This window comes from Zootoca vivipara, chromosome 11 (assembly GCF_963506605.1).
Source record: "Zootoca vivipara chromosome 11, rZooViv1.1, whole genome shotgun sequence".
In the NCBI taxonomy this organism is placed as follows: domain Eukaryota; kingdom Metazoa; phylum Chordata; class Lepidosauria; order Squamata; family Lacertidae; genus Zootoca; species Zootoca vivipara.
Genome location: NC_083286.1, coordinates 20,561,335 through 20,705,513, shown reverse-complemented (window position 1 = coordinate 20,705,513; position 144,179 = coordinate 20,561,335). Strand labels below are relative to the sequence as shown.

At 41.3% G+C, this 144,179-nt stretch overlaps 1 protein-coding gene across 1 annotated transcript; it reads left to right on the top strand.

Moving 5' to 3' along the window:
* Nucleotides 1-40,416: 40,416 nt before the first annotated feature.
* On the top strand, nucleotides 40,417-131,308 carry KCNN2 (potassium calcium-activated channel subfamily N member 2). The gene is made up of 9 exons (XM_035100160.2): nucleotides 40,417-40,438; nucleotides 42,042-43,258; nucleotides 44,944-45,039; nucleotides 64,979-65,397; nucleotides 106,701-106,842; nucleotides 120,926-121,036; nucleotides 122,132-122,259; nucleotides 129,400-129,469; nucleotides 130,451-131,308. The coding sequence occupies exons 1-9, from the start codon at nucleotides 40,417-40,419 to the stop codon at nucleotides 130,736-130,738; spliced, it is 2,493 nt and encodes an 830-aa protein (XP_034956051.2). The 3' UTR covers nucleotides 130,739-131,308.
* The last annotated feature ends 12,871 nt before the right edge of the window (nucleotides 131,309-144,179 follow it).

Below are 144,179 nucleotides of genomic sequence, written 5' to 3'. Positions count from 1 at the left end.
GTCATACATAACCCAGAAAAATAACAGGAAGCTCAGCATTTGAGGACAGAGAGTGCATCACATCAAATCCAGGGCTTCATTTTGGGGGGAAAAAGGCAAGATCTCTGAATCAGTACCAACCGATATTCTCATACATTTTTTTATTAAAGTCCCTTCAGATCAGCCAAAGCAGGGGGGGGGTCATCTGGGTGTTTATTGTTACATGTTGCTTTGGGAGTCTTGCAAACCATGGAATTCACCCAGAACACTCCAAATGTGTTTACCGAATGTGTAGCGCTTACATTGTTCTCTGATATCTGAAAATGCTGTCATGGTGTGTCTGCGATAACTACACACTCTGTACAACAGGAAGCAGTTGGAATAGCTGAAGGGGTACATTTCAAAAAGCAGACATGGTGTTGCATCACCATCGCCTGACAGAGTGCAATCAATGACACAGAAATAAGACCCACCTGCAGTGTTTATCGTGCTATGGAGCTGTGCTTTGCTGGCATCCTTGATCTAATCAACCTACGGCTCAGTGATAGGTTAGTTGTGCTGCATCTTATGTTGGAACAGAGCCATGGATTTCTGCGGCTGCAACCATAGCCACGCACACTAATCCTCTGTGAATCTACTTGGAAGCTTCTACATTTAATGCTATATAGGTAATTCAGAAGACTAGCAATCTTTCTCTTGTTAGATACTGTAGATCCACTACTTTTACATGGAAAAGACTTATTAGCTATGGGTGGTATTCGACTCAGTTTTCCTCAGAGTAGATCTACTGAAATGAATGGACATGACTAAGTTAGGCCCATTAATTTCAATGGTCTACTCTTTGAATAAAACCTGGTATTTATTTATTCTGGTTAATAAGCTATTGGGAAAAACCTGTTAGACTACCACCCCAATGAGTTCATTTTTCAGAAATGTAAATACCATGTTTCCTTAAAAATGAAAGAACATCAAATTACTAATTCTGTACCACTGATTTTATATTCCTGCACTCTTCAGAATACTTGTGCTATAAGGCACCACTTGTTTCACTGCAATTTTCCTGGCATGGCTTTAAGAATTGTGTAAGCAACACCTAGGACTCATTCATATATTACATGCATGCAGGCTTCTGCAGGTATTGGATATCCTCTAACCCACAAACAGATATGCAATCCCTGCATTCATTTTGGAATTCCAGAAATCAGACATGTGTCCTCCTGGATGACATTTAGGAGCTATCATTTCAGATGTTACATTGTTCCTGTATTTGAGAAACATGGCAGTAAGTATTGTGACTTGATAAACACTTGTGGTGCAGCTTTTATATGTGAATCGGTTACTTAAAAGTCACTGAAATATGTTAGTCTTTGCTAAATAACTGCCAGCATTTGCTGGATCAAACTGCCCTAAACTTGTAGTTCATCTAATTAAGTCTAAGATGCAGGTATCCAAACCGAAGTGCAAAATGACAGAAAATGTTTAAGAAAAAGCCTTCATTGTAGATGGAATGAAACGGGATAGGGCAAGGAAAGCAATACTAAGTGGCACTCTTCCTGAAAAGATTAAAGCACGCAGTCTGGCATAATTTTGCTGCCATGTATAGATGTTGATGGTTTAAAGGCTGACGTTGTCTCCTGCTGCCTGCTGCTTTGAAGAGACATATATGTATTTGTGCTTACCGCTGAAAAGGAAAACAAGAGACCAAAGGTTTTTTAATGGGCACTCAAGGCTGTCAGTCAGGGAAGCACAACCTTTCCCCTCCTCTTCACCAAGGCTTAGACACCCTTGTCTTGTGTCGGATTTACCTCTCTTAGAAGCCTGGAAGTTCTCTTCTTAGAACCAAAAGCTGAGTGGCTCTAGAATAGACAACTTGATGTCTCTCTGGAGAGTTTATTAGGATCCCCTTTTGAGCTTTCCTATTCTAGCTTTCCTGTTTTCTTCTCTCCTGTAACTGATTTCATTTCTTTCAACTTGAACACGTCATAAAGCCTCAATTGGAAACCGGCAGTTATTCTCAGTTTCCTAAGAAGAACATGTGAAGAAAACTAGGGGGAAAAATGGGAAAAGAATCGTGGGAGAAGACCAGTTCATTTTGGTTGAGCCAAAATGAAGTGTAAGATCTACCAGCTCAGGATACTGAGAAGACACTAAATCAGAAGGGAGAGACACAACAGGTAAGCCCTGAAAGGCTTTTATCTAAAAAACAAAATGTGGATAGTGCCAAATGAAATTTCTTAATCAGCTGAAACCCCTTTGTAAACGGTGCAAAACACACAACTGTACAATTTTCTTCCAATTAGCTTTCATGGGAAGTGGGGTCTGATTTTGTTTTGGTTTTTTTACAAATATTATCTTTGGAAAGTATTTCTAATTCATCATAAATGTCCCCTTTAATATTGTCTGGGGGTGGGAGGTAACCTGCCTTTCAGCTTAAGCCTTGGGTTGTTATTGATATAAAGGACCACTCCTGTAATTCTGTATTTTCCATTCTTGTGCATTTATTGAATTGATTGGAGTTATTTGTTACTTATCTGGTTAAATAAGGAAAGTGGGACTCATCCATCTGGATTAAAGGGAGAAAACTTTTGAACCTTCACACCAATAATTCATTTCCCAGAGTTTCAAGAAACCAATAATACATTTGTATTCTAGATTGTTATCACTTGTAAGGAACCATAATATCTCTTATAGCGGAATCTACCCTACATACACAGCTCCATTCAAATCCAGGAGGTACAGGCAAAAGAAAACAGTCTGTACACTACATAATTTTATGGATGAAGTCTTTATTAAATTCTGGTGCTTTGTTTTATTACCAAGGAAAAGAACGTAAAGCTTCCAAAGTTAGGAACCAATATGCCATAAAAGCAGAATAAAGCAGTGAAACCAGCAATGAATCCTATTGTATGTTTATTACTTCAGACTCAAAACACATGATCCAGCTCATTACAAAATTCAAGGCAGGGACACATTCATTCATTCATTTATTTTAGTATTGCAGAGCTAGAAAAGCCTTTATTGTTGATCTCAGGTCCTTCCTGATTGATAGCATTGGGGTCTTTCAGTATCCCCCCACTTTAATTCAGGTATGGATGATCTGTCTTCCAGATTCTGTGCAACTCTCTGCATAAAAGCAATAATGATTTTTCATTTAGAGACTGCATACTTAGGAACCCTTTTCTAGTTCCCACTCTGTCCCTCTAAATATGGTAATCAAAGGCTGGGGGGAGACGTACTATCAAAAGCTTCCACGCTATTTTACATTCATTAATATGCTAGAATTGAACTGTAGCCAAGAAGCATTCCTGCTGCAGCAAATGTTGCACCACACATAAATCTAAACCAATCTCACTCATGTTACCATGCTACCAAGGCCCCAAATCACACAAATAGCTTTATTCCTTATGGGTATAAGGTGATCAAACACCAAAATGATAAATCAATGTACAAATGACATTTTGATATGGGAACTACAATATTAGCCCTGTGAAAAAGTATTTCATTTCCCCATCTGCCTAGAAAATGTTCCTTGCACTGCCATAATCTACATTCTATACATCCTTTGTGGGGGTTTGTCAATTAGTGTTCCGAAGGGTTCAGAAAGTAGGGTGATGTTCATGGTTGGTTGTGCTCACTGAGTGGTCTATTCTGGATATGTCTTATTTACTTAAAGAATATTATGTCCCACTTTTCACTACATCTGGCTCTCAAAGCTGCTTACATAAAAATAAAACCATACAATATAAAAAATTAAAACACTGGCATAGCATTCTGATGTCAATTATACTTCACATCTACATGAAACTCAATGTAAAATGGCAACCCAATATACTGGTCCGTTTTTTTGAAGCTGTGGTCAAATACATGAAGTCTAATAGGATGATTCAAGACGAGATAGATATCATGGTGGCAGAGAATCAGACTGCGCTGTAGGTGAGGTTGTCTGTTATCAGTGGAGTTTGCATAACTCTGGACCTGGCATTGCTACTTGAGAAGCAGATGGTACTTGCGGTCAGGAGTGTCTTGTAGCAGTTAATTTTTATATGCTGGCTGCCATCATCCATGCCTTTGAGAACTTTTTGATTGGCTACTGAAACACACTCCATGTCAGGTTGTCTTTGAAGGTTGTCTTTGAAGGTCTTTGAAGGTTTAGAGCAGAAATGGGGAAGCTGTGGTCCTCCAGACATTGCTGGATTAAAACTCCCATCATTCCTGACCATTGGTCATGCCTACTACCTGTAGAGTTGACAGGAGTTGAAGTCCAAGAACATCCAGAGATGTTCCTGGGTTCCCAATTCCTTACTGGGATGGAAACATAGACCATGGCTGGGGGAAGTAGGATTAAACCTCTCTGTCCCATGACTGTGGTTCCAATGGAAACCAACCCCTGCCTTTAGTATTAAATAAACAAAACCCACCGAATGTGTCACATTTAGCACTGCATGTAGATGGGTCTGAAGTACCTTCCTGCACTTGCAAACTTTCTGTGGTCTGTGGAAATTGCTGCTTTGCTTTGCTTTGTTTTGAAAGTATTTCTTCAAGAATCTGCCATGGAGAAAATAAACTGGTGGTGACCCACTTTCTACCATTTGGGAATGGCCAATTTAGCAATGACATGGTTCCACAGCACAAGCTACAAAGATTGCCAGTGGCTCAAAACCCTGAACTTTTCACCTTTTCCTATTTACTGTGCTGATTTGGTAGACTCAGGGCAGACCAAAAAAAAGTACTTCGTCTGATGGTTAAGCTACAGGATTTGCTCCCATACGAGGTAGTGATGGCCATCAACTTGGATAGCCTTAAAAGAGGATTAGACAAATTCATGGAGGGTGAGGGTATCAGTGGTTTCCAGCCATGATAGCTAGGTTCTATTTCCACTGCCAAGGGGGGCAGCTGCGCTCCCAATAAGTAAAAATCAATACGAATCAATACAAATATGAGATTCTGACCCCCTCTAACAAAAGCCTGCCTCCCTAACAAAAATCCTGGTTACGCCCATGCCCTATCAGTAGAAAGGTAGCTATTTAAATGTTTTGTTTGTAAATAGAACATGATTTATTTATATTTTTTAAACTTTATACGAAATGCAATTACATAAAATGATAGGAACATAATGAAATATTGTTGAAGCGGAAACAACATAGAATCATAGAGCTGGAAGGGGCTCCAAAGGTAATCTTTCTAGTGCAACCCCCTGTAAGGCAGGAAACTCAGCTTAAACATCCATGGCAGATGGCCCTCCAACCTCTGCTTAGAAACCTCCAAAGAAGGAGAGTCCAGAACCTCCTGAAGGAGATCCATCTTCCATGTATTACAAAAAGTAAACAACACTTATTTGAGGGGAAACATACAGATACAGCCCAAAGGGCCAAGCGATTTGCCAAGAGGACAGCCAGCCAATCAGGATTTCCCCCCTTCACTTCTCACTTCCTGCTGCGGCCCCCTAGCCTCTTGCTGTGCCCTCTCCCTTTATGCATTTTTCACCTGTGGCCGCCTTAGAATATCCTGGGGTCCCCCAGGGGGCCATATGCCCCCAATTGGGAAACACTGATTTGAAGTCCAATATGTGCAACGGTGCTACCCCTTTATCATCACCCTTCCAGCTTTAAGCTCTGGTTTGAGGGTGCCTGTTCATTCACTTTCCTGAGTAGAGCCCCCAGACCTCTTTCCCAATGTCCTGTCTTGGCAGCACTTCTGGAAAGTAACTAGTTTTGTGGAGCATGCAGTATTAATACACTTAAGTTTACCGATCAGAGCTACAGAAGGTAGGAAGTTGCTTTCAATTTTGTTTGACAATCAGCGCTTTTGTCTGAAGACCATTCACAGATAGTCGTTTATATTGTTTTGATCATAAACCCGGTTCCAATATTGCAATAGCGCTAAAGATTTTCAGGAATGACTATATAGAAAATGAGCCATTGAACACTGCAAAGCACTGTGGCGCCCAATTTATGATTTGCACAGCCGTTCTTTCTACTTCTGATAATGTAACTTTGATAATGGATAAACTGTGTAGTGAGGAGGAGAACTATATTTTTATTCTGTTAGTTGGTATGCCAGACCTAACTTACTGTGTCCTCTAGACCAACTTTATGTGCTGATTCATATGCTAAATTTGGATATAAAGCATAAGCTGCATTGCATCCTGAGCTTGGGAGTATATTGAACATTGGCTTTTTGATTTCCCCATCTATAAAATTGGGACAATTATTATTGTGTTATTTGAAGGCACTGCCACGTCCTTTGCAGTTATGGCTGACAATAATATATGAAAGCTCTCTATTGTTACAGGACATTGCTAAAAATGAAAAGGATATTGGCAAACCCATTTTTTTTTCTGAGGCGCAAATCATAATTACACATGGGCTTTAGAAGCTGTACAAAACCATCCTTTCACTTCAGAAATATATGCAGGTCTACTGATCTTTTCCAAAAAGTTCTTTATGGATGATGTACTCTGATGTATTTTCTATAAGGACTGCATGTATTCATCAAAGAGGTAATAAGAACACAGGCTTTCCCAAGCTCTTAATGAATATCACTTTATTCATCGCAAATTAGATTATTAGAGGGGCAGGATGTTTTTGCCATCGGAACAGAGACTTTAAAAGTGTGGCATTCCATTATGTGAACTTGGTGGTGTAATATAATTTCTCTGATCTTCTACCAATTTATTGATCAATTGAATATCAACTAAATATTGGGTGGAATTATACATTGCACAATGACAAATGTTCTGTCAGCTTGCCAGATGGAACAATCTCCCTTCTCTTCTCCACACATGCTCTTCTGGGGTTCACTAGACTCCCACAGAACCAAAGTGGGATGTGTGGAAGAGGGGAGGAGAGGCTGAAAGTCCCATTGTACAAGCAGAAAACCTTGCACAGGGCTTCTCCGGATGGTGCTTGTTAGGTGAATCCTGTCCTTTATTTCTGGCTCTTCACTAGTTGAGAGCTATAGATTAGTCTGCATCCAGTATGTAACCAATGAGCAACAGATCCACATAATGTGCATGAATATTGTAAGCATGAATAATATGCAGACTCTTGTGTTGGGGGGGGGGTGTTTGGGGGGTTTTTGTTGTGGGGAGTGTTGCTGCTTCTTTTTTGTAACTTTATTTTATATCTTGTGATTTATGTGGAAATTGTTCAGTTTGGTTGTGTATTTTTTAATGTTTAGGACCGATTTTGCTAAGTTGCAGTTATGTTTTTTTTTTTGTGTTGTAAGCTCTCTGATCATGGTTACCAACTGTGGAAAGGTGGCATACAAATAAAATTATACATGTATGAATGAATGAAGGTGCATCATATAATGATTGCTCTCCCCATCAACCGGAGGGCACCCTTTCTGGTATCCCAGTAGAAACACACCTCACCCTAATTTTGCAAGACAATGACACTCATACAACCTTGCAAGTGGCAAGGTTTTTAATCTCTGTTCTCTCCCAAAAGCGACAAAATGGATTATTGTATGACTATGAAGGTTTATAATATTTTATTTTACTGTAAATTTATGTTTATTTTAAAACCATTTGCGACGACTGTGGTATGTGATATGATATTCTGTTGATGTATCTATTTTGTAAAAGTTGTCATTTATGTGTTTTATTTGTATGGGCCTATGGCCGTAAATAAATAACTGATCTGAACCAGAGGGCATCTATAGCACGCAGCACCCCTGATCCTCCGAGACTCCCGGCAGGATGCTCTTGGTCCACCTCCCCATGTCACAACCCTTTGAGGTTCCTGCCAAACCTCATTTTAAAATGAACCAATAGTGACGGGCAGAGGCGGAGGCAGGAGAGCAGACAAGGAAGTAGTCTTCACTCTGGTCTGCTCTTGGTGTATGTAAGGGGGCAGAGCCTACCTGGGAGTTCACAGTTGGCTCCAGAGCTTGGTGGCAAGACCACGACTTTGTGATCTTGAGTGGTGGTTTTAGGCCTTGGGCAGAATCCTTTAGTCTATCTTCCCTAAATGGAGGGGGTGCATGAAGCGGTGACACATGCCCCCCCCATGACAGCGATCCCTGGGTCCCCCGTTAAAGGGGTTGTGTTGAGGGAAGTCAACTCCCCTGTGTTGCGGTGAAATGGGGGCTGGATTTCTGCTTAAACATATATCTTTCAGAGCCAGCCCACTCCCCAGATAGTTCTGTTAACCTGATGTGCCTCAGATTCCCGGCTGGGGACTAGGAGGGATAAATGCCCAATGCCTAAGCCAAGGTCTTCCTACATCTGAAAGTTTAAATAAAGTTGTGGCCAATTTTAATCCCATAACACGTTGTCAAGAGTCATTCTTTTTGTCCAGGTGGCTTCTGGGGTTAGGGGGTCTCCACCTGGGCATGCAAAAATGTGCATATTGTGTTATAAGTCATTTGACCTTAATAAGCATATTACTAATACTAAAAGGCCATTTCATTCAGCTCATTGCATAAATGTGGCCTTCGTCACAACCAGTTCACGCTGTTAGCTTGTGGACAGCATCCTTTTAGCATAGTGTTAGCCAAGTTCTCATTCACTGCCATTTGTAAATTGAGTGAAGCAGGTCAGATATATAGTTTCTCAATCATGAGGCATGATACAGCCTTGTGTAGCCTTCCATTTCTGAAAATCTCTTGATGGGGAGTGCCGTACTGGAAAATGTGCTGCTAATCATGGAAAATCACAACTCAGTCAGAGTTGTTACTTCTTCTGTATTCATGTACTACTGGGGAGCTCTGGGTGCGGAGAGATTTTAAAACCTCTAATCAGCTTCTTGATTTGAGGATATCATCTCTAGCCAGCATTACGGGAACTGCACAAAGACCCATCTTTCTGGCAGACTTCTTTCCTTCTCCACCTGATTCCTGTCATTTACTCCTAATAGTCATGTTTCAATAGCATTGCTGATCATAATAGCAACCTTAGTTCTTCAAGTGCTGTTCCTTATATAGCTAAAAATATAGCTTAAAGGGGATCTGTGGACAAGAGGGAGGGAACATCAGGCTTGGGAAACCCCAAAGATTCCAGAAATGTGCATATATATATATATATATATATATATATATATATATATATATATCTTAAGGGTAGAAAAATCCAAACAATGACTCAATAAAGACTGACATGCTCCCTAGGCATTGTATGCTGGTCAATTGGTATTTGGGGTGTGTGTGGAAAGGGGACAAGAAACTGGAGGAGGGGAGGTAGAATGGAATGGAAAGGCTAGAATCCTGAACAGGGATCACTTTAGACTGCAACTTTAGACTTTGTTGTGGGGGCCTAGATGTTATTGTATATATATTGTAAATATATAGTATATACTCCGAGAACACAGATTAATTAAGATTACTATAACTACTACCAGTGATTTTTTTCTTTAAACAAAAGTTTAGGGGTACTCTCATTTTCCTACTCATATTGAAAGACTGCCCCTCAATGAGGCCAAGCTTAGATTCACAAAATGTTTACGGGTATGTGTACCCCTGCCTCCCCCCAGAAAAAAAGCACTGAGTACTACTACTCATAATAATAATAATAATAATAATAATAATAATAATAATAATAATGTACATTACTTGCCTTCACCAGCAGGTCCTAAGGGGGGTTACACAAATTTACAATCCAGAATTAAAAAACAGTTAAGAAAGATTACAGCCACAGGAATAAGGGATCTGTGTCTGGTTATTTTTCATTATGCAGTATTGCCATAGAGACATTGCCATAGTGACAAAGATGAACAAAAGACTGGAGAACATGTAAGATTTCATTTGATCAAGCCATAATTGCCTTTTCTTTTCTTAAATAAACAAGATATTTGAAGCCTGGCTGAGCAGTAATAGTGTCGGCAAAGGAAATCCTTAAGATTTTTCAGAACCAATTTTCTCCCATTTCTGATATGAATCTGTAGAAAGTAGCAGAAATTCCATGGTGTTATTTCGGAAAGCCTATAGAGCAGTACACAGTAAGCCCACAACTTATGTTCATTTAACTTGTGTGCATTCAGCTTTATGGGACGCGGGTGGTGCTGTGGGTTAAGCCACAGAGCCTAGGGCTTGCCGATCAGAAGGTCGGTGGTTTGAATCCCTGCGACGGGGTGAGCTCCCGTTGCTCGGTCCCTGCTCCTGCCAACCTGGCAGTTCGAAAGCACAAAGTGCAAGTAGATAAATAGGTAAGGTAAACGGTGTTTCCGTGCACTGCTCTGGTTCGCCAGAAGCGGCTTAGTCATGCTGGCCACATGACCCGGAAGCTGTACGCCGGCTCCCTTGGCCAGTAAAGTGAGATGAGTGCCGCAACCCCAGAGTCGTCCGCGACTGGACCTAATGGTCAGGGGCCCCTTTACCTTTATTCAGCTTTATGTGCAAGGCAAAATAGAGCGGGAGGAGGGCAGGGTTCCAGGAAAAATGACTTTGGCAATCACACACATAATTGAACCCAATGTGTTTTGCCTGTACATGATTTTGGCTTTATGCGTGATCCCTGAAACATTGCACCCATGTAAATTGCTGACATTGTATATTCTAGAGTCCAACAGACTTCCAGCTGTTAACTAGGATGAATATTTTTTGGGGTCAAATTTCAGTTTTGCAACAGTAATAGCCTCAAAGCAGCTTTTAAGGGGAAAGGGCCTTCTCGGTGGTGGTGTCTTCCTGATGGAATTCTCTCTCCAGGGAAGCTGACCTGATAACTGTCTTTGCTATCTTTCTGGCACCAGACAAAGACCTTTTTTTATTTATTTCCCCAGACCGTAGGGTACAATCCCAAAGGAAAGAATAGATCTCCTGCTCTGCCTGCAGAGAGGGGTATCTATGGATGGAGAAGGAACTCTTCTTTCACAAACCTCCTCTTACAGACATGGAAACCTCTGCTCACTTTGCTGCTCTAGTGTTAAGAGTTTTGAGAGCGTTGATGGCAAAAGCAGGTTATTCCAGGGAGAATGCTTTTGATCTGCTGGATCCCAAACCCTCACTTTCTCCCGAGGTGCCCACTGGATGGGCGAGGCATCCCCCCCCCCAGCCACTCCCTCACCTGCTCTGGCTGCTGTGAGACCAGAAGGGCATGGGATCTGACAGTTTTTCTGCTATGGATTCTCTTCCCCTCTTTCCTAGGGTGCAATGTCAATCTTTAATCTGTGGTGAGTTTATGGCTGCTATTTTTTTATATAAAAAGGGGGATATTAACAGCCTTACCTGGAGATGCCAGGGATTGAACTTGCTACTAAGCTATGGTCCTTCCCTCTGAGCTGCAAAGCATCATCAGCATCACCAGCAACTCTTCAATCTCTTTGGTGAAAATAGACTAGAAAAGGATAACTGCTTCCCCCAACTTTTCTGCAGGCAGGAACAAGGAAATATACGGAAATACCTCTCAAAAGTCGCTCCTGATAATCAGCAACCTCACTGATTTTACATGTTCTCGAGTGTTTGCTATCAATATAATGAAAACACATCACTTTATGCTCCACATTTGTATAGTGGGAAGGTAAACTGCATTTTTGTGTGCTGCTCTGGTTCGCCAGAAGCGGCTTTGTCATGCTGGAAGCTGTATGCCAGCTCCCTCGGCCAGTAACGCGATATGAGTGCCGCAACCCCAGAGTCGGTCACAACTGGACCTAATGGTCAGGGATCCCTTTACCTTTACCTATGTACCTACCACGTAAGGTATGGAGCGGAGCAAAGTGAAAACCGCAGTGTGGCAAAAATCCCTCTCAGTTACTCTCGCTAGCCTGAAATGTATTGGATGCTAATCGCTGATAGCGATCTGAAATTACCAGGATAACATTTGGAAATTGTGCTAACTGCTGTTTTAAATTATCAGTCACCTGATCTTCGCTAGCTTGCTGTTTGCCACATAACTGATGCAGAAGCCAACTTAGTAAACATATGAAGCGGTTTGTTTGTTTATAAAGTGCCTCATATCACTCCAGGTGCTGTTTGGATTGAAACAAGGACAAATCCCTGCCGAAATGTCTGACAGCAACACTCCCCAACCTACTGCCTTCCTGATGTTTTGGACCAAATTTCCTAGAGACCATACTGGCTGATGGGAGCTGAAAGGTATCAGGGTGGCTTACAGTCAAACAAACAAGACACAAAAGGGATAGGAAATTGGAGTGTGAGTCCCCAGGGCAACACCTAGTTGATTACTTTATAGGTTCTTCCCAAATAAGAAATACCATTGGCTACAGGGAGGGAGAGGAATAATTAAATTTAAAAATGTCATTAAATGGGTTTGGGAACACTTATTAATTGACATATGTAAAAGTCAGGTTGAGTATTATTTTTAAAACATATTTTTTTTATTAAAGATTTCTTGATTTACAAAAGTATGCGCAATGTCTCCTTTTTCAGGTTACATTTTCTACAGGTCAGCTTCATTTGTTGAGACATTAGTGTTACCTTAGGAAGAAAAGGGGGAAAGACGTGGAGGTGGGCATGGTGAGTGGGGTTGGGGTTGGGTGGCAATGCTCCTACAGTCATACCTTGGGTTACAGACGCTTCAGGTTGCGTCTTTTCGGGTTGCACATCGCGTGAACCCAGAAGTACCCGAACGGGTTACTTCCGGGTTTCGGCGCTCATGCATGCACAGAAACACTAAATTGCGCTTTGCGCATGTGCAGAAATGCCGAATCGCAACCACGCGTGTGCAGACGCGGTGCTGCGGGTTGCGAACGCTGTGGGGTGCAAATGTGCCTCCCGCATGGATCATGTTCACAACCCGAGCGTCCACTGTATTCTACTTAATGTATGTGGAACTGACACAGGGACAAATAGAAGACACCTTCACCCCGATATGGCTCCCCTTGATTGCATACACAGCCCAACAAGACAACGACAAGAATCCACCAACAGCATAGGAAGCAATATGGTTAACCTGATTCAAAAACACCCACCCACCCCACTCACACATGAAAACAAAGTTCACCAAAGTCAGGTAGATTTTGAGGAGGCTATGAGGCCGAGAGCAACCCATGTTGCAATGTTGTTGGAGACGAGCCAGTGTGGCTTCTGGTCAATGTCTATTGACTATGTACTGCATGGTTGCCGCTCTGCCGCTAGATTGAGAGGCAGCAATGCTTCTGAATACCAGTTGCTGGAAACTGCCAAGAGGGGACAGGATGTGCTCTTGTGCTCAGGTCCTCATTCCAGGTTTCCCACAAGCATCTGGTTGGCCACTGTAAGAACAGGATGGTGGACTAGATGGTCCATTGGCCTGATCCAGCAGGCTCTCCATAACGCTCTTATGACGATTGTAAAGGGAGAGTGGGGTGTAAGAAAACTAACTAAACCTACCATTGCCCGCCTCACACAGGAATGGAAGTGGTAAAAACAAGCTGACATGAAAACATGCATTTTTTCCCCCTCTTTGTGACTGATAGGCCATTGTTGTTCTGCCTCATTCATTCTCTTTCAGGACAGTTATGCAGCCAGGGGTTGCCCCCCTTTTGGGCCAGTGGGCATATTTTGCATTTTGAGGAAGTGATGTGGGAGAAAGTCACAGAACGGTTGCTGTAGTAGAGGCATGACATAATAACACAAAATGGCTGCCACATCTAGAAAAGCAGAAAAAGAGACAGGGCTACAAAATGGTGTAGGAATGTCTCTTCATCAGTTGAAAAGAGGCACTTACATCAGCCGCCACTGTGCTTGCTCTTGGACAAAAAAAGGTCTTTTAAGAATATATTTGTGGATGGACTTAGCGTTGCCCAATGTAATCATTAATAGTGCTTTTCTAAAGGCACAGAGGGAGACAACTCTGCCATGAAAACTAGCTACATTTTGTTCTCCTAGCTCTGCCAAGCTCTAATTATTTTAAAATGCATTTTACTAGTAGTTTCAGTTCATAACCATAATGGGATAAAGAAAACAAGTTTCAGTAATGCACTATTTGTTATTTCCAATGCCATCAGAACTGTGGGGGTGGTTGTCACTATAATACAGGTAGCTGGCTTCCCCCATCCTATTGGGCCATTGTTATTACAGTTGTGCAAACACTGCTTCAGCTACTTCTCTACCTTATTCCTCACTGTTCAGTTCTCTGCCCTGCCCTGCCAGCTCTGCCTCCCACAACTTAAATGCAACGGAGACCAATCCAAAATCATATTACCCTTTTTAGGGATGATGGGTGCATTTGATGCTAGGCACCATTCCATCTGATGTGTTGGCGCAGTGTATCACAGAATCAGTCTGCACTTGAGCCTAAAACAAGAGGCTTCTCCCAAAGCATACACACATCGAACAATTAGGTGCTGCCTATTTCTCCTCGCCTCCCACTCTGGTTGGTCCATCTTTTCTTCCCTCTCCTAAGTCTGGATTCCTTCTCTCTGAGCTTACCTTCCCTGAACCTTGAACCAGTCTTCAACTACGGTAGATACTCTGTGAAGCTTTATTCCCAGCCCTATTGACAATTGCTTCCCTCGCCTTAAGTTGCCCTGTCAACTGCTTTGTTCCTGGTTTATTTGATTTTCTGAGTCACCGCACCAGCTTTGCCAAATACTGTAGTGTCAAGAGGCAATTCGAGACAGATTGACAAAAGGTCCTATAACAAGAAATACTTTTTAATTTGAGTGTACTCTTAAATGATACAGCGATAAATGTCTCTTCTGGGGATCTCTGGTTCTTTTCTCAAAATAGTAGAGAGGTTGCTTACTTGCTTATTCTTATGAAAATCATTAGCAATATTTGAATGGCAGTCTTATATAGGGCTATATAGTGGATCATTCTAATATTTCTTTAAGCATTTGATTCCAAATGTTAAAAATCACTTTACAATTGGGTTTTTGAATCTTACAGGTTTTATATTTCTCAAAAAGCCTAATTCCAGAAATCATTTGAGTGTACACCAAACCTTTCTTTTACCAGCAGTGGTGCCTCGCTAGACGAATTTAATTCATCTAGCGAATCTCATAGGAATGCATTGAATTTTATATTTTATATTTTTGCCCATAGGAACAGATTGAATTTCAATGCATTCCTATGGGAAACCGCGATTCGCTAGATGAATTTTTCATAAAACGAATTCGTCTAGCAAGGCAACCTCCGCTCGAAAAATCCTTTCGTTAAGCGAAAAATTCGTATTACAGGGCGTTTGTCTAGCGAGGCACCACTGTATATGTCTTTACTATCACACCTCCTCCACAGCAGATTAGAAAGCAACTGGCCGCTGTCTTACAACCAATAGCTATTAAGAACCAGCAACTCTACTGTTAATAGTTCCCTTGTGGTGACATTTGTTTCCTACATTTCTAAGGCTTATTCCTTGTCGTTTCCCAATTCTCAGAGAAGTAGATTTAACACATTCTACACTGAGGGGGAACTCTTTGTCTGCTGAGAAACTCCTGCACATCTGCCATAGAACCTATAGGCACTGTAATGCTGTTTTGGGATACACACATGCAGTTTAGGCGGTGACCAATGTGGTATCCTCTAAATGTTATGGACTACAATTCTCATCAGCCCCAGCGAGCATATCCAGTTTCAACAATTATGGGAGCTGTAGTCCACAACTTCTGGTGGTATCACACTGGCTATCCCTGAGTGAAGAGACTGAGCTGTGGATCAGTCCTTGGTTTGAATCTAACCTCTGCCATAAACTCACTAGCTGGCCTTAGGCAAATCTTTCTCTTTTAGTCTCAGTCCCTCCATCTGCAATATGGGGAAATAATAATATCGAATTACTTTACAGAGGTGTTGTAAGGATTACAACTAGATAAAACATGTTATGAACACTTGTGTTATGCAAATTTTAAGTCTTGTTTACTGCTGTTCTTAATTTATTGGTGACAAATGATCTTATGCAAACCATTTAATTAGCACTTCCCATTTCCAAAAATTAAAATTATGTATCAGCCCTACAGGAGGAAACAAAGATTGAGGGCATATTCTAAGTGAAAAATTCACACTGATTATTAATGTCCCTATTGTACAATGGCATAACCATATTTTAAGAGTACAGAGGTACCTCTACTTACAAATAACTTTACTTACGAATGTTTCTACTTACGTATGGAGCTCCGTCCGTCATCTTGGATGCAGTTTAGATAGGATTTTTTCTACTTACGATTTTTTTCTACTTACGAATTTTTAGATAGGGTTGCTTCTACTTACGAATTTTCTCTCCCAATGCATTCCTATGGGATTCGACTTACAATTTTTTTTTTACTTACGAATGTGCGTTCGGAACGCATTAAATTCATAAGTAGAGGTACCACTGTAGTTTGTGAACAGAATGTGTAAATATATAAACATAATTGTAATTATCTGGCCTTTGTCAGCAATAATCACTGCCCTATATCTCGTGGATATATTCTGCAATGTACAATGGTTTTTGGAAGCACATCTACATGTAGTTGGAAAAATAAAATAATCACTGAACAGGGTCATCTTCCATCATGATCTCATATTGTTCCATCCTGTCTCACATACAGCCAGCTAATTTCTTTTTCCAGCTGTGCAAAAGAATTTAGTTATCTTTCTCCATCATTATAAGCCAGCTGCTCTTTCTCCTAGAGATGGTCTCTGATGTAACATTTGCAAAGCCCATATTTTATCATGGCTGTCATGGAACAAAGCCAGAGCAGAGTGGTCATCCTTGCAATTTCCTCACACCTCCAGATAAATACTAGCTTAAATAATGGGGTCCACAGCAAATGTTCCTGAACTTCCACATTAGTCGCAATTAGGGTGTGATGTTAGATGATGGGGATCTCAAGACTCTTTTCAGAGTTGACTTCTTTCACCTTATTTGCCCTCCCCAAACGTTCTTTCTCCCTAAAATCTAGTTTCCGATGTGCGTTAAGATATTATTTTTATATGGAGAAGTATTCAAACAACCAAATCCTTACCTGCAGTGGAGACACCTGAGTGACTTTAGGATCTCCAATCACCATGTCACTTCATAGTGGATTTTTTTTTGTAGCATACTCTAGAGAATGCACTTTGGTATGGCTTTATCACCATGGACTATAATACAGGATGCAGCATGAGTTGCCTTGAATGGCATATGGGTACCACAGGTTGTTTGACGGGAAACGAGGATGCTAAGAGTGTGCGTCAGACTGAGAAGAAAGTCAAATTCTGACGGGAAACACAATGCCTCAGAGATATTTTGGGCTTCTCAGAAGTGAAGAGGGATATCTGTGAGCTGGAATGAGTCAAAGCAGGGATCCCTGAATCACTTGTAGATTATTAATATAGACAGTAGAGGTTCTCTCTCTGATCCGACATTTTGCGGAGAAATGAATCCTCAGCACACACAAAAGTGTTAAAGCTTTACTTGCAGAAGCATTATGAAAACAACAAATGATACATTGTCTCAGGTATACATTACTATTCTTACATATACTGATCCCAGTTATAAGGCTCAAGAACATATCTTTGCCAAAAAAACCAATCGAAAGAACTCAAACTCCCTCCTTTTCCAGCTGGCTGCATTTTGGTCAAAGCCCAGGGAGAGCTGTGTGTCCTTGCAAAAAACAAGTCGTGGCTCTGGGTGGCGTGGGCTACTTCATTAACATAAGTAAACGCTCTGAAATTCTGAAATCCCAGAAAACCTGTGACTCAGTCATAAAACTCACCCCACCTTTCCAATGGAAAAACACCAGCTTTCTTTCTTTCTTTTAAAGAAAGCTTTCTTTCTTTCTTTCTTTCTTTCTTTTAAATAAACTTTATTTATTTTTTGCAAAAAATGCCATACACAAACCAAAAAGATATAGTAAATAATAATCAAAAATTATCGCAACCTAACCAAAAAATACAATAAATACTAAATAATATTTGCTTAATCGAAAATTCACATCTCATCAGCCACCCCACCACCCTCCCTCCACCCACCCTATTGTGTTTTCCAGCCAGTCTTATATTGCACCTTTTTACTCTTCCTTTACTCATATGTATACCTATAGCCTCACTGTCCCTTTTAATATTCATTGGTTTGGGCCGTCATAGATCTATTGAGAGATCGTGAAAACACCGGCTTTCCGCCATTTGTTCAAACATTCTTCGCAGTATCTTGAATATAAAGCGATTACAATTATACACCATTTTAGGTAGCATTAAATAATTTCAGCATCACTTTGTGGCACAGCAGCAGTCCACCCTTCCATAAATAAAAGAAAAGAAAAATGCTGAAGACCAGTGTCTTTTGGAAGCAAGCACCATGTTTGTATGCTCACTAAAATGCCATAGTGCAGGCACTTCCAACTGGTAGATCACTGGATGTCTGTGGTAGATCACTGGTAGATAGATCACTGCCCCCCCCCAAGAAGCTCAACGAGTTTTGCTCTCCTAAAAAAAGCTCAACAACTTTGACCTGAACCCCCCACAAGGGGGTAGATCACTGCCAGTTTTTAACTCTGTGAGTAGATCGCAGTCTCTTGGGAGTTGGCCACCCCTGCCAGAGTGGGACAACAGAGGGAGGGAGAGCAAAGACTAGACAGAGAGGGGAGAAGGCATGGAGAAAAAGCTCCATTGTGACATGTAATCAGAGAAACACGACTGTTCTTTATCATGCCAACCCTGTATGGGAGATGACTGGTGCTAACATCCTTCATTTAAAAAGTGTTCCATTAGTGACTCAGACGATGTGCAAAGAATCTTATTTTGATGCTTGTTATATGGCTTTGTCAGGAAGGAGTTAGTAATTAGCTGTAAATCACAGAATACCACATAGAATGGCTTGTTTTTCGCTAATTGTAGTGGCAATTTGAAATACTATTTTTATTTATTAAACCTTTTCTGCATGTAGCACCCAAGGCTAATCATAAAAAACCCACAGCAAAACAGTTGAAACGATAACAGCGATAAAACCAGTCAAGGATAAATAAGATAATTAAAATACCAAGCAGCGGCCCATTAGAAATATGTTGAGCAACAGAAGGTTTAAAATCAGCTCCACAGGCCAAAGGTCTGTCTAAATTCTTTAAAAGGCTCTTGATAGTGGCAGAATACTGCTGAAAATGAATATGATCTTCTGGAAGGTTCCCCCGTAAATGGAAGGAGCCTTTCTTTTCACATTCTGTGAACCAGAATGTTTGTACAGTATGTGGATTTGACAATTTCAGAAAGCAAGTCTGAGCGTATTACAGCGATCCTGGTTGGACTGCACTGGCTACCGATTAGTTTCCGGGCCCAATTCAAAGTGCTGGTTCTAACCCACAAAGCCTTAAATGGCTCAGGACCACAATACCTCAAGGACTGCCTCTTCCCATATGAACCTACCCGGATCCTGAGATCATCTTCTGAGGCCCTCCTTTGTGTGCCTTGAGAGGTCAGGAGGGTGGCAACACGAGAACGGGCCTTCTCTGCAGTGGCTCCCCATCTGTGGAACGCTCTCCCCCGGGAAGTTCACCTGGCGCCTTCACTATATACCTTTAGGCGCCTGGGGAAAACGTTCCTTTTTAACCAGGCCTTGGGTTGATATTATTGACATCCAACACCCTTTGAGAAAGTGGTTAATAATAATAATAATAATAATAATAATAATAATGTACATAACAATTAATATCGCAGGGTTTTAGGGGATCATATGACTTAAAGGAGATTTAAAGGAATCCAAGAGCCCACTTCTATTCCATGTGCTGCAAACCAGAGCAGCACATGGAAACACCGTTTACCTTCCCACTGTAGCGGTTCCTATTTATCTACTTGCATTTTGACGTGCTTTCGAACTGCTAGGTTGGCAGGAGCATTTTAATACTTGCCTTGATCATTGTATAATGTTTGCACACAATTCATATATTCAATTGACTGAAGTGATAATTTGAGGAAATTTATAGATGGAGGCATAAACAGCCCATCTCAAAGAATCAGCGCCTCCTTCATGTCAATGAAAGCAAGCACGGCTTCCTTCCCAGAGCAGGTATTTCTGAGGTGTAAAACAAGTGCTGGGAGGTGGGAAACCAAAATGGGGTTGTTTTTTTTAAAAGAGGGTCAGTTGTGGGGGAGTGAAAAATGTCCCTATATTCATCAGGGAAATGTTGGAGGGAATGGGGTGCTGCTGTTCGAAACAAGGCGTCATGTGAAGTTTTTTTTAGAGAGAATTACTTCTGTAGTCTGGCACAAGGCAGTAAGCACACTCTGTCCAGAATACGTTATGAAGGACTAGTAGCTGTTTGAGGCAACACACATGGAGTTTGATTTGCCTCTGATATAAATCTTCACAAGCCTACTGATTTCAAAACTCTTTAATCAACTTAGGTGAGAGAATTTGGATCATAATGGAGGCTTTATGAGGTTGGGTTTTTTTGTTTTGTTTTTTGTTAAGAACAATTTGAAATCTGCTTTGATTTCCTTTGATGTATAATTGACTAAGACGATTTTTGGTAGGAGGCAAAGCAAAATGAAGTTTCTGAAAACAGTTAGTAAGCACCTCAGTTCAATGCATGGGATTTGTTTAAGAGGCTAAGCCATGTCTCTTTCCCCCCATTGTATGCCTTCCTTATCCTTCGGCGGAGTTTGGGGGAGCCTTTTCCTCTTTCCGGCATAGCTGCGAAAGACTGTTTAAAATATCCACATTTCCCTGAAGTATTTAGTTGTGTCTCTTCAAAGCAATATCTTAGAATGCTCGGTACTCTGATTTGGGCTGCCTTCACTTCCAACGCCCCTCTTCAGGATCAAGAAAACAAAGAAGTAGATTATTTCCTTTGTGTGCGATAAATAGTTCACTTAAAAATGGAACTGTCTTCATGCTTGAAATGGAATAAGTGTCAGGAATGTTTGTCCTTAAAAGTAAAGAAAAAATGCTGCGGCAACCAATCAGAAACATTAGCATGAAGGGTGGGCTATAGATTTAAATATTGTTATTGTCAATCATTATCATCATTGGATAGGTTGTTGCTCCATGTAGGCTTGTTTTCTAAATAAATATGTACTGTATAAGATTTACATACATCTCTAGCATTATCTTGAATGTACTGTCGTTCCTCATAGGTTGTGACATATTTCTATTTTTCTTCACAAATTCTTACTCTTTGCAGCCTAAATAAATAAATAAATAAATAAATAAATAAATGTCCAGTATTTTTTGCATTCATGCATATGCTTCTATAATCATTATGATCTGGACACTCATAGAAACTGGAGTGTCCAGTCAGTAGGTAAATTCAGTTTTAGACACTTGCTGCACTGCCGTACAATTTAGTTAAACATACTTATTTTTAAAAGGTTTTACTGATTTCATCTGTGTTTTGCTAATACTTTATGTATATGTTTTTATGTTTAGCTTTGTTTTTTTTCTCACTTGTTACATACAACTGCTTAGAGAGTTTTGGGTAAATAGTGTATAAATCTTTCTAAATTTTATTTAAAAAACCCTGTTTGCATTTCACTGGAGAACCAGGTTCCAATATTTTCTATATTTAAGGCCTTTCCAAAACTCTAACCAATGCTTGAATTTTTAGAGTATCTCTTTGAGTAAAATAACATCCTTTTTAAAAATGACAGATAGATGTTCATTTAAATGACGTATCAAATATTATCTAAAACAAAACTAGTTTTAAGGCTTTGAACTGAAAAGTTATAAATTGGGGGGGAATCATATTGTGGTACTGTTCAGTAGTATACATAATAAGGAATTATATTTGAGTAAGTAGCTCTTATTCAAATCTATCCATCCATCCATGCATCTAGCCATCCATCTATTGATCTAACTAAGGCCTTAATCTTACAAATATTTTTAACTGTTGGTGGTCTTTGATGAGACTTGCACCCAAGTAAAAGCAAGAACACAGCAAACACAAAGCCCTTATGCGTAGGAGGATTACATTTCTACAACCCACCATCACTGACATTGCCCCTCTTTTGTACTAGAAATCTTGTGTGCAAAATGAAAAGTTTTGCTTCAGCAATAATCACATCAGAAAAATAAGTATGATAGATATAATACTGTACATAATTCAGACATTATTAGTTTTATATTAGCATGCTATTAAATGTGCACAGAAATCACTTAAACAATTTTAACAAACATTGGAAAATGCAAACGTTTTATAATCCATGTGCTGCAAGACTCAATAATATGCATGATGGAAAGCCTTCATTTTTCTACACACCAATATGTCTAACCAATTTATGTTATTCCTATTATACATAATATGATTTAGGTAAGACCACATCTTGCTCTCTGGTAACATGGAAGCAGATTTTTTTCATTGGTAGCACCAGTACTCCCGAATGTGCTCCCCGATGAAATATGGGAGGCCCTATTGGTTTTTGGCATTCTGCTGGCTCTTGAAGATACACCTGTTTCAAAAAGTATTCTCATCTCCTGTCTTGAACTTGTTGTCTTAATCGCTTAGAAGCCATTTGGGCAAATAATTGCTAATAATAAACATTCTCCTCTCCCCCTTTCATCCAGAAGTGAAGACAAGGGGATTGGACTAGAAGACCCTCGGGGTTCCTTCCAACTGTACAATTCTGTGATTCATTGCTTTGCACAATGCTGTACTCAAAAACAATTAACTGTCTAGCCTAGACCCAGTTAAGTTAAAGGATGTGACGCTATCCCCTTGAATGACTCAAATGTCTATTTCTTCTGAAATTGGTTGTGCGCTAGACTATCAATAATTTTATAAATGGAATGAGCCAGAATAACCTTGAAATAAAATATATTTTGGGTCGGCACCCATTGTTTCTTTATGTGTGCCAATAAGGCATGCCTAGTCCTTCTACAAGCACAGCTGCAAATCCTGAATATCATATACCCTCTGTGAAAGACTAGTATTAAAGACTTTAAAGCCCAAGACAGTATAAAGCATTACTTCCAACCAAAGCTTGAAAAGTTCGTTTAAAAAAGGAACTAGTTCTAGTTCATGTTCAACATATCTCAAAGGTAAAGACTTGTTCATGCTGATCCATTTGCAAAATTAACTTGTTTGGTTCATGATCAGTTAACAGTTCAATTCAATATCATTCAAATGATCCTCAGTGTTTTCCCCTAGCATTTAGAATGTTACAACCTGCCATGCTGAAGTATAAGATTTACTTAAGACTAAGGAAACATCAAAACGTGCACAGTGGCATGTGAATTAATTTATTTTCACCAACCCTTGTGATCTTTAAGCTTAAAGGCCCAAAGAGTTTAAATAGTAAAACAAACATACAAACAAGGCAAACATTTAAGAGAATGCACCTGAGTATGAACTATAAATTTTTGAAGTTCTACCCCAAAATGAACTTAATTCATGATCAGTTCTCTTGACAATTACAGGAACTACTTTCAAATGTAATTAAAAGATTTTTGAACTAATTCAGTGAACTCTATTGAACTAAACAAGTTCTTTCTAAGGAGTGTTCCCAATGCTACTTCAACGTATTTATATAGAGCCCACAGTGTGCTTGAGCTGGGGCTAACCCATTAAAATCAGTTGGACATATTTTCTGCTGGTCTTTTATGTCATTCCAGGCCAACTTTCCCAGCGTAACAGTAGTTCAGATAAAGATGAATGGTGTAGTCCAGCCCAAACTGTCATTTCTAGCTCAGGGTTTACGGATCATCAACCATGCTACAGTGCAAATGATAGTATCTCTGTGCAAATGGAACAGCAGCTGAATTTCAGGCCCAGTCACCAATCTGTCATGACTTTCCAGACCCTCATGAAATTTAATTGGCCACCTATGACTGACAAGCAGCCCCGAACTTTCCAAATCCATTTCTAAATGAATTTGTGAATCAATAGACAATTCTTACCCTGGAAAAGTGGTCTGGTACTTTGGGAGCTCGTGTTAGGTTTCAACTTCCATCGGTAGGAATTGGATTAATTTCCAACAAGGCAAGAAAGTCTGGCGAGGGACTCATTGCGGTTCTGTTCACCATGGCATGAATGTCAAGAGTGCTCAAGGGCAATGGCTTCAAGTCTCAATTATGTTAGGAAAAATAAAGGCACTGACCAAAGTCAGGAGAGTGGCATATCAAAAATACCTTTAAACCCAGCAGTCCCACAGAGCCTTTCTTGCAAATAAGCCTCAAAAGTTAGAATATGACAAAAATGTAGTCTGCTCCCACATGCTTAGACTAAGTCACTTATAAATGCACAATATGTAGAGCACACTTGCAAATTAAGTTCACAAAAATCACTACCCTACAGAAATGTTCAGTCATATGGAAATTTAAAAACAACAACAAAACCCTAATGTCAGAAACACAGGTTAAATTGACCAACTATTCAGGGATTACTATAAAAAAAAGACCTATGGAAGAAAATATTTGAATTCTTTCTATTTAAAAACTTGGTGTATTTTCAAAAGAATGCATAGAAACATGAAATCTAGCTGACTGACGAAGGCAAGTTACAAATTCTTTTTGCTGAAACTGGAACATATCAGCATCAAAACTGTCCAGGTTTTGTAGGTGAGCTTTCGTCGTTTAATCACCCCATTTTCAATTCGAGCATTGGATTGTTAGGACTTGTTTCACTGCTAGAGCTCAGCCCATGAAAGTGTGCAGAAATAGATACTGTTCTTTACTTAAAATTAAAAAAAATCTTAAAAACAGTATCTTAAAAAAGGATACTGTTAAAAAAAACCATGGAGTAATCACAAGTAGTCCTCCATAGTTCTCAGATACAGCCTATACAAAAGTAGTTCCCTCTTAAGGCTTATTCTGCAACTTCTGCAAATGTAGGAATCTAATTAAAATCCACATCACAACTTTTCTTATGTTGCAGCCTCAGGGCAAAGAAAAGGTAAATGAAGTCAGGCTGTATTTACTGGGAATAGACTGGCTATTGATGTCTTAATTCTTATTTCTTAGGAGTTAAATTCTCCTAGTTTACAGGGTCTTGTCTAGGCTCCAAACCAATAGGTGCAAATGGAAGAGCTCTTTGCAAAAGTTTGTGGTAATTGATGTTAGTCTGGTCAGTTCTGAATGTAACATGTTCAATGGACTTTTTAAAGGGCAGGATTTCTACTGCTGGGGGAAAATGAAGGAATTTGGGATCAGCTGGGGACAGTTTCTAGTGACCAATGTCAACCAGAGAAGCCAATTTCATCAGTTTTTAGGAGTTGTCATTATTTTGATAGTTTAATACACAGAGCTGCCTATAGGTGATTAAATGAAACTGAAATTATTCAGGCACAGAAGCATCTAAATAGTTAATGGGCAAGTCTACATGTGGAACTCTTAGTAATGGGAAAAAAATATTTATTATAAAATCAGGTGTAATTACTTAAATAATTGGATGGCATGCAATTCAGAGTAGACCGATAGAAATTAATGGACCTAACTTGCCATATTCATTTCAGTGGGTCTACTCTGAGCAGACCTTAGTTGATTAAAACCCATTGAATTTATTTCCTGCCATTGCTGCCTGTGGAATTGCGAACTTTTACAATTGATTTTATAGTAGGTTAAAAATTAAAACAAATCTTGATACATTATACAAGTATAAGCTTCAAGGCAAATACAACCAGCCAACTACGATAAGCAACAAAACTGTGGTCTGCCAAAACCCTGAGTGAACAACCAGGTCTTCAGTTGGCATCAAAAGGTTAAAAGAGTGAGTACTGATCATATCTTTAAAAAGGAAGGACTTCCAAAGCCAGGGTGCCACCACCTGGAAGCTCCCCTATGTTGTCAAACAGTGGACCTCAGCTAAGAGGAACGGTTCAGAGAGCCTCCCTTGAAGATTTTAACAAGTGGACAGGTCTGTAGAGGAGCAAGCATTCTCTGAGGTCTCCAGCCCCCAAGTTGTAAAAAGCTAAATAGGTAAAGGACCCCTGGGTGGTTAAGTCCAGTCAAAGGTGACTATGGGGTTGCGGCGCTCATTTCGCTTTCAGGCTGAGGGAGCTGGCGTTTGTCCACAGACAGCTTTCCAGGTCATGTGGCCAGCATGACTAACCCACTTCTGGAGCAGCGCAACACCGTAAAGGAAACCAGAGCACACGGAAACACTGTTTCCCTTCCTACCTATTTATCTACTTGCACTTTTGGCGTGCGTTCAAACTGCTAGGTTGGCAGGAGCTGGGACACAGCAACAGGAACTCACCCTGTCGCGGGGATTCAAGCTGCCAACCTTCCGATCGGCGAGTCCAAGAGTCTCAGTGGTTTAGACCACAGCGCCACCTGTGACCCTTAGGCTTGGTAAATATTAATAATAATAATAATAATAATAATAATAATAATAATAATAATAATATTTTATTTATACCCCGCCCTCCCCAGTGAGAGCCAGGCTCAGGGCAGCTGACATCAATAAATAAACGTAAAAGAAAGAAAAACAATTGATTAAAATGCAGATTAAAATTATCCCTAGGACTGAGAAAGTTTGAGAAACCCCAAACTGTGTGTTCAGAAATGATGAAGCTTAACATCTGTTTTAAATGGAAATATTTGGGATTCTGCATTCCCCTTGGCCTCTGTTTCCTAAACCTTTTGCGAACCTTGACTTTGTAAGCTTCATCTGCACCATTGCTCCTCTAAATGCAGATGCCAGCCACTGAAAATGTGTGGCTTTTGGTTTTCAAAGCACGATACCATTGAGCTATGACTGAGAATGGCTAGTACTTCTTTAAGAAGGATGCAGCATTCTGCGAAGGACAGAGTAAAGTTCAATAATGTTTTTTTAAGAGAGCCAGTCGATGAATTTAATATTTAGAAAAAGACAGTGACATGCAATTGATGCTTCTGTGTGAAGGGGAATGGGATGTAGGTGGTAATTTTCAGTCTTCCTTGCAATATAAAAACCTAAAGTAAGCTTCAGTAAGTCATCCTGAGTCAACGGTGTTGTGCTTTACGTGAAATAGTACACTTGGATAAAATAACTACCCCCCCCCTTTTCCTCCCAGATATGATGCAAAGACATTACTAACACTAAAACACTCTACTTTTTGTTTCTGACTAAGCTGTACAGTAAAATAGTACCATAAAGCTGGGAGGTTTATGAACAATGACCTGCACATCTTAGGAAAATAATTGGGAAATGTTGAGGTTCAGCTTCTGCTGTGCCCCCTTTAACTGCTTAATTTCTAATGTAGTTTTTTTAAAAGCAACTTCCTGTCCCTCAAAAAAAAAATCCCTGATTTTGCAACTCATCACTTCCCCAGCCAACAATTGGTGATTTGCTTGAGGATAGCAACATGGTTTGAAGCTGGTTTTCGATCCACAGCTTGCATCAATTGTGGTTGGTTCTTTTACATCAGAACGAATACCCTGGCTTAATTCAAGTCAACTTCTAGAAAAGAAACAAACAAATGGCTTTGGGATGGTAGTAGTGCCCAAGTTCTGGAACATCTCCTTCCTTCTGAAGGCGTGTGTTGGGAGTTCAAAAGAAACTTGCTTGTTAAAAAAAAGAAAAGAAACTTGCTAGTTTTGGTCTAACTCTTGGTGGCTATGGTTTGAGTGTTTTTGAGCCTTATTTTGTTTTATAGCGCTGGTTTTGTGGTTTTATTATCAATATTGCTGATATTTTTTAACCTTTGGCTGTTATTCTACTGTTATCTTAATTGTGTTCTGTGATTTGTAATGAGATTGTTTTATTTATTTTCATGTCAACAACTTTGAGGTCATTTGTGGCCAAAAAAACCCCAAACAAACTATGGTTTATTTAATAAAATAGAAGTGGGCTCTTGGATTCTTCAATGAACCAAAGCTAAAGCCAATTATAACTTAGGGTTATGTCTCAGCACAGCCTAAATAGGGAAGCGTTTCACTATGCCCTTTTGACAGTGCTCCATCCTGTGAAGATGCTCGTTAAACTCCACCCATGAATTCCATGTCTCACCCTCACCTCTACCTATTCTTGCTGTTGGGTTTACTTCCCCTGGGTTGTTTCTGACCATCTCTTTTAACCCCCTTTGAATTAGTTAAAAGTTTTAAAACTTGCTCAGAATGCAAGGAAAGATGGACGTCTCTTTTCTCTTCAACTTTGTGTTTTATTTTTCCAACAAATGTCATCCATCTTCTCCTCCCACCCCAAAACAGACCTCTATTAACTCTTCCTCTCAAGCTGTATTTGTTAATGTTTTCCTTTTGATGAGTGTCCGCACTAGTAGCAATTATGTATTATTTCTTTTTTTTATAATATTTTATTAGAGTTTTCACAAAAATAACAACAATATATAAAGAAAAAAGACACAAAAAAGAAAAAGAAAAAAGAGCAAATAACAATACAACAACAATTCTCATATCACTTCACATGGTATAATGGGACCTCCTCGGGTTTCCCTCCCTGTGGTTCTTTAACACATTTATAGTTAGCAAATTCTAAATCATTTTAATCACCTTACATAACCTTATTTTCTTCCTTTCATATCACATATTCCTAAATTCCACAGTTTATTTACAACTTAATTTCTGATCTAATATGTTACTTTAGCATTTTAAAAAATATATATATACAGTTTTACATGGAAAGATTTTAAACTGTAATTATTTCTAAAGAAAGTGCATACATTAAGTTTAGCGACTTTGGGGGAAAAATCAGTTCATCTTGTACCATGTTTCCAAACCAAAGATCTTTAAAAATGATTGGGGATTAAATGCAGGCGTCCTTCTGTGGATCTCCACTGATGAGGGGAAAGACTCTACCACCGCTGAAAGCATATAGAGGTTCCCACAGGCATAAGCCAGGATAAGGCCCTGAAACAGGGCAGAATGGAGGTGGTTTGGAGACAGAGCTGGATAGGACATGCCTCTATTGACTCCTAAGTGAATCCAGCAGCCCAAGAGGGGCCTGATGTAGGTCTTTCTGATGCTAGCCTGTAGTCGGCGCACAAAAATAAGATGAAAATACCTCCCTGTCCCCACCTTCAGCCCTGACCAGTGCAAACGGCAGGGCGTTGGAGGTAGTAGTTGCTCCACAGCTGCCTAAGTGTCTATATTTGCTTTGAGAAATATGGCTGATATTAGGGAACAAATGGACAGGTCCACCTCTTGTTTCTCACTTGCCGATAAATATATTAGTAGCATGCAGTAGTTATAATAACAGTGATGCCTAAGATCAGTGTTTCTCAACCTTTTTTGGGCCACGGCACACTTGTTCCGTGAAAAAAATCACGAGGCACACCACCATTAAAAAAGTTTAAAAAATTAACTCTGTGCCGCCCTATATTATAATTATGACTGTAAGAAACACTTGCCAAATATTGCTTTCCGGCGGGTCAGCGCTGCCGAGTTCTTAAAAGATCCTTGTTTCTGATCCACCCCACCCGACCCCGCCGTCCCGTATCTTACCCTGTGCGTGTTCTCGGACTTGTGAGAGGACGATTTGGTCTTCATGCCTCCGTGAATTAGCAACAAACTACCTTTTGAATGATGGAGATTGAATATTTTTAAAGTAGCTACTTGAAGTCTGCTCGATTTTCCAAAAAAGAGACACATGTGCGGCACTATTAGCTGCTGGGGGCTGCCATCTTGGCTAAAGGATTCTGGGATGATCCTGTCACGTGAGGCATGGGGAAAATGGAAATAATGAAAGCTGATTGGTCTGTGGAAACTAGAAGGGGCGAAGAAATAGGACGCCCAGGGAGGTGGAGTTTGCAGCTGCAAAATCGCCCTTCTCGTCGCCGCACGTCGCGGCACACTAGTGTGCCGCGGAACAGCGGTTGAGAAACGCTGCCTAAGATAACCAAATCAGTTTCAGACAAGTACCAAGGATCCCAGGGGTCAGCTAACTTTTTCAGCAGGGGGCTGGTCCACTGTCCCTCAGACCTTGTGTGGGGCCGGTCTATATTTTTGGGGGGGAAATGAACGAATTCCTATGCCCCACAAATAACCCAGAGATGCATTTTAAATAAAAGGACACATTCTACTCATGTAAAAAAACACCAGGCAGGCCCCACAAATAACCCAGAGATGCATTTTAAATTAAAGGGCGCATTCTACTCATGTAAAAACATGCTGATTCCCAGACCGTCTGTGGGCCGGATTTAGAAGGTGATTGGTTCGGATCCGGCCCCTGGGCCTTTGTTTGCCTACCCATATCCTTCAGGATCCATGCCAAGGCTGCCTCGTTGTGGGCAGCTCAGAACTTTGTTGCTACAGTAAAAATCACCTAGTAGCATTAACTAACTATATAGGTTTTTTTGGTGGGCATGTGCTTTGAATCTGCATTGGATATGATTTAAAAGTATTCATTTAGTGTCCTTCTCTGCATACCCTTGCCTTCAGAAGTTAAGCAACTCAAGAGAGAACATTTATTGTGGTGCCCACCTCCCCAGCCCTGGAATTTCCTCCCAAGGCACACTGCCATCTTTTAAATATGTGAATTGTTTCCTATTGGCTGGAGCTTCTTAAAGAATAAGTATCAATTGTTCAAAAAATGGTTCTTATCACTCGCTGTACTGCTGATTATTTGCTATTATTTAATCAGATTTTGGTTCGGTTGGTTGTGAATTATTTATTGTTGTTGTTTTATATTGTTTTAATTAGTGCTGAAATCTGCCTGGAAGGCTATCTAGGGGAACTGTAGGAAAAATGTTTTAAATTAGTTTTATACAAATCAATAATTTATGTTATATGGCACCTAATGGTCTGAAAAGTTGAGTTTTCAGATTAATAAAGGAGGTGTTTATATTGGCTAATTATAAATCAATAAAAAAGCTAGCCTTTGTAAAGACAGCTTCATATTCGGACAAACTCAACACACTGAAGCGAAGCAACAGGAGTGGTTGTGTCCTGATGCAGTTAACATGGGAAACAAATTTAAACAAGAACAAATTTAAACAAGGCGTATTTGAATACAGTATATATATTACTGCTCCTAATCTAAACTTCTCCACAAATGCATAAATAAAAATGGGAATATTTAGCCTTGTTTATATTACTAAAGAAGGGACCCAGGTGGCGCTGTGGGTTAAATCACAGAGTCTAGGGCTTGCTGATCAGAAGGTCGGCGGTTCGAATCCCTGCAACGGGGTGAGCTCCCGTTGCTTGGTCCCAGCTCCTGCCAACCTAGCAGTTCGAAAGCACGTCAAAATGCAAGTAGATAAATAGGGACCGCTCCGGCGGGAAGGTAAACGGCGTTTCCGTGTGCTGCTCTGGTTCTCCAGAAGCAGCTTTGTCATGCTGGCCACATGACCCGGAAGCTGTCTGCGGACAAACGCTGGCTCCCTCGGCCTATAGAGCGAGATGAGCGCCGCAACCCCAGAGTCGGACACGACTGGACCTGATGGTCAGGGGCCCCTTTACCTTTACCTTTATATTACTAAAGATTGTTTACTGAACTGAATCCCATAAGCATGCTTTCTTCTATATCAAAATAAAATCCATCTGAGCATTTAAAAACTAGTGAAAGGAACTGCATTCACATGTAAATATTTATTCATAGATGCATAAAATGCATAAAAAAATAAGGATGTGCAATATTATATCATGAACAATTTCAGCATCCAATGACATAACACCTGCATGTCCTTAGTATTGCTCTGTACTGATAGCTTAGCACTTCAATAAATTACTGTCATGTTCTCATTATACTGAGAAACTTGTCTCTTCATATGGTGTTTCCCTTTCCACTGGAATTTATGGTAGCATTAATTAAATAGTGAGTTATAGAGATGAAGTATATTATGTGGTGGGCTTTTTGAATAAGTGCATTGGCATCCAGGGCTTGTGGTTAAAAAGCATTCATGTGCTCTACATTTCAATAAATAAATCTCAACATATAAAATTAATAAAGAGGGTGGGATTAAATCACTACCTTTAACAACACAAGCAACTGGGGTTAAGGAAGAACACCACTGTTTTTTCCTTTGGATTATATGAATTCCTTTCCTTTGTATAAAAGGTATTTTTCCTTAGAAGCTTTAAAAACCATTTTCGGGTAGGCAAGACAGGCACTTTTTTCTTCCTATGGATAAATTTAGCTGAACCTTTTAAACATGGGCTATAGAAGATGTTCCATTAAGCCTACAGTGAACCTTTATAGTTATATTTCAAGCACTAAAATCTAACCTTTTTAAATTCGGAAGTTGGTATGGTGCCACCTATTATTCAGAAACTATTTTCTTCTTGAACCATGGAACTGAGAACTTGCCAGAGCTAAAGTGACTCCATTGAATTAGTAATGAGCCCAAGCAAATGCTGGAAAATACTTCAAAACTGGCAATCATGTAACAGCTGAATCTCTTGAAGTTGACAAGCCTGATACTTATACAGAACACTGCAGGCTTTGTTCTTCCAAATAATTTCATGGAGAACTGACAACCAAGAGACAGGGCGAGATGGAATATATCAATTCATTATTTAATGGCAACACTGCCTTGTGATGAAGTTGCCTTTTGGTATATAAATAGAGTAGAACAACTTGAATACTCTGTTCCATGTGTTATGCAATCCGAAATCTCAGATATTATGCAGAAAGGATTTGAAGCAATCTTCACATCCAAAACAAAAAGCTGGTGGTTTCATACATTGCATTTAAAGGGGGAAATATGTCTAAAAGTTTGTTTAAAAAACAACAACAAACCAACCAGCAGTTGTGATAGAAATGGCTGAACCCTGATTCCCACCCTGCTAAAATTTGTCGATCTAGGAATGTTTAGGATAATGTAGACCAACTATTTTTTTATTAAGTTAACATACATAGGCAAACTGAAAATAGGCATGCATTCAAGCAAGTTCACTATCTTGCCTAATAACCCATCACTTAGCTCCATATGCCTATTTCTAAATGAGGGCTGAACGTATATTTAAATATTTGATCTTTAACACAGTATAAGAATTTTTTTTTAATAAACAATTACAAGGACAAAGCACCAATACTGTTTGAATACCACTTTCTCAATAATTCTACTTTGCACTGTGAGGACAGTATATTTCATGGATATTTCATGCAGCAGTCCCCGTCCCCAAAGATTTTCCTTTTTTTAACCATACAGGGAGAGAGTGTATGCCTAGTTCCCACATCACTACTATGAAAGAAAGGAGAAAGTCTGAATCAAAAGCAGGAAAAAGAGAGAAAGAGACAAGACTGAAATAAAAAGTAAATAGACTGGCTGATGCTGAGTAGACAGATTGTAATTAATCAGCTTAATTCTGCAGATTTCAATGGGTTTAGCCTCAGTATGGGGTTTTTCCTCATCAAATGCAGCCACACAACTTATTTCTCCTTGAATAAAAACATGCCAAACCACATACATATAGCAGTGTTGTATCACTGAAAATTTCAGGTTCAATGGGTTTTGCAGAGGCTTGTACCTGCCAAGGCAGATGCATATCACCTGATATACAACCACAGATTTAGTGCAGCAGTTGAAGACTAAAACTGTAATCACATGTACACTAGCCAAACTTTCAAGCCCCTTTAAGAGCTTAAACATGGTAAGTCCACTGAGTCTTGAGCTGCACTACTGATGTCACTAGAACTTGTGTCCAGTCTTTTTATACAGAGTGACTTGTTGCGCGAAGGAAAATCAGTGCAGGGATTCCTGCTAGCGCAGAAGGCCTCCCCCCCCTCTCCACATGCCCTTCCCAAATCTGCTCTGGAGGGTCGGGAGAAACCCCCAGAACATTGCATGGAGAGGGGAGGGGGGGGAGATTGCTCTGTTGGGCAAGCAGAAACACTGGCACTGATGGAACTATGTCCTTAGCAGCAGCGTGCTGAACACGACCCATGATAATAAGCAGTGGTGAAGTGGAGGGCGAAGACTGGAGAGTTCAGCTCCAGGCCTTTTTGCCAGAGTGCCTGTGCTACTGAGAGACTCTCCGTGGCCTCACAAATGAATGAGGTGATCGTGAAGCTTTCGGGTTTTACAGATGTTTCCGACAGTTTGGCGTGGAGGAAGTCAATGGATGAGAAAAAACAATCAAGCAGAGGCTGGATATTACTTTCCTTTCATGGGGCTCCCGCTCATTGCCAGCAGTTTACATGGTAACGTTTCATTGCAAGAGGGTTTTTGTGTTTCTGATCGAACAATTTCATTTGGCTGAATAACTTTTCTTGAAGCTCAGGGTGTTTTAAGTTGAATACATTCTATTAAAAAAAAACTTTCCTAAGGACTGCCAGCTAATTCTAATAAATTGGGTATTATGCTGCTCTTTGGAGTAGGCATGGGCAACCTCGGCCCTCCAGATGTTTTGGGACTACAATTCCCATCATCCCTGACCACTGGTCCTGTTAGCTAGGGGTCGTGGGAGTTGTAGTCCCAAAACATCTGGAGGGCTGAGGTTGCCTATGCCTGGTTTGGAGGGTGCATGTATACAGGGTGATTCCTTTAAAAGAGGCCCCGTGGATACAGAGTACACATGTCCCAAGGGTCCTCTTTTAAAAGACTCACCCTGTACATGTATATAGGGATCCACGCAGTTGTATGCATTTTTACTCTCCTTAGAAGTGACTATGAGCGCCCTCATTATTACTTCAAAATTTTCCACTACACACAAAGAAGTCGAGAAGGCTGTTTCCCCCTGTTTTTCAGTGCCAGTCCAACTTCAGGTAGAATAGGAAGATGCCCCATAAGCAAGGTATAAGAGCGTCATTGACAGTCTCCACATATTTGAGAGATCAAGCTTTGTACTAATGGGGCTCGACACCAAGTGTGCTGACCACTAGGGAATGCTTGCTTTTATTCCAGGTCCTAAATTATACTTAAATTTGTTACACAATGGCTAATATATTTCGCTGTGATTCTTTGAAAACCAAATGGCTCTAGAAATGCGAGCATGCAGTACAGTAATCTCAGTTGGTATAGTTTCAAAGGCAGCCTCTTATTTCTTATTTACTGCATTACCTTTTGAGGACCTTTTGTAATTTAATCCTTTCAGCCAGGAATGGAAATATGCCAGTGACCTCGTTGCTGCAGCTTCTAAAATATGATGATGGCATCTGTGAATTTATATACATTTTTTCTCAATTCTGTTGAGGGCTTGCTCTGGGAACTTGAAATATTTTCCCAGCCCAACTCAACAACATCTACCTATATTATTACTAATATGGTATCACTTGCAGTCCCGTTTCTTTGCTCCAAAAAGCAGGAGATGATATGTTAATATTAACCGTACAATGCCACATTAATTTCCTTTTGCTCTAGACACCTCGACCTGAAAAAGAAGACCATGCAGGACTGCTTCCAGATGACTAGTTGGTCCAGTATATTTTATTTTTTTGGTACACTTATGTCTGGGATGTGGGAGAAATTTGGTTCGGTTTGCATGCAAACCTACCCAATTCACACGATGTCCCAAGGAATACATGAACTGAAATACAACTTCCCTTTGAATCTTGCATTTCTTAAAATTTTGCAATGTACTTCTTCAACAACAAGAACCCACAAAAAATGTTTACTAGGAGAGAGAAAAAAACACAAGTATTCATAAAAATAGCATCCAAAGATGCATTATGGTAGTGAAGACTGCTTGCAAAAAAAATGCATATATTGGCATAAATTTGCACGAAACTGCATGTGAATTTTCAAGCAAATCCTTTTTTTGAAAAAAATATTGCAAACTGATGCAAAGATAGAGCACACTGAATTTCAGAAGGGAAAAATGAAAAATAGAAAGAAATAGCCTACCCCTACTTATTTCCACCTTTCTTCCATCACAAAACTCAAGGCAGCATATATTGGATTCCCATATGGTCTCCCAAACCTTTTCAGCTTCAGCAAGGGGGTGTCATCCTATTAGACACAATCTAGTTTTGTGCACAATCCTGAATATGCTGAGTGTGTATACCTTAGACTTTTAGAAATATCTCAGGAAGACTAGACACCTTCTGAGTTTGTGCATGGGGGTGCCCTTGCTCCCTTTGCATAGGGTAGAGAGAGAAAAACACACCTCCGCTTGGCCGTGTAACTGCAAAACCGAAAATATACTGACTAGCTGAAAATTACAGTCTATTAAAGCCAAGGCCTCTATTTAATCAATTGCTCTTTGTCCGAAATAAAGTTATAGATTTTCATTCCCAGGCACACTGTTGAAAGGTGTTGTACAAGTTTCCTCTTATGATAAGGGCTGAAACGTTAGAAAGCAGCTGATCACATTGGAAGATATGTTCAGTCACAGTTCATAAGTTGATCTCACCCATGTCATTCAAGGAGGCAGCTTTGTTTTATGCATGCGGCTGCCATTGGATATTTACTGTACTGGGAATGTATACTAGACAGATATGAACTAAAAAGTAAAGTTGTCTTATGTTTGCTACTGTGGCAAATAATAGTATTATTAGTGGTATTATTTGCAGAGGATGCACTGACTGGTATGCTAGACTTTCATTTGGGCCGTGGTTTTTACCTTCAAAATGATTTTTTCTTAGTTTGTCGAGAGTCCACAGTCGGTTATTAGTTTAGAAATATTAGGGAGACTTTTTTATTTTTTTTAAAAAAAGCAGGAATTTTGGAGCAGCTAGTTGCTCTGTGTGTATATATATTAGGAGACATATATTCCAAGCCTGTAAACAGCAAGTTCCAGGCTACACTGTTGGATGATTGTCTCTTATGGAGCCAAAATAGACACTGCATGCATTTAACATTCTCCCTGCTTTAAAAAGAATGAAAAAGGAGACTCGGGGACTGCAGTTGGGAGAAGAACATTGGCAAGTATCAGCCATTTCATCTTCAGAGAAACTTTGCAATTATGCTTTGCGATTCTGCATCTTATGCTACAGATATGTTGTAGCCCCTACCTATGCTTTTAATATCTTTCAACTTAAATAATAAAAAAAGAATCACCATTCTCTTAAAATGAATAAAAAAGTACCCTAGAACAATGGTTCCCAATTGGTGGTCTACAAACTCTAGTGGGTCTGTACAACCATCCACATAACTATAACTACTATAGAGACATCAAAATCTTCAAAAGCAGTGGGTCCAAGGCTTGGCTTTTGAAAAACAGAGCATCCACAGTACTTAGCTAATTAGGAACCACTCCCCTTCAAGATGATGACTGGATACTATTCTTATTAATTACCCACTTTTCTCCTTTGGATGGTAGACCAGTGCACTATAGCACAAATTACCGGTAATTTGGAATTTCTCTTCCGTTTTAATAGTAGATTATCACATGGAGTGTATGTGTGTCTTTGTGCATGCATGTGTAAGATGGAAGGTGCTGTTTGAGAATGCATAGCTCACAATATACTATTTGCATGGCTCTCTGGAGCTGAACCAAGAACTATAGAATTGAAACCACTTAAATAATTTGATTGGAGATGTCTATTAATGCTGTTGGGATTGGAATGATTTCTTGTGTTAGATGTTGTTATGATGCATTCACTGTCCGTTGGCTTATAGAACAATCCTATGTATGCCTACTCAGAAGTGAGCTCCATGGAGTTCTATGGGACTTCATGCAGTAATAAGATATTCCAGAAGCTAGAAACAAAATAATTTATTCAAGTTTGAATGCATTCAATGCTAGTACAGCACACATGGGATGTAGCTGCGGGTGCATTTGAGACTTGCTTGGGAAATGCATCAAGTTTTATATGTACAACAGAATGCAATTCAATTTGTTTGTCTTTCAAAGCTAAAACAATTAATAAGGAATAGCATAGATGCAAGTATAGGATCACTGCATCTGCTAAAAAAAAAATCCAATCGGTACACTCAGTTACACATCCAAGTTGGAATAAAACATCCAACATCTAAAAATGATTAAAATGTAAAACAGGGAACTTAGCACAATATCAAATATAAAATAGAAGCATATAGTAGAACATAACAAAAATCAAGAGTGTATTGATCCTTTCATGAGTTGTGTCCTATAGCATTGATCCTGTTGTCAATGTTACAAATTGCTCTTTCAATGTATTGTGCATTTCTGGTTTCCAAGCATAGTCTCAGCTTGGACTTTGCGAACTACTATGAGATACAGATCACTTCAGAATGCAGTCAAAACAAGGGCATTTTAATTATTTCGTTTTGATGGGTATAGGATTATTATTATTTATTAAAAAGTGCTATTTTAAAGTAAAGTAAATGAAATCCCTTCCACTAAGTGTACAAGGTGATTGACCTAATCAAATAAACCTAAATTATTATAATTGTCTACACATAACATTTAACAGCATATGAACATTTACTTGGAAATATGTCTCACAGAGTTCAGTGGAATCACCTATAAGAAAGTGTGCTTTTGAGTGTAACCTTAGTAGATTGTTAACATAAGAGAGAAAGATATTTTCAAACACAAAATAAGCATACTTCAGATTATTAACCTAGCAGACTGTGATTTCTTCTGTAAATCACTACAATATCCTAGATTATAAAAATCCGTTTAAATGTTCTAAGGATAAGTATAATAACCCTGATTTTCATGCTATTACAATAATCTTGTAACATGTTGCAACATGTTATTTATAATCTACAGTAACACTGCTTTCAGCAGTACAAAATCTGGATGAGAAAAATAGCATGGCTCAATCTCAACAAAGCCTAAATACTGATCAGGATACAACTGACCATGTCATTAATTCTCAGAGAAGAATTCAGTTTACCAAAACATGGCCAGCACATATATTTATTTTTCTGGATTGATTGGGATTTGCAGATGCATCCATCTAAGTAAGGTGTTCCTGTACATTTTAATTTTTATAAATATTCAAAGCAAGGCTCTATAATTAAAATATGATTGCTGGTTTAATAATGGTACTCAGAACAGCATAGCTGTTGTACATGAATCAATTTTTGGTTTATTTACTGTAAATAAAAAGAAACAAAAGAGAATTTGTTGGGCACACCCATTGTATTCTATTTGGGATGTGTTAAAATTAATTATTTACTTGAAGGCACTGGAAAAAAGACAAAATGGTAGCAGGTGATCAACTTTAGGGTTGCTGAAGAATAGAATTTCAGGAAACTGGATCCAAGTCAGAATTTCAATTACTTAATGACAGTGATCCTGTTTCACTGTTTGGCTTTTGCTGACCCCTAAGGAGTGTCCCTGCCACATGAATCTTCTTAAACGTTTGGTAAAAGTCACAAGGTAGGTTTTTTAAAAAAGAAACTACAAAACTGCTATTGACGGATGGTTTTTCTGTCTCTTGAGTTTTAGTTCCCAATAAAACATTAATAGTTTTAAAACACACACACACAAAGGCCAGAATGTTTAATCTTTCTAAAGATATGTTTCTGGAAAAATGAATGAAATGGGAAGAAAGCTTGAACACTTTCTCCACACGACAACCTCTCCAAATATTTTCATCTTTACTACTTTTTAAATAATTGATAAATGGATCCCTGGACCCTATTCTTGTAGCTTTTTCACTTCATCTTAATCAGCATATCATGTGAGAAGCACCGAAAAGCAGAGACAAACAGTAATGTTAACAAGTATTCACTCATGAAAGAAACCTGTACTTATTAAGAACCTTGAATTTATATTGAAACTTGGTCTCCCATGTTTAGTTCGCATTAAATTCTGAGGACTAGATGTTGGCAGCTTGGGTTGTCCAACTTGGGTTGTTGCTTGGAACCATATGGACTCAGGTTCAGAGAAATGCAGGAACATTTTGTGAATTGGTCTTAACTCCCTTCCCTGTAAGTCTTACCCGCACATCCCCTTATTATCATTGGAGTGCCCTCCTATTGTACCACAAATGCTTCTGCAATCTCGTTTTATCCAGGCGAAGGGGTAATGCAATACCATCAATTGCAGGCTACATAAGCTTTTAACCAAGCACTGCAGATGATCACGGAAACACTGAACGGTATATACACCACGGTTGTCTCTAATCATTACAGCACTGGTGTACACAATGGAATGGAGTCGAAAATATCCAGCAATTTAAAAGTGAATGCCTTTCTTTTAGCTTGCTGGACAAAAGAGCTACTGGTGAACAGTAGTGAACTGTACGCCTTATCCGCACAAATATCTTCAGATTCAGTAGAGGATGTTTAATTTATTTATTTCAGTTTTCTAATCCAATTCAGGGCCAAAGGCTGACAACAACAAAATTATTTAAAGAAGATTGCCACAAGCTATGCAAATATAAAATGCAAAACATCTGGATCGTTCAAAATTAGTCCCTTTTTGTTGCCTAACTGTGGTCACAACACGCCTCTCTCTGCACAAAGAGGTTTTGCACTGCAGGGTTTACAGCGCAGTTTTTCAGCTCGCTTTCAATCCTGGGCTAGAAAAAGGTCTTGAGAGAAGGAAGTTGGAAGCATCTGCAACTGGACTGTGCTTCTTTAAAATAAAGGAAGGCTTGGTATGAGCGGTAGATTTGTATGCATACAGTATATTTCTACGGTATATTCTCTCTGTGTGCGTGTCTAGTTCTATATGGGTTTGTTTTAGGAATTGCCTAACGCCTGTGGGGCTTTCAGAAGCAGAAAAGACGGAGCGGAGAAAGGCGCTAAGCAAACAGCCTGGCTGGATTATTGCTGTGTGTTTTTCTGTCTTGCAGAAAATCCCGCTGCTGGAGGCTCGAGAAAGGAAAGCCCGCACGGAGAGGGATTTGCCCGGGCTGGACAGCTCCCAGCGGCTCCGAGTTGCACCTCTCTCTTTCCTTCGCTGGGGCGGACCCTCCCACCCCTCCCCCAGCACAGCCGAAGACAGCAACGGGAGGCAGCAGCAGGACGCCGCTCGGCATGTTTCGGAAGAAGCGTAAATGTGCGCCAGCAAGCGAGGCGCTCGCGAGGTCGGGGGAAACCCCCGCCCAAAGCCAAGCAGACGGCTCCCCTCCCCTCCCTCCCTCCGCCTGCGCCTGTCAGGGCTTCCCCGCGCCAATGCCCATCCCCGCTGGAAGCGGCTGCGGCTCAGCCAACTCCCCAGCACCACCACCACCAAGCGACAGCTGCTGGGAAAGGTCGCCGGCCGCCGCCCTCTTGCCCTCTGGCGCGAACGGCTCCTCGGAGGAGGAATGGGGTACGGGGGAGGCGCCCCGAAAGGGTTAAAAGAATCCCTCCCTCGCTTCCTTCTCCTTCAATGGGAAAGCGTTTCCCTGCCTCCTCTCGCGAATGAGCGCGAGCACCGCCTTTCACACTGGCATTCCGGGATTTCCCTTTGTTCAGAGCCGGGAATCCTCGTCGGAAGCTTCCTCCGCAGTCTCCCCCCTCCCTCCATCCCTCTCCCCGCAAGCTTCAAAGCTCTTACTCCGGACTCGTTCTATGCTTTTCAATGGGGCTACTCCGGAGCAAGGGCTTTGAGCACTGGATTTTCCTGTTGTTGTGTTACTCTAATTTCTATGGGACTCGGAGCAAATGCCTTGAGGACGGGAATCTTCTCGTTGTTGTTATTGCGGATGCAATTATGGTTATTATTTTTATTACTACTACCATTGTTGCATTTTAGTGTTTTCTGCTTTCAAATTACATACATCGTAAGTGCTTCGAGGATTGCCACCCACCCGCCCATCCCAATGCACGCATCTTTCTCCCCGCTAGAGGTAACCCCCAGTTACATCACCCGGGAGACCTGTTTGCGCTCCATGCCCAAGGCTTATATCCCCCCCCCCCAAGAAACCCCCATGAGATCCGAATTAAATCTATCTTGTCTCTGGATGATACAGCGGGCAGAAGGCCCCGTCGGGAGCAATCTTAGAAACGTTAGGGAATCCGTAGTCAAATGGAAATCCTCGCCCAGTGCCTTACACGCACGTCACATCCACACGAGCGGAACCACCCCGGGGGACTCCTGTGCTGCACGTCCAGACACAATAAGGCTACCAATAGCCTTATTTTATTTTATTCGGAGCTGGGGGTGTTAACGGATGGGCTGCGAGACCACAGCCACGTTTTTTTTTTCGGGGCGGGGGGCGGTAGAGCGGGTTTCGTTTATAGGGGAAAGCCCTGGTTTCCAGCGCCCTGGAGCAATCCAGATTAAGGGGAGTTTGGAGGAGGGGGTGGGATGGGATGGGGGAGAAATAACCCTTACCTGCCTGAGCAACTCTTGCAGCAGCAGCAGCGGGTGGTGCTGGTGACAGCCCCCCTCCTTCTCCCGCCGGGGTTGCCACTGCAGTGAGTGTCTGGCGATGGCAGGTGGTGGAGGAATCCCCCCGGGCAGGCGGGCGGAGAAGAAGAGGAGGAGGAGGAGGGAAGAGAAGCGCGCGCTCCCGCGGCTGGCACAGCCACCAGCAGCAGAGGCGGCGGCACGCGCAGCTCCTGGGAATCTCTCTTTCTCGCCTCCCCCCCCCCCGCTCGCGCGCTTTTCTTCTCCTCCTCACGCTGCAACTTGCTTTCTCTCTCTCGCCCCCCAACCCTCCCGCCTTTTCCAGGTGACGTGATGCCCGTTGTTTTGGTGCGCCCGACCAATCGGACTCGGCGCCTGGATTCTACGGGAGCCGCGATGGGCCCGTCGTGGCGGCAACAGGACTCCCCTCTGCCGACCATAACGCATTGCGCAGGGTGCACCACCGCCTGGTCCTCCTGCAGCTTTAACAGCTCTGACATGGAAACACCATTGCAGTTCCAGCCGGGCTTCTGCTCAGAGCAGCAGCAGCAGCAGCGCCCACACCCGCATTGCCAGCAACAGCAGCAGCAGCGCCACGCTCACGACAAACAGCAGCAGCAGCAGAGCAGCCCATGCCTCCAGTGCAACAACTGCTGCGCTGCTCACTACGGCGCTGCGTCGGGCGCGGGAGATAACCTACCGCTGCTGCTCCGCACTTCGTCGCCCCTTTCGGCGGCGGGCGCCTTCCGGGCGCGCTCGTCGACGCCGCTCTCGTGCTCCGCAGCCTCGTCGCGCCCGGGCAGCCAGCTCAACGTGAGCGAGCTGACCCCTTCCAGCCATGCCAGTGCGCCCAGGCAGCCCCACCACTACGCCCAGCCCCACCACCACCACCACTCCCACTACTACCAGCCGTGCCATAGCGAGCAGCCGGCGGGAAGCCCCAGCAGCAGCAGCGTCGGCAGCGCAGGCAGCCACAGCCACCCTAACAGCCACCCAGCAGCGTCCCAGCAGCAGCGGCGGGAAAGCAACCCCTTCACGGAAATAGCCATGAGCAGCTGCAGATACAACGGCGGCGTCATGCGTCCTCTCAGCAACCTCAGCTCGTCCCGCAGGAACCTGCACGAGCTCGACTCCGAGTCGCAGCCGCTGCAGCCCCACCAGCCGCCGCCTCCCTCACACGCCAGTCCCAGCGCTTCGGCTGCCGCCGCCGCCGCTGCTGCTGCCACTGCCGCCGCCGCCTCCTCGGCCAGCGGCGCCGGCCCGGAGATCGTGGTGTCCAAGCCCGAGCACAACAACTCCAACAACTTGGCGCTCTACGGATCCTCAGGCGGCGGCGGCGGCGGCGGCAGTCAGACCAACAGCGGCGGCGGCGGCAGCAAGTCGAGCAAGAAGAAGAACCAGAACATCGGCTACAAGTTGGGACACCGGCGCGCGCTCTTCGAGAAGCGCAAGCGCCTCAGCGACTACGCGCTCATCTTCGGCATGTTCGGCATCGTCGTCATGGTCATCGAGACCGAGCTGTCGTGGGGCGCCTACACCAAGGTACCTGCTGCCCCTCGCATCGCCTGCCTCGCATCCCTGGCCTCGCTGTATTTCCTCTCTGCTTCTCTGTTCCTCTCTCCCCCTTCCTTCCTTCCTCCCTCCCTCCCTCCCTCCCTCCCTCCCTCCCTCTTTCTTTCTTTCTTTCTTTCTTTCTTTCTTTCTTTCTTTCTTTCTTTCTTTCTTTCTTTCTTTCTTTCTTTCTTTCTTTCTTTCTTTCTCTCTCCTCCGCATTTCCTTTCTTGTTTTGCCCACGTCCATTCATTTCCTCTCCTTCTTCCCTTTCCCACTTCATTATTTTCCCTCTCCTTTCCACATCTTTTTGTAGCAGTTCGTATTGTCGTATCCAACCCCACTCCATAAGGACACACTGTCTCTGAATTGGGAAAAGTGCGCTCTGTTGCTTAGGAAATGTGGGTTCCCGGCTGAACTGCTTTTGTGTACGTTAAAACTGAGCTACTAAAGCTGTGTGTTAAAACTGAACTATTTTTGTGTAGGTCACCCAAACGCAGTTGTGCTTCACAAGTAATGTGGTTTTCTAATGTCCCACATGCTTACTTAGCCACTAATTTCAATATTGCTTACTTCCTCCAATGGGGCAGGTAACCACTTTGAAATCCCGATCCTGAATACTTACTTGTAGTGGCATTTACTTCCAAGGAAGTCCTTTAGGGATGCAGCCAAGTGCTCTGGTCCTGTAAACTCTGTTACTTGGAAGTTAATCCTACAGATTGCATATCCAGAAATTCCTATTACTATGGCCACAATCTACCTAGGAAATCTGTGGGACTGTTTCAGCCAGAGAGCTGTAGGTATTTCCCATAGCTACTTACACTGGAAAAGAGCCTTCATTTGCCGCTATTTTTGGGAACCTTGCAGCGTGGCTTGGAGTTTGCTTGCTTTTTCCGCAGATGTTTAAAATGCCCATCCATGCATGCTTTGCTGTAGAACAAATGTGTATCGTACATCTGCTACATTGCACAGCATACTATGCAAGGAGTAACAGAGGAACTTGTTAACTTGCACAGCCAATCCATGTTAGCCTAGTAAGATTTTTCCCATAATCATTCTTTATCCATACATTCTGAATGAATGCTGTGTGGATGCTTTCTACACTAAGATGCCCCGCATCTGGTATGCAGGCACTTGCTGCTTGTAGCTCCTGATCTGAGCAGCGACAGCTGTGTGTTAAAACCCTGCCTCTTTGTTACCACACTGCAAAGCTGACGGGGGACAGAAAATCGGATAATGCCTTGATAAGATAATAACTGGAAAAGCCAGCTGTTTAAATGCTTTGCATCAATGGTTTTAGCATCCCTTACAAGATTACTGCCTTTTAGATAGCTTTAATTCCAGAAAGGCTTGCCCAGTGTAGTTAGACCTGCATGTAACATTTTCGGGGGTGAGTTTTTAACTCCCAGTTGTTTTGCTATGCCTTTGAAGGAGTTTATCTCTTCCCAGTACTGTACTGGGTTACTCTGCTAGAACAGTGAGTTTACATTTAGCTCATTAGTTATATATTGTTCTGTGTTGTTGCTTTTTAATGTAAAGATCTATACTTTTTAAGGTGTGTTGTTGTTTTTAAGAGCAAAGTCTTTCTTACAAAACATAGCCTGTATTCCCCTCTGAGATCTTCAAGATGAAGGACATAAAGATCAGTGTAAAAAGCATCTATTTTTCTCTTGCAGGAGTCGCTGTATTCATTAGCCCTAAAATGCCTTATTAGCCTCTCTACAATCATTCTGCTTGGTCTGATTATTGTATACCACGCAAGGGAAATTCAGGTACGTTCCACTTATGATCTGAGGCTTGTTGCTACCTGTGTTTCAAGGACGTTTCTGTGAAACTAAGCAGACTGCATTGATGCATTCTTACTAAAGAGTTAACAGCGCAACGTCTTAGGTGCTACTAGCTATATTGTCACTTCCAATGTCTGAGTACCCTAGTCTGCATGTACTAGATGTGCTTTTCTAGCCCTCAAAGGCAATTTATTAAGGCAAAATGAAGAGCTTTAATGCCTGCCCGTTCTTCTACAACAACTGCATGTTATGCTAATCCATACAGGATCACATGACTAATTGTGGACTCTTCAGTCACCTCCAAATATCAAACCTTGGTGCTGCTGTGCTAGATGCAAAACTCCAGTAATGAACCACAATAATCTTTTTTAAAAATCAGCAAAACACAGTTTTGTTTAAAGGGCCGATGATTAGCTTTTTCTTTAAGTAAAAGTGGTTTGGAAGATCAATCCCTTTCGAGATTTAGATGTTTCTTCCTCTAAGGACATTGTCTCTGAATTGGAAAAAGTGTATTCTGTTGCTTACAAAATGTGTCTTCCTAACTAAATTACTTGTATTTGAGTATCACAGATACAATTGTGTACTTCACAAGTAATGCTGTATGGTTCCCCCTATGTGCACCCTAATGTTGTATGTGCTTACTTGGGAGATTTGCTTATTTGAGTATTCCTTACACCCAAGGAAGTATGCATGGGATGAAAACTATCTCAGTGTAGTAAAACTGTCCTGTGTGAAGGGTACAATGTATTCCTATAGAATGCTGTTCAATTATCACAGAGAACCTCTTATAAATGGAATATCTTTATTCTTATAAATGCAATATCTTTCAAGGACCAAGGCTTTTTCTTTAATTGATGGAGGAAAATACCAGCATGTAATAGGCAGCCGTAATTGTGAAGTGTTTTCGAGCAGTTTCAAACCAAACCATAGATCCTGAAGGTTCTTTCTCAGGTAGCTGTGTGTTGTATGGCTCAAGGTCACAGGATCTGTTTCGCTTAACTTGTACTGTAGCTCTAGTAGAAAGAACATTTACATTAAAAAAAAGCATTAACAATATACATATGTACATATCTATTCAGTAGTATGTCCCAATGGGACTTACTCTCAGGTAGGCTTGCATAGGATCACAGTCTTATCAAACCTTCCTCCCAGCTTAGGTTCATATTTCTTAGTACAAACAGTAGAATTGCTTGTGTGAAAGTGAGACAGTATTTTTTTTTAAAAAAAGGAAATCTCTTTCTCCCCCCCTCTTGGAACCCATAACGTATCTACCAATATTTTTTCATGCACACCTCCCCCAGTAAATCTGAGCTAATATGTTTCAAATCACAATAATAGTACATCGTTTTCAGTAATGCAAATAAAATATCCTCTCAGGAGTCATGTGGAGCTTGAAGAAGCTTACTGCTTGTCATAAAAAGATGAATATAATTGTACTAAGCATTTAAAAGGGATAACAGGAATATAGTTTACATTTCTTTAAACAGATGTTTGATTTGTAGCACTTTTGTAAAAAGATCAATCTTTATTTGCAATTAAGTATATGCAAATAAATCAATTCAAATCAATACAGGGCTGTGCACGTCCCCCCCCCCTGCTTCCCTAGAGCAAATCTCATTGAACACACTGGAACTTACTTCTGAGTAAACATTCAAAGGATTGAGTGGTATATGTTATAAAATCAGCATTGCCTACAACCAGTTAAGTTCTGAACATCAGTGTTCAAATAATTTATTCCTGAGCATTTGAACCCAAGTAAGAGTTTGGCGAGTTATAACCTTACAAATACTTTATGCTAGTGAACACCCCCCCCCCGTGATATATTTATGAAAGTGCTGGTAAATGCAATAATTAACCTTTTATTAGAGTTATGTGATTACTTCTAAACTCACTACTTTTTAAAAGTGGTTGTGAATAGCTGATGACAATTTGTTTTACCAGTAGTTGCCATTATTGTTCTTGCCTCTTAAAAGCCTAATTAAATAGTAGTACTCCTTTAAATCTGGCTATTGTAGACAGCAGGGCATCCTTGTGAAATTATTGGTACATTCCAAATCTTCTTCAAATGAAGTCTGGGCTTTTCTTTCTTTCTGACCACAATGACCTCATTACATCCTTTGCATCATTTAGTCTCACCTTGTGAAATATCCACCTGCTCTCTCATGAACAGATGATAGAAAATTAGCACAGCAATAGTCAGTGCCCACAAAATCAGCAGAAACCAGCTATATTTTGGGGTGGATAGTTGTGGGGAAATCATGTATGCAGTGATTTGAGTTCGTTCACTCAATGTATGTAGTTCTGCGTTATAATTTGATGATGTAGTTCTGTGTTATAATTTGTCTATGTTACTTGTGACTATTTAAATGTATTCTGAAAAGAAGTGTAATCCAACATAATATAAGTTAGGAGAAACAACAGACAGGAACATTTTTCTCTAATTATGTTGCAATAAATATTTTAGTTCTGAAGGAAATAGCGTTACATCGTAACCAGGAATATTAGCTTAACAAATGTGTTCTCTCTCCCTCTCTCTTGCTAAGGAATGAAATAAGGGTTCATTTTAGTTCCAGAAAGTGTCATAGGAAACCTTCCAGTACAAATAATTTCCTTGGGCTTTCCAGTATCATACTTCCCAGATATCTTAGTGATAGAAAGTTCAAACACTTGTATAGTGTTGTTTTTCTAAGCCTTGGCAGTGGCTATTTTTAGTTCTGGTATAAAAGCTTTTAGATAGCATATAAATCTACATCAGTAGGCAGCCTGACTTCACTATTTTCTTTTGAGGGCGTAGGGAAGAGTTTCACTATATATTATTAAAACTCAATTTCTATGGAAAGAAAGAAAAATCACCAGCTCTGTACACAGTACAGGCTTTCACCTTCAGCACTGTGGACAGCTCTTGGCATCAGATGTTTTGCTAATACTTGTTTATGCAATTTAACATCTTTCGCCCTGAAAGTAAATGTGTGCGTGAGCATATAGAAAAGAGAATATGCACTGTGATTCAAAGTATTTCTGGAAATCCAGTGTCAGATGAATTTTGAAATTTAGTTAAAAGACATTTTTGAATAGAGATGAATGGCTTATTTATTTTTATGATGTACATACATGCTGTTAAAATATGCTATATTCGCTGTTTGCATAATCTGGTGAAACACAAAGGAAAAAGGATGTGAACAGCTTGTAAGAGAGAAGGTATCAAACCCCGCAGTCTTGTAGAGGGTATTCAAAGGTGATGACCACTCACTTGGAAATCTTCATAGTATTGTATTTGGCCAGTTCAGTTCCAAAGATTTTGCAACCCTTGGAAACTGACATCTGTGCTAAGCCTAATCTTCATTCTAAGTCCATTAGGAAAACAAATTAATGTTTCTGCTCCAATAAGTGTGCATAGAATTTTGGCATTTGACAGAGATCTGCCTTCTAAATAGCATTTCTATCAAAATGTGATACTTGTGCAAAGTCATTTTGCTTTAGAACGGAGCACAATTACAATACTCATATCATTTTAGAATTATTTTAAATATAAAGTTTTTACAGATGTTTACTGAGGCACACATTGCATAATATGAAGATCGTGCTTCAGGCCAATAGAGGGAGGTATGCTTTTTCCTACAATAATGATGGTAAAGCACATGCTGACTGGAAAGAAAATCCTAACACAGAACCAATGCCTTTTTGAGTGTAAATTAAGAATTTCATTTTTTGTAGGGGAGCTTTTGTGAAGAATATCATTTCCCCAGGTGCAGGTGTTTTAGATCTGTATCATTCTTCGGATGGGACAGCCGAAGTGTGCAGAAAAATACATACTAGATGATGGTGGGCTGTCAGTTACTGATTGATATCAACCTTTTCAAGAAATACGAAATTTAAGTTTGGATTGACTATTTCTCATTCACTTGGTAGTTAAGTGCTATTTGTTTCACTCGGACTGACTCCCAAGGAAGTTTGCGTAGAATTTCAATTCTAACCCAATTAACCTGGGAATGAACCCCATTGAATTCAATAGGACTTACTACTGAGTGGCAGGATTGCACTGTAGTACAGTGCTTGGGTTACAAATGCTTCAGGTTACAAACGCTTCAGGTTACAAATGCTTCAGGTTACAAACTCCGCTAACCCAGAAATAGTACCTCAGGTTAAGAACTTTGCTTCAGGATGAGAACAGAAATTGTGGTCTGTCGGCGCGGCGGCAGCTAAAGTGGTGCTTCAGGTTAAGAACAGTTTCAGGTTAAGAATGGACCTCCAGAACAAATTAAGTTCTTAACCAGAGGTACCACTGTATTCATTTGCACATTAATATGCACATTAGGTGACTGTGTAATGTTCTCAGATGCATAGACCCTTATGTTGTTTTGTATAAAACAAACTCTGTGTGTGTGGTGGACTGCCTGATTATAACAGCATACTCCTGAATCTTTTCCTGTAATGTATTTTACACTGGATAAAATTACACAGAAGATAACATATACAGTTATTTTTCCTATTTCTTATGTTTTCATGAGCTTTTTAAGGTGTATTCCAAAATGAGCATGTTAAGTCACCCAGCCCCATGCTCTTTGTACATCCATTTTCTTTTGTAGAACCTCATAAACACCGGGCTGTACTTAAAATAGTTCTTACAACAAATAATGATGTTAAATAGCTGTCCTCCTGCTTCAGTGAATGGTCTGTGTACCCAGAGTTTGGTATAGTGTGGAGAATACAAATTAAAGCTTAAGCCTAACACTCAGACTGAAGACCTAGGTCAGGGGTAAGCAAACCGTTTCAGCAGGGGACTGGTCCACTGTCCCTCAGACCTTGTGGGGTGCTGGACTATGATTTTTTTTGGGGGGGGAGAACAAATTCCTATGCCCCACAAATAACCCAGAGATGCATTTTGAATAAAAGCACACATTCTACTCATGTAAAAACACTCTGATTTCTGGACAGTCCGCAGGCCGGATTTAGAAGGCGATTGGGCTGGATCCGGCCCCCGGGCCTTAGTTTGCCTACCCACGACCTAGGTTTCTGTTTTATCAAGAGTGAACTATTATATTTTATTTTTGGGCATCGGGCCAACCTTGAGGCAAACACCACCAAGCAAGATCCAAGCAAGTACACACCTATGAGGACTTATATGCAAGTAACAATCTGGATATTCACATTGATGTTTTTTGCATTGATCAGGATTCCTGAATTTGTGTGTCATAGCAGTGTTATTATTATTAATGCCTATGTGTGATGCATCTCCAGTGGTTTTTAACTGTTTCATGTGACACTATCCCTCCCTCATATTTTATATATCCAAGTTGCATCATGTTGTGTCTTGCAAGTCATTGGAAATAAACACAGTGAGATAAAGACAGTGAAATCTGCCATCAGATTTACGTATCACATTGTTTTAGAACTTAATGGATGCTTAGAGAGAGAAATCCTGAAAGGGGAGGTCTGCAGACCTCATGCTTGGCAGGAATTAGGCACTTGTAGGTCATCAGGGGTCACTAACATCAGGGGCAGGGGGTGCGGTCTGCCTAGGGTACATCATGAGGGGGTGTGTGACAAAATGCCGGCTGAACTCGACGCTGCCTGTGTAGTGGAACCGAGTGGGGTTGAGTGTGTGTGTGTCTGTGTGGCCATGGTCAAAGATGTGCTGCTCACGGGGCAAGGCAGGGTCCTTCTGGGGCTGACGTGGGACTCCCGAGAAGCGCACAGAGGTGGGAGAGGCTGTGGCTGCCTGCTTTCGCCTTTCATTTAAGGGCCAAGGTGCGCTGTTGGGGGGGGGGAGAAGAAGCGCCTAGGAGAGCTCCGCAGCCCAGCTAGTTTTTTTGGGGGGGAGAGATCACGCGCTGGTGTAGGGGTGGAGGGGAGAGGAGGAAGGTGAGAAGGAGCCATGTCTCTAACGAGGCAAGGCGGGATCAGGACGAGCAACAGCATTGCCTGCGCAGCTTTCTTTGACGGGGTGGAGGGAGGGAGGGGAGAAGGTGGGATCTGCATCAGGATCACCTGTGCGGTTCTCTTTGACAGATTTCAATTTCAATGTGTGTGTGTGTGTGTGTGACAAAAAAAATTCCACCCCAGCTACCACCTGACCTTGCTATGCCACTGACTAACATCACACACATAGTTGCATGGGCGGAGGCTTTCCTTGGTGTCCACCCCAACCCCCCCCCCACAGACACAAAATAGGCTTGGAAGTAGCATTCAATTGTAGCCAATATAATAGGCTTTCAGTATGTGGTTAGTGTTGGTGCTGCCAACAGTTCATCTGGTTTGGAAATGGGCCCATGGCTCCAAAAAGGTTGGCAGGGAAAGAGCACTTAAATAAAGGAGAGCAGCCACAACAGAGGGGCAAAATCTAGCACACTTTAGCATTAGATGCTATTGCCTCATAAGCATTTCTGCCCATAAATCCCACAGATAAGAAATTACACAGTCTCTTCTCTTTAATATTACTGTCGCTGAATTTATACTAGGAGCCTTTGTTCTTGAGGGGTTTGATGGTGACCGTTATTCCCAAGGCAAGCTTAATTCACATATAAAACAATTATGTTTAAAGGATCAAGGTATATTCAGTCCCTTACATTTGCATCCCTTTTACTTATGTCTGCAGTGCTCCATCAGCTTCAATGAAAATGTCACATTTAGGTTATTACAGCTATAGTTCTGCTAATGACACATCAGAAACCAGGTTTTAGTTTCCCTCCCTAAGGGTTCTGACTCTGTGAATGAAAATGTTGTTTTTTGAAAATCCGGATTTGCTCAGCCCTCCTGTTATCTTCCTTTGATGTTGTCCCCTGAATCAATTGCCTACCCACACACCCCATTCTATTTATTGCACTGCCAGTTGTATCCATCCTTCTAGGAATTTGAGACACCCTGTGTTAGATGAAGAACCAAAAAAACCTTGCATATAGGTGGTTACAATTGTAAATAACATTGAAACAGATCTAGAATGGGTTGATTTCAGTGCCATTGACTTCTGTAGATATGTTAATTCAAATTTTCCCTGTGCAAAATTACATACAGTAAAACTTGCTGTGAAGAGAGACTTAGGTTTCTTGATTCCTTGCTTTGCATGTTCCCATGGACCCACTTTTAAATAGCAGGTAGTTTCTGCACAAGATGTTGTCATCAGATGATACAGACTGTTTTATTCTCTTATGGATTTTAGTTTTAATTGTAGAATATTTAGGGCATGGACACAATAGGGAGAATGGTGCTGACTCCCTCCCCGCCTGCAACTTCCCTTGCGGTCTCATTTTGTGAGAGTTTCCAGCAGTTTCTGAGAGCTTCCGGCGGGGGGGGGGGGGGGGGAAGATAAATGATGGAAGGGTTAATCTCCCTTGCCGTGGCTTGTTCTCTTCAAATTGTCAGCTCTTAATGCTGTTTTGCAGCGAAGAAATGGATTGCAATTTCTCAAAAGTGTAATGCTGAGCTAAAGGGTATGGTTTAGTCCACAGTAAGAGAGATAAGTGGTGTTAATATGAAAATAATAATCCCTGTGCAAGACACAGCACAGGCTACTCATCCTTCTTTAAAGGTTTCCCTTACTTTAGCCACTCACTTTATCTTTCTGCTTTCATCCCCTGACACTGCATTGCCTGTAACATTTGCTCCACCAGGTTTGCAACCGTCAGCAGTCTCAGGCTTTCTTGCTCTCTCAAGTGGTTTCTCTTGTTGTCCCATTATTCCTGGAATAATATTCTAGTCTCCCTCCTACAATATCTAAGGCAGAAATCCTAAACCCTTATCTGGATGCCTCCACCAGTGGGTTGGGTAGAGGGCTTTGCTTCTACAGAGGACCCACTGCAGTTGCAGAGTATGGTGGGAGGGAACAAAATGGGGTGTTCTGTGTTGTTTTGTGTGTGTGTGGCCAAGTGGAGATAGCCAAGAATCTACTGGCTAACACCCACAAAGGGGCATGATTTGTACCTCTTGGTCTGGCCTAAAAGCTCGTGCAGCAAAAAGCACATGGATTTTACTCCCTTCCATTCTGTCCTGGCTGGTGTGTGAGGAACATAGGTTCAGTTGTGGTGGTGGCAGCTCCACAACCTTTTTGTATCCCACTTCTCTCCAACCAGTGTTAGGATTTGTTTAACCGAGCAAATACAAACGCTTGGAGTTTTTGCTCTTCTGTTCATGGAAAGAGTTCGGCTCATTGAAGAGGTCTTTAAGCAAGCTAAACCTTTCTGTATTTTGTAATGGTTTAATGCTCCTATAGCACACCACCATCTTTTAAAAATGATTTGGTGGTTCAGAAGTATTATTATAAATAAAATAAATACCGGTACAAGGAAAGATCAACTGATCACATAATGGTGATTTAGGATACAAGTCATATTCTTCTCCTGTTTGTATCAAAACTAGAGAATAAGCTAGATAACTTTTCAACTCTGCAAATTGAACTTCTCACCATTGGAAAATTGCTATTGCATTGGCAGATTTATTAAGAAACATAAATGTCCTTTTATAGAATAGCTTGTTTACTCAGAAACAATAGCTGTGTTAAAACAGACAATAAACAGTTGTTTATTATTATAAAACAGACAATAAACAGTTGTTTATTATAAAAAAGACAATAAACAGTTGTTTATTATAAGTTGTTTTCAAGTTATTGTTAGCAGCAGATGTTTTGAAGATTTATATTTATGTCACATTTGTAAAACCTTATACAATAGGATTGCTAGAAGAAAGGTATCATTTGAATTTTACCATTCTATAAAAGTAAAGTTCTGGAGTTTGTCATCGTTGGTTACCACAAAAGCAGACAAAGCCACACCCAGCTTCTGTATATATTTTTGAATTGTGAATGTAGAACAGACTGAGGTTTTATTTTTAGTTTATTTAACAACCATTTTGGGGGATGAGACTTTCTTTCTTTGTAGAATGTGCCTCTTGTTTAAAATAAACAGATTATTTAGCTGAATGGTATTTTGCATGTCATCAAATCTGGTGTGCTAAAAGATTAGCAGTTATGTTGGCAAACTTCAAATATTGTGAAATATATGAGCAGAACAGAATACAATTATTCATTGCATCACTTGAGAACAGGACAAGAAGGAATAGGCTTAATTTACAGGAAGTTATATTTTGGGTGGCGCTGTGGGTTAAACCACTGAGCCTAGGGCTTGCTGATCAGAAGGTCAGCTGTTCGAATCCCCGCGATGGGGTGAGATCCTATTGCTCGGTCCCAGCTCCTGCCAACCTAGCAGTTCGAAAGCACCTCAAAGTGCAAGTAGATAAATAGGTACCACTATTATAGGTACCTATAATAAATAGGTAACTACAGCGGGAAGGTAAACGGCGTTTCCGTGTGCTGCTCTGGTTCGCCAGAAGCAGCTTTGTCATGCTGGCCACATGACCTGGAAGCTGTACGCTGGCTCCCTCGGCCAATAAAGCGAGATGAGCACTGCAACCCCAGAGTCGGTCACAACTGGACCTAATGGTCAGGGGTCCCTTTACCTTTTATATTTTGGGTGGGTTTTTTAAAAAAAATATCATGTAAGAGCAGTTAAGCAGTGAAATAAGTTGCTTAGTGGGGTTATAGAATTTCCTTCCTTGCAGATTTTCAAAAAAAAAAATTGGACAGACACTTGTTTGGATTTGTAGTGTAACAAATACTGCCAAATGGGACTTCATATTTGGTCAGATGGACTGCCAAAGATCTTGAACTGAAACATATAAAACACAACTTTGATATCAGAATAATTTGGCATGTTTAAATTACAAATTGCAAAGCTTGAATATTAAATCCCACCTTTCAGCAGATTGCTGTAATATTTAAAATTGGCAGAATGAGGCAGGCAGGCATTTTTTGCGAAAATAAACCTTTTACATGCCTTGGGCTATTTTCAACTTGCTTGCCTTCTGATTGTCCATGATAGCCCATTATTGTCCAAGATGGTAGATGTTGGTTTACATATAGAAGTAGTTTAGATTGTTACAACAACCCAAGTCCTACACAGCCTAACATATCCACCAGTGGGATTTTTCTTGCTAGAACACATGACAGTATATGAAAATATTCTACATTGCATGATCGAAACAAAATAAAAAAATTCCTTCCAGCAGCACCTTAAAGACCAACTAAGTTTTTTTTATTTTGGTATGAGCTTTCGTGTGCATGCACACTTCTTCAAATAAGGGGAATCCTATATTAAGGACCAGGGAAAGCCTAGGCAAGAAGATATATCATTACAAGATGTTTGAAGCAACTGGTGGATGAATGGAAGAGGGAAGGGCATTCTAAGGTTCGCAGGCACTGGCAGAAAAATGCCTCTTTTGGGGTCACTGCCCTGGTGATATTCAATCATCTCTAACTACTATCTGTCTCCTGAAGGGTAGCTGGGTTAGTTTCTTTTAGCAAAACAACAAACAGTTCTGTGGCACCTTAAATACTTTATTATCCCTTTGGGCACACATTTTATTATGCCATAATAAATTTGTTAGGGTTAGGGGGGTATCCAATTAGTGCCCCCTAACACTGCTGTGTCAGCAGCAGGCACCCAGTCTTTGACGTTTTGCCAATTTCCGCTCCCACAGATTTGCAGTGTGTTGGTGGGGACTGCTGGGCAGGGGTAGATGGCAAATATTGCCTTCCTCTTCCATGAGCAGATGGATCAGAAGTCTTTGCCCTTGTGCAAGGACAGCAGTTGGATATTTCCCTTAGTGTTTGAGGTGTCACAATATTTTTATTTTTATATCAGTAGCTTACCTAACCACCACACTTCCCTGTATACAAGCATGCTAGATAGATAGATAGATAGATAGATAGATAGATAGATAGATAGATGATAGATAGATAGATGATAGATAGATAGATAGATAGATAGACAGATAGATAGAAGGATAGCAGAACCAGACAAAACCATTACAAGCATGCTAGTTTCCCTAACAGCCTTAGCAAAGATTACATGTTGGAAACTAAACACTTTTTCTTATTTCCTCAGACATCTAATATAATAAAGGTTGCATTCAAAGCAAGTATACTTCTAGACTAGTCTGTCACTGTGTGACAGAAGAGATTTTCTTAAGCTGGGAGGCAGGAGAAAGAAAACAGAGGCATGGGATGGGATGGAACCCAGTGCAGGAACAAATGCAGAAAATATGTAACGATCAACACACATCAGCCACAATAGAGACAGAAAAAAAATATTGCTGTGCTGGATGGGTCAGAAGACAGCATGCCATTTAGAACAGGATTTCAAAAATGTGGATCTACATGAACAAATGGCAAAAGTAGTCCTGAGTTTTGTTCTGCAGAAAGCGGCAGTTGCAAGTACAGTTTTTGTATGTGGCTCAAAGCTTGCTTTTTTTTTAAAAAAAACAGTAAATCCATTCAGTGACAGCACACTCTGCAGACGTAATCTGATCTCAGTGCGTCTTCCATCACCTCAGTGCCATATTCTGATATCTCTGAGAATTAGTATTATTTCCTAGTTTAAGATAAATAGTTTAGTTCTCAACAGCAATGGAGAAAAATCTGTAGTGTCATCTCAAAGCACACAAGGCTGTACCTATAATTGAGCTGAGCTGTAAGCTTCTTAAATGGCTCTGAACACTCTTGGCATACTATACATGGTTGGTGCGGCTGAGGAACAGATCAGCAGAAAGGGGCATCTGTATGATGCTATTTGCCCTTTGTCCTTAAATCAGTGGGTTAACGTAGAATAATACCTGCTTTCTCTGCTTGCTCACCTTACAGAAGGCTTCAAATGTTGAAACTTGAGGAGTTTCATCCAACTACATTGTTTACTCCAACTTCATGAAGCCCTGGGCTTGTATTGAATTATAATTGGATTACCTGTGACATGCAGTGTGATATTAAATATTAAAATGAAGAAATATTAAGATTGTAATGCATGGGTTTCCTCTGGCAACTTGTGCATGGAACCAACATGAGTAAAGCCCAGTCTGGTCTATTTAGCAAGTATCTATAACTTTCAAACAGCCAAACAGGGGTCCCACCAGAATTTTATAGGCCCAGTACGCAGTATATTGCTTGGAACCTCTTCTACACTTGCAGAAGAAGACAATAAGTTGCATAAAATTTGCATACTCTTTGTGATATGCACCTTTGTGCCATGTCTTGCAGGTGGCAGAGAGGGCTCAGAAGTAAACAGGGACCACACACAAGTAATAATATGATGATAGACAAAATGCCTACAGGTAAAGCTTTTCTCCTAACTGTATTTCCATTCTAGAAATGCCTTACCCTGTTTAATTTCTGCCTGTCACAGGGCTTTCGAGGTCAAGGAGCCCTGCTCTCCCCTTAAGCCATGCAAATGAAACATTTGTGGAATTTGATAGTACATTTTTATAAAAAAAATGCTTACATTGAACATCTGTAACTGTATAAATGTAATGTAACATTGACAGACAAAACGAGTTGATGAAGAGTTAGATAAGAAAACACACGCAAAGCTAGGAAAGCAGGCATCCCCCTCCCACTTGATAGTTAGATTCTACTCCTGGTATTTAACAGCAAAAGGCAGCCACAAATCAGTTTGCCAGGGTTGATAAACAACAAAAATACTCTGACTTTGCAGTTTCACATTTTGAACTTAATGTACTCATCATTGTTTTGCTCACTTATTGCCTTGGATCAATTGCAAATTCTCAGCCGCAAAAGGAGATTTTATATTGCAGATGCCAAATTTGGCTTCCTTTAATCAGAGAGATGCATCTTTGTACTATAATGGGCCATGTTTTGAGGTTCTTATTTGCAAATTAGTATAGCTCCAAGATTTCAACCAATCTTAATTTGGCCGGATTACTGCACTCCTGTACCCACTTTAATTTAGGTTGGAATAAGCTCCATTAGTAAGGGACATGGGTGGCGTTGTGGTCTAAACCACAGAGCCTAGGGCTTGCCGATCAGAAGGTTGGCAGTTTGAATCCCTGCGATGGGGTGAGCTCCCGTTGTTTGGTCCCAGTTCCTGCCCACCTAGCAGTTCGAAAGTATGTCAAAGTGCAAGTAGATAAATAGGTACCGCTCTGGCAGGAAGGTAAACGGCATTTCCATGCACTGCTCTGGTTCGCCAGAAGCAGCTTTGTTATGCTGGCCACATGACCCGGAAGCTGTATGCCGGCTCCCTCGGCCAGTAAAGCGAGATGAGCGCTGCGACCCCAGAGTCGTCTGCGACTGGACCTAATGGTCAGGGGTCCCTTTACCCTTTACCTTTAAGCTCCATTAAGCATAAAGTTACTCACTTCTGAATATACATGTACACCATTCTATTATAAGTTAGCTAGGCAGTGAATTCTTTAAAAACGAAACGAAAGTTCAGAATTCAGTTGCTCTGCTTTATGCTGGGCCACTACTCTTTGTACCCATTTCTCTTCCACCCTGGAGCCAAAATTGTCCTATCCAGCATATAAGCTTCTGATAACTCTTTAAAATATTGGCAACATAAATGATCTATGATGGCAAATATTTCTTAATGATGATTCTGTTAAGATACACTCATATGGTTCCCTATGCAAAATGGTTCTTTATCATAATAGAAAAATGAGAACCTGTCTTCTCCAGGGGGAGAATTGCATTATAGAAAGATATTGTATTGAAAGTATTTTTTTTTAAAAAAAGTCATTTCACTAGAGGGATAAATGACCTGAAAAGAAAACAAGTGGCAGGGGTTTATCAGTTCAGTTTCTACAACATCCAGGCTTTAGGGGCAAGCATTCAATGAGGAGAATGCCAGACATTTCTCCTGTCTGGAAAGCCTATGAGCGTACATTAACAGCATCTCTCCATTAAATTAACCCACTCCGTTTTTAACAACTGATTTGCAGTGGAACCTCAGCATGCGCAGGTACCCATTTATATAGACAACACCACATCATGGGAACTCACTGACAATGGATATAACCAATGGCGATTCCTACAATCAGAATGGATAGGTAATTGCAGAAATGGCTGACTGCACCATCTGTGGTCATGCAAGTGCATGCTTATGGACAGTAGATTGGTTGCACAGAGATCAGAATGTTTTCTGTAAACTGTATTCTTTCTTTTTTTAATTGTTTTTATTTCTGTTTCATTCATAAATTACAAAAAAGGTTTTTTTACATATCATCAAAAGGTTCATTCATTCTATACATCAAAAATAAAAATAAATAAAAATACGGTACATTACTTTATACCAAAATAATTAGAGAGACCCCACCCAACCCTTCACACATACACCCTCCACCCTGTGTTGACTTCCAGCCTTATCTCTAGCAGAAAGATGAAGAACTCTGTAAACTGTATTCAAGTGACAGTGGCAGCAGAGGAACTTGTAACTGCTTGAGTTAGTGCAATGATGAAGCATAGCATAGCCAATACTTCAGCATCCTCCAGTGATTGGTAGTCCCAGACCCACATGAAAAAGAACAACCAACTTCTAAGGACATTTTTGTCCCCCTCTTGAGCTGCATTGGACATGTTGAAAGGGAGGAATCTGAAGCGGACTGATAGTGTTGAATGCTACACATTAATATTATACTACAGTTCAGGACAGGAAATGGAGAATACAGATAGTGTCCTGTTACAAGCAGAAGAGAAATTTGAGCAGGGCTTTAGGATGTCAAAGAGTTCACAGCAACTTCATTCACTTTTAATTTGGAATCACAGGTTCAGCACCTACTAACAGATAGTGCATTCTGATCATCCTGATACGAAAAAATAAAAACTTCCTACAGCATTCTTTAAAGGGAGCAATAATTTGATATAAGGACCGGCGTAGATGCGTAGCCTAACACTGTCTAAAAACCTTTGTTTTACACTTCCAGAAATAATTCAGCTGCATCAAATAGCACGTTGTTATCATTTCTATAGCATATTTAATGTGCAAATTGTAAATTATATCTTCATTTGTTCTGTCTGTGGTGCTCTCATTTTTGGGTGCTCTGTACTTACAACGTAGAAAACCAAAATCTAATGTAATTTGCTACATTTCATCTTCAGTTCATGTAAGATTGATTTATTCAAAAATATATTCCTACATTTGAAACCCTTTACATAATTCCATAGAAAATGAGGGATACATGAGTTTTTACTCACACAAAATGTAGATGAGAAACATCAAGCAATTTAAGTCAGGAAACTCATTAGACAGGTATTTCATTGAAGGAGAACTTGGTAGATGTGAGACAGCTTCAAAGTCTATACAGAAAGGAACGTGAAAAGGTTTCTTGTTATCCTCAACTATAAAACCTCATGACTGAGCAGTATGAAAAGTCATGATATGTCTTGTAGTTTAAATGAAATGAGAACTTTGAACCAGGTAACAAGGATCCAAGTGTGAACGTTAGCCTAAAACTTCATTTTCATTTGTCCTTTTCCCCACCCAGAACCTGCCGTAAGAACAATGTGTACAAAATATAATTATAGTGAAACCTCTTTCCTCCCCACAAGCCAATCTTCTTGTGGTTCATGCATTTTATCCCAATTAGAAAAATAGCTCTGGAGAGTTGGCACTGGGCAGGATGTCATGTGCCAAGGGTATTTTAGAATATGGAAGACATGCTCAGAATAAAGAAGCATTTAGATTAGATAAGCTTGGCTAGGAGAGGTTATGTGATATGTCTGTGGTAACAATATGGACCAGGCACCCCCAAACTTCAGCCCTCCAGATGTTTTGGACTACAATTCCCATCTTCTCCAACCACTAGGGATCATGGGAGTTGTAGGCCAAAACATCTGGAGAGCCGCAGTTTGAGGATGCCTGATATGACATTCAAACTGATGCTTTTGCATTGATCGGTATTCCTGAATGTGAGTCTTAGCACAGTGTTTTGTTTTTTGATTAATGCATATCTGTGGTACATCTTTAGAGGTTTTTAACTGTTTAAAAATATTGTGGCACTGTGCCTCGTTCTTATTTTATATATCCAAGTTGTATCATGATTTGCAAGTCATTAGAGATAAGCACAGTACTGTTTAGGAAAGGCCCAGAATCTCCAGGTGAATGTATCTGAATGACTCAGATACATATTTATAAATATCCATCTCTCTCATAGAGATTCCTTGTATCTAGTTTAAGGCATCTTGATATGAGTACTACCCTGTTTCTCATATTTTAAGACATACCCATAAAATAAGCCATAGCAGGATTTTTAAGCATTCAAGGAATATAAGCCATCCCCCCAAAATAAGACATAGTGATAGGCGCAGCAGCAATGCTGGCCGCGGCAGGAGGAGGAGGAAAAAAATAAGACATCCCTTGAAAATAAGCCATAGTGTGTTTTTTTGAGGAAAAAATAAATATAAGACATGTCTTATAATATGAGAAACACGGTATCATATTAAAATAACTGATGTTTGAATGGAAATCTCAGGGGATCTTATCTAGAATAAGTAGGCATGGAATATTTTGATGGGACTTCTGGTATATGGCTCTTTGGCCTTTGTTTTATAAGTTATTTCCATGTTATTTATTTCTGTGACCCTTTCGTTACCACAGAATGTGATAACAGTATTGCTACCTTACAAAGTAGTTCATTAACATTCCCAGTTTATCAATGGATGACTGGGGTTAGTCAATTTCTCTTTTTGCTGCTTGAGCTGCACCCTAATTTGGGCTCCTGACAGAAACAATTTGGTTTGGATCCAGTCCATCTATTCCCAGCCCTGCTCCACCCCTGTAACAATTTGTTTTGGTGCCCTATTGGGAATGCAAGAAGGTCGTGTTGTTTCCATTCCACTGCAATTTGGTTTCTGCCAAGAACTCCATTACTCGTCTTGCTCTCTGCTATTTAATGGAAGTTACATAAGTTATTTTAAGTAACTATTTACATAACTAACTTTGATTTCAAAATAGCACAAATAAAGCTCATTAATGATACATCATGCGCAGACATAAAAACAACAACAGTATGATGTGAACATATACCCCATAATGTTTGCTTTGCTGATTTCCATTCCTGAGCACAGGTGATCATGCAAACTGCAGCTTCCTTTTCCATTTTCTTTGGAATACTCTGACATCCCTCGGCCCTGGTCAGGCTATCACCAGCGGCATTCCCACCTGTGGTAGCTTGACAACAATCTGCACCTTCTGTCCTGGTAGAGGCTTACCTTCAGCAGAGCACAGTTGAGAGAAACCTCCACTTAATTGTTGATCCTACCTATGTAAGGCACCATATTCACACTAATAGAGGGAACTTGCACATTGTATCTGGACTATTAAGAAAAATGATGCAGTTCTTTTTCTAATAAAATAGAAATGGCTTTATTCTCATGAATCATATTCTCTACCAAGCTTAACAGTATTGAAATTTTAATTTTCTTTACCGAACAGTTAAATAACTCTTTTCCTTGAGTAATTTGCAAGATTAAATTTTAATGTATGTTGTATGAACTTGGTCCATTTATTTCGATGCAACTTTTAAAACTAAGTTCTGGGTCTTAATAAGATGAAAAGCACAACTCTACCACTTCAGATTGCAGGTGGGGGTTCACATGATTGAATTCTCCATTATTATTATTATTATTATTATTATTATTATTATTATTATTATTAAAAACTCTTTAGACAAACTAGCAAAGGTAAGCGACATTGTCTTCTACCTGATATGCAAAGGATGTTCTCTCACATCCCTCCATCCACTACAAGAGCACCATGTGAGAACTGATGGCTTGTTGTTGTTGTTTAGTCGTTTAGTTGTGTCCGACTCTTCATGACCCCATGGACCAGAGCACGCCAGGCACTCATGTCTTCCACTGCCTCCCACAGTTTGGTCAGAACACGTAGCTTCAAGAACACTGTCCAACCATCTCGTCCTCTGTCATCCCCTCCTCCTTGTGCCCTCGATCTTTCCCAACATCAGGGTCTTTTCCAAGGAGTCTTCTCTTCTCATGAGGTGGCCAAAGTATTGGAGCTGTCCTTCCAGTGAGCACTCAGGGCTGATTTCCTTAAGAATGGATAGGTTTGATCTTCTTGCAGTCCATGGGACTCTCAAGAGTCTCCTCCAGCACCATAACTGATGGCTAGCCTATGGTTATTTGTTATACTGATGAATTCTTCAATTAAATATAGGGAGATTTGTCTAAGTGGCAGGAGCAAAGACAGTGAGTGTGATCTTGCTCCCTACTCTGCACACCTTTATTCTAAGAAAAATTTCCACAAGGGAAATTCTGATATGGGGAGATTTTCAAACACATACTTTCTGAAGATATACAGTCATGTGAGAAGCTATAGTATCCTTCCGGTTTAATGGTGGGATTGTCTACTAAGAAGCCTGAAAAGGTGAGCAAGATTATTGGTGGCAGAAGTAGACATCATGTATTGGAGTCAGACCCAACAGCAACCAGTTAGCTATAATTCCATAGAAACACAATAGTGATAACTTGAGCCATGCTTCTGTTGGGATTTTTCTAATCCATAATGCTTCTTGACCATGGGGATATTCATGCTCACAGCTTACAAAATATTTGCTGTACATTTATTTATTTATTTTCATATGGCTGGAATCCGACATAGTACTAAGTGAATGTTCCATCAGCGCAAGGATTTTTGTTTGCACCACAAAATGTTCTTCCCATCTCATCTCTCCATCCCTGTCCCAGATTTGTTCTGGGCATTCTCACAACCCTCTGGAGTAGATTTAGGGGGGTTGTGGAGCACATGGAGGAGGAGGAGGAGCAAAGTCTCATTGTGCAAGCAGAAAACCTTGTTCCAGTGGGACAGGTTAGTTTTATACTGCCCTATATACAGTACTGCTTAAACTAAGACAGTCTCTAAGAAATAAGAAATATCATACAGTATGTTTGTATTATTGTCAGGGACTTGGCAGAGGAGGAATGGTGGAGACCGCTTCACCAGCCTGACCCTTCCAGAGAAGAGGAAGACAGTTAAGATTTACAACAGGGGTTTGAGGAAGGTCATAGCTCAGAGGCAGATGAAGGGGAAATAATGGGAGAGGAGGAGGAAGAGGAAGCAACAGGGGCAACAGCTGACAGACACAGTGTCTTCAGAAAGCGTTTCCAGAACTCCCTCCCAGAACCCGGTGAGCCTTGAAAGTAGGAGAGCAAAGAGCTCAAAGACAGAGGGCATAGAGAAAGTGATGAGGATGACAAATGAGGAAGTGGGAGAGACGGGGGTGGGGGGGTGGGAATTCACTCGGGACAACGCCATTATCCAAGAGGCTGGGTTCTACAGCCCCTCTCTGTAAATACTGAATAAAAAGCAGACGGTAAGAACATTCCTTGATTTTGGATATTCCTGGGCAACCAGCCGTGGCAGTCTCTGGCAGCAGCCTAACAATTATATTTCTAAAACAAACCATAAAAGCTCCAATAGAGTACAAAACAGAAATGCAGTTCAATATAAAACAGTACGATTGCCCCCGCCCCCAAATAAAAAACATAGCAGCAGATTTTGAAAATATTATAAGAGCCAGGGATCCCTTCCATCTTCAGCACGAGTCAAAATATACCGGTACAACACTCACCCCATTAACATATCACACCTAAATTCTGTCTTACATCTACGCAAATCATGCAATGCCAACTCACTCCATTCTTCTCCTATACATCTACCAATACATATGGGTACACCACCCAACCAGTCACTCCAATATCTCCCTCATAACGAACCTGTTTTTAATTGGTCACCTTATTCACTGTTCATTTGTGGCGAGGAACTAATGATTAGGCCAGTGATTTACAAAGCAGTAAAGTAAACGTGTATTAAGTTGTATCTGTTATTAGCATTTGAGTGACTAACGTAAGGAACTTTGTTACCCCAACAACATATATACAGATTTCATTTCAACATTAGAAGTGATAGAACTGTGTGTGACAGAGAGAGATTCTGAATAATGCCTGAAGTAAAAAATAAGGAAGAAAACATCACGAGTTTAATGTTTACAAATGAATTATTTTTTTCAGAATATGACTGGTGTTCTTTATACATCTCTTTGCTAAAGTCAGTCTTCTGCCATTCTCTTTCAGCTGTTCATGGTGGACAATGGAGCAGATGATTGGAGAATAGCCATGACTTATGAGCGCATTTTCTTCATCTGCCTGGAAATCTTGGTGTGTGCTATACATCCTATCCCTGGCAACTATACATTCACATGGACAGCTCGGCTTGCCTTTTCTTATACGCCATCTACAACAATAGCTGATGTGGATATAATTTTATCCATACCAATGTTCTTAAGACTATATCTTATTGCCAGAGTTATGCTTTTGCATAGCAAACTTTTCACTGATGCCTCATCCAGAAGCATTGGAGCACTAAATAAGATAAACTTCAATACTCGTTTTGTTATGAAGACTTTAATGACAATATGTCCGGGAACTGTACTCTTGGTTTTTAGTATCTCCTTGTGGATAATTGCTGCATGGACTGTCAGAGCTTGCGAAAGGTAAGTCTCCATTTTATTAAGATGTGCCAAGATTCTTCAGGGGGAAGCCATATGTTTTAAATGTATGGTGTGGATGTGACCTTTATTAATTCAGCTCCTCCCCCCAGGAATGTTAGTTGTTTTGTGTTTTATGTCTGTTCTGTTCCCTATAATTGCTAGCTCCTTGTCTTTGAAGCATTTTAAGGAGATTATTAAATTGTATCACTACTTTGCTATAGCATCACAGGATGCTGAGTGATACTTATTTTGCTTTCTCCTAAACTGGTATTAAGTCATCAGAATCTGCCTGTGGTTTATTTTTGGCTTACCTAGAACATTTAAGAAACTGACTGGGAACTATTAAGAGTGCAATATGTGTGTGTTTACACAGAGGTCAGTCCCACTGACGGTCTTCTGTTGGGGTTTCTCCCTGGACAAGTGTGCATAGGATTGCAGCCTTAATCTATTTTGTCATTATTGTTCCAGTTCATATCTCAGGTATTTTAATTATGTTGTGATGTGGTTATTAATGTGATGATGAACATTTAAAACTGGGGAAGGATACAGGAGAACTGGGGCCTCACAGATGTTGGTGAACGTCATCCCCATGTAGTTAATAGGCCTAATGTCACGGGCTTGGTTGAATGTAACACTAATGAGGGAAACAAACCATGGTTTACTGGGAACCAGGCAGGTCTGCTGGTTCATGCTACTCAAATCGCCCCAGTAGTGAACCATCACTTGTGGTTTGTTAAACTATGAGAACAAGCCAACATTTACAGGATTGCACTGTAAATGTGTTTTTATAAAGTATTATGTAAGCTGAATGTCGGAGTGGTGATGTACATATATCCAGATGTTCTTACCTTGCAACTTGGCTGGGAATGGGAGAGGGCTTGGACTATTGCTTCACAGCCATCCAGTAATTCTATGAATTCCAGCATTCTCTTTAATAAAAACAATTTATATAGCTTATTATAACTGAGGCAGTCCTTGTGAGGTAGGGTGTCAGGGGCTCAACTGAGGAGGAATGGTGGGTACTGCCCCCCCTTCTCCTGAACATTCCTGAGAAGAGGAGGTCAGTATAGATTTAGAACGGTGGTTTGCAGAAGGTCATAGTTCAGAGGCGGCAGAGGGGAGAAGCTGGGAAATATTGAGAGAGGAACAGCAGGAAGAAAAAGAAGCACCAGGGGAGAGACAGCTGACAGACTCAGTGTCTTTGGAAAGCATTCCTGCCCCCCCCCTCCGAGAACCAGGCAGGCATTAAGGGTGATAGAACAGAAAGCTCAGAGGCAGAAAGCTCAGCTTAGCCGACGCAGGGATGACATAGAATAGGAGAGACGGAGGGGGTGGGACTTTACTCAGAGGAACGCCATTATCTAGGGGAGACTGCTTTCCTTCATCTCTCTCTGTGCATAGTGAATAAATTATTTGGCAAGAAATTCTTCTTGTTTATTTGCTTCTTGTGGGAGGGAGCGGATTCCTTGAAGCCTGACAGGGGAAGACTAAGCTCCCATGTTCTCATGAGGAATTGCATAATGGGTGTGGTGAATTTCTCATTGTAAATATTATGAATATTTCTCATATATATATATATATATATATATATATATATATATATATATATATTACTTGTTTCCTCAGATTAATTGGAGCTGCATGCCCAATTTCCTGCACATCATGCTGCAAATGTTCCCCTAAAGCTGTAAGTCTCTCTCTCTCTCTCACACACACACACGCACACACAAAAAGACTGTGCTAAATTGCTGTCATTTGCTTTGGCTTCAAGACACTTATTAGCCCAGTTTTAAAATATAGCGAAATGAAATAGGAAACCTTTACGGGAGAGAACATTGGGCTTGCCTGTAATCAAAATATTTCTTAATGTTTTACTAGAAGCAAATAGGGAAGCATGCCCATTTCATTCCTCTCTTTCCCCTGCTGAAAAAGGCTTCCAATACAGGAAGAGAAAATGATAATAGGAAGAGGTTGGACAGGAATACGTGTGGGAATGACGCTGGTCAGCAGACCAGTTGGCTGTTAATTGATTTGGCTCACAAAGGGTGATTTCTGAATACTGTTAAGGCTCAAACAGAAGATAATAACCTTTTTATTTCAGTTACCAAAGGTTAAGGAGAATGTAAAGTTGTGTTGAAAATGTCATTGGAGTGCCGTGACCCTGTTACCATGGCTACAGTGCGCATGTGGCTGGTTCATGCAATAATCTATGACTACACATATGATATGGGTCTTGTTCAGAATGTGCACCAGGCATGTCCAAAGTCTGTTTCGGGGGCCTAATCTGGCCCACTGGTCAATTTAATCTGGCTCCTGTAACAGTACCGGTATATGTCCTGGGGTAAAATCCTTTTTTTAAAAAAAAAGCTCAGCAACTTCAACAGTATAAAAAGCTCAACAACTCTGGGGTAAAATTATAAAAAGCTAATCAAAAACAAAAAAAACTCAACAACTCTGGGGTTAAATCCTTAAAAAAGCTCACACGTGTTCACTTCATCAAATCTGGCCCTCTTTGAAAAAAGTTTGGGTACCCCTGAGTCATACACTATTTCCTCCCAACAAGAGGACTCCACATAACAACTTCTAATTTTTCATGGGGAAGTTTATAAAACTACTTGTGCCATCATGTGTATGTTAAAACTTGATTCCCCACTTATCAGTAAAGGTTCACTTAACGCCAAATCCTTCCATCTTGAACCTGAGACCTTCTGCATGTCAGGAAGCCCTCATCATCATGTACTCTGGGAAATTCATATGGACATCTCTCTGTTGGTCATTTGGAAAATTCTAAAGGCGTTTTCTTTTTTTAAAACCCCAGTTTCCCTTTGGTTTTTTGTGTGATTGATTGTTATATTTAAGAACAGTTTTATCTGTTAGTGTTCTTTTAATGTTCTTTAATTTTTTACTACCCTTTTATAGTTTAAATTTTAGGGTTGTATCCAATGGGATTTCTCTATTTTCCCCTTTCATCACCCCAAAATATCCTCTGGGCGTGGGGTTCCCCAACCTTCTAGAGCAGATTTTGAGGAGGGGGGTTGGCTATAGGAGAGAAATGGATGGACGCTCCATTGACCAGAGCAAGATGATAATAATAATAATAATAATAATAATAATAATAATAATAATAATAATATATTATTTATACCCCACCCATCTGGCCGGGTCTCCCCGGCCACTCTGGGTGGCTTCCAACAAAAGAATAAAACACAATAATCTATTAAACATTAAAAGCCTTCCTGATGTCTTCTAAAAGTCTGGTAGTTGTTTTCCTTTTTGACATCTGTTGGGAGGGCGTTCCACAGGGTAGGCGCCACCACCGAGAAGGCCCTCTGCCTAGTTCCCTGCAACTTGGCTTCTCACAACGAGGGAACTGCCAGAAGGCCCTCGATGCTGGACCTCAGTGTCCGGGCAGAATGATGGAGGTGGAGACGCTCCTTCAGGTATACTGGACCGAGGCCATTTAGGGCTTTAAAGGTCAGCACCAACACTTTGAATTGTGCTCAGAAATGTACTGGGAGCCAATGTAGATCTTTCAAGACCGGTGTTATGTGGTCTTGGCGGCTGCTCCCAGTCACCAGTCTAGCTGCCGCATTCTGGATTAGTTGTAGTTTCCAAGTCAACTTCAAAGGTAGCCCCACATAGAGTGCTACCTAAGATGGCGTCAAGGGATACAACCCCTTAACATTGCTTCCATTTGTTGTAACTTGCCTTGCCAAAAATGGGCTAGCAATACTTTGTTTGTTTGTTTGTTTGTTTGTTTACTTATTCATTATGAATGAATTAGCTATGTAAAGTACCGAATATGTTATTTGTGTTGCAGTACATAAAACACAAACATCCTTCTCTGCAGCATTGCAACTACTATAAAACAACATGACACTAAAGGAGAGCAAGTTGGAGAGCAAAATGCAAACTTTGCATTAAATTCATAGGAAGGGACTGTAGAGGAAATGCTGAGTTGAAACCACAACGTGCCCAACCTTTGTGAAATCACTGAAACTTAAATATTTCCTCATGAACCGATTTCTTCTTCAGTGTTGTAAAAGTAGTCATAAAAAATTAATTAACAATGGCGATCAAGGACTGCCCATTATCACTTTGATTTATTAGCATACCAATGCAGGGCGGGGTCAAATAATTTATTGTCTTTCCATCTTTCATGCCAGATGCTGAAATGTCAATGTTAATTGGCTGAAAGCATAATTTGTATTGCTGTTTAAATGTTTGCACATCAAGAAAGGTGTTCATAATTAAGGGTAGGTACAATCAATTTTAAAATAATATTTTATATCTAAGTAATGGGGGGGGAGAGAAAACATACAGTAACCATCAAAGACACTGGCACACAAAACAACAGCAAAGTAGAAATAGAAACTCATTAGTGAAGCTCTGCCCTTGAATAAACACAGAATTAAGTGTTCTCAGTCCCACTGAAATCAATGGACTCAAACATACTTAGCTCTGTATTGGATTTTGAACTGGAAAAGAAATAATCTGATCGTACAGATCTTAAAATACACCTTGAATTAAATTCTTTTAAAAACAAAAAACCAATTCTAGGCCCTGAGAAGTTCATCTTTTTTATGTGGTTGGCTGTGTATTGTTTTTGTGTGCAGTGTCTCTCCATCAAGTCGTTAAGGTATTTGGGTTTTGCGGCGTTCATTACTGCAAAGAGTTTTACACTTGCTCGTCATGTTCTGCAAATGAACCTGTCACTGAGCTGCAGAACTTCAAAAGTGAGCAAGTAAGAATATTGTAAAATACTGAACTTGTGACTGGCACGCACTTGCTCCAGCAAATGTTTATGCACATTTTTTTAACACACACACACACACACCTGTTTATGACTTAGGATCTCTGTATTGCCTCAGCTTCCTGGAATCAGTTGTTGTGGCCACAGTGCAGCCACCCAAGATGATCTGCAGCATAGCAGAACAACGGATGGAAATGAAACACTGGATCCAAGTGAAGTTGATAGTTGGTGCAATTGCTTCTCTTCCTTCTACACCCTGAAAGCAGTGGTGTTGATACAGGGTCTTTGCGGACCATAATCTACCACATTTTCATGCTCCTCATCTTGGTATCACTTTGGTGCTGTAGGGAAAAGGGTCCTCTAAAAGAGGAAGCACAGCAGCGATGGCTTAGTATTTTCAACCAAAATTTCACATCAGCCTGAAGTTATGCAGGCATCTAAAGATAGCAATTCATTGGCCTGGCACAGCCATACCAGATATGATGGAATCAATAGGGGTGGAAGTATCTTTCAATTTCAGTTTCTTCAGGGCTTTTTTTGTTTTGTTTTCCCAATGTTAAATTTATTTCTCCACATTTTGCAACAATTAACAATTTTCCCCTTTGTAATATAAGCCTCAAGAAAACTCAGTGTCATCTTGGCATCAATTTTTCCAAATATACACATTTTATATGCACTTTTGACTAACATACACATATTTGTAACAAATTTCCCCATTTATAACACATTTCTATGTTATTTTCACTACTACCTTCATTTTTATGCACACTTTCCCACCTAATTAGTGCATTTTTATAAACATCGGTTGAGAACTTCATTGCAACATTCAGATAAGTTCAAATTTTGAAAGATAGCTGTGTTGTGGTTTGGATATTGTTTTGGAAAGTGCAAATTTGCAGATTAGGTTTTGAATGCACACTGAATCATTTTTTCCCTTCCATCCCTAGGGTCAGCTGTGTTTGTTCTTGACATGTCTCATTCCAAAACAGGTCAGGGTGAGATTACTATCTACTTTTTAGAAGGCCCATAGCCTTCTTTGCATGCAGAAGGTCCCAGGTTCAATCCCCAGCAACTCCAGGAACGTTTGGGACTGTCCACAGCCTGAAACCCTGGAGAGCCACTAGTCACCCCTAGACAGAGCATAGACAATAATGAGGTAGATGGACCAATGATCTGACTTGGTACAGAGCTTTGTATGTTCCTATGAGAATACAGGTAATAATAACTGAATCTTTACCATGCCTCACCTTGCCTCTCTACTCCATCATTTCAGGCTTTTTTGTCCCAATCTAACTATTGGGTAAAAGGGATGCGGGTGGCGTTGTGGGTTAAACCACAGAGCCTAGGGCTTGCCGATCAGAAGGTCGGTGGTTCAAATCCCTGCAATGGGGTGAGCTCCCATTGCTCGGTCCCTGCTCCTGCCAACCTAGAAGTTCGAAAGCACGTCAAAGTGCAAGTAGATAATAGGTACCACTCTGGTGGGAAGGTAAACGGTGTTTCCGTGCGCTGCTCTGGTTCGCCAGAAGCGGCTTAGTCATGCTGGCCACATGACCCGGAAGCTGTACGCCGGCTCCCTTGGCCAATAAAGCAAGATGAGTGCCGCAACCGCAGAGTCATCCACGACTGGACCTAATGGTCAGGGGTCCCTTTTCCTTTACCTTTAACTATTGGGTAACTGACTGTGATTTGAGTTTGGGAGAGAAATGCTTGAATGATGAAGCCTGGGATGGGGACGTCAGCTCACTGCACATGTGCATTCTTTTTTTAATGTGAAAAGTAGATCCCACACCTTACCCTTTTTTAGGCATTAACATGGATGATATATGACTAAATAAACATGGATTCCACCATAACATCAAGTTGAGTTCTCAATAAATGACATTCTGTTTAAGGAAAAGCATGGCATTTTCTGCAATATTGTTGGGAAACAGCAACAGTTATGTTGTTTGGGGAATCAATCAGCATAAAAATTTAGAAAGACATAAACCACTGTTCTAGAGCCATATGGCCAAGCATTCATAATTTAGAGCAAAAGGAAGCAGTAATATCTGGAGCATAACTCTGTTCCCATGACTGCAGTTTGTTTTGTCTGGCTTTTGATGTTGAATTTTAGCTTGTTGTGACCCACCTTGGGATCTGCTAGTGAATTGTGGGCAATAAGTTGAATATCATCATCTCCATTGTCATCAATAGAGATTGCATACACTAATAAAGGATATACTGTATACAGCGGAAGAGTCATCTGAAGCCATTCTTGATGGATAAACAAAGCTAGTTATAGTAGCAAATGATTTTCTGCAGTGAGTGACTTACTAGATCTTGGGAGGTTCTATCTGTGTATCACAGCTTGTACATTTGTGTGCGTTTCTCAGGAAGTAGAGCCTATACATAACCAGTCTGGCTTTACTACCATCCATGTCTTGACAATGCATTTTGAGCCCTAGCTCAGCAAAATATTCATCCATTCCCAGAGCTGTGAAACTTGTGCATAATTATTGCATTACTGTACTTTGAAAACATTGCATAAGCTGGACCGAATCTTATTTATTTAATTCAAGGTATAGTTGAAGATGCCACTCTTTCCTTGCAAACCTGTCCTCTCACTGCCCTCCATCTTCCCAGACTCTCCATGGGTGCTCCTGCATCTTCCTGCCACATTGTAAAAAAAGAAGAAAATGTATGAACCTCTAACTAAAACTTCTACTTTTTTTCATGGCCCCAAAGTGGATTGATGAGCGGTGTTGATGCTCGCATGCTGGAAGGTATACGGGTAACTGTTGTCTGTTACCTGGCTTTTATGCAAGTAGGCTTAGGAGGAAATTGAGGATGGAGCGGGGAAAACTATGGCCAAGCCATTTGTTTCTGATCATTTATTTATTTATGCATTTGTTAGTCGTACTTCACCAAATGCTCCCGGGGCGAGTTACAAAAATATCTTAATTAAAACAAGTACATCAGTATCATAAAGTAACACTACAACTATTTCAAAAACTTTTTTTTAGCTTCTGAAGGAGTATGCTTTGCATCTAGATTGCCTGGGCAAAGCCCCTCTCATTTCATTGCATTCAGAAGCGACGTGTTTTGCTCCGTGATAAGAGGTAGAAGGAAGAGTTATAAGAGGCAAGCTTCAAAGCATTGTGAAAGCCTAGCTGAACATCTGAACATAAGGTTAATGGGAGTCATGTGGCTAAAAGCCCATTCCACGCTTTTGCAAATGTAGACTACTTCGTGTATTCAGACTTCAGCTGATAAGAGACTTTCGAAAGACCATAGCAACCCATTAACTTTCAAAACTTAAAAAGACTGAGATAGTTAAAGAAGCTTTGTATACTGTGAAAAGCAATACTTTCTTTCCTATGGATAGGGATAGGCGAAACCTGCCTGTACTGCTTCGGAATAGTTTTCGACTTTTTAAGCTGGGTTTCCAGATTGTCCTGGACTTCAGTAGCAACTCAACCAAGCACCCAAATGAAATAAGTTATGGCACCCATCTACAGCAACCCCAGATAAATTGTTCTCTAAATAAAACTGCTTTGGCTTGTCCCTGTCTCCTAAAAATGAGTTCCATTGGCCTCAGTAATATATTATCAGAACTAAACACTCTGGTAGTGCCATTGTTTATTTGGTGCTAAAAACTGTAGCATTAATTCTGTTGCCTCATCTCCACTCGCAGAAGCACTGGACACATGATGTGTGGCAGTTCTAAAAGGCAGCCATCCAAACCCTGAATAATTTTTGCTTTCCAACAATGACATCTGCTTCAAAGCAGATTGCAGAGGTTGTCTTTCCTGGTCTCTCAGCTAGTTGCTTATCTAACGAGACTGGTGACTGCAGACCTGCTGACATAATTAGTTTGTCACATATGCTTATTATGAAGAGATTTATACTATGGATGTCTTTAAATCCCCCCTTTAGACAAGAGTGCAATAATCTATGTGGAAAGGTTGGCCTTGTAATAAAATAATTCATATTCATACGTAAATGGTCAGGCCAGCAATGGAACATTCAGGTGTCGTAAACAGTTTGCAACACATCCCTTGAAGTATAGATAGCAAGAATGGCTCAGCAATAGGAGTCAGAACTATTTCTAGCTCATCCCTAATGTCTGGCTGTAACATGATATAGGTAACACAACGTAACATATACAGTGTCTAAAACAAAGGATGCTTCTATATATTATGAACCTGCTTAATTTGAGATTATGGGGAGTTTGGGGATGTGCACTAAGCACTGGGACATTGTTGCTTTCCTCCCCCCCCCCTTTAGGGGAGTTGCTGGTGGTGAAGCGAACATGATTGTGTTCAATCTTAACTATAGTAAAAAAAAACACAACCAAGGATTTCTCCATTGATTTCTCTTGGCACCTCTTCCTTTCATCTCTAGGGATTTTAAAAAGTAGATTTACAGTATGAACCAGGAAATAACTTACCCACACCATGAGACCGTTTTACTACATTTTTTATATATCTATGCCCCTCTTCATTCATCCTCCTTTCTTAGCTATTTCATTGCCCCTCCCATCTAGTCCCCCTTCCCCTTTTAACTGTTTTTATTTATTTTCATGGTACGGAAGATAAATTTTGAGAAAACAATTGTTAACAGCAGTAAACAACAAATAACTTGTCCTGATAAAATTGCAGACGTTTATCATGCCGTGTGTTAGAGTTTCATTTCATTACTCTAATCCCATCTTGTTTTTTACATTTTTCTCTCTCTTAAGTCAGACAGTGTTCTATGGCTATTGAGTTCTCATTGGACTGTGTTGGATCGGTTTCTTTTCTCTTAAGGGCTTCCTCCTCGCTCTTTTTTTCCTTTCCTTTCCTTTCCTTTCCTTTTTTTTTTTTTACTCCTGCAAAACTTTGGATTATTGAAGTCTTTTGATACCCCCTTGGGCATGGGTAGTGCCATTTTGCGGACACATGCGCTAAACCCTGTCTGTGGTGCCTACCCGATTCCCCAAATAATGAGACAAGCTACCAGAGTATGGGTTAAAATTGGCCACAACTTTATTGAACTTCAGAAGTAGGCCAGGCTTCCCCAAACTAAGGCCCGCGGCCCGGATGCGGCCCACGAGGCTCTTTTATGTGGCCCCCGGCACCCTCTGCCGCCCACTGCTGCCGCCTGCTCTTAATGGCGCAGCTGCCCACTTCTGGGTCACCGGAGCATTGGAAATGGCTTGTGCACATGCACAAGCGTCATTTCTGGCACGCTTCTGGGTTGGAGGAGGCCCGTGTGCATGCGCACAAGCTATTTCTGGTGTTCCGGTGACCCAGAAGTGTGCTGGAAATCGCGTGTGCACACGCTTATGGGTGCACGCTCCCGCGTGCTCCGGCCCACAGCACAATTGGCGCTGGCAGCACCGGCCCTTGGCAATGTAAGTTTGGGGACCCCTGGCCTAGGCCTTGGCAGGTAACCCTCTCAGCTCGTCTGGCTGAGGATATGCAGGCGGTGAGGCACAGCAAGAGGAGACATGGGCGTAGGCAAGGGGGGGCAGAAGGGGGCAGCTGCCCCCCCTAGAAGCAAAAAAATAATGTATTTTACAGACCATAACCAGCACTTTCCCCCTCCAAAAACTGAAGTGGAAAGGGCTTTGCTTTAGCAAGAGCAGCTAAGTCTCCGCTTGCTGGGGGGGGGAGGACACAGCTGTAACAAAAACACATCAAATAAATAAAGCAAAGTGGCTACCAGTAGTTAAGCAGTTAAGACAATGGAGCATATATCCCCAGGCAAGATTCGATAGCTGACCATTTCACCCTATTGTTCTTAAGTGGGAGTTGTTAATGAGCATTCAGGAGCATTAAGAGTTCTATTGGCGATTTAATGAGGGTGCAGACTCAGAGGATTCAATTTGACTAAGGTGGCTCTGCAAGGCTAAAAGGAAGTGAATAAGAAAGGGGGGGCTGTAGCTTTGACAGACACAGTGATGTTTATGAAAAGCAGTGGTGTTCCAGTCTGCCCCTCCTCCTGCATCTGTATACTGTAAATCAGGGGTGGCCACCTCCCAAGAGACTCTGATCTACTCACAGAGTTTAAAACTGGGGGTGATCTACGCCCTTTTGGGGGGGGGTTCAGGTCAAAGCTGTTGAGTTTTTTTAAGGAAGGGAAGCCCTGTTTTTTGGGGTTTAGGTCAAACTTGTTGAGCTTCTTTTAGGAGGGAGGGAGGCCCATTTTTGTTTAGGGCTTCAGGTCATAGTTCAACTTTTTTTAGGGAGGAGGAAATTTTTGGGTGAGCTTTTTTTAGGGGTGCCAGTGACCTACCAGTGATCTACCACAGACATCCAGTGATCTACTGGTAGATCACAATCTACCTGTTGGACGTGCCTTCTGTAAATCAAGCAGAGAGAAAGCTGCTTACAAGGCTCCTTTACATGCAGAGTTCCAGCATCACAGCGTCTCCCAGAGGCACCCACAAATATGAGTTATCCCTCTCTCTATTTCTTCCTTCATTCCTTCCCTCCCTCTTCCATCCTTAATAAAATACGGGGGGGCAGATAAGCCCCACATAGAAAGCCCATCAACATGGGGGGGATGACTCTTTCAAATACGGTATTTACCAGTAATTGGGGGGGGGGGAGAGGCACCTAGGCCTCTAGGAGTTGGCTGCTATGCCTAGGAGTAGGACAATTCAAGAAAGCAGAATGATGCATATGCTATGGTAGTCGGAAGGGACCACATCTAGTCCAACCCCCTGCAATGCAGGATTTTTTTCCTAAGGTGGGGCTTGAACCATGGTTGAAATATTATGCTGATATGCAGCAACGCCTCGGAGTCGTTGTGGCTGCGGCCATGCCTTGCCTCGCCCTCGCCCGCCCTGCCACCCCCTCTCGCCTGCCCGACCCTCCCGTCCTCTTGCTGCAGAGTTCCAGCATCACAGCGTCATCCAGAGACACCCACAAATATGAGTTATCCCTCTCTCTATTTCTTCCTTCCTTCCTTCCCTCCCTCTTCCATCCTTAATAAAATACGTGGGGGGCAGATAAGCCCCACATAGAAAGCCCATCAACATCGGGGGATGACTCTTTCAAATATGGTATTTACCAGTAATTGGGGGGGGGGGAGAGGCACCTAGGCCTCTCGGAGTTGGCTGCTATGCCTAGGAATAGAACAATTCAAGAAAGCAGAATTATGCATATGCTATGGTTATATATTAATAGAATCATAGAATTGTGGGGCTTGAACCATGGTTGAAATATTATGCTGATATGCAGCAACGCCTCGGAGCCGTCGTGGCTGCGGCCATGCCTTGCCTCGCCCGCCCTGCCACCCCCTCTCGCCTGTCCGACCCTCCCGTCCTCTCCAGCCAAGCAGGGTAGCCGCCAACGCTGCCAGCCCCAGAAGCACAAGGTAGCCGCTGCCGCCGCCACCGCCACAATGTCATCAGGCCCGCTGGCCTGTAGCCCCGCCCACTTCATGGCCCCTCCCCTCCTGTGCCTTGGCCCCGCTCCTGAACGACCATGGCTTGCCCCCCCCCCTAGTTTTGATCCTGGCTACGCCCCTGAGAGGAGACTGTAAAGTGCAAACTTAACAGCATGCCTTTCCACTAACTCCATCCCGGGAGTTTGACCTACTCTAGGGCCAGGGACTCCTGATTTTTGCCCTTTTACGGGCCCCTGCAAACGCTGCCGCATGGGATGGGAGTCTGATTGCATCCCTCCCAACCTGAAGATAGACAAAAGGAAACCTTGCCAAGGCCTAAAACTGCCAAAGTTGTGATGAATTGCTGTGGGGAAGGCGAAACCTGCCAATGCAGGGAAAACTCCTTCCCAGTTCTGAATACAGCAACCATCTTATGACCGCAGCAGCGCCCGCTTACCTGAAATGCAAAATATTATGCTGTAAAGAAAACATTGTTAACCTGATGATCGCTGACCTAGGAAGAAATTTATTAGAAAAGAAAAGATGTTAATTGACGGAGGGAGGGTGACTCTAGCAGGAAGAAAGAACAAAGAGGCTTGACCACAAGGTAAAATAAAAAAATTCCTTCAGTAGCACCTTAAAGACCAACTAAGTTTTTATTTTGGTATGAGCTTTCGTGTGCATGCACACTTCTTCAGATACAGTGAAATGGAAGTTTCCAGGCACTTATGTAGAGAAGGGGTGGGGAGGGGTGGGGATGGGGAGGGGGGATCACTCAGAAGGGTGGTGGAAATGGGTGATTGACTGACTGATAGCTGTTGATGACCGCAAACGACTGCAAATGGTTTTGCATGAAAAAGCAAGGGTTGAGATGGCTGAAGATCGCTTATCATGTATAATGAGATAAGAACCCGATATCTCTGTTCAAACCAGGTCCCTGTTCAAAACAGAGATATCGGGTTCTTATCTCATTATACATGATAAGCGATCTTCAGCCATCTCAACCCTTGCTTTTTCATGCAAAACCATTTGCAGTCGTTTGCGGTCATCAACAGCTATCAGTCAGTCAATCACCCATTTCCACCACCCTTCTGAGTGATCCCCCCTCCCCATCCCCACCCCTCCCCACCCCTTCTCTACATAAGTGCCTGGAAACTTCCATTTCACTGTATCTGAAGAAGTGTGCATGCACACGAAAGCTCATACCAAAATAAAAACTTAGTTGGTCTTTAAGGTGCTACTGAAGGAATTTTTTTTATTTTACTTCGATCCAGACCAACACGGCTACCTACCTTGACCACAAGGCTCAGCCTACTTTCTTTGGCCTTAACTTCCCCACCCCCTGGTCAGGCATCCTTTGTCCTACCTGGCCAGGTGGTGGCTCACAGGCCAACCCGAGCAGGTGGGTGGCACCTGTTCCAGGTAAGCCTCGCGCAATGTCGCCAACCCCGCCCACCTGAGGGGAAGGGTGAGGGCGGAAATTACACATTTGCATTTGCATGTGAAGTCTTGAATCAGAAACAGAGAGAATGGTGGATATTAATGTAAACCCTACACTGACTGGTAGTGTTGCTTTTGACAGCTTTTGTTTGGCCACAAATAAATGCTTGGAACCTCAGATCAGGATTCATGATGACCGATATAATGGCACTAAGTACAATCATTTTAGCCGCATAACTTTACGCCCCCAAAACACTGGATGCTGATTTCAGCAGTCATTGCAAACAATTACAAAGTGATTCCAATTCAAATAATAGAAGTATTGCAAGGTTAGAGAGATGAACCAATTACTATATCCAAAGCAAAATGAAGTATATCATATACATGCTTCTGAAAAGTGCCAATTATAACAATTTGGCTGCGTTGCTGAATTGCTTCTCACCAGCTTTCAAACTGTTCTCTCTGGAAAAACGCATGGAGAGCAGCCACGAATAATAGAAGGAGGCTGTGCTTGCAACCTCCTGACAATCTGTCCACAATCTCAAATATATGTTCACCTAGCCATAGCCTTTGACAGACTTTGTATCCATGCAGAGTCCTCTAATAGGACTATGCATATGCAAAGCCTGGCAATGCGAACCTTGGTTTCAGGATTGTGTGGAGGCCAATATAATCTTTGTCCTTTGCCGCCTTGCATCTCACTCATAGTGCTTCTGTGGCAGGGGGAGGCAGAGGGAGGCTGCACCCTCCTACACTAACTGCAATGCCAGCTCTTAAAGATAAAAAGCATTGCTTCTGGGCATTAATTCATGGGCAATAACAAACTGCAGAATAGGTTTAAATGCAAGCTTATTTAGAACTTTTAACATGAGAATAGTAAGATGAATTGCCTTTTTCAAGTTTGCATTTTACTTCAGGCTTCATACCTAATGCGGGGAGGGGGGAGGCTATGTTCCTGCATTCACTTAATTCCATTTTTACACATGCAATTCCTTTAATGAACTCATGGATTCCCCCCCCCCACCTTTGATTTTCACAATAACCCTGTGAGGTAGGTTGGTCACACCACAAACTTCATTGCTGAATGAGGTCTACCTTGACTGAACCTCCCTGGTCCTACTCTGACACCCCAAACACCCAGTGCATCAGACTGAACTATGACTAGAAGCTTATTTCAAAAGTGCAATGGGTTACGTATACTGATGAGGAAGATGAAACAAAATTCTCCCGCTGAGATATTTAATTGGCTTTTAAGATTGTGATTTAAACGTTTTTCCCTTTTATTAGCAACAGTGTATGATTGCAGCAGACAGATAATGGTTTCTACATCCAAAAGTTATGCTGAATTAAAGATGGGAAAATGTGGCCATTCTATCAAAAAGTGGAAATGTTTTGAGGGAGTGGAAAGATAAAGCAGGGAATAATTTATTTAAAGATGCTTGAGGGAAATGGGGGGGGGGCAGTCCTCTTCTTACAGAGTCACGAAGTCAGTTAGTCTGATGATTCTGCCCTCTTGGAATGGAAAAAAATATTATTCAAACTTTCTAGAGGGAAAGGGGGTCGATATCTTCTTCTCCTCTGAACAGAAAGACAGAATTTATCTAGATACTTTATGTCCCCACGTTTCCCAAGCAGTACTCCCCGTTGCAAAGTGACAGTACCTAGACCACCAGCAGTGGCAGTCTGAAGGAGTTTGAGGTTGCCCTGGTAGCTCACCTGAGAAAAGAAATTCATGTTCATCCTTATTTAAACAAGTGTCTCTACCATTTTCTACTTAAACTTCAGGGTCTCCTGGACTTGGAGACTTCACCTTGCACTCTTACCAGCACCACAGCTCCCTGGTGAATAGAAGCAAGAGTTTTATTTACTCTGGCCAAAATCCCCTTCACATTCAAGCCACATGAAGCCTTGATTTGGGTGTATCTCTTTCCAGAGAGATAACAAACCTTAGCAGAACTGGCAGGCTGAGATGTTCCCTATCTTCTTGACTAACTGTTCTGGCAAACTTTGGGAATGATAGATACCTTAAAAACATTTCCCTGACTGAGATTCTTTCCAGTATAACCATATTTCCAGTTATTCTCTCACCGGCACTAGGACCTTTTCTTTATACAGGAACTTTAGTCTTTTGTTCTCTGCAGATTTCAAGCCGGGGGGGGGGGGGGGAGGCAGCTTTATTTTTCAGTATTCTGCATATACAAACCAGTACACATATGTCATCACACCCACACATAAGAAAATTACCATCTGTCTTCCCAACTTTGTGTTAAGGAATTTACTTTGCCAGTATTTCAAAACCAAAGGCAAGCATCCCTGGAAATTCTTACTCTCAAGGTGATCATCCTGGTAACATTAATGTCAGCTAAGTGGGTGGCTGTGTTTGTGTGCTTTCATACTAAGGTAGTTCAACTCCTCCATTTCTGTTTTATTCCTAAGACGAACACTATATTTATTCCATTGGGTGCAGGAACTGGTTTTACATTCCATCCAGTCCCTGTGAAAGGGAAATGAACGTACCTATGCTGCAGTGCAGAAGCCAGGTGTTTAACCCAGGTAGCGCTGTGGGTTAAACCACAGACCCTAGGGCTTGCTGATCAGAAGGTCGGCGGTACGAATCCCTGTGACGGGGTGAGCTCCCGTTGCTTGGTCCCAGCTCCTGCCAACCTAGCAGTTTGAAAGCACATCAAAATGCAAGTAGATAAATAGGAACCGCTACAGCGGGAAGGTAAACGGCATTTCCATGTGCTGCTCTGGTTTGCCAGAAGCGGCTTTGTCATGCTGGCCACATGACCTGGAAGCTATACGCCGGCTCCCTCGGCCAATAATGCGAGATGAGCGCGCAACCCCAGAGTCGGTCACGACTGGACCTAATAGTCAGGGGTCCCTTTACCTGTACCTTTATGCTGCAGTGCAACTACCCACCTCTTCTAATAAGTGGAACTTCTGTTATCAGAACAACTGAATCTTTACACCATGTTATGTTTATCTGCCCTATGTACAGTTCGGCTCGTGCTAGTATATTAAACTCCATAATCCAGCCTATGGCTGACAATCCAGTTGACCTTCAGCTAGCCTGGGTTCTTCAAGATGTGGACCCTTATATTACTCTACAGGTTGCTAAATTCCTAACAGCCGTCCTCTTGTACAAGAGACGGAATGGAATGTTAGCTGATTAGTGATAGTTGTAAGAATTTTTTTTAAATGACATCAGATATTGATTTTAGTTTAGCGCCTAAATTTTTAATCTTAATCTTAAACCTTCAAGATATGTTGTTTGAATTGTTAATATTTGTTCTTGTGAGCTGTGAATTGTGTTATATTATCTGTGGTTTGTACGAGTCTGCGGTTTTTATTTGATTTGTTTTGTTGTGTTGTGTTTTATGATGGACGTACAGCTGAATAAACATCTTTGCTTGCTTGCTCTGTTATCAGAAGAGATGGGCTCCTGTAGAAATTCCCACCTTCTCACTCGCCATCATACCCTCAAACATCTGGCTGATCCAACTTGGGGTGCTTGGGGTTTTTTTGGTCCCGAGCTCTCTCAACTGACTCATACCAGAGCATGAGACCAAAAAACGAGCACCTTTTGGTCCAGTGCTCTGTCGCAAGGCAACTAACTCATGCCAGAGCACTGGACCATTCTGGGATCTTATCAGAAGCTGGGATGGCTTCTGAATTCCAGGATGTTCAGCTTAAATCGGGATGATTGAGTGGCATGGAAGATGAGAAGCTGCAGTAGCAGGTGGACAGGACACCTGCCTGCTTCCTTCTGTCCGTTGTGCTGGTGATGGACATAAAGGAAATAAACTCTTTCTCCCCTTTGTCACCATCCCAGCTCTGCATGAAGAAAGCCTGTATGGGACATGAAGTAGAGAAAGGACTTTCTTCCCTTCATGTCTCTTGTCGTGAGAAGGAAGCCTGCATAGGGCAGAACTGGCACTGAGTCTGCAGGAGAAGCGGGTGGCAGTGCAGACTTTCCCCACCCCATGGCAATACAGAAGAACCTCGGTTTATGACTACCTCCGTTTACGAAAACCTCAGTTTATGAACGCCATGGACCTGGAAGTGTTTACATCTGGGTTCCGCGGTGTCGGATGCACAGATGTGATCTGCGCAGCTCGCACATGCGCAGACACGATCTGCACAGCGTGTGTGTGTGCAGAAGTGCTCTATTGGCACTTCGCGCACGCGCAGAAGCGTGCCTTCAGCGAGCGAATACCTCGGTGAGCGAACGCCTCCGCGGAACGGATTGCGTTCGCAAACCGAGGTACCACTGTATGTAGATCCAGTACTGCACTGCAGGTGTAGATATTGCTATTGAATTGACTTGTGCCAGATGTTTTTTTTCTGGTGAAGAAGAGATGGGCCTAATACAAGTGTGCCAACCTCTTGACCTATTAAGAATAAGAATTAACAATGGCAGGCCCCGGGTGTGAGGGTTCTGTTGGCTAAATGTCATTGTTTTGTTGTCCTCCTCCTCCTTCGCCTCCTATGTCAATGGGTTTCCCTGACCATGGGCTTAGCTCGTGGCTGTGGTGGGTAGTTACATGCTGTCATTTTAAATTTTCTGCAGTGCCCAATGTAGAATAGCTCCAGTGCATTGTGGGAAATCTGCCTCTTGCAGCTGGCACAAGAGAAGCATCAGTCCTGCCAGCTTCTGCTAAGATACAGAGAGCCAGCAGCTGTTGGACTGTGGAATGTTGACACCAGCCCTGGCCCCGGCCCCAGATGTCATTTTTATATTTCAGCAGGAAGTAAATGTTCTCGGTGGATTCTTCTGTTGGCATGCATGGGGCATTCCTGTGCAGTGAAGTGAATGGGAAAGACTCTGAGCATACAAAGCCGTCTCTGGGAGCCCTGCAGTATTTCAGATTCATTCCATACTAGAGCTTGCACTTCTTAATACCATGAATTAGGGGTTTCTTATCAATAGTGGAAACAAATGCATTAATTGTCACTATCAAATCAACCATTTGATACAGTCTAGCACATTTTCAGATTACTTGTTTGTAAACAGTGTTCTTTGTCTAGCAAATATTCAGCAACACTTCTCTAAGCTGGTTTTAGCAGTCTGAACTGTTAAAAGCAGAAAAGTAAACAAAGTGTTTCCTCATTCCAATAAAGAGAAAGGGGGGGGGGAATCATTGCAGAAGTTGGTTAGAACAGAAAAATGCTTCATGAAACAGCCAACTGGAGTAAAAATAAATGTTTCTATTTTCTTAAAGTGATTAAAAAAAACAACACCTGACTACTAATTGACAATCTGGTAAAATGCATTAACAGGCTATACATGTTTTGCAAGATGGCAGAAGCAATCTTCCTCCAATAAATGGGTGTTCTGTGTCTCTGCTTGGTATGTGAAAATAATGGATTTAAAATGAATATGTCCCTGATTAAGATCAATGCCCCAAATGCAATAAAAATAGTTTTCTGCACCTGTCTTTGATCCATTTTTGCAATATTTGATACTTTTAATGTGCATTCTTTAGGCCATTTATCCTCAAAATAAATCTATTATTCTCTCTTGATGGCGAACAGAACAGTGAATTTAAGGCTGAGGTACTGAGGAACTTGCCTTAATGACTTCTTCATAGTCACATGTCAGCAGAGATTATGACTGGACCAAATTGACACTTGTTTCATACACCTTTGAATGGGCTGTATTGTTTCAGCAAGTTTTGGAGGCGATTCAAAATTCCTTGGCTGGAAGAGAATAGCAGCAGTTGCCATTTTAGTACCTCCAGAAAGCCCTATTCTAATCTGCTTTTTGAATTTTGGGGGGTTCAAAATGGCTGTTTCATAAAATGTGGCTTCCTCCTTTGCCACTTACTGGGGGCTGCCTTTATAGTGGACAACAGTTGCAATCTACATAGAAACACACACTTTTACAAAGTGAGCAGATTGTTCTACCAGCAGCTCAGTTTTTTTTGGAGAGGTGCCCCACCTAAGTTATGTTCAGCATAAGTTCTGCAAGTGTCTGAATATGATATGCCATGGTATACCTGCATCAGCACGACCAGATACCTTCATTTGCCCCAGCTGCAACAAAACATGTCTCTCCCGTATCAGTCTTTATAGCCAAAGGAGTCTGTAATGTAAGTTCAGCGCATGCAGAAGAAATTATATAGGCTCAAGGTAAAATGGAACTTTCTTCTAGCCCTGACCCCAACATCTTCATGTTAAGATCAGATATCTGCAGCAAGGCAGCCCACACATGTAGACATCTACATTCAAAGGCTTCCACACATTCTGGACCCCTGATCAGACAGGTTTCTGGTTATGGGTTTCAAGCTCCACATGAGACAACAGTGTGAGGCAGCAGCAAAAGAAAGTGAATGCTATTCCATGCTGCATCAACAGAAAGATAGTGTTCTGATCAGAGGAAGTAATAGTACCACTCTATGCTTCTTTGGTCAGACCAAACCTGGAATACTGTGTTCAGTTCTGGGCACCACAATTTAAGAAGGCTATTGAGAAGCTGGAATTTGTGCAGAGGAGAGTGACCAACATGACCAAGGGTCTGGAAGCCAAGCCTTATGAGGAACGGTTGAAGGAGCTGGGTATGTTTAGCCTGGAAAAGAGGAGATTGAGTGGAGATAGGATAGCCATCTTCAAATATCTAAAGGGCTGTCACATGGAAGATGCAGGAAGCTTGTTTTCTCCTGCTCCAGAGGGTAGGACCCGAACCAATGGATTCAAGTTACAATAAAGGAAATTCTAACTAAATTGTCAATAAGAGTCATTTGACATTAGAGCAGACTCCCTCGGGAGGTGGTGGACTCTTTCCTTGGAGGTTGGATGGCCATCTGTCATGGATGCTTTCGTTGACATTCCTGCATTACAGGGGGTTGGACTAGATGACCCCACAATTTCTTCCAACTCTGGAATTCTATGATTCCAACACATGTGGAAACCTACCCACACAGAGGTCTGCCTGCATAGATTTCCATGCTGCAGACTTCAGTGCTTAACTTGCTTGGCTGGGACCAGCAATGTGACCTAATCACTCTTTAATTGTGTGAAGCCCTCCTTGTGTGAACATCAATAGGTGCTCTAGTGGAGCCGACATACCATCACTGAGGAGAGAGAATATGCAATGCATTGTAAAAGAATTTGTTTAATTGCTAGAAACAATTCTGAATGGTTCGGAGATCCTAGATTACACATTCATTAAGATACTCTTGATGTGGAAGGATTTACAGTTACAAAACAAAACAACAGACAATGAGAAAATGCTGGCATGAAGCTTCTATCATTCAAACACTTTTTACAAATTACGGAAATTAGTGCTGATTTGTAAAGCCAGATTGAAGCAGGAAATATACTGACTGCTTACTGTCACTACCTGATTAGGAATGCAGGAGCAGATGTAGTCATGTTTACATCAATTTTTACCTTAGTGCAGAATTTAGAAGGATGTTTATTTCCAGAGTAAAATTTGATGTAAATTTGCATAGAAATTGGGAAAGAAATGCCACATTAGTTGGAAGAGAATTTTAGCTTTGGTTGTCTGTCTCCTGTCTGTTTCTTTAAAAGCATTTACATGCACAGGAGAATGGATCTGTTTCCCTATTTTAATAAGAGATGGAAACTGGGTGCTCTCCCTGTATTGCTGGTCTCCTCCTCCTAATATTATTATTACCATTATTAATTATTTAAACCACTTCTATACTGTTCAGCATATATGGCTTGTTTTACTTGAGTGTATGTAAACCACTCTGGGGGCCTTTTTGGTACAAATGTGCATACACACACATGTAATATTTACAAATCTCTAAGCTGTATGTAGAAAACTAAAGCAGAAACAACAAATGTTGCTGAAATGTACAGTTACATATAAAATGTTGTTGTTTAGTCGTGTTCAACTCTCCGTGACCCCATGAACCAGAGCATGCCTTGGAAACACTTTCTTCTCAAAGCTTCTCCTTTTTTTATGTCCATGGAGTTTTCTTGGCAATATACTGGAGTGGTTTGCCGGTTCCTTCTCCAGTATAAAATGTTACATTAATACAAAATTGCTAGTATCAGCCTCTTCTCTTTTTTATGCACATTCCCTCGCAGCCTCCTGGCTATCACCCAGGACCTAAACACAGCCACAGCTCACTGACAAAATCCTTGACCATTAGGAATGCTGGCTGGAGTGATGTGAGCTAGAGTCCAGTAATATCTGTGGGGGTGGACAGGTGTATCTTATCTGTACCAAGTTACCAAGCTAGTGAATATTAACATATTGATGGTATAGCTAACTTGAAGCTTCTTCCTTCAAAACATGTTAGGTTACAGAACTGGGGGGGGGGACTTAAAATATAAAACCACAGTAAAAAACAAAACAAAAAACCCCAGCAGAATTTAAATGGTAATTTTTAAAAATAAAATAAAGCAACAGTACAAAGAGCAGTCACCTGAATAAAGAAATCTTAAGTGACTGTGTTAGCTCTGAAGAAAACTTTCTGGTTACTTTGCTTTTTTATGTTATACTAGCTGGCCCGGCCACGCGTTGCTGTGGTTCTTTACTGTGATTCCCCCCACTCTGTCTGGACACATGACTTATCCTGCCCCCTCCTCCTCCCCCCACCCCCTGGTTCATCCCTGTGACTACCCCCACCCTGTCCCGACCCATGAGCTATCGAGCCCCCTTCCCTCCCACCCCGTGGCACATCCATGTGACTGGCCCCACCCTATCCTGACTCATGAGCTATCAAGCCCCCTCCTCCCCCCACCCCTCCGGCACATCCCTGTGACTGGCCCCACCCTGTCCTGACTCATGAGCTATCGAGCTCCCTCCTCCCCCACCCGCCCTGTCTGAGCCCCATGTTGTCTCCGGGGAGTGTTGGCCCCTCCCCCTGTTTCTCCATACCTTGGCCCCCACCCTTGGAGAAGGAACTGTCAGCTTCTGGGTTCTGTTTCCCAATATTTACTTTTGTCTGAGCCCTCTGTTGTCCCCTCCCCCCTGTATCTCCATACATTGGCCCCTGCGCATGCATCGTGAACATTTATATATACATTTATATATATATAGATTAATTTATTTATTTTTAGAACATGAGAAGCAGAAGTTACTATTGTTTAATTTTATTTTTGGGGTTGTTATTTTGGTGGGTACAGTATTGTATGATTTGGGCATTGTTTTGTGGTTTGTTTGTTTTGGTTATTTGGCTTTTCTAATTTTGGAGTAGGTGTTTTGAATGTAGGGTGTGGTGTTGGTTTGAGGACTTAAACTGGGGAGAGAAAGTGCATGGTTTTTTGGTTTTTTTAAAGACACAGAGGCTGGCAATCAGTCATAGTATAAAGCCTAGGTTAAAAGGGGCATGACTGCCCTTACTTAAAATGGCCGTCATAGCCTCGCATGTGACACAACGCCCAGTAAATTAAAAAGCAAAAACCCCTTGCCGTGCCCCCAAGTGCGTGTTAGGGGAAATGATGAACGACTGCCTAATGCTGCCAGGCGTTTATTAATGCAGCCACCAGGAGAGGCTTGGGCTTGGGCTTTGGAGGTGGAATGGTGGTTTTGGTGGTCGGCCTACTCATTTTTTCCTGTCCCAACCCACCCTCCACTGCTTTGGCTAACTCAGGGTCCTCCCCCCATGGCTATGTGTTCCCCCCTCTCTTTGTTGTGCCTCATCCCTGTGCCCTCCCCCCATTGTGAAAGGCCCTATTCTGTTTGTTTTTCCCTGCTTGGCAATGCTGTGGCCTATTGAAATAGCTGGGCCTTGTTGCTGCAAAAGGACTGTTTTCAGTTGGTTGCTGTGGAATTTTGTGGTGTCATCTGGCAGCGCAGCTGCTGGAGTCTTCAGAGCTTCTGGTGGTGACGTCTAATTTGGGCACCACTTTTTGTGTTTAATCATTATTTTTGGTGTGAAAGGTGTGGTTTTTTTGGGGGGAAATTATGCCAGATCCCTCCCTGATGGGCATGGAACGTTGTGGCCAAATTTGTTACATTACGGTTCAGCAGTTACGGAGAAAGGCTGTGACCTCCGTGCGCGCATCGCCTACATTTTTATATATATAGTTCTATATGTGTTGCATAAACCATCTTAGAAGAAGCAATTCCTCCCATGGGAGCAAGTGAAAGACTAATATCGTTCTAAGTGTGTGCTGTCTTCAGTTTTTATACATTCTTTTATTAGAAAGGGTACTTTAAATGGGCTGCCTGAAAATCAAGGGCACCTTTTTAGTTGATGAAAAAATACTTTATTAATTTTATTGATTAGGGTGTAGTGGCCAGGGCGTGAGGACAGATAAGCACATTCAGTTTTCCTGCCAAGCTCTTTTGTAAATGTGAAAGGGAGGGCAAGTCTTGTCAGGGCCGTCTTAAGCATACCTGGTGCCGTGGTGCGACGGTTCCCTCCGACGCCCCCACCCCGTTTCCCAGCGTGGCGGGCGCTGCGCGGCTGCCGCCTGGAGGGCCAGAGCCCTGTGCAACCCAGCCTAGCCATAGGGCCGTCCCTGGGCCAGGGGCGCTGCCCGCCCCCTGTTGCGACACCCCTGTGTGTGGCGGAGGCGGCCCCAGGGCCGCACGCCTCCGGAGAGCGGCCTGAAGCCGCTGAACAGCTGAGAGGTGCGCTTGGGGCAGCCTCCATCGCGCCACGCAGCGGGCGCAGCAGCGCCCCTGGTGGCCTGGCGCCCCGCGCCACCGGACCCGGGCCTACCGGTAGAGCCGGCCCTGAGTCTTGCCATTGCAGCACTGCCACCTGGGAGTCCAAGTCGCTGTGAGCACAGAAGTGGGTAGTCAACAGCCCCTCTTGCATATCTGCCACTGGCCGTGTTCAGACATCATACAATTATTCTACAGTATCAGACCACACATATATTGGGCCAGTTCAGTGGTTCTATATTGTGATGTGTCCTCATGTCTCCTGTTCTTTGTGGGAGAGGAAAGCTCACTTGAGTTTTCTGTTCTTTGCCCTATGATAGACAATGCTTTCCATGATGTGGAATGCTCCAAATGACAAAAGTACCTATTTGAGGTATTCCTAATGCCATTGGAGCTTTAAGCAGCAACTGAAGCCAGGATGTGGTGTTAATTGCTTTAGTTGCTCGGGGGAATATGAAATACAGCTGGTACAGATGCGACTGAAGCCACGCTAAGGGTTGGTGGATCAAATACAGAAACTTAATGAAATTTCAAAGCAAAATGTATGAGATGATACTTTCGGAGACAAAAAAAGGGGGATTTTTCTTATCAGCTGGGGAAACAAATACCAGGATTTTGATTTCTCACACAATAACTATGCAACAAATGTGTGGGTTTTTTATACAGATCATCACTAAGCAGACCATGGTAGAATTGGCCTGGCTTCTGAGATCTATCCTGCAACTTAGTTTGCAGTCAGCCTGCATGGTAAAGTTGCAATGGATGTTTATAATGGTTTTTAACTTACTTTAGAACATTACAGACTCTTAGGACAACCCTTATTCCATTCTAGCTTCTTGATTTTCATAAATTATAGTGTAGCTCCACAGTACCTCTTATTAAATTGAATTAGGCACAAGCTCCCTTCTCAGATGTCAACCTTCTGCATAAACTTTCTCAGCTGCTAACTCAGAATTTAAAACTTTGTCCTTCAGATGGCTACTAACATTCTCTTTTTGCTTCAGCTTGATTCAATATTCTGTTACTCCACACAGAATACAAACACCCTAAACAAAAAAAAAAACCCCACAAAAAAACCCCTGTATATTTCTGGAACATATGAAGGAACCTGTTATGCAAATATTGTTTCTTAATCATGTTTCATAATTCACAGAAGTAAAATTCTGTTATTTCATTTTAGTGTAATTATCGGTGGTTATTACATATAATATGACTCCCCAAGCCACCCACCTCTACCCAAGCCACATCATGCAGATCCCCCAAGCGTCCCTATTTTCCAGGGACAGTCCCAGATTTACAGAAGCCATCTCTGTTTCTGATTTGATCCTGGAATGTCCCACTTTTACTTAGGACGTTCCTATTTTCATTGGAAAAATGTTGAAGGGTATGGAGTTATGAGTCGAGAACCTGCCACCTGCATAGGTTTAAATAAGACACAAAGACACAGAAGCACAAGGTGGCCGCAGCTGCCGCCGCCGCCACAATATCATCAGGCCAGCTGGCCCTGTAGCCCCGCCCATGTTCCCACTTCATGGCCCCGCCCCTGAACGACCATGGCTCCCCCCCCCCTAGTTTTGATCCTGGCTACGCCCCTGCTCTGCACAATCTACTTTTACAACCTACATTCATTACTCTTCCTACTTTTGCATTCGGCCCCACTCACCAATACCATATTCCACCCCTGAAAGGTTTACTGGAAAACAATGTGACTATTCATCCGGAAAAAACTCCATGTGCCCAGTGTAAGACAGTAGCAGTTGATTCCCCACCCCCAAGTTTAATTGAAATGATAAGCTTCCTATGTTCCTTGAAGGCAAGGCCAGCCCATGCAGGAGGCAAGGTGGGGCGACTGCCTCAGGCAGCAGGATCCACAGGAGCAGCAGATCTGGCCTCCAAGGAATGTATCGCAGTGGCAGCAATGGCTGAGGCATGCTCCTTGGAGGCCAGATCTGCCACCTCCTGAGCAGACCCCACAGTGACCTCTGGACTGGCCTCTTGGTGAATAGGAGACACTGCTGGTATTCCCCCCCCCCCCCGTTCCTGGTGTGAATATCTTGACTTCCCCTTTCTTTCCTAGCGGGGATTGGGATACCATTTTGTGGTTAGCCTCAATGCCAAAATGTCTTAGGCCAGCAAATGTCTGCTTGAACAGATCCATGTTTGAACTGGTTTTTTTTTTGTTCTATATATCAAGGGTGATTAGATGTGCTGCTGTGTCATGAATGCAGTGAGAAGTGTTTTTATTCATTCATAAGAGTTCAGAATAATTTCTGGCTGTGCTTTGGAAAAAGCAGAGAGATTGCTTCGTTCTCATCTCTATGTGACAGTGAAGTCTCCTTTTTAATCCTGCCTTTTTCCCCTGCTGCAGAAAAAGCAGCCTAGCAATTTCACTTGCATCTTCCCCGCTTTTCTTGCAAAGGAAAGGAGTGTTCTCGGAGAGTGGATAGAGAAGGGCACCAGAGCACAGAGAGCAGAGGAGGAACAATTGAACTATGTTTTATTTATCTCTGTAGCTCACGCTAGGGCACTGAAGTTTCTTCTGTTTTTGAGAGAGATGATGTGTAAGAAACTAAATCTTTGGCCTCTTTGGAAATAACAGCATGTGCACAGGGAAGATATATGGTGTCTCTGTATGTCAGCTAGTAGCCTAGAATTATTAGAGTGGGTGAGATTGTGGATTGGAAATCCGCTGTCTTGAAAATGGTTTTAAAATAATAATTTAAACAACAATTGAAACTTGGAGTGTGGGGGTTGTATTTGTCTTCTGGACCATAATCAGTCGAAACGATTTCCCCACAAAAAATAGCCCTCTTTAGGCATTCTGTTGCTGTGTCTAATAATCATGTAACATGAGGATGGCCCACAAAGAATGGGCATGCTGGTTCCACCCACTGGCCACAAGTTAGAGGTCAAGTGGGTTATAAAGCATGCAGGAAGCCTCCACAAGTAGAGAAGGCTTTCCCACTTAACACAGTCACCCTCCAACTTGTACAGGGAAGGCAATGAGAACAGTGGCAAGAGGGAGGAACTAGTATGCTTGTTCCTATGGAGACCCCTTGTGTGATTATTATTCACAGCATCCGAATGCATGAATCATAGAATCATAGAGTTGCAAGGGATCCTGAGGGTCATCGAGTCCAACCGCCTGCAATGCAAGAATCTTGGCTAAAGCCTGCAAGACATATGGCCATCCAACCTATGCTTAAAAACCTCCCAAGGAAGAGAGTCCACAACCTCTTGAGGGAGCCTGTTCTACTGTTGAACTGCTCTTACTGTCAGAACGTTCTTCCTGATGTTTCGTCAGAATCTCCTTTCTTATAACTGGAAGTCATTGGTTCAGCTCCTACCCTCCAGAGCAGGAGAAAACAAGCTTGTCCCCTCTTCCATGTGACAGACCTTGAGATATCTGAAGATGGCTCTCATCTCTCACTCTCCTCTTTTCCAGGCGAAACCTACTTGGCTCTTTCAATATTTCAAGGACCGCAGGAAAGGCTTCACTTAAATAATTATTGTAGGATTATGGTAGAAGGAAAGGAGTGATACAATATCCCTAGTTGTAAACATTGCTATTTTTAAAAGGTACCTGTACCTTTGTACTTAACCATCTAATTCACGATTGAATTGAATCTGTACTTGTTGGCATCCACCTGCCTCAGGAAACAATGTAAGAGTCTGCCTTTGTGGGTAAAAAGTCAAACTGTTGCAGAGCTGCAATGCCTGCTGTGGCTGTAGAGACCAATATGGGAGAGACATGTTTTATGGCAGGTGGGGCAGATGGAGATGCCCGGTTTTGCTGCTAAATGTGCACCCCGGTGTTTCATATCTCTGTGCTCCTCCCAGCAGCCATTTGTCCTCTGGTCACTGCTATGGATACACAACCTGACTGTTTGTCTCCAGGCACTGCAATCACCTGCAAGGGATTCCCATACAGCAGGATTGATGTTGCCAGCCTTCATGTCATGTTTACTAACAGACATCTTTCTAACACAGAGTTGGTCTGCCTATAGGCCTAGTCCCTGCAGAGCATGTCCTTGGGGATCCTGCCACCTTCGGGGATCCTGGCACCTTCCATTCTATGCACATGGCCAAGCCGGTATAGACATCGCTGAGACAGGAATGTGAACATGTTGGGAATGTGGGCTTGGGAGAGCACGTCCTTATGAGGAGTGGTTGATGGAGCTGGGTATGTTTAGCCTGGAAATGAGAAAACTGAGAGGAGATATTAGAGCCATCTTCAAATATCTGAAGGGCTGCCACATGGAAGAGGGAACAAGCTTGTTTTCTCCTGCTCTGGAGGGCAAGACTTGAACCATTGGCTTCCAAGTTACAAGAAAGGAGATTCTCACTAAACATACGGGGGAAATTTCTGACAGCAAGGGCTGTTCAGCAGTGAAACAGTCTATCTCAGGAGGTTGTGGCCTCTACTTCCTTGGAGCTTCCTTTAAGCAGAAGTTGGATGGCCATCTGCCATGGATGCTTTAGCTGAGATTCCTGCATTGCAGGGAGTTGGACTAGATGACCCTTGGTGTTCCTTCCAACTCTACAGTTCTACGATTCTATGATCTTTGTTTGAGACTCTGTCCTGCGTACTTAAAAATAAACATCTCTTTTTGGAATGCTTTTTGTTTTATGTTCATTTAACATGAAACAAGTTTGCTTCCCCCTCATGAGAATTTAAGTATTCCTCAACATTTCCTCAGAACTGAATTAAAGCTTTGGGTTCTCCCCTTTCATCCTCATTCCCCCAGTATATTATCTTAAACTGAGCATCCATAAAATAAAATGTATGGGATGCTTTCCTCTTTGCCGCTGGATTCATGGTATTTTTTTCCAATATACGTAATGACTTGGTGACTGTCATTGAAGAATGAGTGAAGCACCAAGAGGTGTTACACTGTGTACATCAGGGAAGTAAATAAGTCTCCTGTAGAAATGTGATGAATGATTTATCAGGCATCGCTGAAACAGATGACGGCTTATGTTCTGCAGCAAGTGACATACTGGATTTGGGATGCTTTCATCAAGTCAGTTTAGCTCTAAATGCTTTGTTTATGTCTATACACTACTGTTTATATTCCCAATTATCGAAGGAGCAAATATACTGGCAAACATTATCATTTTAAATATCTTAACATACTAACAATGTGAAATGAACCAGGATGATTTTAAAGCTCTCGTTTACCTAACCAGGAATATCTGGGGTTCCTTCTGGAGTTGTTGATTTAGTGGTGTCAGTGTGAATGAACAACTTTTCATGATAGCTGCAACTGAGTAGCAAACAGTCAAGGCTAGAAACTGCTAATTTCATTTGCTTAATTGACTAGTTTCTGAATAAGATAAACAATTAGATCATACTTAAATGGTGTCCAGCTCCAAAAGCTTAAAGAAATGTGTCTTGGATTTGGCACATAAATGAAGGATGGGGATCCTGTGGCCCTCCAGATGTTTTTGGACTCTATTTCCCATCAGCCCCAGCCACCATGGCCAATGGCCAAGAATAATGGAAGTTGTAATTCCACAACATCTGGAGGGCACAAGTGCTCCCAATTCTTGCTTTAACCCTCTACCTATTTTAGGATTTCTAACTTGAACCTCTCCTTTTTCTGTCATTGATATTAGGATACCCTCAGACTGGCATCAGATAACAGTGCAGGGTGTTTGTTGCTTATAACGAGTTCCTTCAGACAGTGAAGGAAGCTTGAAGTTCTGGATTTTTATGGATTTTAAAATTTGGGGGGGGGGTTGATTTCACTTGTTTACAGACTATAATGTTTACCAAACACTGGTCCAGTTCAGATGTAATGGGAAACCATGATTTTCTGCTACATGAATGAGACATGACAACCCTGAGGCTCATATGCATCCTCTCCTCTCCTTTCACATCCACAAGGAAGAAATTGGAAACCTTCATTTCTGGTGTTAAACAAGCCACAGTTCTTGATGACAGAGAACTGTGGATTGTTGAAATTGCGGATAGGAAATCCAAGCCAGACTCATGAAGATGGAAGAAGCTTGTTTTCTCCATAGGGCAGGACCTGTACCAATGGATTCCAGATACAAGAAAGGAGATTCCGCCTAAACATTAGGAAGAACTTTGTGACAGTAAGATGTGTTCAGCAGTGGAGCGGACTCCCCCAGAAGGTGTTGGACTCTCCTTCATTAGAGATTTTTAAGCAGAGTTTGGGTGGTCATCTGTCAGGGATGCTGCCACTGTGATTCCTGCATTGCAAGGAGTAATTTATGATTCTGTGATTCCAGAACAGGAGGAAAGCTACTCACAGAGAAGTCTGCATGCATAGATTTCCATGCTGCAGGCATCAGTGCTTAACTTACTTGCTCTACAGGTGGAACTAGCAATATGACCTAATTGCCCTTTAACTGTGTGAAGCCGTCTTTTGTGTGAACATCTATAGTGGACCACTCACTCTGTTTGGCAACTTCAACAACTTCTAAAAGGGTGGCTAGGTCACATTTCTGCAGCCACAACAACAAAGTTGTGTGGCGCTTAACAAGTTTTCAGGGAATGGAGCTCTCTTGATCAAATGCAGAAGGCTAATACAGCGGTTCGAATCCCCACGACGGGGTGAGCTCCCATTGTTCGGTCCCAGCTCCTGCCAACCTAGCAGTTCAAAAGCACGGAGTGCAAGTAGATAAATAGGTACCGCTATCTTTCTTTATCTTACCAAAGGTTACTGAAAGTGATTCTTGCTATGCTGAGCTCTCATTCATACAACTTTTCCCATCATGGCAGCTCCTTTTGATCCTAACTTGAACTGAATGGGCTATCTGAATAGTGTGACATGGGAACAAAGCAGGTTATGGAGTGCCACTGCTAATCTTCTAGTGTGTGGCATGCAAAACCACAATTAGTACTTATGACTAATGTTTCAACACATTTCCCCCTGACTGGTAGAAGTTGAAGAAAGTACCCAGTTCAATCCCTAAATGACACCCTGCACAACATGCTTGTAAGCATCCCGTTTAGGGTTCTCTGTTTACATAGAAATGTCGTATACAGTGGTACCTTGGTTTAAGTACACAATTGTTTCTGGAAGTCTGTACTTAACCTGAAGCGAACTTTCCCATTGAAATTAATGGAAAGTGGATTAATCCGTTCCAGACGGGTCCACAGAGTACTCAACCTGAAGCGTACTTAACCCGAGGCATGAGTGTAATTGGTTCTGGAAATCCGTACTTAACCTGAAGCGTACTTAACCTGAAGCGAACTTTCCCATTGAAAGTAATGGAAAGTGGATTAATCCATTCCAGACGGGTCCGCGGAGTACTAAAACTGAAAGTACTCAAACCGAAGTGTACTTAAACCAAGGTATGACTGTATTTTGGATCTGTTCTTTAGCGTCCTTTCTGATGTTTTGCTTTTCATTCATGTCCATGTGATTGAGGCTCACTACATACTCATACTGGGGCTGACAAGAGTCTTTGCATGGGAAAGTAGCAGGTGCCCTCGCTTCTCCCTACCAGGAATATAACGCCACATGGGACGCAGGTGCTCTGAGTGGATGCCCAATCCAGGAGACACAAGATTTGCACAATCTCACTCCTGCTTCCCATCATGTTGAATACCTCCATCTCATATGACATCTGGTTTGTAGGACTGGGAAGGTCACACAGCTCCTCTTCCCTGTACTAAGTTCACCTGCCAGTAAATGAATTAAAAGAAGAATATATGTATAAATCCTTCAGTGTATTGAGGAGAAAAAGAAAGAAACCACTCTCCAACCACCTATTATTTAAACGAGTGATGAAAAGACAGAAGATTTATTATTTTGGGGGACGTCTAATAGCTAGTTACTCCACTCAGTGTCAAATTGACAAGTTTCAGATTTAGTGGGCTGTACCGTTTTCGCTATAATTAGTCTAGCTGTATAACGTTTAACAGGTCTCTGCTTTGCTCAGATCAGTAGTGTTTTGCAGGATTATTTTTTTGGGGGGGATATCTGGAAGGCCCCAGTCCCCCCACAACATTTACTTTCTGTCTATTAATCTTCTCAGTAATTTTTGTTCTATTGTTTAAGAAAGCAAAGTGCTGGATCGCGAACTATATTCATGAGATTATCGGTGTTGATCAGGCTAAATTCAGGCAGGCAGCTCTGCATGAAGTAGCAGATAAGCTGAGAAGTAAAGTTTAATTCTTTTTTTTTTTACTTGTTGGCATTAAGATGAATGTGAAACAGCTGTCAAGGAGGAATGATGGGTAGCAATTGTGATCAGATAACAGGCAGCTATTGTAACCATTGAAGTGGGATGTATCACTCACCACAGACACAATTGCGAGCAAAAAAGTAATAAAGTTGGGAGTCATGATGTGCATTTCGAGCCATATTAAAGGAAAGGAGGACTCCACAATTACAATTTGTACTATGGACCTGGGATAGTAAAGGAATCTGGACTATTGCCTTAAAAAAAGAAAGAAAGAACTTTTATGAGTGATTCTTTTCCTGCCAAAGACAGTGGCATAGTGTGAGAAGGAGCAGGAAGATTTCAGTTACTAGTGAATAGTTTTTAAGGCCTGCTAGGATTCACGCTTAACATGAACAGCTTCTCCAGAATATAATCTGCTGTCAGTGCACATTTTACTTTCACCTTCTTGGAAAACTCAGTGCCTGTTTGCTTGAAGAGTCCTGCAGAGGTTTCTCCTCAAATACTTTCCTGATAAGAGATGTGGCAATGCAAAAGTGCTAGTGTTAGATTCCACAAATTATATAATTCTCCGTTGTAAAGTTGAGAATTATCTGGCTGAGTCATCTGTCTTCATCAATAGCCAAACAAATGTGTCTGGGAAACACAAGCACAAATTGGTGGGTGATGTCTTCCTGCAGGTTGTGAATGAGATTTGGGCAGTGTGTGTGGTGATTTTTGGACCAATTTGTTCCAGAATTGTCAGCTGCCAGTAATTTGGTACTTTCTTTCAAACATAATAGGGGAGTAGACTAGACTTAACAAATGGTTAATTTATTCTGTCCAACTGTACTAATCCAGTCTCTAAAAATATAGATAATAGGTTACAAAATGGAATTTTTTTGCAAAAAACATCATTAGCCAAGAGTTAATCTGCTCATCTTTTAAAATGCAAAACATGGTTAATTAATACTGTGTACATACATTATATTTAAAGCATATTGCTTCCCCTTAGGAATCCTGAGAACTACAACTTATCCCACATTTGGCTACAATTCCCAGCACCCATAACGAATTACAGTTCCCACATTCTTTAAAGCAATGTGCTTTAAATGTATGGTATATGCAGCCTTAGATCATATAACTATTTTATGCTCATCTGCCACGCTTCGAACAATGTATTTTGCTTCTTTAATTAACATATTTTGTCAGAGGATTGCCACAAATTGAAAACATTGTCACACATAGTTTAATGCGGGGATGGGGAATTTGAATAATCCAGTATGCTGGTTCCTTAAATCCCCCATGGGCCATGTTTGGTAGGTGAGTGGGGCTTCCCACTTGAAAATCACCTGATGTCACAATGTTGTCAAGTAATACATTTTCCTTTGCCTACGTGGTTCAAAACTGCCTGGGCAAAGGAACAAGGCTTTGCAAGTGCCAACAATCAGCTGATTGATGGTGCTTACAAATAGGGTTGCCAGACTCAATAGAGGACAGGACTTCTGTGCCTTTAAATGCCCTGCTCTCTTTTGAGTCTGGAAACCTTAAAGAGAAACCAGCAGACCCTTTGCTTGGAAATTAAACAAAGGGTCTGCTGGTTTCTCTTTAAGGTTTCCAGACTCAAAAGAGAGCAGGGCAATTAAAGGCACAGAAGTCCTGTCCTCTATTGAGTCTGGCAACCCTACTTACAAAGGCATTGTACTCTGCAGTTGCTGCCAGTCTGCTGATTGGTGCCTGTAGATCCTCCACTGGCCCATGTTTTTACCTGCTTCATCATATGTCAAATGTGGGCTAGGTAGCCATGGCTTGCCTGTGGGTTAGAGGTTCCACCCTATTATTTAATGCAATCAGTATCCCTGAGTGGAGTTAAGTACAATGTTACATGAGTTTCTTTCTAAAAGCTTCTTTTTTATTCACTGTTTGGTTTTTCTCCTGTATAAAATATATTTGAAGTGCTTGTTTATTTGAGCTGTCCTTTGCCCTTAAATTCCCACCTGTTGTGATATAGTAGTATTTAAACCCAATATGTATGTGTTTACCAGATATGATACAATGTCTACCCACATAGCTCATGAGCATGAGACACTTAATCTCAGGGTTGTGGGTTCAAGTCCCACATTGGGGCAAAAGGATTTCTGCATTTCAGAGGCTTGGACTAGGTGACCCCTTTGGTTGCTTCCAACTTTACATTTCTATGATTCTATGTTTTTGTGGTGCTAATTGGGAGGATTTGCAGCAGAACAAATCACTACAAATGAGTCATATTTTGCTAACTCTTCATCTCTGTTGCATAACCCACATTGACATTACTTGCTGATCTACCAACTGCCGTCCCCTAGCTTGCTTTAAGGTGTTTCCTGTTGTAAATTTCACTCACACACAGAGACACCTGCCTTTGTGTTGTGTTTCTGAAGATCCAGTAGAGGATATAAAAGCCAAGCCTGTCTCTCCAGCTGTCATAACATTTCATTAACTATTAAAGCTTAACAGTAGGCACTTTGAATGAAACCTGTTGTCTCATCTGTGTTTGCATTTGCATAAAGCTAGCAATGATGAAAGATACCATGTCTCCATTTTCCTCTTCTCTGTTTTCGAGTCAGTAGCCTTCCTCTGTATTCAAAAGATACACAATGCATGCTAACTTAAGCTTAGATAATGTGAATTCTCAGGAATTGTTCAGGGCAGGAGATGGAAGTCTGTACATACAGCTACTGTATAGTAATATACATGCAAAATATATACATAGGAATTTAAATCCCTAGGAGAAGCATTTAATATGGTTGTTTTTCTTTCCAGTGCTTTGCTATGTCTTTGTCTTCAGAACGTTGACATTTCTCTTTTGCAAAAATCTTTCTCTCTATCATCCAGTGTGAAGGTAAAACTTTTCACTTCCTGTGTGCCAATAAACCGAAAGGGATAAGCTACAACAACAGATGAATGTAGCCAACATAAAGTCCAAATAGTGAGGTTTAGCATTTTCCACTTTAGGTATGGCAATGAACCAAACAGTAGAAGTCCAAAGAATATTGTTGGCATGCTACAAGATCTGCCCACTCTGCCAAGCTATACCTACAGGAAAGCTGGCAGTGAAGAGGGAGAGCCTGACAGGTCAGGAGCTGGTACCCAGCTGGTCAAATGCCAGCCAGTGGAGCTGGTGGGTCACGAGGTGGACTATACACAGCTGTTGCATATGTTTTTAGATATTCCACTGCATTAAACAATACTATCACCCCACATGATACCAAGCTCCATAGATCAATGTAATCAAGACCACAGCTGTGCTACACTTGAAAAGCAGCAAATCACCTACATACTGAGCAGAAAGCTTGAGGAAGTGGGCAGATTACAGTTCATGCCACACATTTGTTTATTGTTATTAAGAGATTTGTATATTGTCCATTACCAAAGATGGTAACAGAGTGGTTGAAAGCAAAAATAAGTAGAGAGAGAGAGAGGGAGGGAGGGAGGGAGGGAGGGAGAGAGAGAGAGAGAGAGAGAGAGAGAGAGAGAGAGAGAGAGAGAGTAAAGAGGATAGAGTGAGAGATACGGTAAATAACTTGACCAAGAAACTAAGTACAAGACAGTGATGGGATCTGAGTCCAAAATATCAAACTATTTGTTTGATCCCACGTTTCTCTGCTGCAGCAGAACACCCCTTTCACAGAAAGTAAACCAATTAATTTCTCATCTACAGTTACTCCTTCAATAAATTTACTTCAAGTATCCACCTGGAGCATGCCTCAAAATATGTTGATTTATTTGCACCCCATCCCAAATTGATAAACCTGCCCAGCACACCCCGTCAATTCATCTTTAGTCAATTTCCACCCAGATTCTACTCCAAATAAATGCCCCTTCAACTAATCCCCCCCACAATTCTTCATTACCCCATCCCTCTAAATAAATTCCTCTAAAATTACTTTATATTCCCAAATTAATATTCTACCCTGTTCACTTCTTCCACCAAAACACTCAAAATAAAGTTGAATGACTTTGAGACAGGGTTATTTTCCCTCTTTATTTACAGTAATGTACAATGTTGTCCAAGCATTTATTTTTTATTCGCAATCTTAAACCCCACCTGGAGCTTTGACATGTTCAGCAGTAGGGATGGGAAAGGGATGTGGCTAATTTCTCATTTTTCCAATCTGAAATTTAGTTCTCCACATTTCTGCAAAAAAAAAAAAACCTCATAAAATTATTTAAGCATTTTTGTGTGGATGTCTCCTTTTATATGCAGTTGTGGCTAACATACATAATTTTGCATGCAATTTCTCCTAATATAATGCATTTTGTATGTTATTTTTACTAATTTATCCTTTGCATGTGTACATTTATCTTATATAAACATTTTTGTAAACATTGGTTGGGAAACTGCATTGCAAAATTCAGTTGTGCAAATTTTGAAGGGCGGTTGTGCATTTCGTTCTCGTATTGTTCCAGAAAGTGAACTTCACCATTGAATGTGAACTAAACTCAATTCCCCCACAATCCCTACTTGATAGCAGCCTTTTTATTTTTATAGTTCTGAATTGTTTGGTTTTTGCATGTTGTTATGCTTGCTATTGTGTTGTTTTGCTATGTTATTATGAAAATTATTTTTGCAGTGTTTGGTTACAAAATGTATTGTTTTCTTGCTTGTAAGCCAATTTGAGAATGATTTTGTGTGTGTGGAAAAGTAGCTTGCAAATAAAACAAACGAATGAATGAAACAGTGTAGGATTACAGGAAAATTATTTCTGAAGACCACCTACTACAGAGGCTTTTTTTGCTCATGTATCTTAAATTTTTTATTGCACATTCCAGACTGAGGTTGCACAGCAAATTGCAAGCCAAGACTCACCTGCTCTATACTTAATTTCCCCATGATACAGAAACAGCTACATTGCTGCAAGTCAGTCTGTGCACTGTTGAATCGGTGATTATAAGATCATGATGTCTGTTGCAGCAGTCCTTAAGGGATTCTTTTCATGACACCAGGGATATCGCTTGCAAGTCAGTGGCTTTAGAATTGTTTATTATGAACCTAATGGCTTTGCTGGGGGGGGGATGGGACTACTAATACAGTAAATTAAGTTCTGTTAAATCATAGCTGTATAATACCATTCACACTGGGTTGTTTCTTGCATAGCTTAAAACTGAGAAAACGTTTGATCAACACCACAGAGCAGTGTGTTACTAAATAGGGATACATACATGGTAGGAAAGTCATCTGAAGGACATTGATAATTAAGATTCTTCTCTCAAGCGAAACCTGTGAAACTGCTTCGGTTAATTCTGCTGTTAAAATATAGCATAGCACTGCTAAGCATTGTAGTGATTAGCAATGTCTGGATTGGTAATACCTTCTTTCTTCTTTGGCGATCACTCGTATCTGAGTAAGATTGTCTTTCATAAACACGGTTTTAACAATGAGTCCATAAGTGACTGTGGAGGCCAATTCTGGATCCACACGTCCTGCCACAGTGGGGACATTGGTTTCCAGGCGGGAGTTGATCACGGTGTGAATTTGCCAAGCGTGCCTTCCTCTTAGCACGTTTCTCCCTTGCGTCCTGAGTTCATGTGTCTTCAAAGCCCATGATACCTTTGGTAAAGGCTGTTATCCAACTGGAGCACTCGCAGGCCAGTGTTTCCCAGTTGTCAGTGTTATACTACATTTTTTAAGATTTGCCTTTAGACAGTCTTTAAACCTCTTTTGTTGACCACCAGCATTACGCTTTCCATTTTAAAGTTCGGAATAGAGTAGTTGCTTTGGAAGACAATGATCAGGCATCTGCACAACATGACCAGTCCAATGAAGTTTATGTTGAAGAATCATTGCTTCAACACTGGTGATCTTTGCTTCCTCCAGTACACTGATATTAGTTTGCCTGTCTTCCCAAGTGATGTGTAAAAATTTTCAGAGACACCTTTGATGGAATCTTTCGAGGAGTTGGAGATGGCGTTTATACGTGCTCCGTGTTTCACAGGCATACAGTAAGGTTGGTAGCTTTGTAAACAAGCATTTTGGTTTCCCTGCAAATGTCCCGGTCCTCAAACACTCTGCACTTCAATCGGGAGAAAGCCACACTCACAGAGCTCAGGTGATGGTGGATTTTGGCATCAATGTTGGCATCAATGTAGGTAGGAGAAGTGATCAACATTTTCCAACGTTACACCATTGAGTTGGATTTGTGGCACTGCAGAGCGGTTATTTTGTACTTTTTGGTGCAGCACTTTGGTTTTTGGGATGTTGAGTGATAGGCCAAGCTTTTCGTAAGCTTCTACAAAGATATTTAGGATGGTTTGGAGGTCATCCTCTGAGTGTGCACACACTATGTTGTCATCAGCATACTGAAGCTCTATGACAGAAGTTACGGTAACCTTACTATTTGCTTTCAGCCTGCTCAGATTGAAGAGCTTTCCATTTGTTCAATATATGATTTCTACTCCGGTGGGGAGTTTCCCTTCAACAAAGTGTAGGATCATAGCAATGAAAATAATGGAGTTGGGACAATAACACAACCCTGTTTAACACTGTTCCCACTGAGAATGGTTCACTTTGAGAGCATTGTTATCTGCGATTGTTGCTATCATATTATCATAGAGGAGCCGGGTGATGTTTACAAAATTATCTGGGCAGCCAATTTTCAGAAGGGCAGTCCACAGGGCATTACGATTTACAGTGTCAAAAGCCTTAGTCAGGTCAATAAATGCCATATACAGGGGTTGGTTTTGCTCTCTGCATTTTTCTTGAAGCTGGCAAGTGGTGAAAATCATGTCCACTGTCCCTCTAGAAGACCGAAAACCATTTTGGGATTCAGGAAGGTTCACCTCGGATATTGTTAAGAGACGGTTTGCTATGTGATATTCTTTGTTAATTCTCCTAACCTATCTGAACTTTGTCTTCTACAACTTGTTTTCTTTTAATATCTGAGCTTGTATGCTTTTAACTTGGTGGCTTATTGTGATACTGATTATAGATCTGTGTTTTTGAAATGTTAGGATTTATTATTATGGCACTGTGCCCATCAGATTGGTATGGGGCAATGACCCAGAAAGAGGCATTTTCTGTGGGTGGCAATGTAATCTAGAATACTTTTCCCTCTGCAAATCTCAAGGTAATCTGTTTTAGGTGCCTCCTGAAAATGTATCAGGTGGAATACAATGTCATTTCAGAAGTGTTTCAGCTTGCCTCTCTTGTATTTCACTAGGGAGCAAGTGGCGCTGTGCTCTAAACCACTAAGCCTCTTGGGCTTGCCAATCAGAAGGTTGGCAGTTCGAGTCCACACGAAGGGGTGAGCTCCCGTTGCTCTGTCCCATACCAGTAGATAAATAGGTACCACTGTGGTGGAAAGGTGTACAGCATTTCCATGTGCTCTGGTACTCGTCACAGTGCCCTGATGCATCAGAATCAGTTTAGTTATGCTTGCCACATGATCCAGAAAGTTGTCTGCAGACAAACGCCAGCTTCCTTGGCCTGAGGCAAGATGAGTGCCGCACCCCATAGTCAAATTTTACTGGAACTTAACTGCCCAGGGATTCTCTATCTTTACTGTATTTCACTGTTTCTGTTTTTAATTTTTGTTGTGTTCTTGTGTTTAATGGTTTCATATTATGTTGTTACATTATGTTTTATTTCAGCAGTGGGGAACCTCCAGGCCTAATTATGCCCGCCAGGCCTCTCCATTTGGCCTATGAGATAGTTTTGAGAAAAGCAATCCTATTTGGCCATCCCGTGTCATCATGTGACATCATGCGCTGGACTTGGGAAGCCATGGTGCCACATTCCAAAGGAAGAACTGGGGGTGCACTATATAAGTAGGGCTGGGGAAGAGATTTGATCCAGTTCACATTTAAAGGCGAATCTATCTAATTTGCAGTTTCCAAAACAATATGAGAACCAAAACACAGCTATTCCTCAAAATCCACACTTCTGATTTTGCAGTTGAAGTGTCCAGACAACTAATGAGTATTAAAAAATGCATTTACTACTAGGGTGAACTGTGTATTAAAATGCATACATTTGTATTTAAAAAAAACGACATGCAAAATGTATTATATCAGGGGAAATTGCTTTGCAACCAAGTGTATATTAAGAAAATTGCAAACACAGGTGTCTATATTAAGAGAAATTTGCATTAGGAAGCTGATGAATGTTTTTAAAAAATGCAAAGTGGAGTGTAAAATTAAACTTAAGACAGAGGGAAATGAGAAATGAAGGGAAACTAAAATTGAGATTTGCCTATCTGTAAGCATGTTTCTGGTCCTTCCTTTCTAGTGAATGCTTCAATTTGGTGCTTGTTGAATTTAGTGACTTTTTCTGTTGCCTTGCATAGTGACCAAAAGAGGTGCCAATTCAAAAGGCACTGGATTCAAGGTGGAAAGGAAGAATCAGGAGTGCACTTAGAGCGTGCTCCAAATTCTGCCTGCATAGCTACAAGTAAATTTAAATCATCTGATATCCTATGACTGGTTCACTCACCTGTCCAACTGGTTTGTGAAGGGTCAAGGAGTTCCTGATTCAACCTACTCCTGTTCCCAACACCTGTTTAACTGTATAAATAGTTTTTAATGTTAAGTAGTTTTGAAATTTTAGAAATAAATCAAATCAAATATTTATTGTACTTTCTCACATATAAGCTGCTCTCGGTGTCTGGGAGAGCAGAAAAGCAAGACGATGAAGAAGATAACAACAAGGATAAGGATAAGGACAGATGGAAAGGATTATCAGAAAATTTTTCTTTTTTGATTGTACATTGAACTCAAGATCCAAGTGCTTTTCTCCTCTAAGAGGAGATTAGTATTGTCAACGTTGGTAACAAAAACCCATATACTGGCAGGCATGTACTGAATATGCTGCTTCATGCATGTATTTGTGGACCAGCCCCATAGGGGACAAAACATGCATCTTAAGCATATGTTTCAAGTAACAAAACTATTCTTGAGAAGGAACGAGCTGCCAAAGTTCTTTTCATAGCCAAAAAAGAAATGCACTGTTGAAGAATTTGTGGTTAAAGAGATTATAATTTTCTTTTTCAGGTATCATGACCAACAGGATGTTACTAGCAACTTCCTTGGAGCAATGTGGTTGATTTCAATAACTTTTCTCTCCATTGGATATGGTGATATGGTACCTAATACATACTGTGGGAAAGGAGTCTGCTTGCTTACTGGAATAATGGTGAGTGCCCCTAGTTTTAATTTCCACATTTCTTGTGAGTTTCTTGGGTGAATCGTTCTCAGAACAACTTCACTGGTTTAACAACATGTATAATCTGGTACATATCTATACAGGTGTCCTATTGAGTTCTGTGGGACTTATTCCCAGGTAAGTAGGTTGCACCCTGGCTTCCCATCATGGTTAGAGTATACCGATTGAAATGATTGATTCCATTGATTTCAATGGGTCTGTTCTAAGCATGATAAAACATGACTCCAACCCAGTATGTATAGGATTACAGCATGACACTCCTGGGCACTGTCTTCAGGAATTCACTTCCTGCTTTTCTTAGGAAATGTTTACAAACTGAGCTAAACAAGTTGATATTCTCAGCATCAAATATTTCAGCTACCAGTCATGTCCTATATGGCAATCACCACATTTCTGCCTCTTCTTTTTTGCTTCCAATGAATTATAATGTCAGACCTAATAGTTTCTAAATATGTCTTACAATAGACTGAGTGATCTTGCTTTTATGAAACTGCCATAGTGGTTTCACATATTTGCATTAATACATCCAGTGCTTTTTTCTCTGGGGGGGGACGCAGGGGTACACATACCCCTAAACATTTTGTGAATCTAAGTTTGGCCTCATTGTGGGGCAGTTTTTCAATATGGGTAGGAAAATGAGAGTACCCCTAAACATTTTATTAGGGGAAAAAATCACTGAATGCATCTATTATTACTATATACTTCATTGCTATATGCAGTGACAGTGAAAAGGGCAAATGCAGTAATAAGAAAGGGGTTGGGTTTTTTTTTTAAGCCAAGCATAATAATAAAATTATATCTATCTTTGGTTCTCCTAATGTTATATTTTTATATAATTTGTATCCTGTTTTTTCTTTATCAGTGATAATGCAATGCGATGATTTAAAATGAAAAGAAAAACATTGCAATCCCAATAAAAATAATTTGTATGCATAAGATACATTATAAAAGCTTTCTGAAGAGCCTGAAAATGGCAGACCTCTCTGGGGAGGGCGTTCAACAATGGCTGGCTGCACTACCAAGAAGTTTCTGTTATAAGTTCACATCTACTGAACTTTTTTGGCAGTGGCATCCAGAGCAAGGCCTTGGATGTCGAATAGAGGGCACGTGGGGGGCATATATGGAAGAAAGTGGCCTTTAATAGACTTTCATATACTCCAGCGGTAGCTGTAGTTTCTGAACACTTTTAAAGAGCTGTCACACATGGAGTACATAATGGTAGTTTTGCCTAGGGAGCATTAGGATGTGACTGACCATGGCGAGGGCTGACTTTGCCTGGAAGGGGCACCCCAGAAAATTGTGTAAAGGGAATCCTGAATAATGCCCTCTCCATTTGGGGGCCCTAATTTTCTCAATGAATATAGTGGAACTGAATAAAGGAAAGGAAAGGCCAGCTGAAATAGTGATTTGATATAGTGGCCTACCTTATGGAGGAAGACTTAGGCTGCATTCCAGACCCCCTTCTGCTGGGCTGGGTGAGGGGCATTGGATTGATCTTAGGTGTCCCTCCACTTTCTTCTACTGGTTAAGCTGGTCTTCTACTGGCCACCAAATGGGTGGGTGGATGGAAAGCCTGCCAGTGTTAGCTGATTCATACAAACAAGTGGCTACAGCTACTTTCTGTTTAACTACACATATATTTCTCTATGTGGCAAATTGTACCCACCTCTCTACATGGAGCCTCTAGGAACCCCTCACAGGACTTCTTGCCCCTGTTTGAAGAGGGTTTGTTCTGGCCTGTTGACAATTTCCTTAAATGATTGAAAAAGCATTATACAAAAACTCAGAAGGACCTGACACGGTAGATAATGTGATAACCCCACTGTAGAATCCTGAGAACACTACAGTAATTCCCACATCCATAAAACCAAGATGTCTGAATCAGTCATAAACTGTCCAGATCATCAAAATATAGTGAAGTGGGGAATGTAATATATCTATCTTTCTCTTTCTTTCTCTCTTTTTTTTGAAATCATTTTTATTTGGTTTTACAACTACAAAGTTATAAAGATCCAAATATATATCCATCTACAGAGATTCCTCTGACTTGTGACTTCCTCCCACCCCCTCCATAGGATCCTATTTAGATTTACAACTGCATATTCTTCTATACACTAACTTTTATATCAATCCATATTGTCCATGGTATTTGTTACACTGCAAGTGAAATCAAAATCCTGCCAGTGTTTCCATCTGCTTACAGTGGTCTCCTAAATAACTTATAATTTTTTTCCATTCTTTTATAAAGTTTTTGTCCTCTTGGTTTCTGAGTTTTCCAGTTTTGCCATTTCAACATAGACCATCAGCTTGGTTTGCCATTCCTCTCTGGTAGGGACTTTGTGTTCTTTCCATCTCTGGGCTAGAAGCATCCGGGCGGCTGTTGTTCCATACATAAAAAGTCTTTTCTGTGCCTTTGGAATGTCGGTACCTATAATTCCTAATAAGAAAGCTTCTGGGTTTTTTTTTAAACAAAGGTTATTTTAAACATTTTTTTTTATTTCATTATATATCATCTCCCAGAAAGCTTTTATTAGCTTACAAGTCCACCACATATGATAAAAGGTACCTTCTTTTTCTTTACATTTTCAGCACATATTTGTACTTGTCCTATACATTTTTGCCATGTTTCTTTCTTTCTCTATCTCTGTGATGTAGGGCTAACACACAGGATGTATCAGAACACAGCTGTTGAGGACTGAATACTGTGAAGAGAAGTTATGGAGCAATTACACTAGAGCATGAGTAAATACTATAGTAATAATGGTAATATTGCACATGATCCAAGGAAACATAAGCACTTTAGGCCCCATTTATTTTTAGTGGGAGAGTTACACGCATACTGAAATATATCCATCTGAAACCCTGAAGCTTAAAAATGCTCAGGAGTAAGGAACAGGGCCGTCTTAAGCGCTCCTGGCGCCATGGAACGATGGATCCCTCCGGCGGCCCCCCCCCGCCCCATTTCCCAGCGCGGTGGGCGGGCGGGCGCAGCTGCGCGTCGAACCGGTGGACCGGCCGGCCAGTGGGCGGGCCGGCGCCGTGGTGCCCTGCGCCACCAGGGGTCTACCTAGAGCCGGTCCTGGTAAGGAATACTACTCTTCAATTGTATCATGTCTCTAGTGTACTTTATGGGTTAGCTAGTATTGTAAATAGAGGTGTGCGTGAGATGTGGGTGAATCCTGAGCCAAAGTGGAGTGTCTCAAAGGAATGTTGTGCTTGTCAGAGGCAAAGCAGGAACTGTATGAGGTAGCACAAATCAGAGTCCCTGGGGCGCCTTAGCAATCCAGATGTCAAAAAAAAAAAAAAGGTTGCAGAGAAGTATCTGCTAAAATCAAAACGTTTTTAAAAAGTTACCTGGCAGAACTTGCCTGCGTCTATTTGTCGTTTGACAGACTTTATCCACTCTGTAGAGCAGGCATCCCCAAACTTCGGCCCTCCAGGTGTTTTGGACTACAAGTCCCATCATCCCTGACCGCTGGTCCTGTTAGCTAGGGATCATGGGAGTTATAGGCCAAAACATCTGGAGGGCCGCAGTTTGGGGATGCCTGCTGTAGAGGTTAGCATGCTTGCAAATACCATCTACTTCTGCCAGAAGTGATAAAGGGTTGTTTTGTTTTTCCAGTAATGGGGGGGGAGGGGGGAAATGAAACAGATTCGGATGGAGCTTGAGGCAAACCAACCAATGTACAAAGCACTTCAGACTGATGCTGGCTGTTTTCCAAAATGCTGAACCGAATCTTGTGGTCAGTGCACCCTCCCACTTCTAAACATGTTCCATGGAAAATATCGTAGCTTTATATTTACCACCCTTATTATTTTGGGTGATGTAATACGGTCATGTATTTTCTGCACTGGGGGGGTGATGATTCCCTGGATAGGCTCAAGACAAAGGGCATTCTGAGATGGCATTAACTTTGGGGATTGGATCGCTTCAGCATTCTGAATTATCCATGAATGTGAGGTACTTCAAACCATGCTGACGGGGGGCATTCAGCGGAGCTCATAAGGATCATCTTGCGCTATGCTCTTTACATGGTTCACTTCCTGTGGAAGAAAAAGGGTACCTGCTACCTTTCCTTACAGTACTTTCTGCAGTCCTACTTGAGCATTAAAGCTACCAAGAGTAGCTGAGGCAACCCAGTCAGGCGGGCAGCATATGATGATGATGATGATGATCACAACACCACGGGCACATCTTCCATTAATGCGAAATAAACGGGATCCGGGTCAGCTTGCGCGGAGGGCTGACAGTATATAACACACTTCCCAATACTCCCAACAATGTGGCATACCTGGAAGGTGAGGGCCAGGTGGTGAGAAAGTCAGGCATATGCGGGCACTATGGTGGAGGCCGTCCAGCACTGCTTTTGGTGCATCCACACAGCACCAACCTCCCTGCCCCTTTGCCTCTCCCCCTCCTAAGATGCTATTGCCAGGAGGCGAGGTGTGTGCAAACAGCGCTCCCTGCTGGCTGCTCCCGGAGGGATAAGTACCAAGGGGAACAAAAGAGCTGTATTCAGTACTGAACAATGGCATATGGAGAGGAAGCAAGATTTACCAAATCCTGAGGAGAAGGCATGCGTAAATGTTACCATTATGTGGGTAGTTCAGCTCAGATGACCTTGACATAAACAAATGGAAGCAATGATTTGTGCAATGCATAATAAGTTTATAGGTAAAGGTAAAGGGACCCCTGACCATTAGGTCCAGTCGTGACCGACTCTGGGGTTGCGCGCTCATCTCACATTATTGGCCGAGGGAGCCGGCGTATGGCTTCCAGGTCATGTGGCCAGCATGACAAAGCCGCTTCTGGCAAACCAGAGCAGCACATGGAAACGCCATTTACCTTCCCGCTGTAGCGGTTCCTATTTATCTACTTGCATTTTGACGTGCTTTCAAACTGCTAGGTTGGCAGGAGCTGGGGCCAAGCAACGGGAGCTCACCCCGTCACAGGGATTCAAACCGCCGACCTTCTGATCAGCAAGCCCTAGGCTCAGTGGTTTAACCACAGCGCCACCTGGGTCCAATATATCAACATGCTATTGTCATAGCCTCTAATATAAGTGGCTTTCGAATGAACGTTCCCCGTTTCACAGATAATTGGCCTATTCATAGCTTAAATGTCATAACTTGGAATACAACTTCCACCTTCAGGGATCATATATCTTTGATTATGAGATATCAAATACAGCAGTGGATGGTAGACTTGATTTTCTCTTGCTTGTAGCGTTCCAGAGAAGTAGATTCAACATTCTGATGTTCATTGAAGAATTTTATATAGATAGCATAAGACAAATTGTCACTGGCAGGTCACAGTCCCCTTAATGTCTGAATATTTTATCTTAACTGTAGCTCAAAGTGAGGGTCTCTTCTCTTGACGACCCCATCCATTGTAGCCACAGGAAAACACTGGGAGAAATTAAGCGTCACCCAGAGGCAATTGTTACGTCAGGGCAAGCATTTTGGCTTGCCAGACAGAACAATCCCTGTTCTCTCCCTGCACAATGTTCCTGGAGTTCTCTCACCACCCAGAAGTGGATGTCCTTGTGCGGGGCTTTCACTGACAGAACTCACTGGTTGAATCCTGCCCATTTGACATATAATGAGACAGTCACATAGATGCCACACAAATAGCAGATGCAAGATTGTGCCTGAGTGGTCTTTGATGCAGTCATGAAAGTGGCTGAAAAGTATGCCAAAATTTTATCCAGGCTGAATCTTGTACATGCCCTTGGTACATACCAGGGATGGGGGAGCAGTTTGATTCACTTGACATTTAAAAGTGAGGCTACGCAATTTTCATTTTCCAAAACAATCTGCAGACCAAAACACAGCTTCTGAAAATCCACACTTTTCGGAATTTCGCAGTGCAATTCTGAAGGTGAGAAATGTCCCCCAAAATGCATATTTTGGTTCAAAGTGTACAAGAAAATGCAGGTGTTGGTGAAAAAAAGAGCATATCAAATGCACTACATTAGGGAGAGTTTGCTTTGCAAAATGTGTGTATAAAGCAAAATTGCATACACAAACGTGCCTGTTAGGAGACATTCACATGAAAATGCTGGTGAATATTCATGAGGCCTTTTTTAAAAAATCAATAAATTGCAAACTGATGTGGAAAACTGAACTCAAGACTGGAAAAATGGAAAGAAACAGAAATTGACAGACTCACCCACCCTTAGTATACACACACATGCCTTATGGTGAACTGATGTGGCTGCATTGTCATGCGATGCGCTGACTTCTTCCTGCAAATGATAGTGTTTTAATCTTGCAGTCTTCCACACACAGATGGCCTAAATCTTTTCCTACTTTGGGGGTGCTGGGAAACCCAGACAATTTGGCTCCTTTCCATAAGTGCAAGCACACCAACTCCTAGGGGCCGAGGCAGTTTTGGCCCTCGAAATATTTTTTTGAAGGGGATGGGCCCCCTCAATATTCAGAGAATGTTGCGTGGCATTATGTTGGGGCCCCAATCCTCCAGAGAAGCTGGTGCCTCTGCATAAATGCCCTTCACCACATGCCCCCTACTGCCCCAGAGCTGTCCCTGAACATCCTCCCAACATGCCCTACGCTGACATTGGAGTTCTGATGTTGTTTGGGACAGCTCTGCCTCCAGTGTCAGAGTGGGACCCAATGTATCCTGTGTCCCTGAGACTTTCTCCCAGGGACTGTAGGATTGAAGCTTCAGTGACTTCGACCAAGTTCTGCATTGTGGAGAAATTAGGAACTTATTATATATATACCTTTGTGGTTTTTTGACGATTGAGGAAAAATGCTTAATGACTGCCGGGGGGGGGGATGTTCAAATCTTAGAGCTATGTAAATTATTTTGGTATCAACAAGGTAATTCGCTTTGCTAATAAGGGATTGAATTATTTGTTTCTTTTAGGAGGGTTCAGAAAAGGCCAATTGAAAATTGCTGATGTAATAAAAACTTGAATAATTAATAAGGGAAAGGGAAAATAGTAGATACCAGTGAAAGATAAACAATATACAGTGGTACCTCTACTTACGAATTTAATGCGTTCCGAACACACATTTGTAAGTCGAAAAAAATTGTAAGTCGAATCCCATAGGAATGCATTGGGAGAAAAAAATCGTAAGTAGAAGCAACCCTATCTAAAAATTCGTAAGTAGAAAAAATCCTATCTAAACCGCATCCAAGATGGCGGACGGAGCTCCATTCGTAAGTAGAAACATTCGTAAGTAGAGTTATTCGTAAGTAGAGGTACCAGTGTAACAGTATTTCCACTGCCTTAGAAGTCTTAAAAAGATCGTAGATAGAAATATTCCAGTCAAAGATGATTTTGAAAGTCTCTCTCACTCTCAGTCGGAGGCCGCTTTGAGCATGGGAGCGGGGAATTCCCCAACATTCTGCCCTGTCTATGCCTTCCTTGCTCATGGGTGATTGTGCAGCACAACAACCTCTGAGCAAACTAAAGCACAACTTGTGCTAGTCATTGTCATGCCACAGGCTTCCCTAAGCAAGAGAATTAAAAAGTAGTTTGCACTGCATTACACACATGTTGTATACCGGATTTCAGATTTCTATCTGCTGTAGTGGTACCTTTGTTACCGTGACACCTCTGCCTGTGGAACAGCAAGTCAGCAAGACCCAAGCCCATTTAGATATTGCATGCTCCCGCACCTAAAATGCCCGGGTTTTTTTTGTATCCAGTTCTGTCTAATATACAGTGGTGCCTCGCTAGATGAATTTAATTCGTTCTGTGAGTCAATTCGTTTTGTGAAAAATTCGTCTAGCGAATCCCAAAGGAATGCATTGAATTTTATTATTATTATTTTTTGTTCATAGGAACGCATTAATTGAATTTCAATGCATTCCTAGGGGAAACCGCGATTCGCTAGACAATTTTTTCACAAAACAAAATTCGTCTTGCGAGGCAACCTCCGCTCGAAAAATCTCATCGTTAAGCGAAAAATTCGTCTTACAGGGCATTCATCTAGCGAGGCACCACTGTACACATTTTTTGTGACACATTTCCCCCTAATGGAATGCATTTCTGTTTGTTACTTCCAGGCTGCAGCTTTTTGTTGCAGGAGGTCTCACTTGTCTTAAAATCTATCTCAGGGATGGATTTTGCTCTCATTCCTCCAATAATTGCTTCTTTTGGGGGGGAAATTAATAGTCACAACGCTTTTTTTAACTGGCCCATTCGGTTGGCTCTCCACCTAGGGATCCCAGAATGAATGGAATGTCTATTTAAATTCTTACAGGCCTTTCATTTTATTCAGAGGAGAAGGAGGATTGTTGTGCATTTTCTGGTGAGAGCTAAATTTCCCATCATTGTCTGTAAAGCGGACCTACTTTCTTCTTCTTTGGATCCCAAGGGAAATGAGCAAGAAATGGGTCAGCTACCTTCTCCCAGGCACAGGCAAGTATAGAAGAGTATTTTGTGGGCAAAGACAGCAATCTGCCTCTTATTTGGCCGAACTCAAAGCTGCTTGAGATATCTAGATTCTACAAGGAGCGGGAGAGTTCAGTGATGTTTTTCTGAGAGTCATAAAGGAGATTACATAGCGCATAGCCAGTTGACTTTCAAACTTGACTACTCTCTCATTTTGCTCTCTGGAAGTGTGTGTCTTATTGATAGGCAACAGATGTTTGCAAAAAAATGTATTTCCTCCTTATCGCTAATTTATTAAGATTTTTAAAATTATCATATAAATATAGGAAGAGGATGGGGACTACAGTAAAAGCAAAACTTTTGAAAAACAGATATCTTTTGGGGGATTAAAAAAACTATCAGGAAGAAGAGAAGCAAAGGCAGCTGTGTTGGGCCATAAGAAAAACAAATCATAGTAGGGAAATACCTTTATTCTGAGGGATGCGGGTGGCTCTGTGGTCTAAACCACTGAGCCTAGGGCTTGCTGATCAGAAGGTCGGCGGTTCAAATCCCCGCAAAGGGGTGAGCTCCCGCTGCTCGGTCCCTGCTCCTGCCAACCTAGCAGAAAGCACGTCAAAGTGCAAGTAGATAAATAGGTACTCCTCCAGCGGGAAGGTAAACGGTGTTTCCATGCATTGCTCTGGTTTGCCAGAAGCGGCTTAGTCATGCTGGCCACATGACCCGGAAGCTGCAGGTCGGCTCCCTTGGCCAGTAAAGTGAGATGAGCGCCGCAACCCCAGAGTCGTCTGTGACTGGACCTAATGGTCAGGGGTCCCTTTACCTTTACCTTTATTACCTCAGCAAAGTGCCACAAATTAGTGGTCAAACTTCTGAGTTCTTCAAAGCCCTTTATCAGGCTTAGGTGTTAAGCAAAATTTGGGGGGAAGGAAGGCTGCTTTGTGTTGAAACAATAAAGTTGACATTGGTATTGGTCTTCAGCTCTAGTGTGGGACAAGATAGCAGATTTATCATATAAGGCTCTCCTAGGTGCTTTGGAGTTTTTAGACTGTACCTAGGGATCCTAAGAGGAAGAAATAGACATTGGCCAATTCCCAATTTTTTAACAGACATAAAATCCAGCAGTTCTGTAGCCTTAAGGAAAATACACATAGGGAAATATGGTAATTTTTATATTTGCAGAGCTGGAGATTAATTTTAGGTGGTGTACTAGGTTAAAAAAGAGTAAACTGAAGTCAAATTAAGTAGCTTTTCCTAGTGGCTGGAAGGGAATAACCTTCAGAAAATAAAGCCCCATCTCCCTATGCTATCAAATCCTCTTCCTCCAGTTAGGATACTGTTTTTGAATGGCTGAATTCAATACTCTCCAAGACTCATTCAAAAAGGAAAGCTAGCTGTGTTGGCCGGTAATTTAAAAATGCATTAAAAGAAGTATCTAAGAATTAAAATTTGTCCATATTGTTGCAGTCTTAAGAAGTTTGCTGGGCAGAGTTATTGAAAACCCAAGCTGCTTTTTTTATTCAGGAAATGGAAATTGGTATTTCATGTTACTCATTCTCAAGTTGCATACATTGAAATGCATGCATTGATTTTATATATGTAAATGAGCAATATACAGTGGCAAAGAACCATACATAAATGAGACATGCAAGCCAAGCCAAAGAATCAGGTCTGTCGCTTGTATTATGGCCGTGGTTCTCAAACTCTGTTCTCTGGGCCACACCTTCAGAATAAAAATATGCTCACGCCACACCAAAGTTTTTATTGATAAGAAATACATTGCAGAACAAAAAGAAACACCTCCGAGCAGTGCTTGATTTATAACATAGGGCAGAACTAATCTGAGACAAACAAACTCTTCATAAACACAAAGAAGCCTCTCTCTTTTCTTTCATATTCGTCAGGTTGAAAATCCCTGCTCACAACAATTTGACGTGAAGAACTGTAGAAGAATAGCCAATGCTATTCACCAGCACTCTGTTTGAATGGCAATTCCAGATCACAACTAGGATTAAGGGGTCATGTTCATGTATATCAGTCAGATATATTCTCTCAGTTAAACTAGTTCTGTCTTCCTTTGTTGTGTCTTAAATTCTGTGCAAGTGGCTAACTCCTGTCCCTGTATTTTATATGTTCCGTTAGATCAGGGGTTGCCAACCATTTTGGGCCCCTGGGCCCATCTGCAAACTGGAGAAACTGTTGCCCCTCCACACACACAACCAAGCAGACGTTGTTCTATTGGGTGCAACATAATACGTCTGTCAAGTCAAACTTCAGTGTGTGTGAGATGGGGGTTTACCCTGCGGGAACCAGGGAATGCCTGTGAGCATATGTGTACTTATGTAGATAATCCCTGTGTTGGATTTCCAAGGGGGAAATTAGGATTTAGTAAATATCAGAACTATTCTGTGCCTCACATAAAGATGAAACTGAACCACAACTCTGAATCCAAATTCTGAGTTGGATGCAGCAGTGCCCTTCCACAGTTAGAAGCCACAGAAGCAGGGGTGTTTTGTGTCATTTCACGAGGAAAGCGCAACTAGATTCGGATAGGCTCTGCTTCTTGCACAATGTGCTGTGGAAGCAGCATCATGAGAACAGCTGTAGAACCAAACTGCTAAAGAAGTGTGAGATTTTCTGCAGACAGTTGTAATTGTTTTCCTCCTGCTTTGAATTCAGTTGGCTGTACTTTTTAGTTCTGGATCTAAGCATTGTGGCTCCCTGATTTGTCTTACACTAGCCATGTGGACAAATGAATCATCTTAAGCCAAATCTCCATGCTTAAACAAATCTTGTACCTTGGTATGTATATATATATATATATATATATAGAGAGAGAGAGAGAGAGAGAGAGAGAGAGAGAGAGAGAGAGAGAGAGAGAGAGAGAGAGGGAGGGAGGGAGTTTTGTTAAAGGACTCCTACCGGTAGCTATTGGTCTTTGCCTAGACATCTCAAGATGTTCCCTCTATTCATTGTGAGCTTGGTGACATTTTAACAAAGGCTTTCTTTCTCCAAAGGTTAATTAGTCATTGAAGTACCAGCTGTAGCATATAATCATTTGTTGGAAATGGTTAAGCTTCTGGAGAATACGCTGCACAGACCCGTGTATGGCAGGGAGGAGCAGTGGAGTTCAAAAATAATTTACGTCTTTTTGAAGCTCCTTTGTACATTTATGGAGGCCCGACATTATTGTTTTTTTTAAAAAAGAAACCTCTTTGTATCATGAATCACAGTTTGTTCTAAGCTTTTCCAGGAAAAAATGGATTTATACTTGCCCCGATTCTGATCCAGTACCAACAGGTATGATTCCCCCTATTAAAAATGAGAGGGTAGACTTGAAAAGGAAAGCCAGAGTATAGGGAAGACAGAATAGAGCTTGTATTGTTGGGGAAATGGGAACACAATAGTTCAGGAAGCAAAAGTGCAGCTATTCATTTGTCTTTAAAAAAAGAGCTACATAATGCTCCGTGCCAATCCCTTCTTTTCCCAAACTAGTTTCTATGCAACATTGTTCAGCCAGGAAACAGGAGATGGATTCAGTCCCTGAAATAAAAGTAGGTGGTTTCTAGAAAAACCTGTGTGTGTGTGTGTGTGTGTGTGTGTGTGTGAGAGAGAGAGAGAGAGAGAGAGAGAGAGAGAGAGAGAGAGAGAGAGAGAGAGAGAGAGAATCCAAAGGCTGAAATCTCTGGTACTGCAGATGCTGAGAATCCCTTGGTGCAATTACATCTTCCTGACAGAAAACTTACAGATTTTGTTATGCACATCTTCTTCCCATGACGGACTCTCCTAGATGTTCTAGGCTGTTTTATTTAACATGGTTTCATTCAGGCTCTGAAAAGGGGTAAGACATAATATATTGTGGACATAATATATCTTGATTTCGGCAGTTGACAGTCTTCCTTGCTGACAAGGTGGTAAAAAGTGGGCTGGATGCTACTCCAGTTAGGTGGATCTACAACTGGTTGAATAACCATACCCATTGGGTGCTCAGTAATGACTCTGTGTCAGCCTTGAGGGAGTTCTCAAGTGGGGTGCCACAGGTTCTATCCTGGGCTCTCTGCTGTTCAACATTTTTAAAAATGTATTTGTGAGGGTGTGCACGAGATAAATTTACCTTATAGAGGAAAAGTTCATTAAAGTCTTGTGAAGAGCATCCCAAATACTCATCTTTACAAGGATTTGTAGAATTGCAATGTATTTCAATACAGATAAAATATTAATGTCAATAAATGTTTAATGTATAGAATCCCTATAAACTGTTACTAATGGAATGTCAGCCTTTCCCCCTTGTGGGTAGTGCAAAGGGCAGATTGTACAATATTTCACTTTCCATGGGTTAATTAGATTTTAGGTAAGACTTTTATTAAAGTCCAAAGATAAAGTTTAAACAGGCTTCTGTTTTTATTAGATTTGTTCCTAATATAATTATACTTTCCTCCTTAATAGACACAGTGATCAGTTCACTATAAATTGGTTTAGTTAAGCTCATTATTGCTATAATGTAAATGTTTTATGTTAAATGTTTTAACACTGATATTAATGGTGCAGCTTGTTTAATTCTCCCTAGTTTGTTTTCATAACTAGGAGAGAAAACTGAAAACTGCTAATATCAAATGAGCAACTAATGTTTATGTGTCAGTGCCCAAACCCCATTGCATGTATCAGCTGCTTGAAGAATCACATCTCTTAGATTTGTCTATGGCATTCCTTTGTCTATGGCCCATAAAGTCCCAACTTCTTTTGCCCTCAACAGGATATCTGTAACTTACAGTCCTTAGTTTCCCAACTAAAGAATATTAATGCCTGTGGAGAACTAGTGGGCAGCTGTTTAACATATTGCCAGTACCTTCAGCTTTTTCCTCCTTTGTTACTTCTCATTGTGGCAGGGGGAGAAAACAACAGAGACACAAATGATGTGCAGAATCACTGGAGCAAGAAGATTCTCTTCCTGTGAGACCAAGTGGCCTGGTTTGCACATCAAACCTTGGCTTAGTGCAAAAGCGTGAACATATTACAGGCTCCAACAAACCATGGTTTGTTCTTAGTTACAACTCATGGCTAGTCTGGATAGAAGTTAACCAGACAGGTTGGGATGACATACTAAGGCATAGCATGGCAGCAAAAAGAGATGGGGAAGAGCGAAGTAGCTGCAAGCTCCTCTCTGGGAGTCTGTGCATTCACGCTTAACCAAGGTTTCACTTAATGTAATATGCAAATCAGGCCATTGTGGGGGGAAGGAGGGAGAAGTATTGCAGATGATCTGGAAGAGGTTGGGCGTGCCATTAAAGTAACACTTAAAGTGTAATATTACTGTGAGTGGGATTCACCTGATGAGTCTTGTCTGGAATTTTGTTTGTGCAACACAGCTTTTCTCCCTCCGGCTACCCCCTGTGCCTCGGGGGGGGGGGGTTGAGAGAACCCTCAGAATAGCATGTGGAAGGAGGAGAGAGGGGATAATTCCATCTGGGAAACTGAAATCGCATTGACTGAATGATCGCCTTAACACGACGCTGAATTTCTTCCCAACTACAGAGACACTGATAAAATCAAATTATATCATTTGGCACTAAACAAATGTACTTCTTTTGTGTAACCATACTGTTTTCTTTTCCTGTTTCGTCAATAGTGTGACCATTATTGAATAAGGTATTGCAACTCTTTGGATTTTGTTTTATTGCTATTTCCAGGGTGCTGGTTGCACTGCACTGGTGGTAGCTGTGGTAGCAAGGAAATTAGAACTTACCAAAGCTGAAAAACATGTGCATAATTTCATGATGGATACCCAGCTAACTAAAAGAGTAAGTCATAATGTGCTTTTTGTTTGTTTTTGTATGTGCAATAAAAAGCAAATGTTTTGCTTCGTTTTTCGCTAGGATCACAGAAAGTTCTAGGGATAGATCTTGAAAGATGCTGCTGAATTATTGAATCTTCAAGTTTCATGTCAGCTTTGAGTGTTTCATCCACTGTTGGTAGATGTGAAGTCTCTCTTAAGGAATAGCAAAACAGAAGCAAACATGTGGAATAGGTCCTGGAACATGAGCTCAAGCCACATGATAAACCAATCTTAGGAAATCTAAGTAGGTATGGGACTGATCAGTGCCTGGAAGTGAAACTTCCAAGGAAATGTTATGTTTTCTGCCTTGATTCCATTATGGAACAAAAATGAGATATGATTGTAGTGACAAACTGGTAGCCAGTTTAGTCCTTCAACACAACTTCTCATCTACTTAAAACAATACAAAACATGATTGGCATTCAGTGTCTAACAATTCCTGATGTTCTGGTGGAAATGTACTCTCGGAGTGCTGATCAGATAAAATGATATTTCTTATAAAGAAGCTTGTGAGAAGCAATGCTTGTCTATTTGGCATTCTAGTTATATCTTAGCCACATGCTTTAAAAATAAATAAATTATTATATACATCTGGGGAAATCTGTCCGTATGGCAAGATTTTTGCGAATTTCCTTAAAGATAGCTCAAAAACTTCACCTTTTTATTTTTTAGATTTAGCAAAAAAGCTTAACAACCCTGCTGTATAAAGCCATGGTCCAAAATGTCAAGTATGTTTCCTCTTCTTGTCTATGAAAAAGATGTTCCATGACAACACAGGAGAGAAGGGAAATTCCTGCATGGGCAGTAGGGAAGGAAAGGGGGGTCAGCATCATAAAGCAGAATTCCCAAGATGCTGGGTGGGGTAGTCGCTAATGGAAGTGCCAAGCAGAGGCACAGAATTTAGACAGTTGTGCTCTTATTACATTAGCTCTCTACAGCACCTGGTCTCAGAAGGAGACGTTCCTGTAAATATTTATGATAGATAACATGTGCTAGGGAAGACTCAAAGGGACGTGTGATGCTGTTTCAGTTAGCCTGGTGTTTTCTTCTTTTAAAACAGGTGAAAAATGCAGCTGCCAATGTACTCAGGGAAACATGGTTAATTTATAAAAATACAAAGCTGGTGAAAAAGATAGACCATGCGAAAGTAAGGAAACATCAGCGCAAATTCTTGCAAGCTATTCACCAGTAAGTACCATTTTGGCTTGTCTATATTTCCCTTATCCAGGATGTTGTGGTAATCTGGCAGGTTCAGTTTCTAGTGTGGATGTTGCTGTTCTGCTGATACAAGCAGCTATCCCAAATCCACCTTCTGTCTGATTCTGTTCACTTTATCTCAAGGGTGTGGGAGGAAAACATTGTATGTATCTCAGTGTCTCTGAATCTGCATCTTATTGATGGGAAACAATAGCATTCAAGATGGATGTGAAATGAGATGTACAATCTAATTCACATACAGATTATACATACAGTTTTTAGAAGGAAAGATATCTGAGACCCTTCATGAAGTTTCTGTGGATTTCAAAGGCCAGGGGAAGACAAAGCAGAGACGTTGTGGAAATCAATGAACAAGTTTTTCACATCCCTGACTCTTCATGTGTGATCCAACCACCCTTACTTGAATACAGATTTTCTTTGCTAAAGCTTCCTACACATGATATTTTGGAATAAGAATGAATCTAGTACGTATTGCAAAATAGATTTGAATATCAATAACATCCTCTTGTGGTTTTTCTGGCAGGTGCTAACAGCTGACAAAAGAATCTTTTACTATAGTCACCATCAGTCAATAGCCCCTTATTTTATTATGTGATATATAAGTTTAATAGAATTTGTTTTACCATTTTTTTAAATTATTGCAACCAGTAGGTTCTACTACTGTGTCAGTTTTAGGTAATGGGTAAAGAAAGTAATCATTTCATATTGAAATGATTGGTTCATTTTAAAATCAATGTTATTGCTGCAGCAAATATTGGTGAAAAAAATAATGGTGGAATAGTTGTCTACATTTTCGCATCCCAGAAATTAGCCACCTTATGGTCTATTCATTTAGGGTATGTGGGGGAATTAGTTCCTGAAACGAGCTAATCTTTGGAAACCACAGGCTCCTTGCAGATATAATGGAAGCATCTCTGATTCCTCATTCATACCTGACTTTGGAAAGTGCTCAGTCACTGTTATGCCAGAGTAGGAAGAGCTTGCCACAATTTGGGCTACATAAAGCTAGTGGCAGATGTTAATTGCTGCAAGTTTCTCCTCTTCACGCCCTTCCTCTGCAGCACATAGAGAGTTGTTGGGAGGAGGAAATGGCCAAAGGTAAGAGTATGGAGCTTGGTGAACTAGCAGTAGAGATACAGGGTAATGAAAATGGGAGCAGAGGTCCACTTCTGTGAAAGAGGTCCTTTCTCAGAAATGTAGATCAGAACCTCAGAATCTGAGTTGAAATACACATGATGTATATTGCTTTTAATCATTCTACAGTGGGGAATCAGTAAAGTTAGATCATCTTGACTGACCCAATACTATAATAACAAGAAAAAGACTTCAGTGCCAGTTCCAAGAAGTCGCAAAATAAATATGGCTTAGCATTGTGAACCGCAGCAAGCATCTGACTTGTGTGCTCTCCACTCCAGCACAGATGCAGGGAGTATATTAAAAAATCTCTGCTTTCATTTTATATTAACCCCAAACTTAGGTTAATCTTAACCATGGTTAGTTAAAACAAGTGAACTTTGTGAACTGTGGTTTGAAGTAGGCTTGTTTCAACAAACCATGGTTAGATTAACAGTTTGTCTCATCTGAATTCCAACATTTCAAAGAGCTAGAAGTGAAAGAGAAAGAGGGATAACAGTCCCAAAGTTCACTGCAGCTCATTCAACCATGGTTTAGTGTCATGTCCAAACAAGGCTCATTTGTGAGCAATTCGTTTTTCTTCCTACTTTCTTCTTTTCCATACCTGACGTTAACACAAGACGTGGGATCTCTGGTTGTTCCCTGCACAGAGGTCTGTGTACAGAGCCCAAGTCATGAATTTCATTTCATAGAGTCTGTAGTCACCCATTACACCAAAAGTGAGGAGGAAATAAGTTTCATAACTTAACAGTGCTTCTCTTCTTTCGCTGTTGATTTGAACGCATTAAATGGCAGTAATGTTATTTCTGCTTCAGAGGAGGGATCTGAAAAGGGTTAACTCATTAATGGTTACACAGTGTGCTTAAGTTGTAAAATAAAATATACACAATGAGTATTAGTTCAGTTTAGCAAAGATGTGAGGTTAAATGCTGCTGTCTATAGAAAAGCACATGTTAGAAAAACACCTGTGGGAAACGCTTTTTCTACAAAAAAAAAGAGAAAAAAGGCAGTGTACTGTTCATAGGGTGGGTTCCTGAGATAGTGAATTACAAAATGAGCTGAAACCAGGTATTACAATATTGTGATTTAGTGGGATTCTTACTTCTGAGTGTACATGTTCAGGATTGGACTGCAACCCCTGCAACATGGATAGGGAGCCTATGGACTACAACTCCCATACCCTTTGACCATTGGCCATGCTCACTGTGGCTGATGAGAATTAGAATCCAAAAGTTCCTAGAATGCCACAGGTTTCCCACCCTGCCCTACTGGCATCAGATCAGTCTTCATGGAATATTCCTTTTTTTCACATCAATATGGCTTCTAATAAGCATGGGGCAAGGTAGCTATTATCTGCCAGGTGCTTGTCTTCATTTTAATTTAATATGTGATTTAGCTTTGTCTTCTGACCTTACTTTCTATGTGTCCCTTGCTAGAAGTATTCAGACTTTCAAAATTATGTGTGAATTTGCCTACTGATGTGGTAGAGCTTTATTCTCAAAGGAAGTGATGCATCCCTTTAGTCTCAAAAAGAACTGAAAATATTTGTTCATCACCTCCTATTGAGTAAGAAACTAAATGAAGTCATTCCCATAGTGGCCACCTTTCCTTGTTATGCAGAGCCAGGTTTCTGTTTTACTTCTGAATTTTCATTTGTCCTGCATCATTTGACCTCCCAGGTCAAACAAAGGGGGTTAAATTGAATTCTAGCAAAATAGGGAAATGGCCCTACACTGGAACCAGTCATATCCTGTTGGATGTTAACATTCAGAATGATAAGTTTGATTTTCTATTTCTAGCTGAACTGTGTCGTTCTCCTTTTTGATTCATGGTGATAGTCTTCATTCACATATTCATACGTTTTCCTTTAACTCCCCTTATTTACCCTATTTAAAGGTTAAATCTAGCCTACTCAACGCTTGATGTTGAGAGGGAAGATAGAAATAAAACATGCATATACTAGGTCTCTTAACTTTTGAGAATCCTGGTAATATTTCAGCTATCAATTCTTCCCATGTATGGATGGCATGTGGGAAGGGGGCTGAAGTGTTTAGTTGCCACTGATATCGCTCCAGCCAGGAAGAAATGTGAAGTTAAATGTTTAACGTAAACAAGCAGCATTCTAGTGCACAGTGCTCAAAGGTCCATGCGTCACTTCTCCCCCGCTCTTGGCCCCACTGTGCCAGGAGCAACAAGCCACAAACCTTGACTCAGCACATGTGTCTGAATTCAGAACATGTGTCAGGTCAAGGTATGCGGCTCTAAACAAACCACAAGTGGTAGCCAAAGTTTGTTCTTGGCTTACTGCTAGTGGTTTGTTTGGGAGAAAAAAAACACAAGCCCAGGTTTGGATAATATGATTAGCCAAGGCTCGGCTTTTTATTCCCCGGAATATAGCGCACCCAAGAGCAGGGGAGGAGTTAAGCAAGGACTTTCACCAGCATGCTGCTTGTTCGCATTAAGCCATAGTTAAAAATTAAGCATGGTTTAATGTGATGTGTGAAGGCAGCTTAAGTCTGCTTGTACCACAATGTATGAAAAGTCACTGCTTATTTTCAGAACATGGTGAAATGTGGCATAGAAACTGAGAGTATAACACTGTCCTGCATTTGAGTTGTTAATTGCTGACCCAGAGAGTGCTACGGAGAAAATGTATGAACTACAAGCTCCATAACAGAGCACATTGCGCTCACATGAAGACCATCCCTTGTGTTAATTTGTTTTAGTCAATTTTACAGTTTCTTTTCTTTTGTTTTGTCTTTTTATTTCAACAATGAAAATAGAGCTCGGAAGTAAGTTGTGTGAGCTGTTCCTTTCAAATTTGCAGAATTTACCACTGTCTGCATGCAACAAATGGATACTTTATTTGTGAATTTCAATAGTCTGGTTGCTACTGTGGAACTGCAATCCAAAGTCATGAATTTCTTCTGTGATAAGTGAAGTTCAGAAGGAAGGAATCAGAGTATCAATATTTCTTAATTTTCAGAGAAAGATCTGGCTAGTATCATTTTTAATCTGACTGTCGCAGCTAAGAAATGATCAGTTTATAAAAAAGGTTTGCTCCTCCTAAGTCACAACCAAGGCTGATATACACACCTTGAAGATGCAAATCTCTCTTTACCAACATACATTTGCAAGTGAGGTAAATAATCAGTATAAAAATTATACCATTTATTTATCATATTTCTCCAAATGTTCATATAGGGAGGGAAAGGAGGATAGAAAGCTCAACCTAAAATGTCGCTAATTGGCTTTCCCTCTTCCAAAGATAACTGATGACTTAAAATATACTTTCAAAAGTTTATACAGACAAATCTACACGTCTAATGTATACAGACCAACACTCTTGTTTGCTTTCTTTCAATGTTGTCCCTTATAGACCCTGTTTACACATAACAGTAAGCCAAGACATGGCTAAGCATGAATGAGTGATCATGTGTGTCCTTAGAGCAGGCATCCCCAAACTGCGGCCCTCCAGATGTTTTGGCCTACAACTCCCATGATCCCTATCTAACAGGACCAGTGGTCGGGGAAGATGGGAATTGGAGTCCAAAACATCTGGAGGGCCGAAGTTTGGGGGTGCCTGCCTTATCTTGCTGCTGCCATGCTAGCAAACATTATGCCATTGATTGGCTTAGCAGTACATCCAAAGCTAGGCTCAAGGTTTGCTTCCAAGACAAACTAGGAATGCAGGGGCAAACTTTGGTAACATGGTGCCCCGAGCAAGGACAAGATTTGGCACCCCCTCCCCCATTTTTTTTTCTTATTTTCACAATAATTCCTTTTGGTACAGTTCCTTTTTTAAATCAATCTTCTCAGTAGATACCTGTATAAATATAGGAATTATTATTATTATTATTATTATTATTATTATTATTATTATTATTCACCCCCATGGCTTGGCGACTTGTGCAGGGGAACTGCCCTCACTGTCCTAAATCCAGCACTAATGATAAGTCAAATATAAACCTTGGCTACAAATCATAGTTTGTGTGATTGAGCAAAACCATGAGCCCAGATTTCTGGCATAATGCTTAGCCAAACCATGGCTTACAATAGCTCTGGATAATGGAACAGCAACAGGACAGCTCATTTACACCTAGTCATGGTTTGGCTAAAAGAACTGGGTCACAGTGTCACTTAATAATTTTATGTGTTTCTGGACATACATTATTCCTCCTCTTGAAAATGTGAGCTTGAGTGCCCCTCATACCTCCCACAACAATGCTGAATTTGTGTGACTGCAGCTGTAAGCCCATTCATTCTCATTCACCCCATCAAATTGAATGCACAGTGCTGAAGGGGGTGGGCTTTAAGAGGGAATCCTGAAACAAATGAATGCTGGGATTGTGAAGAAGCCAGCTTTAGCTTCTTTTAAAATAAACTAAGGGAATAAATCCACGAGTTATCAATGGTGAATAAAACAATGGGTGCGATGGCGCTGATACAGGACAAACTCAATAAAATTAAATAAATAAACGGATTCCAATTATTAATGAGGTTTAGGACAATGACCTGGAAAGAGGAACCACATGAGATTAATGACTAAGTTCAGGGTAGCTTCATTTCTTGAATGAGATCATGGGCACGTTGTGGACTGAAAAACATTCTCACACACTTATCAGGTGTTGGCCACACAACGCCCTGCTGGCTTAGGCACATAAGGCCTTCATTGCCTTTGTAACTTGATGATGATAGACTGCCTTTATAAAGGAGACAAGCCTACATCCTACGTCCATGTCCAAAATACACAGAGAGCAACCCCTGCCTGTAATGCCTCTACATTTAGCTCAGCAAAGCAGATTCACCTGTACAAAAGAAAAAGCATGTAGAGCTGCCTCCTCCCTTGAAATGAATGGGAAAACTATTGTGGAGCTCTTGGTGTGGGTGTGTCCTTTGGTATAAATAGAGAATTCTGCGTTGGACTGTTTTATTCCTTGAAGCATATAACCCTTCGAAAAGAAGAAGAGGAAGGAAGCCACTTATACCAATACAGCCAATTCACAATTTGCATTCAGACATCCCCATTCCCCCCCCCCCATGGATAGTACTACAGATTTAAAACTTTTCTGTTCTCATATATTTGGAGGGGGGGGGGAAGATTAATAGTCTTTGTCAAACTCACTGGTCATATACTCTTAAACAAACACACATTTTCATACTACAGTTCAGAATAATACATCTTGTTTTTCTCTTTCTGACGGTGCTCAGCTAATTAACATGAATGGAATTACTTGGGCATCAAGGGAAAAACTATACCCATGAGACTCTTCTATGCAGATACAATACTTCATAGTGTTCTAGTTTAATCACGGACAGATAAACTGGCCAACCAAACCTACTAGGAAAATTGCTATGCACATTAAAAACAAAAGTATTTCCAAGTCAGCGACACTGAGATCTGTGAAACTAATATATTAACAATGGTGCTCTTTATTTAGCTGCTGGTCAGATAAAAGCTTTTAAAAATTAACAAGGAACTCACTTATCACTGTATTTTCATCAGGTTCAAACACCTCCTAACCAAATCCATTTCAGACTGAAGAGGGCTTATACCTGTATCTAATCATGTAGGCATATGGAAGAGGCCGAATGATTACTTAGGCAATAATAAGGAGATTGAATTGTCGTTCATTACTTCCTATGCCTACTTGCCAGGATACTGGAGCTTTAAGGAATGTTTTGGCTTTCTTTCATACACTATGAATAAATCCTTACCTCCCACTTTGAATTCAGCGTTAACCATGGCAATTAGTAGTCTCGGGGACATCACATTTTCTTGCTCTCTTCTTTCTTTTTTGCGGTGTTAAGGAAGCATGCTTTTTTCATTGTACCAGACACATAACCAGTTATGACTGTACACAAAGTATTCAAGACATTGTCCATGCAGTTATCTGTTTAGATGCATGCTGTATTCAAGTTTGAGGAGCTGGCAAAAAAAAATCTGTTATCTGACTTGGATTTTCAATCTTTTAGATTAAGAAGTGTTAAAATGGAACAGAGGAAATTGAACGATCAGGCAAACACTTTGGTGGACTTGGCAAAGGTCAGTGTAAGTGCAACAACATCGGACATCAGCTTTTGCTTTTGTATACTGTACTGGCCTTTTGCTTTTGTATACTGGCATTCATCGTTTCGCTAAGCTTTAAGGTAAAAAGCCAATTCGAGCTCTATAAGCCTATTCCAGTGAACTTCCTTCTGTTATCATAGGAGACAAGTCAACATTCACAAATGGTTTAGCTTCTTTGAGGAAAGCAAAAGCTCAGACTAGTTGTGGGAAACTACTCTCACGGCCTTGGGGCAGGAGATGCTCTTTGAGCAGAACAGACCAGAATGTACAAATAAATGGGACTAGATTTTATAAGTGGCTTTTGAATGCTGGCTTCCTTGTTCCCATCCAAATTGCCAAAATGAAGTGGAGTCTCAGGGCCACTTTACACATTAAAGTTGTGTGGTTTGCAACTAAAATGTTCTGCCTATGCACCAGAAAGGCTATGTACATTTTCAGCCGCATAACTCCTGATTTAAGTGACTCAGGGACCTGGGATATGCCTCAGCTCGACACTAGATTTACACACAGTGCGCGAAGCACATTTGCCACTACATAATGTGTGCAGTGCTCCTTAGAAAGATGAAACTCTCTTTACTGTAAATGTTGAGGGGAATTGAAAGCATAGCCAGTCTAACAGAACCCATTTGCAGATAGAGAAGCTTTTCAGCTTCTGCTACAAAGAGTATTTGTTGAACTCAGACACATTTCTGCGTCTCCGGATTTCTAAAGAGTTTTCCAACCCACATCATTGTTTGCTTGAAATCTCAAAAGTGCGCCACTAAGGAATCACAAGCTTCAGCTGAATTGCACCTGTGCAATAAAGCTTGGAATAAAATACATTCTGAAGCTGGTTTGTGCTAGTTGTTTGTAAAGCTGCTGGCTTATGAAGTCACAGTATGTAAGCAATGAGTGTTTGAAATGCTGCAGAACAACCTTGCTTGCTCAAATGCGTCTACCTTTCCCTTTTTCTTTCAGACTCAAAACATCATGTATGATATGATTTCTGACTTAAACGAAAGAAGTGAAGACTTTGAGAAGAGGATTGTTACTCTGGAAACAAAATTGGAAACATTAATTGGTAGCATTCAAGCTCTCCCTGGACTGATTAGCCAAACAATCAGCCAACAACAAAGGGATTTCCTTGAAGCTCAGATACAAAACTATGATAAGCATGTTACCTACAGTGCAGAACGATCGAGGTCCTTGTCTCGGAGAAGGAGGTCGTCCTCCACAGCACCACCCACTTCATCAGAGAGTAGCTAGAAGAGAATAATATAACCACAAAATAAAGACTTTTTGCCATCATATGGTCAATATTTTAGCTTTTATTGTAAAGCCTTATGGTTCTAATCAGTGTTATCTGGGTTCTGATGTCAGAATTCTGGAAACCTGAACACAAAGTTTTAGGCCAAAATGAGTGAAAACTCTCTCTCTCTTTTTTCCTTTCAGATGCACAGTGAATGCACCTATTATTGCTATATAGATTGTTCCTCCTGTAATTTCACTAACTTTTTATTCATGCACTTCCAACAAACTTTACTACTACAATATACAATATAATAAAAGGGTTAATTTCTGCACATAGTTGCTTGATCACTTTGATGTTAACATTCCTAATTCTTAATACTTTTTTTTATCCCAATGCTGAAAATGCTTCAGTTGTTAGAAAACAGAGCTCATTTTGTATTGTCAATCCAATAAGCTCTAATTTCACATGCTATCTATGCAGCAAAAAGAGGGGGGAAAGTGTATGACATGTTAATTTAACAAATTGTATTGAAGTTTAATTTTCCTTGACTGTAATCCTGTGCTAGTTTACATGCCGGTTAATCTAATTGACAAAGCAGGGTCACATGTCTGTGATTGGTGCAGGATTCCAGACTGTTTGCACACCCCCTAGAACACTTATACCAAATCTGCATGTCCATTTTTCATTATGCCAGCTGAAGAACTGGCCAAGTCACTTGTTAAAGCAATGGCTTTGAAGAACGTCTGTGAGAGCAACTGTCCAATGCCCTCCCCCATTCCCAAATCCCATAGGATTGCATGCTATATGCTCTTCTAGATTATATATGACAAATAGTTGTTTACTAAAAACTGGGGAAAGGGCTGTTCATATACTACTCCAAACCATTTAAGAAGTCTTCAAATGTGTTTAAATGAAAGCAGGTGGGGTTGGCGTGTGTGTGTGTGTGTGTATGTATGTATGTGTGTGTGTTCATGTAAGAGAAAGTCTCCATTGACCAAAATGTATTGGCATCTCAAAATCTTGTGTGTCTCTTGTGTGTCAGTGGGATCCTCTGTAAATCTTCCCATTTAGCAAAAGTTATCCGAATCTGTTCACAGTGTTCTATTCAGGTAAACAGGGTGATGAATTTGAACACCTCTATTTCTTAGAAATGCCTGCTGTCTTTAGGCATGTAATGATGTAATGAAAGACAAATCCCCGCCTCCCACTCCCAAGCAAGTGTTTCTAGTTTTGTCTGGCCCCAGTTACAACCATATTTGGGACTAGCCTATAGCATTACAAGCAAATCCTAAAAATGGATGTACCTGAACGTGCATAGACAATAGCATGTCTCTCTTAGGACATTTTTCTTGATAAAAAGGAATGCAAATAATGAATTACTGGATTGACCTGGAGCAAATCACCATGTGTCCATCTGTGCAGCTCTAGAAAGACCCAAGTGCAGTAAAACAATTTATTGCATTTGGCCATTTTCCCCACCTGAGCATTTGGCCAAGCATACACATGCAAACAGCTTATCAAATGCAGAACATAAAATGCAGCAAGGGAGGGGGGAACACAATTAATAAAAAATAATCATTTATAAAAAGTACTTTCTGGCTGTGGTACATGCATTTCCAGATGAGAAACTGAATTCCCTTTTCAGTAATTTTGGGGTATTTTATTAAACTGAATTTTATTTACCTCTTTTTGGAGGTCTCTTCTATATAGCTAAGGTCTTTTCCTTGTACAGAGAAGCCCTATGTTGAGGTAGCAAAAACAGCTACTCTACACAGATAAAAACCACAGGTTATCTTACTGCATGTCTTGTAAAGGATGCTAACCATTCCCTCTTCCCCAAGGTGAGGCATTATTTACATTAGAGGAGGGAGAGGTGATAGCATGCAGAAGTGGGCAGGATATTAGTGGACAGAATTGAAATGAGGGCCATGCTTCAGGTGAGCTGTGCCCACATCTATTCTGGTCACTAACTTGGGCAAAAGTAGTCACCGTCACTGGGTACTGCTGCTTGGAACACTCACTCCAGCCCTAGTCAAAGCATCATGCAATCATCTTTTGAGGTCTGTTTGAGAAAATACTCCAAGTCTCATTTTCATCTGTAAATTCATGCCACCTAAGCACAGAGTGGATCACAAAGTGAAGTATAAATCTACATCAATGAGTGAAGTAAGTATTTCTAGCACTATTGCACTGCAGTTAGTGGGTTGCCATTTACATGTGCATGCATTGTGTGTTTGGGGTCAGAAACAAATCAGACCATTACTGAAAGCCAATGGAATGTGACTCAATTGGAATGTAGAAATTGAGGGCTACAACCTGCTCAAAACAAATAGATCAAACAGTAAGGGAGGAAGAGTAGCATCATATGTAAAGGATATGTACACTTGTGAAGAGATCCAAAACTTGGAGAATGGAAGGTAGTTTCAGAGTAGATTGGTAAAAATTGTAGGAGAGCGAAACAGCAGTAACCTTACTGGGAGTGTCTGCTATAGATCTCCAAGCCAAACTTAAAGGCTCGGTTGATGACTTCCTAGAGCAGATTACCAAGCATTCAATAAGGAGAGATGTAGTAGCCATGGGAGACTTCAACTATTCTGCTATCTGTTGGAACTCAAACTCTGCCAAGAATGTAAAGTTCAACAAATTCCTCAATTGCCTCGCTGACAATTTCATTTCACAAAAGGTGGAAGAAGCAACAGGAGGGTATGACTCAAACCAATGGATTGAAGTTACAAGAAAGAAGATTCCAACTAGACATCGGGAAGAACCTTCTGACAATAAGAGCTGTTTGACAGTGGAACAGACTCCCTCGGAAGGTTGTGGACTCTCCTTCACTTTTCATGCAGAAGTTGAGTGGCCATCTGTCATGGATGCTTTAGTTGAGATTCCTGCACTGCAGGGGATTGGATTAGATGACCCTTGAGATCCCTTCCAACTCTACAGTTCTATGATTCTATATTTCTATGACCAGATTCAGCCTGATTATCCCTTTCCCAAGCAGTTGATGGGCAGGTTTTCAATTGTTAAACAGGATTCAGTAAGAGTGCGCACTAACGCATGCCCATCCAGAGTTAAATACAAATGTTTACTTCTGAACATCTATGGGTATTAACAGGATCCAGGTGACAATTTCCATGCAAATGTTGGGTGATGCTCAAATAGAAGCTGGTTCCAGGGCACATTCTAGATTTGATCCAGTGCTCCAAATTACTGCGAGGCTTTGTAACCTAAAGCTTCCAGATTGGATCTTTCCCTCTTATCATCCATCATAATTAAAACACCAAATCTGTTAATATTTTTTATAATGTGCTGTAATAAGGGCTTGCCCATACTGCTTGTCCTGTGCCTTGAAACCATGAGTCCGATTGGTTTTTCATTCGTTCCACCACTTTCCCCAGGAAAACCCACTGTTTATCCTGAGTTGGAACAAATGACAATCTGCAGAAAAAAACCAATTGACATTTGTTGTGATTCAGTGGTAAACAGCAAGGGGAAGTGGCAGGAATAGCGGAAATGTGGCCAAACCCAAAGTCAGTCCTTACTCCTCCTTGCAATGTGAACCTAAACTGAATTACATTTGCTGATGGAAACTTGCACATGTCTTGATTTCTGGACTAACCTTTATTCCCTTTACTCCAACAGGATCTGGAAACATGTAAGTATATTACACTTTTACTTCTACTGCTTGTATAGCATCGCTTAAACTGGACGACGACAGGTAACATTTTGTCCCAACAATTAATTGGGAGACTTTTCTCTTTCCACTCATTACTTGAAAAACTTTCCTCTTTCTCCAGAAATAAGCTCTTGGCTGCATCAATTTCCTGTGGTCACTGATGCTTCTTTGACATCAGAAATCTCAGGTGTTTCTGCACTTCAGATACCTGACCTGCATTAAGCTGCTCATTTGAGTGGGTGCTGCAAGATGTCGTAATGGTCACTAGCTTAGGTGGTTTAAAGGGGAGTTCTGCAACTTCCTGGAAGGGGTGTGTGTCTGCCAATGGCTAGTAGTCATGACAGGAAGTGATGATTGTCCATTGTGGAAAAAGTAACCCATCTACTGTATGAAAGTAAATGAATTCACCAAATGTGGATGCTGTGTTAATTCTGAACGACAGGTGCATTCTGTGATTACACCATGTAAGCATGTGGATTACTATCTAGCTCAGAATTAGTATCCTGAGAAATGTAGAATTCTCATTTCTAAAAAGCAAAATTCTTCCACATAATGGTAAACAAATAGGCTTTAAATGTCTTGGCAAAGCTTGATGAAATGCTGCAAGCTACAGAGGAGGTACAATTAAATAAACGTGCTTAGTTAGCATAATTCCTTAACGTCTCAGAATTCAGGTTTTTATGGTACAGAATCTGCGTTGTTGTGTTGGAGAATTGTCACTATCTCGCCCCCCCCCAAGCTTTCAGATTTTTAAATGCCAGCACATTTGCATTGGTTGGACTTAAAACAACCTCTTTGAATAGCTATGCTTTAGGTTGAGCTTCTGGAAATGGCGAGCGTTCATGAATGACCGGCACCTGATAGCCACACTCAGTACTTCTGCACAGGATGTCTAAGGTGAAGCCAGGGAATATTGAAACATCCAAAATTTGGGCTGCCATGTTCTCTCAGCACCTTAACATTTAAGGGCCTGTCAGCAGCATGCTTTTCAGTCATTCTTCATTGGCGCAGTTAAAGGACAGAGTTTTATAAAGCATTCAAGAATCATTTAAGCAGCCATATGTCATGCTCTGCTAAATCCATCTGCGGCATATGTAGCATTTTCCTCATTCTCCCCAAACCCATTTGACTATTTACCTAAACACTGTCATTTGTGCCTGTCTTCCCTACACCTAACTGGCAATTTCTTTACTGTGTTTTTTCTTTTTTTTCTTTTGCCATTTTCCATCAATCAATGAGAAAACAAACTGCACTTGAAAATTATAAAAGGGGAGGGAAAAAAGGTTTATGAAATTCTCAGGGGTGGAGTGTAGGGGTTTTTGTTGTGGGTCTACTTTACTTTTTACCACTGTTTTCGTTTCTTTTAAAAATATATATTAAAGGATAGTTAACAAGGGTGCAAGGGTTTTTTGTGAGTGGCCTCTCTTCCATCCTTCAAAGCACCTGTACAGGAACCTATAGCCTCCCTGTGTATTCTCATGTCCTGAAAACCTGTGAAGCTGCTATTTGCATTTATACTGGGCACTGGCAGTCCCTCCCTCAATGGCAGCACCACTTTCCTGTGATCTCTGATGCTCTTCTGGCATCCGTAATCTCAGACGTTGCTGCATTTCAGATTCCTGTCCTGCATTAAACTGCTCATTTCAACGACTGCTGCAAGATTTCATACTGATGGCCTCTGGATTAGACCATTTTAAGGGGGCGTTATACAAATTCCTGGAAGGGGCACGTGCCTGTCAATGGCTATTAACTTTGGAGGAGCAATTTTCATTTGCAGCGCAGAAAAAAAAAGAAGAATTAAACTCTCCCTCCCCACCTGCTGCGTTCCTAATAATTATCAAATCCAGTGACTGCTATTTACATTTTTTTTTAATGAGCACATTAAATGCAAGGACATGTTTAATGCCACATCTATATTGGCCCTTAATCTATGCTAATATTTAATTTGGGAGGCTCAAGGATCCTGTTGTGGAAATGAATCATGCATACTCACTGAGTAGTAGGGGAGGGGAATCGCAAAGAGCTTTTACCTGGTAAACACATTTGCTTTGTTTAGCCTTTTTATCAAGAGGAAGAAAACTGCAAAGCAAGTTTCATTTTTTTTTAAAAAAAAGCAGGGAACAGCTTGTTTCCATGACATTTATACAATAAGCTATATCTAAATGACAAGCAGATTGGTGGGAAAACAATGTTTTACTGCCCTTTTCTCCTTTGATCCTTGATGTCTTAAGTAAATGAAAAGGCACAGGTTTATAGGCAAAGATCGCCCGTTACGAATTGACAAGGTGCACAGAATCCTGACAGTATGAGAATCGAAAATCTGTATTGGTGTCCAGAGTTACATTAGATCTGGACCGTCAAAGGTAAGGAAGGACTGGGGAAAGTAGTCAGTGGGTAAGGGCAGAGTTTTCTCATTTCTGACTCTGTTACACTTGCCTCACGCAGTGGTCCTGCATAGGAGTCTTGGCATGCAGTCAGAGAAAATGGAGCACCCCCCAGCACATGGAGCTAAACGAGACGATCCACAGTGGAAAAGGGCAGAGGGGAAGGAGACACTGCCGGAACCTGACCTAACCCGAAGACTTCCTTTTGAGAACTCTTCCTCAGAAATCCGTGATTAAACATCCCCCTGGAACATCAGCTCACCAAAGGCGCCGCTGCAAGAACAACATAGCCATACGGGTAAGCAAGAAGGGCTCATCATGCTTCCAAGCATGACTTCTTCTTTTTTAATAAACATTTTAATTAGATTTTCCAATTTAAATATCTAATCCATTTTCAAATTATACAAATTATGCAAATATCAATTAAACAATCCAAATCCTCTGCCAAATTATACAAATTTATCGACTCCCCATGCTTCAGACTCAGAAGGCCTAGTCCTCTTATAGTCACTGCAATTCTTTTCAATATAGTCCAGATCTTATTCCATAATCTATTATTATCTTTCTTCTTTTTTCAAGTCACTGAGTTCTTCCGGCAAGCAAGATTAATCAAACCATATATGATTCTGTGTGAATTTTTGCCATAATTCCCTTTTATAAATTTAGCACTGTCTCCTCACACGCTGGTATCTTGCCAAGTCCTTCCAGAAATCCAGAAATCTCTCCCTTACGCAGCAATCAGCAGCAGTGATTCCTGAAAAAAGGGCTGCCGCCACCACAACTCCCTAAGCTTCTGCCACAGAATGAGAAAGGCAGCGAGATACACCCCTGTGGATGAACACAAAATGCTAAAAATTCCACTGGAAAAATGGTTATGTCCCTGTGGAGATGACACTACAGTGGTGCCTCAACTTACGAATTTAATCCGTTACAAAGGCACCTTCGTAGGTCGAAAAATTCGTAATTCGAAAAGCGCCATTGGAAACGCAATTTCCCATAGGAATGCATTGGAAACGGAAAAAATTGTAAGTTGAAGCAACCCCATCTAAAAATTCGTAAGTCAAAAAAACCCTATCTGAAACCGCCGCGGTTTCCGTTCGGATGTCGAGGAATTCGTAAGTGTGTGGCCATTTGTCCCATTCGTAAGTCGAGGTACCACTGTATAAAGTCAGTAAAGATTTGAGGAGTGAAGTTATTACCCCTCTATTATTGTCCATGCTGGGTTGCTCAGCCGTTGCTACTGTGTCCTTTCTTTTAGCAGATAAAGATGATCAGATGATAGCAAAAGCTGCAAGGTTTTTAGCAGGGCCAATTAGAATAAAATCTATTATTTGTTTATTGATGTAAAGCCCCAAAATATATTTTCTGTTAAGTTTTTACCTCTATCTTCAGTACATTTATTTTATTTTATTGCTATGGCTAATGGCTGGTGCAAATAAAGATTCTTCTTCTGCAAAACTTTAGCAGGGGCAATTAGAATAAGATCTGTTGGAAGAAATTTAAAACTTATTTGAAAAATAAGCATGTAATAGATTGATTTAAGGGTAGTGAGGGAGATACAAGGAAGTTGTGGATAATATAAGGGTTTGAAAATAAGTATTGTTAGAAGATAAGGATATTTTAATTAAGAAGTAAGATATAGATTGAGTGTTTAAAGGATAAGATACAATAGATATAGTAAAATGGTAATATTGAAGTAAATTTAGAGTTTATATAAGATTTAGAATTTACTAAATATGAAATGTAAAGAAGCGCAGCAGGAGGAGGAAGAGGAAGTCAATAGATTAGAAATAAGGGTTATAAGTAAGAATTTTTGTTTTTGTATTTTTGTGTTTTTTGTATTTTGTATTTTTTGTGTTCTGTGTGTTTTGTATTTCTGTATGTTTGAAAATCTTTAATAAATATATTTTTTAAAAAAATAGAATAAGATCTGTTGTTTGATTACTGATGTAAACCTCCAAAATGTATTTTGCATAGTTAAGTTTTTACCTCTTTCTTCAGTACATTTTATTTCATTTTATTTCTATGGCTAGTGGCTGATGCAAATAAAGATTATTATTATTCTGAACACAAAATGCTGTACTTCAGCTATTCCTACAACTAGGTGAATGCCCAGGCAATGGAAGAGTAGTGAGTTTGACTGAGGCAATAGAAAGGCACTCGGTGTGAGGACATCCTTTCTCAGTTATGCATTTTCAACAAACCCCTGGTTTCAGCTCCTACCCCATTATATCTAAACTTACCAGGCCTTTCTCATCTTTCCACAGGAAATGATGTTCCCTCGCCAGTGCCAGGAAGACCACAAGTGATGCAGCAGAAGCGGTGGCTAGCAAGAAGTCAGATGTTCGTATGTGGGGCTGCTGCTGTTTTCTTCCCAGGGGGTCATGGTGCCCCTCAAGAAATGCATGGCAAACAGTTACATCCATGCACATCACAGGGGAAGATGGCACACTCCTGTCCTGTTACACAGCTTCAAAGGACACAGTGACTCTGCGAGAAGAAAAAAGATTGACATCCAGGACTTGCTCCACAACTGACAGTTCAATAAAAAAAACCAACCCCAGTGTTTCAGCTGTGTCTCTTATTCTAGTGGTTAGCAGATTGAAATCCTCCCCCCCCCCGACTGCTCACCTGAGAGGACTCACAGTGGCAGCGTTGCGTGGATCAGGAGGTTCTTCATTGTCACACCATTCAAGGTCTGATAGAGTGCATCTTTGGAGCACCAAGCAAAGGTGGGGTGGAAGCCCCCCCCCAAGCCCAATGGTCTCCTGAATGCCCCCATACTGCTAGCGATAAAGCCGAAATCTGCATGAAGTGTGCAGGGTGGGGAGCAGTAAATAACAAGGTCTGTTGAGTAAATCAGCAGACCCAGGATATCAACCTGATGAAAATGGGGGGAGCATAACTTGGAGGGATGAAGGAGGCTGGTCAATATCAAAGGTATCCTGGGGTACTGCGATGGATTCCCAGCTTGGTGTCCTCCAGCGTGGCCAATGTTCAGGGGTGATGGGAATCAAAGTCCAACTGTAAGACAGCAGGTTGGGAAATCCTGGATTAGACCATGACTTCAGTGGGACATTTGATTGACTACTGCACTGCACTTTTTCAGGTCATGCATGTTGTGTATTGTCTTTTCCTGTGATCCAGTAGTCAGTGGTTGAGCCTTACATGCTAAGCTCATGCCCTCCCACCGAGCTCATGATTCCAAGAAGGACCCTTACACTGTCGAGATTCCCATTTCTTATTCATGGGGATTTGGAAGCAATGAATCATTTATCAGTCAGACCCCTTGGGAGACTATGAAGGCCCGGTTGTGTGTGTCTCTTCTGGGACTCTGTAGCTTTGTTGTTGGTTGCTGAAGCAGGAGACCTGAAGTCTAATCCCACTGCGTCACCCTTTTCCATTTGAGCAGAGGCCCTATCAGCATCTTACAGGGACGGGAATGAAGCCTACCGCTCCAGTTTCCCGTGACATTGTTCTTTCCAAATGAGCACCTAATATTGGTCTCTCCTGTGACCTTGCTGTTGTCCATATGGCTCCCCTGCTTTTGCTTGTTCCGCTTACATAGACAACAGTATAAACATGTTGTGTTACAAGCATTGCCTGTGGGAACACACTGGTACCGCAATGGGACTCAACCCTTCTCCCGGGGAGCTTGTTTCTAGGTTCTGCATGTTGTCAGCTAGTCATGGTGGTATGTTTGTGCTTTGTTTGCAAGAGAAGGTGTGGGGTCAACTCTGTTACATTGCCACTGCATTCTTTCCATTGCTGCGTTCTTTGGTTCCTCTCATGGCTAAAGCTGGAGCTTTGCTGCTAAGTTTGGGTGATAGGGAAAGAAGGATCAGTCAGGTTTGGTTCTCAGTTTCTCATTTTTTCCAATCTTAAATTCAGCTCTCCACATACAGTACCTGCAGCAATTTTTTATTTTAAAATCCTGATGAAAATTTACCAGCATTTTTGTGTGACTTCATCCTGGCACTCCCTTTCTGCATGCAATTTACCCCAATATAAAGCATATTTGGTATGTTATTTTCAGTAATATAAACCTTTTTATGCACACTTTCCCCTAATATCTGCATTTTGTAAACATTGGTTGGAGAACTGCATTGCAAAATTCAGATAGGTGTGAATTTAAAAGGTGGTTCACATATCGCAAACAACTGCAATAACACCCGAACAGTTGTGGGGTTGGTTCAGCATTAAGAGCAGTGACTAAGCTTTGAGACAGTTCTGTTCTGTTGTGGAACAAATCATACCATGACAGCATGAACATAGCCATGGGTTGCAAACCCAGCCTTAAGGCTCAAAGGCCTTAATCCCCAAGTCACACTGATGCAATCCCATTAAAGTTACCAGCTGCTTCAGAATAAGAGCTGATTTGCATGGTGCTTAAGTTATTTCATGGGCTGGGAGAGATGTTCATGAAGTCCATGTGGAGGAGAAGATCTCTGGGCTTTCCCAGTCTTCTCCTCCATGCACACTGCTATGGAGAATTAAATGCAGCTGCATAATTTGCACAGTATTTGCACTTTGATGCCAGCGAAACACCAGGGAGGGAGTCAAAAGCAGCAGCAATCAGCAGGAAAGAAGCAATGGTGACTTTTACTCAGTAGGACATACTTCCAGGTAAGCATGGACAGGGCTGAACCCTTTATTTCTAGAAACAGACTCAGAGTGCAGCTAACTATCTACCACGAAGGTGGGGAAACGGTGGCCCTTGAGATGCTGGAACTCCCATCATCCCTAACTCCTGCTGACTGAGACTGATGGGAGTTGGACTCATGGCTTTTTTTCAGCCAGAACTCACCAGAACTCAGTTCCGGCACCTCTCAGGTGGGCGCCATTATCATTCTAAGAGAACGAGGGTGGTGTTCATGGTGAGTTCTGGCATCTCTTTATCTAGAAAAATGGCACTGGTTGGAATCCAACAACACATGAAGAGCTACAGGCTCCCCACTGCTGATTTACCTGGAAGTAAGCCTACTGAATTTAGTACAGTGGGACCTCAACTTACGAGCTACTCGACACCCGACATTTCTGACTTATGAGCGGAAAAAGTGGCCGCGCGCTTACGATTTTTTTGACATCCGAATGGAAAACCCGTTCGCGGCTAGATGCGGTTTCCTCGACTTACGGATTTTTAGATGTGGTTTCCTCGGCTTATGAATTTTTCCGTTTCCAATGCATTCCTATGGGAAACCGCTTTTCCTATGGGAAACTCGACTTACGAAGTTTTCGACCTACGAGTGTGCATTCGGAACGGATTAAATCCGTAAGTCAAGGTCCCACTGTAGTTAGGTATGGTAAAGGATGGCACTGTCAATATCTTTTGAGTTGTGTGGAACAACACTTTTTCACAGGGTGACTTCATTTTAGTAATAGTCCACAAAATTGATGCCATGATAATTATTTTATCTTTAAGACATCCCGGGACTCATGACAGTTAAAATAGTGTTCCCTCTTTCTCATATATATTGCCTGAGTTATGTACATCATCTTTTCACGGAAAACCAACAAGTTCTGCACTTCATTTTCTCCTACAAGGAACAATCCTAGAGGCTTCCATTTTGCTAATGTTTATCCTTTGAAAATATTTTTATATTCAAGTCTTGAAGCCTAAGAGCAATGTTCTTTCTCCAAAACAAAGGAACTAATGAATTCTGAGAATCTCATTAGCTATAGCCAATGCAGTGTGGTGGTTAGAGTGGCAGATTTAGTTAAGCATGTCAAATTCCAGTTGCTCAAATCGAGATAGCCTAATTTATATATTATGCAAATGGTTTGCTAATTCAAATTTTACTCTGATTTTTGAGAACAAAAATATAATTGCTGCACCTGTTAATTGAAGGTCAGGCCTCTGTATGCAGTCAGGTGCTAGATTGGAACTATGAGGTAATCTACGCTAAAATCTTGGCTCTCTCTATTATTTTCATGGGCACCTGTCATCTGAGCCCCAGGGAATACCCCCAAATATGGTTTAAAAATGAACCATGAAATATTTTCTTTAGACAATGGGTGTGTCATTCTAGCCTTCTTTTGCCTCTCTTGACTATCACTATTTCCCAAATATAATTTTGCATTGTCTCTTGTTCTCTAGGGGCTCGAGACTTTTATTTTATTTTAAAAAGTATGAATATGGGGCATTTAATAGTCCAAATGGGCAACAGATGGCATGGCTAAAATCCAGAAATAAACAGTAAATTGCAAGGACTCGGGCCAGGAGGAAAATGAATTTCAAGTAAGTCTTCAAAAGGTTTTATTTATGTAATGATAAGATGAATTCAAATAGGAATCAATTCCAGTATGATAGTGAGGCAAATGAAAATAAATTCCAGTGAAAAAATCCCAGGACAAGGCCCTGTTTCGCCAATTCATACTTGCAAACATACTTGGTACACTCTGACCATTAAAACATTGCTGATGAAGAATTGGTGAAACAGGGCCTTGTCCTGGGATTTTTTTTCAGTGGAATTTGTTTTTATTTGCCTCACTATCATACTGGAATTGATTCCTATTTGAATTCATCTTATCATTACATAAATAAAACCTTTTGAAGACTTACTTGAAATTCATCTTCCTCTTGGCCCGAGTTCTTGCAATTTACTGTTTATTTATGGCTAAAATCCAGACAAAACCTGACAGACCAAGGTTATGTCACCAATCACCTTTGAAGCTCATTAGGTGACCTGGAGCCAGAAATAATATTTATTTATACATACATACATACATACATACATACATACATACATACATACAGGTAAAGGGACCCCTGACCATTAAGTCCAGTCACAGACGACTCTGGGGTTGCAGCGCTCATCTCACTTTACTGGCCGAGGGAGCCAGCGTTTGTCTGCAGACTAAGCCACTTCTGGCGAAACCAGAGCAGCGCATGGAAACACCATTTACCTCCCCACTGTAGCGGTACCTATTTATCTACTTGCACTTTGACGTGCTTTTGAACTGCTAGGTTGGCAGGAGCAGGGACCGAGCAACAGGAGCTCACCCCATCATGGGGATTCGAACCACCAACCTTCTGATCGGTAAACCCTAGGCTCTGTGATTTAGACCACAGCGCCACCCGCGTCCATACATACATACATACCCTGCCCATCTGGCTGGGTTTCCACAACCACTCTGGGCAGTTCCCAACAAAATATTAAAAATGTGATTAAACATCAAACATTAAAAACTTCCCTAAACAGGGCTGCCTTCAGGTGTCTTCTAAAAGTCAGTTGTTTATTTCGTTGACATCTGATGGGAGGGCGTTCCACAGGGCGGGCACCAATACCAAGAAGGCCCTCTGCCTGGTTCACTGTAACCTCAGTTCTCGCAGTGAGGGAACCGCCAGAAAGCCCTCGGAGCTGGACCTCAGTGAAGGTTGGGGGTGGAGACGCT

Coding starts and splice junctions, on each gene's coding strand:
- KCNN2 (XM_035100160.2), top strand. CDS start 40,417: ATGTTTCGGAAGAAGCGTAAAT. Junction 43,259..44,943: donor CGTGGGGCGCCTACACCAAG/GTACCTGCTGCC, acceptor TTTCTCTTGCAG/GAGTCGCTGTATTCATTAGC. Junction 122,260..129,399: donor TTCTTGCAAGCTATTCACCA/GTAAGTACCATT, acceptor TCAATCTTTTAG/ATTAAGAAGTGTTAAAATGG.